Source organism: Eschscholzia californica, unplaced genomic scaffold (assembly GCF_041429995.1).
Source record: "Eschscholzia californica isolate CP2 unplaced genomic scaffold, dmEscCali1.0.p SCAF_4, whole genome shotgun sequence".
Classification (NCBI taxonomy): domain Eukaryota; kingdom Viridiplantae; phylum Streptophyta; class Magnoliopsida; order Ranunculales; family Papaveraceae; genus Eschscholzia; species Eschscholzia californica.
In genome coordinates, this window is record NW_028238461.1 from 46,194,083 (window position 1) to 46,336,884 (window position 142,802).

The following is a 142,802-nucleotide window of genomic DNA, read 5'->3' on the forward strand; positions in this document are numbered from 1 at the left end:
AACTAATGTACAAGCGAGTTAACCTACTTCCCCTGTTCCTTGGTTTTCAGGTATTCCTTCACGAAGGCATTTTGCGTAGCATTTCTCATGACTTTTTTCTCAGGGTTTGATGTACCTGTATTCTGGCCTGTACTTCTCTGCTATTGGATCGTCTTGTTTGTTCTCACGATGAAACGCCAGATCTTGCACATGATCAAATACAAATATATTCCATTTGACCTAGGAAAGCAGGTAAATTTACCCACTTTTAATTCCAGCTTCCCGGTCTTGTTTTTCTTTTTCTAATTCCGAGGTTCGGAATGTGTAAATGATGCTAACTTCCTTCTAATTTGTATAGAAATATTCGGGGAAGAAATCCAGTCGTTTACCAGCCGACTGAAAAATCAGTCGGATGAGTACTGAGAACCTGCTGGAAGGGAGAAAAAACAGGACTCAACAGGTATCCACTTTCTATTTTCTATGAAGAACACCACACTAAAATTTCGCTGGATTTGATTTGGTTTGTTCCATTTTCATGTAAATATATTATCAATACGAATTACTTTCACTGCAGAAAGATTTTTCATGTATTATAACTCTTATTTCTTAGGAAGAGTTGGAAAAGATTATGATGATGACTGTTTCAAGATTGTTTTGTACTATTTTAAAGTTGATTAGTTCACTGTTTTACTTACAAAATTGTTTGAGAACTACTAAATGATTCATGAAGGTCTGTTCATATTTCTTACGGATTGATCAAGTTAGGGTTTCAATTTGTGAATCGATTTCTGCAGTTCAGTTCTTATTTATATTTAGAATTCGATTTTACGGGTCTTGGGAGATCATCAGAGATAGTTGAATTTATATTTAGGAAATAAATTAGGGTTTCTAGCTATCAACACTCCATGAGCCTTTAGGGAGGACAATGACATCTTAAGGCATCATTTGTTTGGAAAATGTCTCGAGCACCCAAGAAGTTGGCGTGAATTTTAATTGGATGGTTGGATTCACGCCTCTTTATTTATGTTGATGAAACATGAAGAGTGTGAGTCGTTGGATCGTGATTCACACCAACTTTTTCAGGTGCTCAATGATCACTGTATTTGTTATTTGTTGTATTCTTTTTATTGTTAAGAATCTGAAGTGCAATTCGGTAAGATTCTAATTGACAACTCAACTATGAATGAATTAGTGTTTTTCGGGAACCATACAACTAATGCCACTGATAAGCCCAATCAGTTTGGATAGGAGACTTTTTCTTTTTCGTTGAAATGATTAGGACACAAGACTCATTCAGTTCCAACGAATACAGAAATATATTTAAAATCACAGGGGGTGATCATATAAAACTGCAATTTGCACAATAATGAAAAGAGTAGTTAGGTAGGTTAAAACGATCTTTCGACAGAAAAAGAAAGGTAGGTTAAATCGATCTCTCAACAAAAAAAAAAGGTTAAACTGAAAAAAACTATTTATGGTGCAGGTGTAAAGTGGGAATCTAAAAAAAAAGATTCTTGGGAAATAACCAAAAAAAAAAAGAACTTTTTATTTCAGTTTAGGTAGGAAATGAAATGACAAAAGAATGATTTAAAGGGCAAATTGTTTATTACTCTGTCATTTACAAGTATGAAAGCAAAGTTTTTGCCTCTTTTTTATTCTTGTAAAAAAAATTCTTTTTGAGAGAAAAAATGTAACAGTATATATTATTATAATGTTAGACTTTGCAGAACGATTCTAATGAGTATTTTGTAAATTTCATCAAATACAAAATTGTTAGAACTTATATGATCCAAAATCAGGCCCAAAACAATGACGATCAACATTAGACGTACTTGCTATTATCATTGTCGGCTTCAGAAAAACAAGAAAAAATGAAATCCGTCTACAGTTGGAGCTGAAATATCAGGTTTGAAATGGCTAAATTTGATTGGGATAGGACTTAGGAGACATCTCAAGGGATAAAAATGCAAGCTACATGTAGCCTGCATGCTTTTTTTGCCTATGGACTAAATCATTATATCCCAAATAACAGATGAACAAAATAAGATTGATAACCACCATCATTATTTGGGCTCTAAAGACCATATAAAAATTATTTAAAGATTCTTAAGGCTATACTAGAGATATGAAAGTTCATTCTGACTTTTACTTTATTTATACTTTCTACATGATGAATTTCACTTTCATTATAAATCAGATATGTGACTTCTGGATTTTCAGAGTTGATGCACAATCAACTGGTCAAACAATTGTTGGCATACAGTACATGTGCACGTGAGTTATGTCAAAACATGGATTACGTCCGATGCACATGGTGACATGGGTTATATCGGACGAAAAACATCAAATTATTTTCAGGATATTTCAAAATGTAATGTGCGTCGATTTATACATTGTGTGAAACATAAGACAAGGGGAAAGACATTTAGAAATGTACTCTGCACAAATTTATGCATTGTGTAAAATATCACATGAAAGATTCAAAAATATATTTTTGTTTTGAATATTGACTACAACGGTCATTACAAAAGCATTAAACACATCGATACGATGTGATAAACATGAAAGCTGCCGAGTTACTACTGGCCTAAAAGCCGACGAAATTAAATGACGTAAATCCACATAAACTACTTTATTTACACCAAATTCAATATTCATGGATTTGCACTTCCAACGATTTGCACTTCCATAGATCGAAAATTAGACCTCCCCATTACGAAGTAGATGCACTTACCAACTGCGCTACCAGTTGTTGGCGATTCAGTAATATACTAACATCGGAAAAATATGATAATTTGCCTGTGCATAATGTGATGTACAAGATAGTATGTTCCTGTACAATTTCCTTTTTCATATATAGAACAAACAATTTTTTCTTGTGCAAAAATTCGCTACATCACATTTTTTGGTCAGTTTAAACTTGACGTTTTGGACATGGTTGTGACACCCCAATCCTCAGCATAATTATAGAGATTGTCCCCGCTTTACACACCTCAGACCCAAGTCCACAAACAGGAGGTGTTGTTTTTGGCGAAGGCTTCAGAAGTCCACCCAAAAAACTTTGATATTTATTAAGTTTGATCACACATATAGGCTATAGTCTAGACTCCGGATACTGTCGCGTGCAATGTGAAACTATCACAATGCCACTTATTCTTTTCCCAACTCGAAGTTCCTTGACCGTATCTATTTTTTGATCTTTTGCCTAATCACCCATGAAAAAGTGTTTTTTTTTGGAAGACGACTGCGATCTACGTACGTCGTGATATTTGACATTTGATACATCATAGATGTGATAAGTTCGATAACCGCCCACTCAAACACTAACAAGATCGGGCTTATAGCCCAACAAGACAATGGCCTGAAGGCCAACAACATTATTTATACCCTCATAATCCCAATTCAATTAACCAAGGATTCCACCTTCTCTAGGATTCGAACCTGGGACCTCCTGTGCTTTCTGAAGTTTATGTCAACACCTTGAAACCACCTGGGCTACCAACTTTTGACCCCATGAAAAAGTGTTATAGCAAGCTTATTTACTTTTTTTTTTGAAAAAGAAGCAAGCTTATATACTTAAAACCGTGATGGAATGGCCAAATATCTAATAGTCTATGGAACTTTATTTTAAAGTAATGGCAACTATATTTCCAAACAAAAAAAATGGCAACAAATTTTGCATGATCACATAATATATTTCATATTCGTGCATATGATTTTTAGCCCCATAAAATTTTCTTGATATTTTAGATGAAAATCAGAACTACAGATTCCTGTTACAATAATTTGGAGAAAGGAAAAGTAACACAATATATTTTTAGAGATAAACCTTTTGTGGGAAATTTTTTAGAGATAAACCTTTTGTGGGAAGTTGGAATGGTTAATGGGAAGCATTTGTCGTTCTATTTTGATTTGGCCCATATATGAAAATTTCTCAATTTCATTGTCCAGTCAGTATGTATAAATATATTGTAACATAACCAAATTTCTCCCATTTTTAAGTTTACTAGGGTATACCCCGTGTCCTAGGGCACGGACACTTGTATCAATCAAATGTTACGAAATTTATTATTATATTTTTTTGGGAGAGAGATTTTTATTAGTTATTATTTTTCTGTTTCTTTTCTCTTAAATTAATTATTATTTTATTGAGAGAGAGAGATATTTTAATTTCTTTTTTTATTATTTTTATTTTTTATTAGTTATTATTTTTTATTAATTATTTTTTGTTTCTTTTCTCTTAAATTAGTTATTATTTTATTGAGAGAGAGGGAGAGATTTTAATTTCTTTTTTTAACTCTTGAAATTTATTTGTTTCTTTTTTTCTTAAATTAGTTATTTTATTTCTAAGAAGGAAAAAATTATTGTTTTTTAAATAGGTAACTTTGTTTCTACGAAGGACTATATTTTAAATTTTGAGAAGGGCTTCTAATACTTTATTAAAAAAGGATATTTGTCCCAGTTATCGTTTTTCCTTCTGTTTTATTATATAGATTCTTGAAATCCGTCTTATTTGTTGAGACTTGACTTTATATAAAATTAAATTCGTCGATAATATCACCCAATATTTTATACATGAATAAGAAAGAGAGAGAGGAGAACTATATTTTTGTCCTAGGAAAGGACGATACTACAACTTCATCTACCTTTCAGTAAATATGCAATGTTTGATAACTTTCATTTTTAAAAAGTATGGAATCAGAACCTAGCTCATTAGATTTGGCCTTAATTGCCAATTAAGGTCAAAACTGACAGCCTTAAAAGTCAAATTCAAGTAATGGGAGTAAGAACTTAGAAACTCAATTGGAATCAATTTTTAATTTCCACATGATTCTTGTACTTTTTGTTTTTATAATATATATACATAGTTTTTTACCATTCTTATAACGTTTGATATTTTAATAATAGTACTGTAATTGTTTTGGAACAATACTAATTAATGTTAAATAAGATCGTCATCATTGTAATTTCTTAATTGAGAAAAACTAATAAAGTGATAAAGTTTTATCAAGATCTAAACCTAATTTTTCACACTGTAACAGTTTTTTTTAACAAAGATCCACATCAACAAAAGTAATTGTGGTGATTGTTCCTTATACTTAGTTTACAGAATGAAATACTTTGTTTAACAACGAATCAAAATGTTATTAACACACAAGAAACATCACTAAACTCCAACAGAATTCTCAACCAATGTGAGTTTATTCTACAATACCACACTATCATGTGAGTTGACACCTAGATTTTTTAGAGTTGTATTGGAGAAAGGTTTCTTAACATGATATCTCTAAATAGACATTTAAAAAAGAGATTATTTAGAGATCCATTTTTCACACTTGACACTTAGATTTTTTTGAGTTTTCGTTGTTGTCTTGCAGTGGAGATGTTCAGTCAGGAAAAAGAGATCATTTTCCTTATAAACCGGTTAACACTCTGAGAGATTCAGTTATGGTTGTAGCCAACTTTCAAAACTGTAACAACCTTTCCAATTGGTTTTGTGTTTTTGATTTCACCTTGTAATTTCACACTGATTTCACCTTGTAATTTCACACTGATTTCACCTTGTAATTTCACACTCATAATTTCAAAATAAACTTCACTTTTTTCTAGGTATTGAAATGAGAGTCCTCCCCACGTTTTTTACAAAGTAAATAAACATTTTGAATTTTAATATCTCTTGAAATTTATCACAGTATCATTTTGGAAATTGGAAGGAGTGAAAAGTAAACGGAATCTGACAATTTCTACCCACACCGAAGTACATTTAATTTCTGTTTATATTATCTAAATGAAAAAATATTTCATAAATTTTTTTAAAAGTTGTTGGGATTATTAAAATAATACTAGTTCAATATACTAGTAGTTAGTAGACTTGAGAAGCCAATATATGGGAACTAGGACCTTCTCTTCTTCTCTAGTTTTATTATATGAAGGGCAAGCTGGCTGTGATGTTACCAAGTATATTTTCTCTCTCTCTAGATAGGCAACAATAATGCAGTCCTCCTCTGTTTCATTTTCTTGAGGGTATTGAACAGAGTATTTGTTAGAGAGGTGTGAATATTTGGGATCTTTAGAAGTCATGGAAGCAAAGAAATTTATATCTTTGCTTTTATTTGCTTTTGTCTTTGTTGGATTGTCAAACTTGTTTCTTGAAGAATCAAAACAAGTTCAGGGTGTTTCTTTTATGAGGTATGTATTTTGATTTTAATCTCATGACTCCATTATCATAGCTTCTTATTAGATGTGTTCTGGTTTTATCTTTTATCCATTGATTAACTTAACAATTTCATATTAATTTAAGAGAAAAAAAGAAAAGAAATATCCCACATTAATGTTTTATATGTAGCTTCTTATTAGTTGTGTTTTGGCATCCTCACATCGTACCGTTTCAAAACTTTTTTGATATTTTAGCTACGCTTTTCAACCCTTATTGTTTTTTAGTCGTGATAACATACACAAATGTGACCTTAGCTACATAGACAACATAAAGGCCAACTTTACCTAAAACTGCCGGACAAACTGTCACGGTCACCATCATACACGAAACTTAAAATACACAAACGATACATGATTAGGTGACTTTGGCTACGTAGACAAAGGTCAACTTCACCTAAAACTGTCAGACAAACTCCTTCAATCACCATCATACACAAAACTGTCAAATAATCTAATTTTTAAGGTTGCGGTTTTGGAGGATAAGAAAAATCTCAAGACGGATTTTTCTATGGAGAATATAAAAAGAAAAATTACAATTTACAAAATTAACTTTAACTAATTTTTTATTTTAATATTAAGGTCTTTCCTCTCTTTCTTATTTCTCTATTCTTTCTTCTTCTATGGGAAAAAACTCATCCGTGCCATCTTCTCCATAACTTCTAGACAAACATTTTGTTTTCCCTTCTCTTACTTATCTTTTTCAAATCTTTGACCCCTACTACCCTTGTTCTCTAAAATCTTTTAAACCCTAGAAATCATCAAACAAAATTTCTTGAAACTCTTAATACATCTTCCATGGGACGTCCAAAGCAAATTTTTGCATCCATTAATCCTCTTCAAGAGAGCTAAACAAATTCTAAACCCTAGAAATTAATTAATTTTAAGCCCTACAACATGTTTTGGGTCACTTCTATACATATTAGGTTTGTTCTCTATGTTTTTGGGTTTAGTAATTAGAAGAAACGAAACTTCTGAGAAGAAGATGAAGAAAAGAAGAAATACTTGGAAGGAGTTTATCGTTTAGATCCGTAGAATGATTTCGTTTAAGGTTATAAAAATTCTTTCTACATTCTTTATAGAAGTAACTTAAAATTTAATTTATTTAACTATCAAAATTGGAAGCCCTATAGCAATAAGCAGAAATAAAAAAGTTAATCGTATTTGACCAATTTAGTAAAAAAAAATTATTCTCCCGAGATTTTTCTTTATTCCCCAAAACCGCGGCCATTTTAAATTATGTTATTCTGACTTTGTCAAACTAGACTAGCCAACATGAGTGACCATGTTGATCTTTACTTTTATGAACCCTAAATTTATGGATATTTTGATTATCTTCCTTCTTAACATGTACTAATTAAATTTCTGAGTATTTATTTTGATGTATATTAAAAATAAGTTTCTTTCTCTAACTTCTCAGAGAGCTAAAGAGCATACTCCTAGGCATGGTTTATGGAGCTTCTTGGCCTTCAATGGAAAAACCCTCAACTACCCAAAATGAGCAGATCATTGCAGAAAATACACCTAAGTTTACAGTCCTAAGACCCAACCTTAGTTCTTGTCATAGTTCTCACACATATTGGGGTAAATCTGTCAATTGTTGCCCACCAAAAAAAGTATCTCAAGAACCCATTATTGATTTCCAATTCCCTAACCCTTCATCTCCATTAAAAATTCGACGAGCCGCTCACAACATCGACCCAGAATACATTAACAAATATAAAAAAGCCATAGCCATTATGAAATCCTTACCTTATGACGATCCTCGTAGTCTAATGCGTCTAGCCGATGTCCATTGTGTATATTGTACTGGTGCTTATAATCAAGAGAACTCTAATTTATCCTTACTAGTTCATGGATCTTGGTTGTTCTTCCCATGGCATAGAATGTTAACCTACTTCCATGAACGAATTCTCGGTGGTCTAATAGGCGATGAGAATTTCGCTTTGCCATTTTGGAATTGGGATAACCCCAAGGGTATGTTCATACATAATATGTTCATGAATGGAAGTCTTAACGATCCAAACCGAGAAAAGAATCATGTTCGTAAAGTTGCAGACATAAATTATGATTATAGTGAAAGTACATTAACTGATGAAGATCAAATGGATAAGAATCTTGCTTTCATGTATAACCAAATGATTTCTGGTGCAAAAACTTCTGAACTTTTCATGGGTTGTTCTTATAAATCTGGTGAAAACGGGTTCTGTGATGGGATGGGAACATTTGAAAATGCCCCACATAATACAATTCATATGTGGGTTGGTAGTAGTTTAAACCCTGAAGGAGAAGATATGGCTGCAAATTATGCATCTGCAAGAGATCCAATCTTTTTCCCACACCATGGAAACGTCGATCGTCTTTGGGAAGTATGGAAACAACTCCAAGGAAAGCTTGAGATAGAAGATCCCGAATATTTAGATACTACATTTTACTTCCACAATGAACACTCACAACTTGTTAGAATCAAAGTTAGAGATGTTCTCAATATTACCAAACTTGGCTATGCTTATGAAAAGGTCGATAACCTGTGGGTTAACGCAAGGCCTAAACCTTCGGTACCACCAAAGATCGCTCGTCATATATTGAAAATGAGAGAAAATAAAAGACATCAAACATCGAAGAATCAAAATGTAAGTTATTTGCCATATTTTGGTATAAATGGTAAGAAACTTGAAAGTACGATAAGAGTGAAGGTTCAAAGACCAAAGATAAATAGAAGTAAGAGGGAGAAGGAGGAAGAAGAGGAAGTTCTTGTTGTGTATGGTATTGAAATAAACAAGGATAAGTATGTTAAGTTTGATGTGTTTATCAATGCAGTTGATGTGAGTACAATTGGGCCTGAGTCAAGAGAATTTGCAGGTACATTTGTGAACTTGAAGAAAGGGTTGATAAAGAAGATGAGAGAAGAAGATGTCATTGTGAAGAGAAAGAAAGTTCTTAAGTTGGGTATCTCAGAGTTACTTGAAGATCTCGAGGCCGAAGACGAAAAGAATATATGGGTGACATTGTTGCCAAGAAGTGGGGGTGGAAACTGTACCACTATTGAAGGTGTTAGTATAGAGTACTTGCCAAGATGAAGATCAAGGAAAAATGATAATAGAAACAAACTCAAATAATCAGATTTTTTGTTGATTCCAAATCTTGTTTTTGTTTCTAATAATTTGTTCTTTAATATTTGGATTCTGATATTGTGCGGCAATAAATGTTTTCAGCTCTCTTTATGAATTTAACTATCCTTTCGCCTCTTTCTTGTTTTGTTATGCGCTATGAACTAAAGATTGAACACTATTATTTAAGATTGTGTCACGAAAAAAACAAAACTTGTGTTAGTTATGATTTCATTTGTTAGGAAAAATAACCTAATTAACTTGTTCAGGAATATGAAGATAAACGATGCGAAAGTAAAAGTAGAGACACCAAGATTATTTAACGTGGCAAAAAACCCCTCCAAACTAGAAGGTAAAAACCCACGGGACCTAGTCCAGAAATCTTCCACTATAATTAAATAATGGGTTACACAACTTTTCACCAAACCTATGGTGGATAAACTGAACAAAGAAACAAAGAAATAAAATCTCTTACTCCTTAAGATTTGAACAAATCCTAGATTACTAAAGGTTGAAGAAGATAACCACAAACTTAATTGCTTCACAAGATTAATAATCTTCTTTTCTTCAAACCAATATTCTGCTCTTTCAATCTCTCTTGAAAGAACCACTTCAGAAATCTCTCTTTCTCTGGCTTCTCTTTGTTCTGGAAGTTGTTTCATCTCTCTTATCTCTCTCTAACCTGAGAAGATATATCTGAGAGGATTCTCTTGTAACTCTCCCAACTTGGAGTATCCTCCCAACTGGGAGCTCCCAACTGGGAGGATACTCTCTAACCTGAAAGTATGAATAATTTCTTCCGTTTCAATCCCTATTTATAATGATAAATAAGGAGGTATTCTACTAGAAATAAGATTCCTTTTTAGGCTAGAAATAGAAACTTCTATTTCTAATAATTTGTTTTTTAATATTTGGATTCTGATATTGTGCGGCAATAAATGTTTTCAGCTCTCTTTATGAATTTAACTATCCTTTCGCCTCTTTCTTGTTTTGTTATGCGCTATGAACTAAAGATTGAACACTATTATTTAAGATTGTGTCACGAAAAAAACAAAACTTGTGTTAGTTATGATTTCATTTTCAAAGAAAAATTGATTTAGTACACCAAGTGGGATTTTTATTAAATTTATTAGTCGACATCCTTTACCAAGAACACATTTTTTTTTTATTTGGAAGGTATATACTGTATCTATTTGGAAAGAAAACCCAAACAGTTTGACTTCTTACCATTTAACTTGGGTGGTGTGTTTGTGTTGTTCTTATTATCTAGCTAGTCTAAGTCTGACTTATACTATAAGGTTATTCTATCAGATAATAAAAGTTAGCTTAAATTAATTTTAAAACTAGTACTTTTTTCGGACCTATTTTATTTAGGATTTAAACATAAACATAAATAAAAACATATCAAAATTTAGTCATTTAAACGACCAAAGTCCATCATTTAAAGTTTTAGATACCCATAAGTGAAGTTTTATATACTATAAAATATTAAGCTCCTAAATCAAACTAGTGAATAAGATAACGAGAATAACAATCCTCCTCTTCAAGAACTAAATCACTTTAGTGTTATTTTTCAAACGGCTCCCTAGTTTATGAATAACTTCTCGCGTAGCTCCCTACTTTATCGAAAATATTCAGACGACCTTCTTTCTGCGTTACCGTCACATGTTCGTTAAATTCTTTTTCCCTCTCCCACAACTACCCTTCCACGTTGTCAACCTCTCTTTCCTCCATCTCATCACCTCTCTCTGTCACGTCATCCCTCTCGCCACCTCAACGAACTTCAGATCTAGGATTTGGGTTTCCCCAACCTTAGTGGAGAGAGAGAGAAAAAGAAACACACATTTGTTTTAAGTGTGAAGGTCGCCGGAAAATTTTGGTCAGCCGACGACTTTATTGGAGAAAATGATAAGGTGGCGAGAGGGATGGCGTGGCAGAGAGCAGGGGCGAGCCCACATAGGGCCCGTGGGGGCGCAGGCCCCCACGACCCTAATGTGACTCACCTATGTTGTACTTCATGTGCTACTATATTATATATGTGTATTTCCGTTATGAAATATCATCCTTTCTTAGCTTAGGCGGTGAAACAGTGGAGTTACATCGCAAAGGTCAAGGGATCGAAAACCATGCAAGGCACATTTTTTTTCTATAATTTCTACCAACACATTTTTATCTAGAATGTCTACTACATAGATTAGTTGAAATTGTTCATTAAAAATATATTTTGGAGGGCATGTTCCGCTTAAAATTGGTTCTTATTAATTGAGATAACTCAATTTTGACCTACTCAAAGTCACCAACTAAATAAAATGGCATCCAAGAGATGATGAGTATTTTAAACAACCCCTTTAATATTGATTTTTTCGTGATTTGTATTTTGGACTTCAAAATTGTTTTTTTTACATTTTTTTGTCATAGTAAATATGTTAATAGAAAGAAAACTTTATCTTCATCTTTTCTTCCATTACGGTCACTTCCTCTTCATCATCTATCATCGTTTCTTCTTAATCTTCACCAATATCTTTTCATCCCCTCCTTTGTTTTTTATTTCAATATCTTTTGGGAATCCAGTTGGGGGAAGATCCTTGAACCATATTGATGAGAAATTTTGAGATTGCTTGTTATGCATCAAACATCAAAATTACTATAGAATATCTAAATTATAAATAAAATTTTGTTGAATTTACTTTCTGTTTCTAGCTTAATCGCGTACTATGAAACTCTTTCATTAGCTATAACAAAAAGGTGCCCCCACTCATAAAAATTTCTGGCTTCGCCACTGGCAGAGAGAGGTTGACAACGCGGAAGGTAGTTTTGAAAAGGGAAAATAATTTAATGGACATGTTACGGTAACGAAAAAGTGAACCATCTAAATATTTCGATAAAGTAATGAGCTATGTAGAAAGCTGATTATAAAATATGAGACTTTTTGAGAAATAACCCATCAGTTAATGTGAAAGTTTACACCGGCATTTACCATGAGACGGGCACTTCTTTGTCACGGCCCACGGTAATCTCGTGCGCTGTTTATTGGGACTTTGGTAACGAATTTGGCTCATCGAAATCAGGAGCTCAAAAGTCAAATATAGAAAAGTCAAACGCCGGGTGAACTTTTAGTGCCTCGAGATATGTGTTGTATTTCCACGTGACATAAACCAATGAAAGGGTGTTTCTATAGCCACCCCACTTTTTTGCTCGGTAGGTGCGCCAAGCCTCTTACTTCTATTTGTTATTTTTTTTTTTCATTTTGATTTTTCTTCTAATATTTTCATCAAAATCTTTGGTTTCGTGTTTGTTGGTGTGTTTGAAGATTATCACTTGTAGTTTGTTGAGTGAAGAAAGGGACTAAGAGCATCCCAAATGCAAAACACTAAAAAAATAAAAACAAATTGTCGTACGTGTCAAATCTCAATTGAGATTCTTTTTTTTTAGATAACGCTATTGCGATTCTCACTTCAAAGAATATGATAATATATCTCGAACGGAAAATCTAAAACTTTAAGAATTAGTTTATAGATGGGCAATTTATCTTTTAAATAATGAATGTTTCGGGGAAATAAAAATATTTTTCGGGAGAAGACAATTTTGGGTGGAAACAAATTTTTTTTGTTTCTTCCAAACATTACTCACTTCTTATGTTTTGATTTTCTTCTTCCACCATCTTCCTTCTCACCAACATCAACTCCGACGGCCATTATTTCCGGCGACAACATCAACTCCGCCGATCATCTATCTCCTTCCATCCCTCTCTTTCATCTTCTCTCTTTCCTTTTTTTTTTTTTTTTTGTTTTTTTTTAGTTCCGTTGAAGGGGAGTCCCCTTCGCCGGAACCCTCGTCTGATTCTACCAGACGAAGGAGTCCTTCCTTCGTCTGGTTTTCCAAACGAAGGGTTCCGGCGAAGGGACCATTCCCTTCGCCGGAGCTTAGTGACAAAGAGTGAGAAGAGAGAGAAACTGAGAAGAGAGAGAGAGAAAAGAGAGAGACTGAGAAGAGAGAGAGAGAGAGAAGAAAAGAGAGATAGCCGGCCGGCGGTCGCCGGAGAGAGAGGGTTGGCCGGAGAAGAGAGAGAAAAGATTTAAGGTGCGTTTGGTTTGAACTTTTTTTCCACCGTCTTCCCCGAAAATTTTTTTGCTTCTCCAAAACAGTGGCCTTTAAATATTGAGTACACCATATAAGTCCTCAATAAGAATCTTAAGTGAATCTCTTGAGACATCTTAGAACTAATTGATGCCACACCATCTTAAGACTAAAATTGAAATTTGCACTAGAGACAATTTTATTTATAAAAACTCTAAAATCATAGGTCGCACTTCGAGTTTTCAAATTGAGTCTTGCATTGAAGATGTTCTAAAGAAATGCTTCAAAATATTTCAAATTCTTAATGAAGATCATATGAACCTGCACTTTCTTTGATGATTTAATCTTTTTAATCTAGTGTTCAAGTTTTTTTGCGAAGTAATAAATCCTCGAAAAGTATTTATCATTTGTTTTGGGTTGATTTTGGCTGGTATTAGAGTACCGTAGTAATAGATTTATCATATCTGAAAAATTCTAAATGGTCTCAGGCTGTCCAGTTTGATAGCCTAAGTCAAGCCTCAGACTAAAACCAATCCGAATATATGCTTGCTCTCTTGAACTGGACAATTTGAGGGAATGGCACTTACACAGTTTTTCTGTCAAAATGAATAGACACAAGTAAATGACTCTAGTCGCCCCCTTCCAACAGAAAAAAAGTGGGGTGCCTCACCAACCAACTCCTCTTGCTTATGGGTATGGTTCTACAGTTCTAGCTAAATTAGTATCAATAGTCATAAGTTTTAGGGAGTGGTTTCAAACTTTGACCAAATCTAGACCGTTGAGAGATGAAAATCACAACCGCCACATCAGCTGGGAACTTTTTTTTGTCAAAATCTTTTGTGATTCTAGCATCTCTCTAAGTTTTAAACTTGTAGATTTTCGCTAACTATTGACTCATTTGAATGTCTAAAAGTATAACTAGTAAATAAATTTTAAAGGGAGTCCGGGTTAAGGAGACCTATCTTTAACTTAATATCAATCTGAGATATACATCGTTTGCTTGCTTAACCATTTCTGTTTCGAAAATAACTTTCTATAAACCTTCAGTTTTGAGGGAACAGAGGGATTTGTCGGGGTTTAGGACAACGCCAACAGATTCATATGCTATTCTACTTCAAGAAAAAGATGGTTCCTATGTTGTAGTATCAGAGGTCCATTGGTGGTACTCAATCCAGGGCAACAATTTGATTTATTAAGATATGATATCTGAACGTAACAAAAAATGTCAAAAATTGAAACAACCGACGTTAAATTTTAACATCATGTATTAACTTATTAAGTAGATGAACAAGGAGTTGAAAAGCGTTGTTACAACGAAATTAAATAAAGCAAAAAGTTATAAAAGCAAAAGCAAGCCCCCTTTAAGCAATGCTGAGATGCTGCTCCGGTTCTAACTGAACCTCTCCAATCAGCAAAGAAACATATTGTTATAACTAAACGTCGCGGAAGCTATCGAACCTACCCAGAAATTGATCCGATTATGAAGATTAATCGAAAAGCTAAGTCAAAATCAAATATGCGAACAAAATTTAACGAGGTTCGGCTTTAAAGCCTACGTCCTCGGGCGAAAAGAAATCTTTATTGAAGGATAGATGAAGACGACTAACACAACCTGCAAGTTCGTCCCAAGATGGTACCGTATAGAATTTTACCTTCTATACTAGATCTTCGACGACCGAGAAATTTAACACCGCTCAAAAAACTATGAAAAATTTCTCTCACTCTTGCTCTCTCTCTAGCTCTCTAAAGAAGAGTTGTTGTTGCTTGTGTTGGTGTGTAGATTACAAAGCACTCAACCCATATTTATATATATTATAAGCCAAAAAATTGGAAACTGCCTATTGAGCCAAAAAATTGGAAACCATCCCAATTTGGAAACTGCCTATTGCTGCCTCTTAAACCTCCTCTTCAATTTTTATAAACTGCCTCTTACAATTCTCCACCTCGTACACAATTTGATATACTTCAAATTTTGGACGAACACCAGGATACTCCTTGTAAGATATATCTTCTTTTTGTAACTTCATCCGACTGCACCATATGACCATGGTTGCCTACGTACCCTTTTACAGGATCAAGCCTACCGTAGTTCTACCAACCCTTCACATAAAGATTATCTTGTCGCCATTACGCCCTTTCGGGCAACTTAACACGAGCCGATTTGTAGCAATTCCAGACAATGCTGAAACTTGCTACATGTCACCACTTTAGTCAACATGTCCGCGGGATTCTCATCCGTGTGTACCTTCATGAGAGAAACATCACCTTCCTCTATGACATCTCGTACAAAGTGATACCTGACATCGATATGCTTAGTACGAGCATGATGAATCTGATTCTTCGCCAAGTGGATCGCACTTTGACTATCACACCATACATCCACGCACTCCTGCTTAATCCCTAGATCATCCAGAAGACCCCACAACCACAATGTTTCCTTCACACCCTCGGCCATAGCCATATACTCGGCCTCCGTAGTAGATAACGCAACTGTAGATTGTAACATCGATCGCCAACTAACTGGAGCACCATGTACCTTAAATACATAACCAGTAGTAGATCGTCTTCTATCTAGATCGCCAGCATAATCCGAGTCAACATAACCGCTTACCTGACATGTGTCTCCACCAAAGCACAAACCCGTATCAACAGTACCCTTCAAGTACCTCAAGACCCACTTCACAGCTTCCCAATGTGTCTTCCCCGGGTTTGCCATAAACCTACTAACCACACTGACCGCCTGTGAAATATCCGGACGAGTACACACCATAGCATACATCAAACTGCCAACTGCACTAGCATACGGTACACGATCCATATGATCCTTCTCCACCGTAGTAGTGGGAGATTGTTTTCCCGAGAGCCTGAAGTGTGGTGCCAAAGGTGTTGACACCGCCTTCGCATTCTGCATCCCGAATCGAGAAACTACTCGTTCGATGTAACCTTTCTGATTCAAGTACAGTTTCTTACTTGACCGCTCTCTCTTAATCTCCATTCCCAGTATTTTCTTTGCAGCGCCCATGTCTTTCATCTCAAACTCTTGACTGAGTTGAGATTTCAACTTATTTATCTCCACCATGCTTCGAGAAGCAATAAGCATGTCATCCACATACAAAAGGAGATAAATAAAGTCACCTTCGCGGAGCTTCTTAATGTATACACAACAATCATAGTCACTTCTGCGAAAACCATGCTTTAGCATGAAAAAATCAAATCGTTTGTACCATTGGCGAGGGGATTGTTTCAATCCGTAAAGAGACTTTCTCAAACGACATACTTGATTTTCTTTGCCCTCAACCTTGTATCCCTCAGGTTGAGCCATATAAATTTCTTCTTCCAAATCTCCGTGCAAGAAGGCGGTTTTAACATCGAGTTGTTCCAGCTCAAGATCACTATGAGCAACAATACTCAATAGCACCCGAATAGAAGTATGTTTCACGACCGGTGAGAAAATCTCATTGTAGTCGACCCCTTCTTTCTGTGCATAACCCTTGGCCACTAGTCTTGCCTTATACCTTGTACCCTTGATCTCGGAAGAATCCTCTTTCTTCTTATACACCCATTTACAACCAATAACAGACTTACCTTCGGGCAATGGGACAACCTCCCATGTCTTGTTCTTGTGAAGAGACTCCATCTCTTCTTGCATAGCAACCAACCAACTCTCTCTTTCCTCCGCGGTAATAGCTTGTTTGAAGGTGACCGGCTCGTCGTCTTCCACCGAGAGTGCATATTCAACAAGATTTGCCTGCCCGTAATGCCTAAGAGGTTTGTCTGACCCTAACCTCTGTACCGGCTTATATAACCGTTTCGGCCTAGTGTGTACCGAAACATCCTGCTGTTGTTGTTGTAAAACTTGTGTACCTTCCCCTTGAACCTCCTCATGATCGGGTTCATCAATTTCCTCATTCTGAGTATTATCCTGATGCTCCACCTGATCATGATTCCTAGAAATCCGTTAGTCTTCGGCTTCTACTTCCACTACTTGAGCTTTAGTAGACCCAACATCACCACAACTAGGCACCGTAGCTTTCGCCATAGCTACCATAGATGACTCATCAAACACCACATCTCTGCTGATTACAAACTTCTTGTCTTCCGTACACCATAGCCGATAACCCTTGACTCCTGTAGCATATCCTAAGAAAATTGCCTTCTTTGCTCTATTGTCAAGTTTGTTACCTTTAACACGGTAATAGGCCGTACAACCGAAAACCTTAAGTCTCCCGTAATCTGCATGTTCACCTGACCATACCTCGTAAGGTATGCCACCATCTAAAGAAGAATGTGGAGACCTGTTCACAATATAACAAGCTGTAGCAACAGATTCTGCCCACCATTCTACGCCTAATCCCGAATTGGAGCGCATACATCTAGCCTTCTCAAGTAGTGTACGGTTCAATCTCTCTGCGACTCCATTCTGCTGAGGTGTGTTTACTACTGTCCAGTGCCTCACAATGCCTTCCTGATTACAAAACTCCTTGAATGCCCCATCCGTGTACTCGGTCCCATTATCCGATCTTAACGTATTCAGCTTTCGACCAGTTTTGTTCTCAACCATTGCTTTCCACACCAGGAACGTGTTGAATACCTCATTCTTATGCTTCAGAAAATAAAGCCAGACAAATCTCGAATGATCATCAACGAATGTAACAAAATACCTGGAACCACCCTTGGAAGGTAACTTTGCCGGTCCCCAGACATCGGTATGTACGTAGTCTAATACCTCTTTGCTCCTGTGCTTGCTTGAAGAGAACGTCACCCTGTGTGCCTTCCCGAACACACAATGCTCACAAAACTCCTTGCAAGGCTTCTTCATGTCCTTCAACAAGCCTTTCCCGCACATCAGAGATAGACTCTTTTCTGACATATGCCCAAGGCGCATATGCCAAAGCCTCGTACTAGCCGTTGGATCCCTTCCACTGATTCCTACTGCTACATCTCCAGTAATTGTTGTCCCCAAAAGTTTGTACAAATTACCGTAACGAGTACCTCTCATTACCACCAAAGAACCCTTAACGACTTTTATGGAACCATTCTCTATAATTATCTTACAGCCGTTCCGCTCCAACACACCAAGGGAAATTAGATTTTTCCGCAAATCGGGTATGTGTCTTACGTCCGTCAATGTTCTCACCACTCCATCGTGCATCTTGATACGTATTGTTCCGAGTCCCACAGTTTTACATATACTATCATCACCCAGTATAACTGTACCACCATCTATACTCCTATAGGTGGTAAACAACTCCCTATTTGGACACATATGGTGTGACGCCCCTGAATCAAGCATCCACTTATCGAAGATTTTCTCAGACACCTCTGTCACCGAGAAACATTCATCTGCCTCTTCTGACACATATCCCGCCTCTTGCATCTCTTGTTTCTCCTTGTAGCCTTCGTTCTTTTGCTTCAACTTTCTCTTTGGACAAGCCGCTTTAAAGTGGCCAAGCTCACCACAACTAAAACACGTTTTCTTGAAAGAGCCTCTAGATTTGGATCTAGATTTCCCGCCCTTTCTCTTTCCCCTTTCATTACTCCTCTCCCTCGTTACAAACAACCCTTGTGCTTGTTCCTTGTCTACTCCACCCGACGCCATACTGCTAGTAGCAACCTTACGAAGGTCATCCGCTAATAGCGAATTTCTCGTCTCTTCCATGGTTAGACTATCACCAACAAGCATCAAAGTTTGAACAAGATTCTCATAGGATTTAGGTAATGAAAGTAACAATATGAGGGCTTGGTCCTCATCCTCAACCTTAACATCAATATCCTTCAAATCTGAGATAATCCTGTCAAACCTATTCACATATTCCTGAATAGAAGAACCCTCTTCCATTCTACATGTGAATAATTTGGATTTTAAGTAGACCCGATTCGTTAAAGTTTTCGTCATGAAACTGCTTTCTAGCTTTAACCACACACTCGCCGCCGTTGTTTCTCCGTCTACTAGGAACGCCACGTCCCTCTCAAGACACAACATAATGGCTGCCCGTGCTTCGAGATCTAACTCCTCCCAATCCTCATCTGACATATCTCCTGGTTTCTTTCCCGTCAACGTCTTATGTAATTTCTGCGAGATTAACAGATTCTTCATCTGCAACCGCCAATAAGAAAAATCGTTTTTCCCATTGAACTTCTCTATCTCATATTTCCCTGATTTGACCGTACCACTTCTCGATCCCATCTTCTCTTCGTTCAATCTCAACAAGGCTCTGATACCAATTGTTATAACTAAACGTCGCGGAAGCTATCGAACCTACCCAGAAATTGATCCGATTATGAAGATTAATCGAAAAGCTAAGTCAAAATCAAATATGCGAACAAAATTTAACGAGGTTCGGCTTTAAAGCCTACGTCCTCGGGCGAAAAGAAATCTTTATTGAAGGATAGATGAAGACGACTAACACAACCCGCAAGTTCGTCCCAAGATGGTACCGTATAGAATTTTACCTTCTATACTAGATCTTCGACGACCGAGAAATTTAACACCGCTCAAAAAACTATGAAAAATTTCTCTCACTCTTGCTCTCTCTAGCTCTCTAAAGAAGAGTTGTTGTTGCTTGTGTTGGTGTGTAGATTACAAAGCACTCAACCCCTATTTATATATATTATAAGCCAAAAAATTGGAAACTGCCTATTGAGCCAAAAAATTGGAAACCATCCCAATTTGGAAACTGCCTATTGCTGCCTTTTAAACCTCCTCTTCAATTTTTAGAAACTGCCTCTTACACATATTAACATCTTGGATTATTCAAATGAATTCAAGATTTCATTCGTATTAGTGTTTGAGTTTTCTGACGTATAATGACCAGAGCGGTATGCAAGTAAAGAAGTCGACATCGTTACCTTTGCATTCTCGACACAGACGAAATCTTTGTAGCAGGCCTCCATCTGCAAATGTGGGTTCCAGAGAACAGCATCCGTCCAACTACACAACCAAGAAGGAAAGTGGAGAGAGAGAATACACAATTGAGAAAACACTGAGATATGATCAATAAACAACAATATGACAATGTTGAAGGCATAGAATGAAGTATAGAGAGATATACTTTGAGTTCTTGATGGAGATCACATCACCCAACCCATTATCAAGCTGTAATTCATTGGGAGCATTCAAGTAAATGCAATCAACAAATCCAGGAAAAGTAACCGCCTCCCTGAATTTCAAACAGTTAAAAGTTAAATAATTTTCTTGCATAGATTTTTATCAAATATAATCATTCCCTCATGTTCAAGACAAACTCAAAGACGCGAGTTAAAGGCGGCATTAACCTGTCCTCCGTACCCTCCAATGGGTTGGTAGGGTCGGGATCTTTGTTCAGAGTCTTGCATCCTTTAGGACCTTTCACTGAGGCCCCGGTTACAGAAGAGCCTGAATAGAACAAACCGTCACAATCATTTATCGACTATCGAACACTAGATATAAGTATATAACCAAGAAATTGGGTCCCAATACCACAAAAGCTCAGAAGCTTACACGGAAGTATGTGTGCAAGGCAGTATTAAAAGTGAACGGCTTTTTGTCTGTGTTAGTCACTCTTCGAATTCAATATAACCTACAAACATTAAAGCCAACAATGTGTGTTCATTTGGGAAATATATCAATCAGCAAAGGAAGAAAATAACACGAAAGAAACGTCATAAAAGACTAACCTTGTATTGTTAGAAATGAAACCCTAACTTTTATTAATTTCACAAAAGTAAGTAAGATTACAACTAATGAGCTATTTATAGCTTTTAGAGACAGAGTTACATCATGATTACACCTCAACTTATATACTCTAATATCCCCCCTCAAGCTGAGGGATCGATAGAGAGAGAAGCTTGGACCTTAGCGCAGCAAATTGGGGAGAAGGCAGACCCTTAGTGAAGAGATCAGCTGGTTGATCCGAGGTTGGTATATAACGAATCACAAGCTCCCCAGCAGCTACTAAGTCACGAACAAAATGAAAATCCACCTCGATATGTTTAGTTCGAGCATGGCAAACAGGGTTAGATGTTATATTCTTGGCACCAACATTATCACAGTAGACAACAAAGGGATAAGCAGGAGAGACTTGTAGCTCAGTAAGTAAATAAGAAATCCAAAGTAAATCTATTGTGACAAAAGACAAGGCTTTGTACTCAGCTTCTGTTGAGGATCGAGCAACATTGGACTGTTTCTTTGAGCTCCATGAGACTAATGAGTTGCCTCGAAGAACACAATAACCATTGGTGCTTCTCTTTGTGTCTGGGCAACCAGCCCAATCAGAGTCACAATAAGCCACCAAATGAGAGATATCACCAGGAGTGATAGTTACACCACAATCAATTGTTCCCTTCAAATATCTAAGGATTCTTTTAAGTAATAGCAAGTGAGATTCAGTAGGTTCCTGCATAAATTGAGCCACATAATTCACAGCAAAGCATATATCTGGTATAGTCATAGTGAGGTACTGTAGGCCTCCCACAAGTGTTCTATAGAAAGAGGGATCAACAACAGGAGCACCATCAAGTTTAGACAACCTATTCCCAGCTGAAACAAGTGAGGTGTAGAACATGATTTGCAATCCAACATATCAGCCTTTTTGAGAAGTTCAAGGGTATATTTCTTTTGGGTAAGAAGAATAGACTTGGAGAGAGTATCAGCCAGTACTTCAATCCCAAGAAAGAAATGCAAGTCCACTAGATTCTTCATAGCAAATTCACTACTCAAAGTAGAAATTAAAGAACTTAATGTCTGAGGAGAACTTCCAGTGAGGATGATATCATCCACATATAGTAAGAGAACAATTGTGTTGGAAGCATCTACCAAAAAGAACATAGAGTGATCATGTGCACTCTTATGAAACCCAGGGTTAGAAGAAAAGAGCCAAATCTGTGAAACCAAGCTCCAGGAGCCTGTTTCAAACCATATAAGCTCTTATGTAATAAACAAACATGCTGAGGTTTTGACTCATCAATAAACCCTTGAGGTTGGACCATACACACTGTCTCTTTTAGGAGGCCATGCAAGAATGCATTTGACACATCAAGTTGCTGCATTTTCCAAGACTTAGACATAACAAGAGACAAAATAGTTCGAATAGTAGTAGCTTTCACAACAGGGTTAAATGTTTCAGTATAATCCAAGCCCTCATGTTGATGAAATCCCTTAGCTACCAGCCTTGCCTTGTACCTTTCTATTTGACCGTTAGATTTGTATTTAATCCTGAACACCCGCTTATTACCCAAAACATTCATGTGAGGTTCAAATGGAACAAGAGACCAAGTGCGGTTATGTTTCAAAGCTAGAAACTCCTCTTCCATGGCTTTAACCCATTTAGGATCAGAAGCAGCTTGTTTAAAAGAAGAAGGCTCACAAGATTCAAGCAAAGAAAGAAAGGTAGAGTGAATGGGATACCTGACATTAAAGTGGGCTACATTATCAGAAATATATTTGGGTTTGATGATTCCATTCCTGAGTCTAGTTTGCATACCATGAGAAGCAACAGGAATGCTTGAAGTATGAGTAGAGCTAGAAGATGGTTCAGAAGCAGCTGTAGTAGGTGCAGGTGATGTAGAAGAAGATGACATGGAAACTTGTAGTACATTAAGAGGAGACAGTAGAGAAGCCCCATTTGACTCAGAACTAGAAGAACACTCCTTGAATGGGAACTCATTTTCACAAAAGATGACATTTCTTGTCATATACCATCTCTCATTTGATATATTCAGACACTTGAACCCTTTATAAGACATATCATACCCCAAGAAGACACATTTCACAGACTTTGGACTTAATTTGTCCATTCTGGAATGAGAAACATGAGGATAGCAGGTGCACCCAAATATTCGAAATTGAGAATAGTCAGGATGTTTCTCAAATAACATCTCAAATGGTGATTTTCCTTCAAGGACCATAGTAGGCAACCTATTAATGATGAATGTAGCAGTAACATAAGCTTCAAACCAGAATCTCTTTGGTGCTTGAGAATGAAATAGAAGAGAGTTCCCAATTTCTGTTATATGTTTATTCTTCCTCCCAGCCCTGCCATTTTGCTGAGGAATGTATGGACATGAACACCTAAAGGAAATCCCACATTGATCTAAGAAGAATTTGAACTCCCCCTTAGATAACTCAAGAACACCATCACTCTGAAAATACTTGATAGTAGAGGAGATTAAGTTCTCACTAAGTTGCTTGAATTTCCTGAAGCAATGAACACTATCTGACCTGACCTTCAGAAGAAAAAGCCAAACATGTCTGCTATAATCATCTAAGAAAAGAATGTAGTACCTATATACTTCCTTTGAAGGAATAGGAGAGGGTCCCCATATGTCACAATGTATTAAATACAATGGAGAAGGTGAACGACTTTCTGAAGTTGAAAAGGGCAAGGACTTATTCTTAGTCAATCTATAAAACTGACATGGCCCTTCTGAATCCTTAAGAGCAATAGTGATAAGTTTGTTTCTTTGTAAGAGATGTATAATAGACTCAGAGGGATGACCTAACCTTTTGTGCCAGGTTGAAGAAGATGCAGCCAATATAGAAGAGTAAGCTTGTTGTGACAATGACTTATGAACTTGAAATGTAATAGGATAAAAGTTATTCACCATTTCTCCCTCATTTAGAACTTTGTCAGACCATAGGTCCTTCACTTTGTAACCCCAAGGAGAGAATTCAACCAGACATTGATTGTCTTTTGTAAACTTTGAGATAGAAAGTAAATTTCTCTGAATATGAGGAACTAAAAGGACATTCTTAAGCTGAAAATTATGAGAGGTGGTGATGAGTTTAGCATCACCAATGCTCTTGATAGGGATGCGCATCCCACTACCAACCATAACAGAGTCAGAGCCCTCATAATCTCTTGGGTTCTTCATGGTTAAAGTATCATGAGTCATATGACTCGTGGCTCCAGTATCAGCTAGCCACACTGTGGGCTTAGAGTCATTAATAGCAGATTCTAAAACATTTGGTACTAGAATAGTCATATTAGCTTCATGAGGTTCAAAATCTTCTGGTGAAGTACCAAAGAAAGACTCATATGCTTCATCATCATTAGAATTAAAAGAGGGAAAATCAGATTGTACCTGAGTAGAGCTATCTCCTTCCTCATAAAGATGAAGACCAGCAAAATTATGTCTTTGTTGACTCGAATGATTGTTGAATTTCTTGAAATTATCTCTATTGGAGTTGCTATAGATGTAATTGTTACTTTGTTGATTGCTTTGTTGATTGTTGTGTTGATTGCTTTGTGAATTGTTGTAGTTATAATTATTTGGACCTTGATTATAAGACTGTAGATTACTGTAATTAGAAGTAGAATTGTGGACTTTGAATTGTTCCTCAGAAGGTGTATAACGAAATCGACATCTAGAAGCTGGATGTCCCCATCACCTGCAGATTCCACAAGGAATTGCTGTGAAATCACAATCAATAGCTCGTTCACCTGCCTGATTTGATCGAAATGATTGATGTTGAATATAAGGTCGTGATTGTCTCATTTGTGAAGAATTCAAATTCTTCATACTAGAATCTGACTTGAACTGATTAGAAAGCTGTGCTTTCTTAGCAAAATAAACAACATTAGTTTCATCTGTGTCTTGTAAGCTCAACCATTGTTCATGATGGATTAATCAAGTTCGAAGTTCAGCAAATGATTGAGGAGAATCTCGATTATGCATAGTAATGATAAAATGATTATATTCCTTACCAAGACCTTGAAGAGTGATTCTACATAATTCTTTATCTGGAATCTTCTCATTAACAACAGTAAGAGCATCAACCAATTATTTGATTCGACGAAGATAATCAGTAATGGAAGAATCACCTTTTCTGATATGTTGAATCTGATATCGAAGTGTCGTGATCTTAGATTCATATTCCTTAACAAAACTTAGAGAAAGAAAATTCCAGATCTCATAAGCAGTTGATAATCCTAGCACATCAGAGGAAATTGATCGAGTGAAAGTCGATTTGAGACACGATTGGACATAGTTATCATTTTTTTCTCCAAGTTAAGAAATCTGGATTCATAACTTGTCTTCCTCCATCATTAATGGTTTGTGGTGGAGCAATGATCGAACCATCAACATAACCAAAAAGATCAGCTCCAATTAAAATAGTCTTAAATTGATTTTTCCAAATGAGGTAATTAGAATTATCAAGTTTCTCAGAAACATAATTCGATAGATGAGAAATTGAATTACCAGGCATAAGAAAAATCAAAGAAGAAGCAGATGAAGAAGAAATCACCATTGATAACGATATAAGGTTTCGTAGTAGTCACAGTAGAGAGAGAAAGTTGAGAAGAGAAGAAGAAGCTTCGAAAAAGATCAACTCCGGCTCTTATACCATGTTAGAAATGAAACCTTAACTTTTATTAATTTCACAAAAGTAAGTAAGATTACAACTAATGAGCTATTTATAGTTTTTAGAGACAAAGTAAAAAATCCCTAACAAACTTGTTAACTACCATTTAGCTCATAACTAACTTCTAAACAGAATCTGTTATTATGCTAAAGGCACCACTGTAGTTTAATCTTTGATTTAGTTACATCATGATTATACCTCAACTTATATACTCTAAGAGCATCTCCAATGCAACACTCAAACTCAAAATCTTAGAGTGCCACATATGATTTTTTTGAGTGTTTCTCTAAAACCCATCTCCAATGCAAAACTCAACATGAATCTCTAAAGTGATGTGTCAAGATTCATTTTAGAGATCCTTAAGAGGACACTCTAAGTTTAGAGTGTCCTCTTGAGTTTCTCTAAGTGCCACATAAGCAAATCAATTAGTTTTAAACTAAAATATAGGTTTTTAGAGTTTCTCTTGAGTGTTGCATTGGAGATGGTTTTGAAATAGAGTGTCTCTAAATGGCCAAATAGGAATTTTATCATTTTAGGTTGACCATGTCCATCTATGGTTTTCATTTACCGACTGATAAATTATCTTGCATTTTTGTTTATCTTTTTTTGTAAATTTTATTAAAAGAAAGATCCATATTCAAATTTCGCACAGGGCCCCCAAATTCTCAGCCACGAGACATGGAGATGCTGTATTAAGAAAAGAGATCATTTTCTAACACTTGAAAAATTCAGTTATGGTTGGAAATTGGAAGGAGTGCAAAGTAAACGGAATCTGACAATTGTACATTTAATTTCTGTTTATATTGTCATATGGTGGGGCCAAATAGTTGGATGTGACCTTAAAGTCAAGATTTGCAACTCACCGTCCATTGCTCCTGCCTTCCTTGTTTCATGGAAGAAAATGCAAAAATGCATTTAATGGAGATGGAGAAAAATGGCCAAGTATTTAATGCTCCCATTTCTTACGGGTGAATGAATGCCTATAAATTGGCTTCTTCATTCACCACTTCAGTATCCATTCTCAAGTCTCTGTAAACTAAAGTGAAAGAGTAAGAGAGAGTGTTGATCAAGAGAGTTGTACAAGTGTGTGAGGGTGAGAGTTGTAGTGAGATTTGTAACCGGGGAGTGCACTAGACTTTGTGTACGGTAACTCGGGTAAGTTGTAACTTCATATTCATAGTGGATTTACTTGGTGCCGCTAAAGAGGACGTAGGACTTGCTCCGAACCTCTATAAATCTTGTGTGTCATTATTCTTCATTTGCTTCGTGGTTATTTTCTATTTATTCACCATTTCATCCAAGATCCTGGTTTTCCGCATTAGAGAAAAACTCTAAGTAGACTGATCACCTATAAAGAGTGGTTATTTTTCTCAACAACTGGTATCAGAGCTTCCGGGTTAGGAATTGCTGAATTTTCTGTTATTGGTGGACGGAGTTACTATTCACGTGAATAGTGTTTTGACGTGAATAGTGTTTTCCGGCGTGAATAGTGTTTTCGCCGTGAATAGTGTTTATATCGGTGTTGGAGCTATGGATGATAAATCAGATAACGTTGCAAGGGTTCGGGTTTTCAATGGTAAAAATTTCTCATATTGGAAATCACAGATGGAGGATTATTTATATGAGAGAGATCTTCATGCTCCATTACATGGAGTGGATAAGAAGGGTAAACTCGATGATGAAGAATGGGCTATTCTTGACCGCAAGTGTGTTGGCGTGATCCGTAGGTGTCTTACGGAGGAAGTTTACAACAATGTCGAAGAAATATCTACAACAAAGGACTTAATGGACACTTTGGAGAGACTCTATCAGAAGTCGTCAGCCTCAGGTAAAATTATGTTGTGTGAACAATTATTTAATTTAAAAATGAATGAAGGCGAGACAGTATCTGCTCACCTTGGAAAGTTTAAATCAATTATCTCCCAACTTTCTAAGGTTGACATTACATTTTCGGATGAGGTTAAAGCATTAAGGTTGTTATCATCATTACCGTCGAGTTGGGATACGGCTGTGACGTCTATAAGCAACTCGGCGGGTAGTGAAAAACTAATGCTGGAAAATGTAACGGCTATGATACTTGGTGAAGAAAAGAGGAGACTAGAACGAGGCTACACCGCTTCTAGCTCTTCTTCAGGATCCGTCTTAAGCATGCAATATGAAAGAGGCAGGAATTTTAATAAAAATTCAGATAAATCTAAAGGTAAATTTAGAGGTAAATCTAGGGGGAGATCAAAATCTAGACCTAGAGGTGTGTGTTGGACATGTAATAAAGAAGGGCACATGAAGAAAGACTGTCCAGAAAGAAAGGGTGCTAACAATACGGGAAATAGGGGTGATCAAGAGGTCCATGTAGTTGCAGCTGCAGAGGACGATGCAGTCTTCATTGTTAATGACAACAATGTGATTACCGAGAGTTTCCTATTACTCTCCGAGGACGGTATGAACGAGTCATGGATAGTAGACTCAGGAGCTTCTTTCCATGCTACAGGAAATAAGGGGATCATAACCTCTTACAAGGAAGGGAACTTTGGCCAAGTCTTCCTTGGTGATGGTGAAGCATGTGATATCATCGGTGTAGGTGATGTGAACGTGAAAGTCAATGGTTCGACGTGGAAGCTGAAAGATGTGCGACATGTTCCAAATTTGACGAGGAACTTGGTTTCTGTGGGCCAAGTTTGTGACGACGACTGTGAGGTTCACTTTTCTAAGACAAATTGGAAAGTGACCAAAGGAGCTATGGTATTAGCTCGAGGACTTCGAAATGGTACTCTCTACCGAGCTTCAGAAAGACCTACTCTAGCAGTGGCTAGCAGTGTTGAAGATGTCAGACTATGGCACAAAAGGTTGGGACATATGAGTGAGAAGAACATGAAGATTCTGCATTCGGCGGGTCATTTGCCGGAGGTAAAATCTGTAGAAATGGGCTTTTGTGAAGAATGTGTTCTGGGAAAGCAAAAGCGGGTGAGTTTCAACAGAGGCGGCAGAAGCTTAAGAAAAGAAAAGTTGGACTTGGTTCATACAGATGTATGGGGACCAGCTGATGTCTCTTCTCATGGTGGTGCTCAATACTTTGTTACCTTCATCGATGACCACTCGAGAAAGGTATGGATTTATTTTCTGAAACATAAATCTGATGTGTTTGATGCATTTCAGAAATGGAAGGCATTGGTTGAAACAGAAACTGGTCTGAAGCTAAAATGTATAAGGTCAGACAATGGTGGTGAGTATGACAAGAAGGAATTCTTACAGCTCTGTGCTACTAATGGGATACGTATGGAGAGGACGCTCCCAGGTACACCACAGGAGAATGGAGTAGCTGAGCGTATGAATTGGACGCTAAATGCACGAGCAAGGTGCATGAGACTGCAATGCGGGTTGCCTGAAGCTTTTTGGGCACAAGCTTTAGAAACGGCTGCTTATTTAATCAATCGGACACCCAGCAGTCCATTAGATATGAGGATTCCAGAAGAGGTTTGGACCGGCAAGAAGGTAAACCTCTCTTATCTGAAAGTTTTCGGATGTGTTGCTTATGTTCATCTTAATCCTACAGAAAGGAAAAAGATAGGGCCACAGGCAAAGAAATGCATTTTCATTGGTTATGGAGGTGATGCATTTGGATATAAATTGTGGGACTATGAAAGTCACAAGGCAATCCGAAGCAGGGATGTAACCTTCAATGAAGATGTATTATACAAGGACAAGGATGCAACACAGGTCATAGGTGAAGGATCAATTACTCAAGTCGACAAAGAAAAATATGTTGACATGGGTAATACTACAGGGATGACAAGTAGAGTGGTGGAAGAAGCAGAGACTCCAGGTGAAGAGGAATCTCAGATGCAACAGGGAGACACTCCACAAGCAGTGGGAGTTTCTTCCCCAGCTCCACAGGACCAGTCAGGTGTTCAGACCGAGACATCTACGGTGTTCGTCCCAAGGAGATCATCACGTGTACCAAAGCCGAATCCAAAATATGCTAATGTGATGGATCATTTGTTACTGACAGATGATGGTGAGCCAGAACATTTTGATGAAGCACTACAGGATGACGACTCAAGCAAGTGGGAGTTTGCCATGAAAGACGAGATGGATTCACTTGTGCAGAACGACACATGGGTGTTGGCAAAATTACCTAGAGGTAAGAAGGCATTGGAGAACAAGTGGGTTTATCGGAGAAAGTCTGAAGCAAATGGTGACATTCGCTACAAAGCAAGATTAGTAGTGAAGGGGTTTCAGCAGAAACCAGGTATCGACTACAATGAAATATTCTCCCCAGTTGTGAAGATGACAACAATCAGAGTGGTACTCGGTCTAGTGGCTTCAGAAAATCTCTTCCTTGAACAGCTAGATGTAAAGACAGCATTTCTTCATGGAGACCTTGATGAAGAAATTTACATGAAGCAGCCAGCTGGATTCGTTATAGAAGGGAAGGAGGAGATGGTATGCAAGCTTCAAAAGAGCTTGTATGGTTTAAAACAGGCCCCGAGGCAATGGTACAAGAAGTTCGATAACTTCATGCTCAGGAACAACTACTCAAGATGTAACGCAGATCATTGTTGCTATGTTCGAAGGTTTGATTCTGGTTACATCATTTTGTTACTATATGTTGATGATATGTTAGTGGCTGGAACATCTCTACAGGAAATCAAGAACTTGAAGGGTCAGTTGGCAGGTGAATTTGCCATGAAAGATCTTGGTGAAGCTCGACAAATTCTTGGTATGAGAATCAGCAGGGACAAGTCTAAGGGTACACTTATGCTCAGTCAAGCTGAATATATTGAACGGGTTCTGAAAAGGTTCAATATGGAGGGTGCCAAACCAGTCGGTGTGCCACTTGGAAGTCATTTCAAGCTTTCCAAGTTGCAGAGTCCTGTGACAGATGTGGAAAAAGAATTTATGGCAGGTGTGCCATATGCATCAGCCATTGGGAGTCTTATGTACGCTATGGTGTGCACAAGACCAGATATTGCCCATGCAGTGGGAGTAGTGAGCAGGTATTCTAGCAATCCTGGTAAGCAGCACTGGGAAGCGGTGAAATGGATTCTCAGGTACTTGAGAGGATCCACGGATGTACCTTTATGTTATGGACGGGGAAATTTTGTTTTAAATGGATATGTAGATGCAGACTTCGCAGGTGACCTTGATAAAAGGCGAAGTACGACAGGGTATGTTTATACCTTGGGATCGACTGCAGTGAGTTGGAACTCACGGTTACAGAAGCTGGTAACATTGTCAACAACTGAAGCAGAGTATGTAGCAGTGACAGAAGCAAGCAAGGAGATGATATGGTTGAAAGGTTTATTAGCAGAGTTAGGGCATGAGAAGAAGAATAGTATTTTGTACAGTGATAGTCAGAGTGCTATTCATCTTGCCAAGAACTCAGCCTATCATGCAAGGACAAAGCATATAGATATTCGCTACCATTTCATTCGGTCGCTTCTGGAAAATGGTGAGCTACTACTGGAAAAGATTCTTGGTTCGAAGAATCCAGCAGACATGTTTACCAAGGGGGTCACAACTGAGAAGCTGAAGCTCTGCAAGGCTTCAGTAGGTCTCTCGGTCTGAGAGAGCCGGATAGCCGCATCAAGAAGGTTATGTTAGCACCAATCCAGGTTGAAAGATGAAGGTGAACATTCTACAACTCTAAGTCACAGGTTTATTTGACCCCAAGTGGGAGATTGTCATATGGTGGGGCCAAATAGTTGGATGTGACCTTAAAGTCAAGATTTGCAACTCACCGTCCATTGCTCCTGCCTTCCTTGTTTCATGGAAGAAAATGCAAAAATGCATTTAATGGAGATGGAGAAAAATGGCCAAGTATTTAATGCTCCCATTTCTTACGGGTGAATGAATGCCTATAAATTGGCTTCTTCATTCACCACTTCAGTATCCATTCTCAAGTCTCTGTAAACTAAAGTGAAAGAGTAAGAGAGAGTGTTGATCAAGAGAGTTGTACAAGTGTGTGAGGGTGAGAGTTGTAGTGAGATTTGTAACCGGGGAGTGCACTAGACTTTGTGTACGGTAACTCGGGTAAGTTGTAATTTCATATTCATAGTGGATTTACTTGGTGCCGCTAAAGAGGACGTAGGACTTGCTCCGAACCTCTATAAATCTTGTGTGTCATTATTCTTCATTTGCTTCGTGGTTATTTTCTATTTATTCACCATTTCATCCAAGATCCTGGTTTTCCGCATTAGAGAAAAACTCTAAGTAGACTGATCACCTATAAAGAGTGGTTATTTTTCTCAACATATATTACTATCAATTACTAAATGAAAAAATATTTCATAAGTTGTTGGGATTAAAAATAATAATTCAATATAGTTAGTAGATTTCAGAAGCCAATAAATGGGAACTAGGACCTTCTCTTCTTCTCTCTCTGGCATTTGGGATCTTAATCAGCCATGGAAGCAAAGAAATTTATATCTTTGCCTCTATTTGCTTTTGTCTTTGTTGGGTTTTCAAGCTTATTTCTTGAAGAGTCACAACAAGTTCATGGTGTTTCTTTTATGAGGTATGTAGTTTGATTACAATCTCATGATTAACTTAACAATGTCATATTAGTTTAAGAGAAAAAAAAAACAATGTTTAAAAGGGTAATGAATGACAAGACGGTATTTACTACATTGTATTACAAATACACAAATTATTAAACCCTAACTTTATGGATATTGTGATTATTTGTTTTGATGTATATTAAAAACTAAGTTTCTTTCTCTAACTTCTCAGAGAGCAAAAGACCATAACACCTGGCATGGTTTATGGAGCTTCTTCTTGGCCTTCAATGGAAAAACCCTCAACTACCCAAAATAGGCAGACCATTGCAGGAAATACACCTAAATTTACAGTTCTAAGACCCAACCTTAGTTCTTGCCATAGTTCCCTCACATATTGGGGTAAACCTATCAATTGTTGCCCACCAAAAAAAGTATCTCAAGAACCCATTATTGATTTCAAATTCCCTAACCCTTCATCTCCATTAAAAATTCGACGAGCCGCTCAGAACATCGATAAAGGATACATTAACAAATATAAAAAAGCCATATCCATCATGAAGTCCTTACCTTATGACGATCCTCGTAGTCTAATGCGTCAAGCCGATGTCCATTGTGTATACTGTACTGGTGCTTATAATCAAGAAAACTCTAATTTGCCCTTACAAGTTCATGGATCTTGGTTGTTCTTCCCATGGCATAGAATGTTATGTTGGAATTTTGGACAAGTTATTAATTAATATATTTTATAAAATCAGAAATTAATTTTTATAATATTTGAACTTGAAATTTATGTCTAATAGTTATATCTTTTGATAAATTATATGGAGAGATATCTCTTTTTGTGAAAAGATTTTCTACTTGAAAAATGTCTATTTGTTTTCTATAAATAAAGTTTTCTCTAAACAAACTAGATGGATGAAAAAACAATATGTAGAAACAATATCGAAAAACCTTTGCCATCCTCATTATGTTCTAATACTCCTTTAGTGAAATCTCCACAAGTTACTTGGTGTAGTTTCACAAAGGCTTGTCATATCTTGGGAAGCAATTTGCTTAATACCCTTCAAGTAATCTCGAGTGAGAGGGGGCAAATAATGCTTTAAGGAAAGTGTACTTAGTACACGTTTCAAGCCTCTAATCTCCATCCTCTTCTATCCCTCTTTTATTCATCTTATTTGTGTTTCCGGAGACAAATTGTCTAACAATCTTAAAGCATTATTTACGATGGAGATAGAGACTTCTATTCTTATTATGGTCTGAAGTTCAATTGAAGAGTATGAATTTCTAGTTTGACAAACACAGATGGAGGAGGACAGAGATGAATTGGAACTTTGCACAGTTGAAGTGTTTTCAAATTAAAATGATCAGGGTTTATGGACGAATTGGCACTTTGTACAGTCAGAGTCCTTTTCCTAAGTTTTCTGAAAATGGATTAATAAAAAGAAAATTTCTACAGATGGGTTTAATCATTTGAAAAACCAAGTTGGGATGCAAGTTTACATGTAGACGGATATCAACGAGACAATTGTAATGCCATCATGACAATGGAAGTAGACAGAGCAATGAGTGTGGCTAACCAGATAAGTTTATTCTTTCTAACATTATTCTAGTTTCTTATATAATCAAGCAAGATGCATCTAACTAACAGTTATTATTAGAAAGCATCACATAATTTTGATGATTTGAATGGTTTGTGTATGAGATGTTTGGAAGTTACATTTCATGTGGGGCTAAATCAACCTGATGAGAGGTTTGGTCGTGGATTTTTTGAAATTTTGTTTTACAAAGCACCTAGCAGAGAAAGACAAAGAATGGATAGATTAAAATGCCAAATCAGTCGATGGCCTTACGTTAAATTGAAAGGAACTGTTGGTCAATCGATTGTGTTGGAGTTTTATGCTTATCCATTCAAGTTTAGAGTGAATCAGCATTGTCACATGCTAATCATAACAGGGAGGGCTTAATAGATGTTAAGTGTGCATGTTCAATTGGGGCATGTGGTGAACTAGTAATAGATGCCTGTTCAACTTCGTTTGTTGATTCTTGCTGAATTTTAATTCAATTTGCCTGAGGGATCATGAAGGTACTGGACAAACGTTTTCATGGACTCGACAATAAAGGAACTCTCGAAGATCATTAGAAATGAATAACCAGGGTTCTAAAGTATTGTTTGGGCTGACTTATACAGTGAGAGATTTCACTTGAGATCTGATTGCAGTTGAATGAGATCTCTTGTTTTTGTTTACTTTTACTGTGCATATGAACAAGGGCATATTTCTTCTCCAATCCTACCAATTTGGTTGATTTTGTTCAACATGTTCTCACGAAAAGATCGAGTCACAAACATCAGCCAGATAAGTTATTTCCTTGTTTAATTTTTATATATTTTAATTATAGTTTCTAACTTTTATGGATTTTTTAGCGACCTCCATAATATATTTGCATTGATATAATCTCACTAGATCCTCCTCTTAAGCATCCTTGCTTGATACCACATTAGACTTTAATTCTTTGAAGTCTTTAAAATAGGATAAGAGACTTGACTTGTTTTTATAAAATGTGGGTTAATGCTAGGTTTAACTTTCTTCCGATAAATTAACCTCAGGAGATGAAGGGTTATATTGTGATTTTTCTTGTTTATTTTATGGGTTATTGAGACAGAAACTGAGTAAAGAATGAGTGAAAGGAATTGTTTTTGATACCGTAGAAACCAAACATGTTTTTGTTTGTAAATGCCTTAGCATGTGTTTTAGTTGGAATGAACGATAGTGTTATGAGACAATATATTGCATTTGTTGCCGATCAACTACTACATGCATTAGGGAATGGAAAGGTATATACTACTCAAAATCCATTTGAATGGATGGAATTGATTCTATTACAGGAGAAGGCTAATTTCGTTGAGAAAAGAGTTGGGAGTTTTTCTTTTTTTGGAAAAGTGCCAAATGAAAAATGGTGACTTTTGGATAGGTAACTAACTGTCAACATTTCAGTAAAATGTAGCCATTTAACTAATGACTAAAAACATCTCACTCATCTATTAATTCATCAAAGAGGGGTTGAGAAACTGAGTCAATCTCTCCCTCAATTTTTCATGTTACATTGATAGGATGAGTTGCCATTAATGACATAAAATCATGTTTAAGCAGTGGGGGTTAATATATTTGTAAATCGACGAGGATTACATACAATTATACTAACTTATAAATTCAAAATAGTGGGGGTAATTCATTCATGAGATGATATTTGAAAGTGATAAATAGACTTGATTATTCTTATGAAATTTAGAAAATCATTATTAACAAAATGGTAACAATCTTGACATTAGAGTGGCCAATCTAATATCAAGAGGATTGTTGTTACATGTTAATAGAAGATCTATATTTTATTTTATTTCGAGATTACAAATGAGATTTTGAAAAAAAAAAATTATATAGTGTCCAATAAAATTAGATTCTTTTATTTTAGAATCCAATATTAATTTGAAAATACGTGAAAACTTTTGAGAAAAGTTTATAATAGTGAACAGTCACTTGAATAATTGAATATGTACTTATGGTAAAGTACGTAACAAAAAAAAAATAGACGTCTATGTGAAATACATAATTCAAGATGGAATTAATATTGTTACATTTGCAAAATATAAACATCGTTTATCAAATCTCTGACGAGAGATATGCTTAAACTTTAACATCTAGAGAGATGGGGTTGAAACTCTTTACATAAAAGTCTCCATTGATGGCAACCCAACCTAACACTAGGAAATGACTAGTTTTAGGTTCAATGGGTAACAACAAGTTAATGATAAGTGACTTATTTCAACACTTAAAATATTATTATCTAACCCTCTCTAGGATGATAAGTGTTGGTTGCTACGGACTGAGGTTGAGTTTAAAACTCTTAACGAAGTTCAGTCAAAGACAAGTATCTCTAAAGTAGCAAAGATACTGGAAGAACTTCAACTATGTGAACTTAGAGGTGGTGCCGCCTCTCATTAGATTTAGAGTTTATCTAAGGAGAGTTCATGAAACCAAGAAGCACATGGCCATATAAGTGCTAAGCGAGAAAAGTGTGGAGCAAAAGAACAAATGTATTGTGTGTGTGGTGTTACCGGTTTTATCACAAGGAATAACTGGTTCAAAGCTACAAGCTACCTGAGATTTCGATAAAACTTTGTGCACTTACACTAAGGTATGGTTCAAATCGAAAGATACCATACTTTATGCATTAATACTAATATATTTAGTTTGGCAAAGGAATTTTATTAATAATTGTCCAAGTGGGGGATTGTTGGAATTTTGGACAAGTTATTAATTAATATATTTTATAAAATCAGAAATTAATTTTTATAATATTTGAACTTGAAATTTATGTCTAATAGTTATATCTTTTGATAAATTATATGGAGAGATATCTCTTTTTGTGAAAAGATTTTCTACTTGAAAAATGTCTATTTGTTTTCTATAAATAAAGTTTTCTCTAAACAAACTAGATGGATGAAAAAACAATATGTAGAAACAATATCGAAAAACCTTTGCCATCCTCATTATGTTCTAATACTCCTTTAGTGAAATCTCCACAAGTTACTTGGTGTAGTTTCACAAAGGCTTGTCATATCTTGGGAAGCAATTTGCTTAATACCCTTCAAGTAATCTCGAGTGAGAGGGGGCAAATAATGCTTTAAGGAAAGTGTACTTAGTACACGTTTCAAGCCTCTAATCTCCATCCTCTTCTATCCCTCTTTTATTCATCTTATTTGTGTTTCCGGAGACAAATTGTCTAACAATCTTAAAGCATTATTTACGATGGAGATAGAGACTTCTATTCTTATTATGGTCTGAAGTTCAATTGAAGAGTATGAATTTCTAGTTTGACAAACACAGATGGAGGAGGACAGAGATGAATTGGAACTTTGCACAGTTGAAGTGTTTTCAAATTAAAATGATCAGGGTTTATGGACGAATTGGCACTTTGTACAGTCAGAGTCCTTTTCCTAAGTTTTCTGAAAATGGATTAATAAAAAGAAAATTTCTACAGATGGGTTTAATCATTTGAAAAACCAAGTTGGGATGCAAGTTTACATGTAGACGGATATCAACGAGACAATTGTAATGCCATCATGACAATGGAAGTAGACAGAGCAATGAGTGTGGCTAACCAGATAAGTTTATCAATCTGAGATATACATCTTTTGCTTGCTTAACCATTTCCTTCTACAAATCTTCAGTTTTGAGGGAATTGTCGTGGTTTAGGACAACGCCTACAGATTCATATGCTATTCTACTTCAAGAAAAAGATGGTTCCTATGTTGTAATATCAGAGGTACATTTGTAGTCAATCCAGGGCAACAATTTGAGTTTTTAAGATATGATATCTGAATGTGAACAAAAACTGAAACATCCGACGATAAATTTAAACAGCATGTATTAACTTATTAAGTAGATGAACAAGGAGTTGAAAAGCGTTGTTACAACGAGACAAAATAAAAAGACAAGTTACAAAAGCAAGCCCCCCTTTATGCAATGCTGAGATGCTGCTCCGCTACCCATGATTGCTCCGGTTCTAACTGAACCTCTCCAATCTGCACAAGAAACATATTAACATCTTGGATGCTTCAAACGAATTCAAGATTTCCTTTGTATTAGTGTTTGAGTTTTCTGACGTATAATGACCAGAGCAGTATGCAAGTAAAGAAGTCGACGTCGTTACCTTTGCATTTTCGACACAGACGAAATCTTTGTAGCAGGCTTCCATCTGCAAATGTGGGTTCCAGAGAACAGCATCCGTCCAACTACACAATCAAGAAGGAAATCGGAGAGAGAGAATACACAATTAACAAAATACTGAGATATGATCAATAAACAACACTATGACAATGTTGAAGGCCTAGGATGAAGTATAGAGAGATGTACTTTGAGTTCTTGATGGAGATCACATCACCCAACCCATTATCAAGCTGTACTTCATTGGAAGCATTCAAGTAAATGCAATCGACAAATCCTGGAAAAGTAACCGCCTCCCTGAATTTCAAACAGTTACAAGTTAAATGATTTTCTTGCGTAGATTTTTATCAAATATAAATGTTCCCTCATGTTCAAGATAAACTCAAAGACGCGAGTTAAAGGCGGCATTAACCTGTCCTCTGTACCCTCCAATGGGTTGGTAGGGTCTGGATCTTTGTTCAGAGTCTTGCAACCTTTAAGACCTTTCACTGAGGCCCCGGTAACAGAAGCCTGCATCGAAGAAACCGTCACAATTATTTATCGACTATCGGACATTAGATAGAACCAAGAAATTGGGTCCCAAGACCACAAAAGCTCAGAAGCTTACACGGAAGTAAGTGTGCAAGGCAGTATTAAAAGTGAACGGCTTTTTGTCTGTGTTCGTCACTGTTAGCACAGTTGAAAGACTCTTCGAATTCAATATAACCTACAAACATAAAAGCCAACAATGTGTTCATTTGGGAAATATATCAATCAGCAAAGGAAGAAAATAACACGAAATAAACGTCATAAAAGACTAACCTTGTATAAAGCGTGGAAGCTAAAGTCCCACATCGAACGGCTATAAGGATCATCCTTCAGCTCCAGGTTTGCAACGGGATTTCCTTCGACATTGTCAGAATCAACAAGAGACCAATTCATGTTTCTCGCAAATCCATGCTGCAAGATAAAAATGCGCATACCCAAGAGGTCAAACTCCATAGGAAGTGGTCAGGTAACAACCGAGAAACCAAAACTTCTACATGAGGAAACAAAGAGATGATTTATAGCAGAGAAAAGACGAGATAGTAGGGGCATACCTGTTGTATTTTACCAGGTCCAAACTGTGGGAAACAATGTGGGATGCCTCCGCTAAATCATTAACATGTATAGTTAATATCACAGGTTACCCAAGAAATAAACAACGAGAAGATGAGGCAATAAAAGATTATATACAGGAAATGTGGTCTCTAGATAGTGAATAATTTTAGAAGTCGAACCGACAGTTAAACAAACTTAGTAGGGAATGTATACTTGAAGAAAGAGATTTAGACAGATTAATCATCTTATACGAATACTAATTTCACGATAAATAAACTAAAGAAGTTGTTGTCATGCTACTGGTAGATAAGATAAGCAACCTGATGGGCTTCTTCCCGTTAAACACTGCATCGGGTCTAACAAAAAGAAGATCCTTATCATTTGAAACTTTCCAAGATGTGAGACAACCTCCAAACAAATATATCTCTGCCTCACTGCAAAAACAAATAAAAACCAATTAACTCAAAAAAAAACAACAACTAGTTGGCTTGTCTAAGTATGTTCTTAAAAAGTCCATATCGGTGACTTCTTTTTTCTTGCCCATTCACTCGGGAGTTGCTGGAAATACTTCTTTTTCTTAGAACTTTTTGATCTTATTAAGAAGCTCATGTGGCATCACCCTAACCACATACTTCACCAACTAAAATCTTATTGATTTTGCTTTCTAAAGAAACATCTATTATGATCTAAAATCAAGAGAAGTACTCAGAACGAATTGCGTCATCATTGCTTTGGGTAAGACTCCGAGTAAAACTCTAAAGCCATGTTTCGCGTGAGGAAATGGAATGCGATTACCAAGAGTTGTATTTCAAATTACTGTTTGTGTTTGGTACACAGAATGAATCAGGAATCGCATTCCAACTCCTAAAAGAGTGAATCCCAAACATAAAGGTGTGTTTGGAATTGGTTCGGGACTCCCTTTCTCTTTCCCTTGGAATCATCAATCAAATAATCCATAGACAAAATCAATCTCTACTAAACCAAAGCATATAGTAAGGTAGTGCAGTTACTAGGAATCAAAATCACGCGATTTCTATTACTCGTAAACGCATTCCATCTCAGTGTGCCAAACGTGGTTTAAATGCATTTCCCTACACTATATATCAGAGACATATCGAAAAGTTTTGCAATATCGACGGAGAGGGGCGGATAAATGAAACAAGTTTTGCAATATGATTCACTACATATGTATATACTATCTAAATTTGCAGAATGAGAAGAGAAAGAGAGTTGGATAAAACAAAAAGCTTACCTACCATGAACAGAAGTTAGAACAACTTTAGGTAAATTTCCTACCCCTTCTGTAATTTTAACTCCTGGAGTAGTTGTTGTTGCTGGGGTTAAGCTTGCATATGCAACACCAGAAGATCTGTACATAAATAAAGTAAAAGATAGCTATCAAACTCAATCAAAGATGGAATTTTTAGCACCAATTAGTAATGGGTTCATCGTAATTTAGTGGAAAAGTTGCAGAATTAGAAATAGAATGTCCAATTAAACATGTAAAACTGAGTATTTATTGAGGAAATTAAGTTGAATAAACCTAAATTCTGCTAAAGAAAACTAAGGGGATAAAATTGTAGAGAGAGAGAGAGAAAGAGGATATTACCGGTTGGACCGACGAAGGTTTAGAGAAGATAGAGCAGTTGGGAGAGAAGAAGCCATTGAAACTGTTGCCATTTCAGTGGCTCTGCTTGAAACAATTGGGTGTTTGAAAAAGAAAACGGCCTTTCGGTAAACTAAGAAGATGGATGGATATCCACTTCGTTTTATGCTGATGCTCTCAACTTCGTCTGACGGACCTTCAAGTGCTTTTGCATTTGTTTTTAGGAAAATGAATTGGGGACTCCCTAAGGATACTCCCAAGTGTACTCCCCCTCACAATGACAAGGCCATTTTGGTCTTTTGGTTTTATCAGAGTGAAAAGACCAAAGTGGCCTTTATCTTGGGAGGCAGTGGCGAGGCCAGAAATTGTACACTATGGGGGCACATTTAAATGAAAAGAAATAGCGAATAAAATCATCTTTTTATTGTAGCAATATCAAATACTCATATCAGTAGTTGCCCAAAATGAATTTTCATCTACTGAAATCGTTGCATAATAATATCTTTATCAATTAAATCAAATATATCATTTTCAATATATGCTAGCAAATCATCATTCACCATTCTTATACAAGGTAAAAAAAAGTTAATAGCAAGTCCATAATGTCCTTGGATGCTTCAAGGTAAAATATCAAGTATGAATCACTTAAACTAGTCAATCTTGTTGAGAAAAAATAATGTATCACATACAAAAATATATTGTAGAATGTAGTCTATAGACATTAGTATACATTTTGCAAAAGATGAAGATAGGGATAAAAGAAATACCTTAAACTAGTGATTGTTTAAATTGTTTGAATTTCTTCTGTAATTCCATAGTTTTATCCAAATAAGAAACGGAAAAGTATGAATTGAAAAGGGAGTACAAAGTCGGCGAAGGACAACTGAACAACCAAAGAAATTAAGTCTTTTGATCTTTAGTATTGTCTAAAGTGATATGTTAAGAAATTATTGAAGGTTTGTAGAATTGGAGATGAGCTACTTCTAGGCCTGTCCATTCATATGCATGAGAGCTTTTTAGATTTATCAAATTTTCCACAGAACAACTTTAGTAATTAGACTTAAATGCAAATAACTATTATTTTTGGGTTCAAACCTAAAGATTTAATAAATAGGCACTAAAAAGATATATATATATATATATATATATATAAAATTATAAAAGAGAAATCATTTTTGGGGTGTGGGGGCATGTGACCCCACATGCCCCTTGCTAGCATCGCCCCTGTTGGGAGGGAGAGTACACTTGGGAGTATCCCTAGGGAGTCCCCCTATCAGCATTGTTGTTATTAACTTGTGCTTTTATTTTTCAAGGCCGTTCAATTTATGGACTTGGCTCTTGCGCTTTTCATGGGTTAAGAACAAATCCAATGGCAGCGCCCCGCGATCCATCCACAATCGCCCCTAATCCATCCACAAACGCCCCTAACATTAGGGACGACTGAAGGGTCCCAACATTATTTTTTGATGAGAGGGTCCCCAACATTATTAATAATATAAAATGAAAAACATTAATAACAAAAATACATTTAAACAAACCGATTTTGGCATTAATAATCCAATGATCAAAAGACTTTACTAATAATCCAATGAGAACGTTTTCGTGTAACGTTCTTTTCCATTTCTTCTAAGATCATCATCATCTGTTTGTCGAACCCATTCATTTTCTTCAAGCATCAAGTTTAATAAAGTAAAATCGGGATTCATGGTAGAGAAAGAAGAAGATGAAGTTTGTAGAGAAAGAAGAAGATGAAGTTTGATGAGTTTGTAGAGAAAGAGAGATGTATTTATAGAGAAATATGAGATATTTAATATGGTGGTTGGATGGTTAGAAAAGAGGGAAATTCAAATTTTCAGCCTCCGGAGAGGCTGAGGTTGGAGCTGAATTATTGAGGCTGAATTGAGGCTGAAAATTTTGAGTGAAAATATGTTTTTTTCGGCCTAATACAGGCTGAAACAGGATTTGCTCTAAGGGCTTAAGGCTTCATATACGATTTTTATTTTATTCCTCCAATCCACCCTATTTGCAGGGGCAACGGATTTTTTGATCCACATAATTGATTCGGCCCAAAAAAACTTCAAACATCTTTAATAGTAGTGGTAGTGGAAAACAATTTAATCTGGTTGTTCAAAAAGAAAAACAGGATTGTGATTTTAAAATTTCAAAGATTAGATTTCTTGATGTGTCTGATGAGGAGTTTAAAGAAAGAAAAGCTCAAAGATTATCCTAACTTCATATACGTCTTTCTTTCAACAAAAAAAAACTTCATATGCGTCAAAAATTTATTGCACAATGAATCAAACTTCAAATCTTTCAGTTTCAAGTCAAACATAAGAGAGCCCCACTAAAATTACCCTACTTGGTTTCATTATCGTCCCAATAGATAATTGGGGACTTTCAAAGTGACAGTTTTTATGACATTTTGAACCATCAAAGTCAATGTTACATACATAAGCTCATGGGTACAGCCTAACCGTTCTGCACCCTATAATATACAGAGGGTCATGGTTAAATATTTGGGGGTCGCGGTTCCAGATGACTTTTCTAGGTGATTATAGTCATGAATAAAGTAAGTTGTTTCAACGACTTTTCCATACGGTGAGTTTCTATAGCCTTTACTAAAGTTCATTTTCGTGATAGTTTTGTGTTTATGTCACCTTCTGAAGTTACCATGTAAATTTATGAAATATGACATAATGTTCCTTAAAGAATGTTAGAAATGAAAAAACAAGAGTTGCTAATACCTTCAAGCTTGGATTCGTTTTATTGAACAATTCAGTCTCAAATTAATGAATTGAAAACAATCTCAAACAAATTCCATAAATCTTGCAACTTTTGCAATGTATACATACATCAAACTGAAAACAACTTTTGCCATAAAAAGTGTAGTCAATTCTACACAAAAACACACAAATACCCATTTAGATTAGACCGCATTGAGTTTCACTAACAAGGAGGAAGATCTTTTGGAGGAGGCAAAACCGATTGATTTGGACCTTTTCCATCTTCGACAACAAACGCCATCTTCAATCCCCAACTTGTATGGAGTTCCAAGTGACAATGCATGAACCACACACCTAAACCGTAACAAAACAAAAACACTTTTAGCTACGCTTTCAACAAAAAAGTGTTGCCATTGACTTTATAAAAGCTGGAAAGATTTTTAGAGTTATACCTGGATTATCAGCTGTGAACCTTATTGCAGTCCAACCACCAGTAGGAACTCCAACTGTATTTCTCTCTGGAGGATCGACTAAATTATACTTAGCAGGGTCTTTTGCAGGATCGAAATTTCCAACTCCAGTTCCAACAACGAAAAAGTTATAACCGTGAAGATGGAACGGATGTGACTCAACACTTAGAAGATTAGTATCTTGGAGTACCAACTCAACCGTCGAATTGAAAGCAATCTTACTAAGTCTAGTCCCTAAAGAGGTTCCAAGGTTGCTTGTAAGTGGTGCACCAGTATAGTTGAAAGGGGTAGGAGGAAGGTCAGGGAAATCAGTCCTAAATACACCCTTGATATTAAAATAATGAGATTGAAGAAGTGCAATTTTTGGCATAACAAAAGTGATATTGTTCAAAGAAGCAGTAAGTCGTGTTCCATTTAGGCAAGTAGGGCAAGAATTTATCCCAAGACCAATGGTGTAAAAGAGGTGTCGATCGACTTTCAGGGGAACATTTGCCGGAAATTGAGGAGAATTTAGACTCTTGAGCCTAGCACTATAACTTAAGGCGAAATTCGAGTCATTAGATGCAGGTAAATTGGGTAGGGTTGGAAGTACAGTATTGGGTATCCCTTTGTATTGTAGTATGGCAGTGGCTGTTTTATTGTCAACAGGAAGGGGGGCATCCATAAAAGGTCTAGTAGCCATGAAGTATCGCCCCGGAGCTCGATCAGCTCGAACAAGAACGTTTGTAGTTTGTCCAGGTGCAATTAGTAAAGCTTGAGTAGTAAAGGGTTTGACATAGACTGCATCAATCTCTACTACTGTCATATTATGACCAGCAATGGCGAAGAAAAGTTCGTCATTGAGTGCAGCGTTGATGATTCTCAAGAGGTAAAGCTTTCCTTGTTCAACTTCCATTGCGTATGTATCTAAACGAGGAAAACAAAACAACAAAATGAGTTATTTCATATACTAACAAGGAAACCGTTTCTCTAAGAACGACACTTTTTTGTCTATTCTTCGAAATAATTACATCTTTTAGTGGATAATTTCTCTTACATTTCTCAGAACAAGGGAAGAGTGGTCCTGGTTTCCCATTGATAGTATGAGCATCAGACATATTTGGTGGCAATCCCAACTTGTTCCCTTGTTTAACAACTTCTTCGACATCATTGTTCCACCATTCTCCTGCACCATATGTAAAGAATAAATTATAATTTTTACACCAAGTGGAACTTGTTTTCTTTGTTCCCAAGTATTCTTACTTCAATTTACTTTTGAGGAAAAATATTAGTAATTAGTGTTTTGAATTCCTACCTAGGAGGAGATTGACTTCCTGGTTAGGTTGTGGAAATGGGAATGGAGTTCCTACTTTAGGTTGGATAACAATTGCACCATGAACAGTTACTCTTAGCCAAAAGATATGTGCATGCCACCACAATGTTCCTCTTTGACCTGTTATGTTAAAATCATATGTGTAGCTATTCCCCGTCTTTATCGGACACTGAGTTACGTATGCTGGTCCATCCGCCCAACCGTTGCGAAATTGCTTTAGTCCATGCCTACAAAACCATACACAAGTCATATATATATATGTAGCCTATACAGACACCCACGCGTATATATGTGGTCAGAAAGATACCACATAAACCATACTTACCAATGAATGGACATGTTATATTGCGCGTGATTGGTAACATTTATAAGAACTCGATCACCTTCTCTAGCATAAATTGTTGGTCCAGGAAACATCCCATTTACAGTTACAATGGGTTTGGCATGGCACAACCTACTCACATTCTTCACTTGAATCTGAAAATAAAATTGTACTACTATATTAAGATTTATATCACATTTAGTAGTGTAAATTAAAGTAAATCGGTGAATGATGAACGTAAAGATCGCTATTAAGTTTATGAAACTTACATCGAAATGATATCTCTTAATTGCTGCCTCGGCCGAAAAGGTGGAAATGAACATTATGAAGCCTAAGAAAAATAGAAAAAGAGAGCCCAAGTTATTTGCAGCCATTTTTCTTTAGGCCAATACACTTGAGCTATGAGAGTATTGGTTGTGTGGTTGATGTTGTGGGAATGTATGTGGTAATTATTTATATATATGTATAGAAAGAGAGTAGAAAAGTAGCTATTGTAGTTTGTTAAAGGAAAAGAAAGGTATAGGTTGTTAGGTAGGTAGAGAAAGAGAGATATAGAGAGAGAGGTGTGAAGGCAGGAGTTGCATTAACCCAATGCTTGTAAGCAAATACTGATGTAGACTTTTAAAGAGAAAGAAATAGAGTAGAGGCTGGGACACCTAAGTAGAGGACTAGCTATGTTGGAGTGAGAATTGGATCGGACGGGTTAGGCCGGTCGAGTATCTGTATGAGTTCTTCAAAAAGCACCCTTAGAGTTCTTGGATGGGTCGGAGCCTGGAGAGACAGGCTCATGCAAACTTCGACATTTTAGATTATGGGAAGTTCTAAAGACGCCCCTCAGTTTTGCTATAACTGCGTCTTTCGCTCACGCACCTCTATAAGATTTGAGTATACAAGGCTCATTTAACATTTTTAGGAGGCGCCTACAGAACTTCCCTCTACATAAAATATCGGGTTCACGGGCTTTCTTTCCACGGCTAAGGTTTTTAGCTACCAAATGAAAGGGTTTTGACAACTTTATGGTATAAAATATTAGGGTTTGGAAGAGGTTGAGAGGAATGTAAGGCCAACCAGATGAACAGGGCAGGAAGAAGTAATTTTTTATGGTCCTCAAATTTTTAATAGTATTTGTTATAGATGTGTAGTGAAAAGTAAGAATTTGGTATAAGATCAAACAAAACAGGAGTTACTTCAAAGGGTTCTTTGGCTTTAGTGTTGATTTCAAGCCTCATTTTGCTTCCTTTTTAATTTGATTCATATTGGCTAACTAGAACCATATACTTTTTTTTTTTTTTGTTGAAGATAGAACCATATACTTCTTTCCCCTTAATACCACTCATTATTATAAAGTCTTCCTTTGTTCAACAAAAAAAAAAAAGAGATCGAGTACCAAAAAAAGAGTGTTCGTTTTTCTATAGTTGTAATTGTTTGAGTAGATTATAAATCAAAGTCGAAGATGTAGATTGTACTGCATTAGTTTTTACTTCGGTTCTTATCATAAATTTTGAGAAAGTTTTTCATTCTACAAAAAACAATAACACGTGACCAATACCTCATTTAAACGTTGTTGTTCAAATCTTTACTAGAAACAATTTGCTAGAGTACGAATCCAAATAGTATACGCACCCAAACCTTTGAAAAAAATCATATTTAATGTAGACTAGTCTTCTTCCCTAAACTCAATTCTACTTATGATTTTCAGACACCCTTCTCTCTCCATAGTTAAATTGTTAAATTCACCCACCTTAGCACCTTGACTTCAATAACTAAACACCAATCACATGTGGTATCTTCTTTACCCACGTTTGATGTGGTTTACCAAACATAATGATCTAGAAAACCAATTACTATGAATCTAATCAAAAGAAATTTCTTAGTCGGCTCAAACAAGTTAGTAATTATTACAATTCCCATAAAGTAAACGAAAAGTAAAGCAAAATTTCAATTAATTCAATAAAGATCAGAACAGAGCAACAACAATTTCATCTTCTTTTCTCTCTCTAGATTCCTGTGAGTTTATTTTGTTGAAGGTTTTAGAGAGATGGAAACATTAATGGAGGATTATGAGTATAACTGGAAAGAGGTAGAATTACCCAAACAAGTAAAACCAGAGTTAGAGAGAGAAACAGGGGAAAGAAGGAGAGGAAGAGACATACTCATAGCCATAGATCATGGCCCTAATAGTAAGCATGCTTTTGATTGGACCCTTCTTCATTTTTGCAGACTAGCAGATACCATTCACCTGATCCATGCCGTTTCTAGTAAGATTATATGTTAATTAAACTTCAATTCTCATACCCATTTCTAAATATTAGATTTATTGATCAATCTCTGTTAATAATTGTTTATGATTTTAGGTTTGCAAAATAAGATTGTATATGATAAGAGCCAAGAACTCATGGAAAAGTTAGCTGTAGAAGCCATAGAGGTTGCCATGGTGGGTATTTCTTAGATTTGAATTTACTTGATCAGTGATCTTTTGAATGTTAAATTTTAATTAGGGTTGTGATTTTTTCTGGTTGAATGATAGGTGAAGACAGTTGGTCGTATAGTTGAAGGGGATGCTGGTAAAATTATTTGTAAGGAAGCTGAAAGAATTAAACCAGTTGCTGTTATCATGGGTACCAGAGGAAGAAGTTTAATTCAGAGGTCAGACTCTCTCTCTCTCTAAACCTCTCTCTCTCTAAAACTCTCTCTCTCTCTCTCTCTCTAAAACTCTGTCTTATGGGTTGGTTTGATTTCAGTGTGTTGCAGGGAAGTGTGAGTGAATACTGCTTTCATAACTGTAAATCAGCACCAGTCATAGTTGTTCCTGGTAAAGGTAAATACTAAAACAAAATTAAAGGACATGGATTAATTTTTATATGATTTGGGTTTTCTATGATAAAAACTTCAACCTTATTTTATGGTTTATTTCTGATTGCAGAAGCAGGGGAGGAGTCAGTGATTTAATGGAATTTTGGGTGAAGTTTGATGTTTAGATACCTCTCTGTGTTTGTTGGTTTAGTTTTATAGATTTGTTTTATTACTATGATTGTTTGGATATTAATAGAATTTGTGTAATAATATATGAATCATGAAGAGGAAACATCATAATTTGAAAGAAGATTAGGGGAGATTGACATGACTTTCTTTTCTTATTTGTTATATGGCCTTGTCCTTATGGGGCTATATGAGGTTTTTGCTCTAGATATCCTTCCAACATTATCATTCTTCCAACATTATCATTCTTCCCTTCTATCGAACCAAGTTCCATAACAATCGTTATTATCACTCAAAAAACTACCCAAGTTTTTTTTATCACTAAAAAAGGAAAAGCTTAGTTTCAAAAATTGTCAAAACTACTCATAGCTCGACTATACATGGAAGTTAACGGAGGTGAAAATTTATTAGATAGTTAGTTACAGGCACGCAAATCAGGTTTGAAGTGTTAACACTGTCAAATCAAACTGACGAACTCAAACAACCAAAATGATATATAAAGAGAGAGAGAGAGAGAGAGGCGTATATATAGTAGGAAAATGATATGGGCACGCATGAGTTTTACGCATGGATAATGTACCTCCGTTGCGGCTATTCCGTACTTCGTGGGATCAACAATTGGTTTGGTCTAAGTCAATAGTCAAGACAAGTATATGCTTGTGAGAGTAAAAAATCTTGTGCACATCTACATTATCTCTTCAATTTTTCTATTGGTGAGCTTTTCTTTTTGAGTTAATTCCTATATGGCCCCCTACTTTGTGACCAGCTTCCTTTATGGCCCCATTTTTTTCGTAAATTCAAATATGACCCCCTTTTTTGATGTAATTGTCCTAACTACCCTTCCTTTAAATCTTTTTTCAAAATTAAAAATAAAAATAAAATTATAATTCCACCTCATTTCCTCTCCACCACACATCTCTCTCCATGTCAACTCTCTATTTCCACATCACCTCTCTTTCCAACTCACCTCTCTCTCTCCAACTCACCCCTCTCTCTCTCCAACTCACCTTCATCTTCTCCGATTAAAGTCGACTTCCCGAAAAAAAAGAAAAAAAAAATTCTCTCATCTCTCTCTCTAAAAATCTTTGATCAACTTCATTTTCAAGATGAAGATAAAGATATGGAAGACTTTATTACACGTCTCAACAGTTTCACAAAGAAAAAAAGAAGAGAGAGAAAGTAGAGAGAGAAAGTGGGAAGAAAAAAATGGTGAGGGAAGAAGAGAAGTGCAGAAAAGGAGGAGGAGGATGGAGTATCTCAGCAAAAGCCTGTGATTCATGTAAATCGGCATCAGCTTTACTATTCTGCCGAGCTGACTCAGCTTTTCTGTGTATTTCTTGCGATTCAAATATTCATACAGCTAATAAATTAGCTTCTCGCCATGAACGAGTTTGGATGTGTGAAGTTTGTGAACAAGCACCAGCTTCATTTACTTGTAAAGCTGATGTTGCTTCACTTTGTGTTACTTGTGATTGTGATATTCATTCTGCTAATCCATTAGCTCGTCGTCATGAACGATTTCCTGTTGTTCCTTTTTATGAATCGGCCGTTTTAGCTTTCAAATCTGGTTCTAATAAATCTTCTGTTAATTTCTTAGTTCCTGATCATCATCATCATCTTCTTGTTAAAGATGATTTTAATGAAGATGAAGAAATTGAAGCTGCTTCTTGGTTACTTCAAAACCCTAATAATAATAAATTATTAATTGACTCATCAGAAACAGGAGGAATAATTGGTGGTGGTGGTGTTGGAGAAACTCCAGATCTGATGAAATCAACTGGTGATCATAATGATTTCTTTTCTGATATTGATCCTTATCTTGATCTTGATTTTGCTCCTCCTGTTCTTAATTCCAAATTTCAAAATTTCTATGTTTCATCAAATTTCTTCAGAGACTAATAATAATAAGAGTTAATTCCTATTTGGCCCCCTACTTTGTGACCAGCTTCCTTTATGGCCCCTTTTTTTTCGTAAATTCAAATATGACCCCCTTTTCTTAACACCGTCAGTCAACTTTTATGGTTAATCTTTTTGTTTCCATTATTACCCTTGTTTGTAAAAGAGATTTTGGAAATTCAAATTTGACCCCCTTAAAAAATGGGTTGATTCTCAAAAAATTTAAGTTGCTTAGAAAAAAATTAGGGGTCAAAACAGAATTTCTTGTAAAAATACCAAACACACTTCTCTCACCTCCATGTCATCACCAATCTGCCAACGTCATCACTCCCCTGCCACCTCATCATCTTCTCCGGCCATAGTCGCCGGACGGCGAAAATTCCGGCGACCATTTTTTTTTTGTTTTTTTTTCTTTTCTTCTTCTTCTTCTTCTTCTTTCTCTCTCTTCTTTCTCTTTCTTCTTTATTCTCCCTCTCTCTCCCTCCTTTCTACTCTCTTTTTTTTTTCTCTCTCTCTCTCTAATGCTCCGGCGAAGGGGAGGACCCCTTCGCCGGAGCACTGGTTTCCAGACGAAACCGGCCTGGTTTCGTCTGGAAACCAGGCCAGACCAGACGATCTCGTCTGGTCTGGAAACCAGACGAGATCGCGTCTGGTCTTGAAACCAGACGATATCTGGTCTCGTCTGGACCAGATCTCGTCTGGTTTCCAAACCAGACGACCTGGCCTGGTTTCCAGACGAAAACAGGCCGGTTTCTTCTGGAAACCAGTGCTCCGGCGAAGGGGAGGACCCCTTCGCCGGAGCATTAGAGAGAGAGAGAAAGAGAGTAGAAAGGAGGGAGAGAGAGAATAAAGAAGAAAGAGAAAGAAGAGAGAGAAAGAAGAAGAAGAAGAGAGATGAAGAAGAGAGAAGAAGAAGAAGAAGAAAAAAAAAATGGTCGCCGGAATTTTTGCCGACCGGCGACCATTGCCGGAGAAGATGGTGAGGTGGCAGGTGAGTGATGACGTGGGCAGATTGGTGATGACATGGAGGTGAGAGATGTGTGTTTGGTATTTTTAAAAGAAATTCTGTTTTGATCCCTAATTTTTTTCTAAACAACTTAAATTTTTTGAGAATTAACCCATTTTTTAAGGGGGTCAAATTTGAATTTCCAAAATCTCTTTTATAAACAAGGGTAATAATGGAAACAAAAAAACTAACCATAAAAGTTGACTGACGGTGTTAAGAAAAGGGGGCCATATTTGAATTTACGCAAAAAAGGGGGCCATAAAGGAAGCTGGTCACAAAGTAGGGGGCCAAATAGGAATTAACTCTAATAATAATAATAACTGTATCGAGTTTGATTTCTCCAGATCTAAACCTTCTTACAGTTATAACACTCAATCTCTTAGTCAAAGTGTAAGTAATTTCCAGATCGATCTCAAAATTTGTTAAATTTCGATTTTAAAAAGTTAGTAATACTAATTTTGGATTTTGATTTTGATTTTGAGTTTCAGGTTTCATCTTCTTCTTTAGATGTTGGAGTTGTACCAGATGGTGGAAACTGTAATTCAATGGCGGATATATCAAATCCATTTGTGACGAACTTTAATTCGGCGGTAGCGAATAATGGAAATCAGCAAGTAACACAATTGTCTAGTTTAGACAGAGAAGCTAGGGTTTTAAGATACAGAGAGAAAAGGAAGAACAAAAAATTTGAGAAAACAATTCGTTATGCATCAAGGAAAGCTTATGCTGAAACAAGACCAAGAATTAAAGGTAGATTTGCTAAACGAACTGAACTTGAAAATGAAGTTGATCAAAGATGAATGATATGAGGGGTGAGTTGTAGAGAGAGATGAGGTGGAGAGAGAGAGAGGGGTGAGCTGGAAATAAGTTTTTTTAAATGTTTTAAATTTAGAATTAAGAAGGGTAGTTAGGACAATTACATCAAAAAAGGGGGCCATATTTGAATTTACGAAAAAAAGGGGGCCATAAAGGAAGCTGGTCACAAAGTAGGGGGCCATATAGGAATTAACTCTTTCTTTTTTTCCTTTTTATTCAATGGTTTCCAGTCTATGAGCCCGTCTCTCAGTTTTTTTTTTTTTTTTTTTTTTTGGAAGTCGACTACGATCTACGTATGTCGTTACATTTGGCACTTGATACATCATAGATGTGATAAGCTCGATAACCGCCCACTCAAACACTAACAGAACCGGGCCTATAGCTCAACAAGACATGGCCTAAAGCCCAACAACATTATTTACACCCTAATAATCCCAATTCAAATAACCAAAGATTCCACCTTCTCTGGGATTCGAACCTGGGACCTCCAGGGATTTCTGGAGTTTATGTCAACACCTTGGAACCACTTGGGTTACCAACTGTTGACCCCGTCTCTCAGTTTTGTGTCACCCTTAAAGGCTTTTGGTATAGGGACCTTGCTTAGATGTATTGGGACATTAATTTTAAAGGGACATTGGCACTTTTAGTAAGTAGACATTAATTTATAAACAAGTCCATCAAAACATCTTTTATTTATTTACAAAGCCTTGTCAAATATTAACAATTCAGCAATAACTTAAAAACCTAAAATCATTTTGAAAAGAAAAAAAAGACCCTAGAAGAAAAAAATTGGTCATATCAGGTCTAAAAGGGAAGGGTGAACTTCTTCGAACCTTTCACCTTCGTCGCAGATAAAGGGTTACATAAAGTAAAATAAATGAATTAGTACAAACAACATTCGTAGAAGAAAAAAATTTGATCAATATAGCAGAATTTCGACCATTGTGGTCGAAATTTATAAACTATTTCGCCGCCGAAATTTTGAAATCTTTTTGCTAACAAATATAGTCAGTAATTTCGATCATTGTAGCCGAAAAAGGTCATCTTCACCAATTAAAAAAATGCTCGAAATTTGGCAACGAAGAGAAAACCTAAAATTCGATTTTCTTCAATTAAATGTCAAATAAGTATTCTTCTTACCTCTTGCAACAAGCCTTCACTACCATTATTACTACTTGATTGTGTTATTTTACTAGATTGAGAAAAACCATCTTGTATTAATGATACATCATCTTCTATTAATGAATCATCATCTTCCTTCCATGAAATATCATATTTTATTAATAAAACATCATCTATGTCTTGAGACATATTAAACACTTTAAATAAAGAATAAACAAGGCTATGGTGGTTATTAGTGTTGATTATTTGTTGTATAAAAGGTAAAAGTAGGGTTTTGTGGTGGAGTTTTTAGGGTTTAAATGATACCTAAAAGATGAACAAAGACACAAAACATTTTATTGTTATTTTTTTAATTAGCTTTGAATCCCTATAAATATTTATTTGTTTATTTTAATCCTTAAAATCAATGTCCTTCTACCAAATTAGAAAAGGGACATAAATCATAAAAAAGTTGCATTTGGAAAAAGTCCCAATACTATATAACCGTGTCCCTATACCAAAAGCCCCCTTAAAACATCTCCAATGTAAAACTCGAAACATAATCTATTGTTTTTATGTGTCTAAGATTTATGTTATTCTTCTATGTGGCAAATATATGTTCTCTAGTTACTATGGATCTTCAATCCACTTCTCCACAAGTATAAAATATTTTAGTTGTGTAAATGTCATCTTGAAGATCTCTGAAATAACTACTTATGTCATCATTGAGATACTCATTGTTCCTAAAGATCGAATCTTCTCTCACTAGAGATGCCCTGAGACTGTTGGAATCATAGGGTGTTGATCTTTTAGTGTGTGGCTAACCCAACCCATTAATTCTAGTGTGTGGCTCACCCAACCCATTTATAAGCCCAAATTAATAATTTCAATTCAGATCTATTTGGGCTTCCTAACATGCTTAGTGATTTTGATGGGTCTCAGAATCAAAATTCCAGTTTGTGAAACTCTATATGAGATATAGTTGCCAACTCGAAAACATATACCCACTTTCAAGTGGACCCAATTGAAGGTTGGATCTCTAAAAGATCCCCTAATTGTTCTCATACTCAAATATATCCTTTATCGAGATGTTAAGATTCAAATTCTAGTCTCTTCAGTAGGAGTGAATAAAGGCGTACAGGGATCGAGTCTTTTAACCATCACTAAAGCTTTTACACAAACAAACTATCCAATGGTAATGAATTACTAAGTAAGTGCAGTTGTGCACCGCTCCCATGTGTGCACAGAACTTTTGTGCATAGTGTCTTTTAAAATTAAATACTCGTCTACTTTTACTACGTCTTAAAACAACTAAAAGAATACAATTTCCTTACTCATATTAAACATGAGATACTCTGATACCTATCTTTGGAACATCTTAGAAATGATTTTTATATGTTAGAAAGGATTTGCACACTGGCATAAAACATACCCACACATATATTAGCTTCGAAATAAAGAGACCATCTTTCTATTTTACTAATTTGACAGGTGAACCGAAAAGTATCTCTCGAGAGTGGGACTATGAAATTTCAGTCCAAATATAATCAGTTCTTTTCAAATCATTTAGCTGTTGCTAAACTAGTATTATGGAGTAATATTTAGCTTTAGGCCTTTTTATTTTCACATTGATTTGGGAAGAGCTATCCAATTTTTGCAAGAAAAATAATAGTTCTTTTTTTTTCTTTTGATTTTGTTTCGGCTAGATTTTCGCAAAAACGACTCAATCTGCAGAAGAAAATAAAATGATTTCGATAAAAGGATAAAAAGGAAAATCATTATCCACATCAATTCCACAGCAGCAACAACTTTCTTTGATGATATTTTCCCACTCCAGGAAAGAAAAAGAAAGGAATCTTTAGAGATCTTGTCTTTCCAATTTGGATTTGATGGGTCCTAACATTTCTCCATCAAAAATAATAATATTATGAAATACAATTAAAAGAAGATGCCAATCAAAATCCAAGGTCCCTTTGAGGAGGAAGTTGCAGAGAAGGAACATTTTTTTTTTTTTTTTTTTCGAGCGGGTCCATCTCATTGAGTTACCCCCACAAAGGCGCACCCTGAGGAGTTGCTTTCTTCTTGCATTATGATTTTAGACATAGGAGATTTATTTTGAAAGCGAAATTAAAGACTTATCGTTTTAGTACTGCTTCAGAAAGAGAAAGTATAAGAACTCTATTACACTATAGTCTTGTCTAAATTATACTTTTTTTTAGAATCATATGATTCCAAGTGAATAATCACTATATACTATTATTTATTTATTTTTGTTGAAATAATTATTACTTATTACTAAGATATAGAAAGACAACTCTCAAGATTAATTACATTATTACACAGTAAGAAATTGATACATTATGAAGGCGAAATAAGATCATAGACCGTCTCAACAATGGTACTTTGGCCCTCTTAAAGGTCATAGAGAAAGGTGGAGAAAACCTTAAAGGCCATTCGTAAACACTTTTATTTTATGTACACCTATAAATCATATGACAGCAATTTTGAGGTAAATGATGCTCCCAAGTAACTCGAATGTATGACCTCCGGGTATTTTAGAGGGACACACAACCAACTAAACAGTTAGTTGTTTGCACCTTTAAGTCTTTTTGTATAAGAAAAGAAATTCTCATTGGACCAGAGAGAGTTAGGGTCAGCAAGAACTTCCTACTCTAAATGGAAAACATAAGTATTTGCAAGTTGTGTGGGGATAGATGGGGATGTGGAGAAAATAATATGGAGTGGAATGTCCTTCTCAAGGGTATTGTCCCAGTGGTTGGGGAAGTTGAGTGGTTCTCTTAGGGGTTGAATGACCCTTGACCTCATCCAACAGAGCCACTACTATATCTTTGTGACACTTAACCTAAATGGCCTGGGCCTTGTAAGTCCCTTTCTTATTCTTCTCTATCTCTCTTTCTCTCTAACTACATCCCCATCAGCCTTTTCTCCCTGTGGTCCTCTCTCTCATTCTGAAATTGTAGACTATTTGTTGGTCTTTTTATGGACTCTCACTATTCAAGCAAAAAATTCTACACTATAGACCATTAGATAGATTTTGTATGTGTTACAATTCAACTAATAGTCGTTTTATTATGGAGTTCTGAATAAATATGTTGAGATAGGCACTCAGTAGTTTCCACATTTACACTCATTTGAAATTGATAAGATGTCTTATATAGAACCATATGAAAAGTGATAATGGTTTACATATCCATGTACTGGTTGTTGTTTTGTTTGAAAGTTTGATTTTAAACCATTGTTGGTTAGGTTATTTCCCAAATAGCACCCAACTTTGTGACCAGCTTCCTGCTTAGCCCCTTTATCAAAAATACCCAGATGACTCCCTTTTTCAGTTACCGTTATAACTCCGTTAACTAGTCATCACCTCTCTCTGCCACCTCACCTTCTCGCCACCTCATGGTCTTCACCGGCGAAGGTCGTCGGCCAGCGACCTTCAAACAAACAAAAAAAAAAATTCCTCTCTCTTTCTCTAAAAAAAAAAAATTAACTCTCCTCTAGATCTGCGAACAGACCTTCTTCACTGGTCTTCAAGGTCTGTTCGCAGATCTAGATCTAGTTCACCAGATCTATAGAGAGAGGAGAGTTAAAAAAAAAATAGAGAGAGTGAGAGAGGGAGGAGAGAGGAAAAAAAATTGTTTGAAGGTCGTCGGTGAAGACGATGAGGTGGCAGTGAGAGATGATGAGATGGAGGAGAGAGAGGTGATGACTAGTTAATGGAGTTATAACGGTAACTGAAAAAAGAGATCATCTGGGTATTTTTTATAAAGTAGGGGGCTAGACAAGATGGTCTCAAAGTTGGGGGCTATTTGAGAAATAACCCTTTTTTGTTTAAACTTTATTTTGAACTTCATTTTTCTTCTATTAGCGCTGCTATTTGTCTTAAAATTGGACTAACCACAAGCGGAAGGCTAATGTCGCCAACTCCCATTGATCGGTCTTGTCGCCAACTCCCATTGATCGGTCTTTTCACGCTCCACATGGTCGGATCAATGAGAGCCGGCCACACTCCACCTTTGAGGTGACTTTGGGCATAGTATTCGTTTAGTCACACTCTTTATGGTAATCCTAAAACACCCTTTCCTTGAGGAAGAATATTCAAATTGGTCAGAATGAATTGATTAAGAAGTTGAAAGTTTTAAAAGTGAAAATAGACACCAATATGGATCAAATAATGAGAACACTATTATTTGCTTCCCTATCATTATTATCTTAATAAAACAAAAGCATAGGCTAGTTTAATGGTTAATTAGGGCAACATTATAATTACTATATTGGGACCATATACACAAACATATATACCAAATTGTACTTAAAAGAAAAAGAAGAAATAGAATACAACATTTGATCAGTAATTCAGTGTAATAACTCTACTAATAACTCCAAAGAGATCTCTGCTAAAAATATCCAACATTTACATCTCCATCTTTAAATTATTGATTACATCCAAGGATCCTGCAGCAAAAAAAAAAAAAACATAAACAATAAGTTATTTTAAAAACAATCTGATGTGGAAAGAAAATTAGGCGAAGGTGGAATTTGGATCCATCTCAAATAGATTTCAACAAACTCACAGGGGCATTTTAGAATTTATGTCAATACGATGGAAAATGCTAAACTTGCACACAAAGTCACCACGAAAGTGATGTGACATCATCTTAACGGCATACTCTTACTCACTATTTTTAAAAACAGTCGGGATAGTGGCTTGACAAACAATCAATTTTTTTAAATATTAAGCGATTTAGAATCAGTGCTATAGATTGTGTCAATTACGCTTTTAGCCAAATTTGGAGTAATTGTAGCACTAAGCTAAATATGAAACTATGCATTGTGATTAAAGAGATGTTTATAGGTCAAATTCACTTTTGGTGTGGTAGAACAATAATGAAGGTAGAAATATTAGAAGTTACTTTCTTGGTTTTCAAAAAAAAAAAAATTAAAAAAAATAACAATGGGCCCTATATAGGAAGTAATTAAGCTTAAAAATTAACTTTAATGTTACTTGGGGTTGTTAATCATGTTAATATATATGTGGGGTTCTCTAAGATCTCCATTTCTTAAATTTACAATAACTTTATTCCTAATCTTTTACCTGTAAATGATTGATGTGGGAATCCAGTTGGGGTTCTTCCTTGAAGATGAAAATCCTCCATACTGTAAAGGTTTTGAAGATCAGTCTCCCAAGGTAAAGAGGGTTGCTCCTGCTGTAATGTAATTGCGAACCCAAATTAAGAAAGACAATAACAAATTAACCTTGATCAACTAAGATTTTATTTTAATATATATTTGTCTAACTTCCTAATAGGCCGCAATTTCTTACTAGCTTTCTGATTTAACCCGAAATAGATTTTTTGGCCCCAAAACTAACAACTTTTTATGAGTAGACTGTTAAGTCTATTTTTCTCTTTGTTATTCGCCTTTTTGTCTTTTCTATTGCACCTCTCCTTTCTTTATCATTTTTCATGAAAATGGGAAGGAGAGTGAAAGATTAGAGAGACAAACGAGCAAGATTTGAAAGAGAAAAACAGACTTACCAGACCACTCACAAAATTGTTAGTTTTAGAAGCCAAAAGTTCTATCTACTGTGAAAAGTTGGAAGCTACAAGTTGGGAATTAGTCATATATATACATGTATTTGTATGTACGTATATGAATTAAGTTAAGAACAAATTACGGCGAAGCATGAAGTGTCTAGGATGGTAGCCGGTGGTGCAGTCACTGGTGCGCTTAAGGTTCTTCGGAGAGCTGCCATATCCAATCCACAAGATGATACCATTTCTTGAAGTGGGTTGAATGGAAGGTAGGCAGGGCAGTTAGCCATTTCTTGTGATATCCCAACAGGAGGAGAAATGCCATTGCAAGCCAAAAGCATCTATAATACCCAATTATGATTTGATCAAAAAAAGTTAATTATTACTTAATTCACCTAACAAATTATACTAACAAATATTCAAGTAAAATGTCTAGATGAAAACAATAACTTCTAATCATACTTACATCTTTGGTGAAGAAATTATCGATGTTGAAGTCAAGTCTCGGATTAACAGTAGCAAGTTTCATAGATAAAAACTGTAGTAGAACATATAAAAGGCGACACGATCAGAAAATTTATAAAGAGTAACAAGAGAATTATATGATTATATCTAACAACTAGGGATCAAAAAGAATTGTTTCGAAAAATTATAGCCCGTTTGTACATACAAACGTCTCACAATAAGTATAGGGCCGCTGGTTGGATTCGCCTGACCAGCTAGCCCTAGCTCTTTTATGAGATGACTATACACACTTGCAATCTAAACCCTGTGTTGGTTTAGAAATCTAATGTTAATAACCATTTAGTGACTTTGTGTTATATCATTCTTTACCTCAACTTGTTTTTGAAGAGATTGAACATAATTGATAATTTCATCAAGCATTCCAGCCTTGCCTGTGATCTTGTTACACCCAGGGACTAAATCTTGTAAATATTTCATTCTCTCACTAATCTTTTCCCTTCTTACCTACACAAACAAGTCCAAACACAAAATTGATCAAAATCTCAAACAAGAAATCAGATTATTTCAAAAAAATTCATCTTCATCATAAGTAACACAAAAAAAAGACTTACCCTTTCAGCTAAACTGTGGCTATCTGTAGCTTGGCCTCGACGAGCTCGAACATGGATATAATCCTGTTTCTGAACTTCAGATATCTTTGAATTCTCTTTAGATGATTCCCCAGATGTTTCTCTGATCTTGGTATTTTTCTGTTCATGGGTGATCTTTGATTCAACTTCCTCTGTATCCAATTTGATTTTCTTCTCTCTTATTTGATCTTCTGCTAAATCTACCTATATTTGATTTTGAAATTGGAAAAATCTTCTGAGTTAGAACCAATTAAGAACATAGTAAGATGATAAAGATTGATGATATAAACACAAAATTCAAGGAAACAAGTAGAAAATTACAAACAAGAAAAAAACAGAGAAACTTGTAAATTAACAGTTACAGACCTTTGGGTTTTGTTCTTTATCTGCCTTTCTCTTCTTCAATTTTTCTCTTCCCACCTTGGAAACCATTTTTTCCGATGAACCCATGTCTCTACTTATCTCTTCCGTCACCATCACTGCAACATTACCCACTTCTGGAATTACATTTCCCACCACCGGAGGACAACTGAAAGTCCTTGAAATTGAGGAATTTTCCATTTCCACTGAATTAATACCACATCCAGTACCTGTACTATTTTCCACACCGAAATCAATTCTGGGTACTTGATATTTCCCAAACTCTGGCCACCCATTACCGAAATTTGGATCAGTTTTGATTGTACAGTCAGTAGATTCTCTGATCATCATAGAATCGTCACAGTTGTTGTTGTTGTTGTTGGTGAGGAAACTGAAATTAAAATTAGAAGTAATTGAAGGTAATTGTAAGAAATTATTGAAATGGGTATCATTAAAATAGCTTTGTTGTTCAAGTTCTTGAGGAGATTGTTGGTTTTGATTTTGTTGCTGCCATTTTTGGCGAGCTTGTTGTCTTTCAAGAACAGTTATATCCGTACCATTTCCGGTGGAAGTCTGTAAACAGTGTAACATCTCCGGTAGAATTCTGTTCATCACAATAAAAGAAGGGTTGTTGCTACTTTACGCACTGAGTGTTAGTTATAAGAAAAAAAAAATCGGCACGTAAGCAAACTTTCATGCCAAACGCATCTCTCTCTCTAGAAGAAGAAGGTTGCTGCTATCTAAAATTGTGTAAGGTTGAAGAGTGTAAGATAATGACTTATATATAATATGAGGAGAAAATTAATTTCTCATTAGAAGTTAGAGAGAGAAAAACTTTTTCAGTGGTTTCTTTCACCGGATATGCCGGTTACTGATGCAAGTAGGGGCTGAATAAAAGAAAAAATTTATTCATCCCTCCATTTTGGTCCCTCCCCCAGCCCTCTGCCGATGTGGCAACATATTAATGGAGTATATTTTCTCACAATTCTCTCTCCAGTTGCTCCACACTCAAGTGATATGTTGCCACATCGGCGGAGTGCTGGTGGAGGGACCAAAATGGAGAGATGAGTAGAATTTATCTGAATAAAATAAGAGTAGAGAGTAAAAGTGAATTTTGGAGAAAAGTCCATCTAAATCTAAGCCGTGGGTTATGGGTCCTACGACGACATGAGGACACGTGGGCGTGTCTGGTAATAGATAATGATATGACTCTAGGCAACTGAGTTATTTTGGGTGTTAGATAATTTAGGTACCGTTTGCCTAAGATGGATACGGAATAATGGAAGAATATATATGCTTTTATTTGTATAGTGAGATCGTGCTTTTATTTGTATATTGATAAACAATATAAGAATCCATATAATCGTATTTCTAGGGGAAAATTATGAGTTCAAAACCTAAACAGAATTGTAACTTGTGATATCTATTTTATTAATTTGATAAGTAGATTTTAGAATTCCAAATATTTTATATCTTAAAACACGAGATATCAGAGTTGTTCATACGGTTCAAGGAATCACAAAGAGTGGTAAATCTTTTCAGAATATTACCAAACAATTAAATTATAATAGTATTGAATGGGAATACTATAACAACCTAAAATTTGATTTAGAATCTTAGTCATTGTATTTACGACCCAAATAGTAGTTCTGATATTTAAATTATTAATATTTTAAGAACTCGTCGATACCATCATTTTTAAGTCAAGTTGTGAATAAGACTCGAAAACAAATTTTTGCATATAGGAATGGATATCCTTTACCCCACATTCGCATTTTAAAAATATGTTTGAATCACATTTTAAGTAGAATAAGATTTACTTCATCAAAAAAAAAAAGTAGAATAAGATTCTTTTATGAAAGCGAAAATTACAACTCTAGAGGTTTGATTATGTTTTCTATTGACTCTCTTTGAATCATAAACTCAATGATTTACAAGTACAATTACGTCTGCCTCTCTTTATCCTCTCCGAACCAATTACTAGCATTCATCTTAGATCGAGAATGTTATTCGTGGTAATCATATTTTTTTCTGCCCATTTTGGAAGATATCAAATCCAACCAAAAATTATACAGCATAGCAAATTTCATCTACCAAACGAACCCTAACGTTTTTTGTGCATTGGTCCTTGAAGGATTACGGAAGAAAGTTGGCCCAGTTTACGTTAACCTCACGTGGTCACTTACACATGGCAGCCCTGCATGTCTAATTTGTAACATGTCAGATTGATGACGTGGTAAAACGGAAGGGAGTTTCAAATTTCTTGTGGCTCATTGGTCCTTCAACTCTTTCTGTTGGAAGTTTTACGACACTCTTAACTGTTTAGTTTTTAGTGAGAGAAAGTGCAAAGAACTTCCACTTAATTGCTTACATACTAAAACTCAAGATCTTCCCCTTAATAAAGTTTTATTCACCTCTTCTAAATTTAGACCAAGAAAGCTCTCATCTTCATATAATACTTTGTAACTTCGTTTCGGCGCATACTCTTCAAATCTTGACAGTGGAGAGATATACATGTTATCATCGGACCTCTTAATCTCATGTTAGGCATAAAACCTAATTTTCTAAAGTTATTGGCTAAGGAAATATGTCAATACAAACTACGTAGGAATTTGCATTTTAGCTCTTTGAACAATCCTTGAAACTGACAAAACCTATACAAGTCAGGGCAAACTATGTACCAACTTGTACAAGTTTTTTTTCTATACAGATCTATCATGTGCAAACTTCACACATACAACTAAAGTATAGAAAAATTGATTCAATATGTTCTCTTATAAAAATAATAATCTGGACTGACTTATAAGTATGGGAGCCCTAAAATTGAATGATTGGGAGAAAATCTCAGATATCATAAAAGAAATTGAGTAATAAATTGGATGATATTTCTAGGTGTATCTAGCAGAACCCAATGTGATATCTCTCAATTATTTCATATGTTTGTTCTCTTATCTATCTTCTTGGATAAGTTCTAAAATACTAGTATTATCTTTTCCAAAATAACAATAGATAAATAGAGAAGAGAAAGGGTCAGGAGATGGGGAGTAGGGAAGGATACACCAGATCCAAGGTAATATGAGTAATTCTCCTTCAATTCTAGGGTTTCCCTCTCCTTTTTCTTGGGGTTTCGAGATAGACCATATTATGACCCTCTTATTTTTATACATGATTATAGTATCACCGAAATCATGGCTTCCATGTTTTTCTTTTACTTGAAAATCACGAGATCACACTACAATACTACATGACTATATATTAAGATCTACACCAGACCGTAGTTTAGAATTTCATTCGATACGTGCAAACTGGTCATATTTCAGAATTCTATTAAATACAAACAAATTTAGCCTAGAATATCATCCTTTATGTCAAAAAATCAATATTTCTTCAAACAGTACAAAAGAATTTTGAATTTCTATAACTAGAATTGATACATGCTAACAACATATCTTCCTATGATGATATATATCCTTATTATTAAATGAGCTCTATTTCTCAAGCAACTCAACCGAGCTTCTACTTAATACTATCAGCGCTACCGCACTATCTATATGTGTCTACTTCAATTGGCTTATTTCTTTCTCTAAGATCTTATTTTCAACGAAGTCGTTAGGTCTGAGAAGAAAAAAAACTTCAAATCGTCTTAGTCTCTTAGAGTTTCCACAAAGATAAGGAAAACACAATCTATTGGTCTTATTCGGGGCGAAAATACACTATATGAATGGAGAGTTTCGATTCTGAAAATCATGAAAACCACTTGACGCCACATAATATAGGCATTAGTGTGTACATTTTTCGGCGGGTGGGAGAAAGAGACAGTAGCAAAGTTTGGGTCGGTAAGATCATGAAAAAAAACAATATACACAGAGAACAGGAAGCTGATTTAGACCATACAAGGGACTTGGATTAATGAGAATAGGGTTTTAACTTTGAAGGCAAAAACAGAAAGTAAATCAAATTACTTTATACAGATAAAAATGGACGACAGTTTCTTGTGATGAAGGACCTCAAAAGTAACTATCGACTTACTTTTAATGGCTAAGCAAAGATATGGGACCTACAAACAGAACAATTATAGTACTTGGGGGGTATGATTGAATAAAGTTGGGTGTAGTCAGAAAAAAAAACCCTAATTTCTGATGGAGGTTGAGTACTGAGTCATTGTCCTGTGTCATTTTCTACTGTTTAAAACTAGTTACATTTGTAAAAAGGAATCTTTTTATTTGCTTAAGATATGATTTAGAAAAGTATAGGCTCATACCTTTTTCCTGTCTAGAAGTGCATTCCTAACGGTAAGATCATAATATGCCCGTTCGAGTTGAATATATTTCTTTTTCGTTCGGCTTCAAATGATTCAAAGAAATTTTTCTTCGAAGTTCCAAGTATCCATCTTCTCTTTGTCATGTAATGTACCTGTATTTATAAGAGGTACAAAATCTGGAATCATTTTAGCATCTGTAAATTTAAGTATACTTCAAAGCTATTTTTATCCCCTTCCGAAAATCGGGTGATCCGATATATGTCCTATAAATAAGTATAGTGATGAGGTTGATTCTTACTAGCTAAGATTTCAGACACACACAAGATATATGTAATATGTATGAGTGTTTGCAAATGCGGAAAGTAATTGAAAATGGGAAGAGTAAAACCGTCCCTTTGGAAAAATGAAAAGGATGAAACATACGCTAGAGGAAGGGGTTGAACCTTCAACCTTGTGGTTAACAGCCACACGCTCTAACCAACTGAGCTACTCCAGCGTTGTTGTTAAACGAACTGCAAGAAAACATCCAGAGAAAGAAAAGGCTTATGAGCAACAAATAATGGTAAATGGGCTCTTTAACTCGTCTACCATTGCTAAAAGAAAGAATTTGGATCTGCCATCACTTTTAATACATCAGTATATCTCAATTATGAGAATCTTATCGGTTGTATATGGGACGTGATTGGTATATTTTCAAAGCACAATAATATATTTCATTGGACAAGACTCATTTTAAACTGAAAAAAGTATCTGGTCTTGTTGACATGTAATAGACCAATAGTGAACTACAATGACTAAGGGTATAGAATATTGAAAAATATTTCATATCTTACAACTTCTTTTATGAATAGTATATTGATATGTCTCATGAAATATTAATTAGTTATTAGAAAGAGATTGTGGTTGAACAAGATATCAATGAATAATGGTGAAGTTTCTATAGAGTAAAGAGGTTGACAATTAAATCAGAAATAGAGAAAAACAAGTCTATTTATCTAAGAAATGTCAATGAGAATAGAATATGTATTTTCTTAATATAAGTATTGTTATGAAGTAAACAAATATTTAATCAATGAAATTCACAGTGAAAACTATGTACTTTTTGCAAGATCAGAATCATAGCAAAAAACTATATGGTGTGTTTGGATGGCGGAATCATGAATCCGCGGATTCATGAGTCCTTGGGATTCATGATTCCACGGATTCATGAATCCTAGTAATATTATTTGGCTTGTTTGGCAACTAAGAATCCTATGATTTATTATTATTTGAGTATTTTTAAACGTCTTTAGAAAAAATATGATTTTTGAAAAAAATAATGATTTTGAAAAAAAATAATGATTTTGTAAAAGGAAATACTTTTTTGTTGATTTTAAGTTTGAATTTAGGTTCAGTAATCCAAAATCCTAGCAAATCCTAGGGGGGTAGGGTGAGATTTTGGTCCAATACAAATTTTGGAATTAGGAATCTTTAGGATTCAAGAGTCCTAGAATTCTTGGTAGCCAAACAGACCAGAGATTCATGATTCCTACCAAATTCTACTTTTGATAGGGATCCTACTTAGGAATCCTCCAACCAAACACACCAATAATGATATGATAATTTTCTTATTACATTTGAATCGTAGGCTAATTCTTCTATTCGTTCTCATATACCTATCACCAAATCGTTAAAAATAAGCAAATATGATTTTTTTTTTGCTATTAGATGAAAAATTAAAATTGGATTACACAAATAACTAGCCACACAAATGGGATGTACTTTCTCAAGATGCAAAAAACACATTATGAAGAGACATGAACTGCACAGAGAGCATGCATGAACTGACTTTCTTTCAAAAGGAAAGAGCTTGTATATGCAAGTAGAGGTCAGAAGTCTAGTCAAAGATTATTCATATATGCAAAATTAGAGTTACCCATATGAAGTCCAATAAAGAGATATAATTCCCCTTCTCATCAAACACTTTTATGAAGGTTTATAAAAAAAACACATTTATAAAGGGTTACCGCCGCTTAAAGTTTGATTCAGAGTCTTATTCAATGTATTTGACAACACAATTTGTACTTTTAAGTTTAAATTATTGAAATTTTCAAAAAAAAGAAGTGTTAGTGGTCAAGAAAATTCCGTATTAAACATTTTTCATCTATGTGATCCTAATATAAAATAAATTATATAAGAAAAAAGAAGATTGTGAGATTACCTTATCCAACAAAGTGGGTTATAAGGAAAAAAAAGATTGTGAGATTACCTTATCCAACAAAGTGGGTGCCATCAAAGTGGGTGCCATCAAAGTTTTGGTTTGCCAATGGTCAAATGGCTTTTGAACTTTCAAGATAGAGATTTTAACTGTCGAAATACCAAGAAGAGACAAGATCACATGAATGTTTAAGGGAATAAAGATTTTGTTTAGAATATGTGACATAACCCTAGTGATAGAATTAAATAAGTGATCAAGATTTGTAGTTGATAGTGCAAGGGTAGGCATACTTAGGAATAATAGAGTCAAGATAAGTGATGAGTGGGAGACCACTAGACCACAGGTTTGTGGTATTAAGAAGCATCTCCATCTCTCTGTTTGGGTCTTGTCTCCCTTGCTCTTTAAGGCCTAATTCGACCCATTTCTTTACCCACCCATTCTCACAAGCTTACTAACTTATAAGTCGCCAGCTAATCCGACTATGCCCTTAAAATATGAGTTTTCGGGTTTGGGTTATACTATGATTAAGGAAATCATGCCACCGAATAATATATAAGACCCTGGCCAATATGCTATTAGATCATCAAAATAAGCGAGTGTGCAAAAAGCTTTGCCGCTTCTAGTTTGTGAAAGGACTGATATGAACCGATCCATCAAAGTTTCTATCTTTTATTTATCGGTAACCTCCGTATACGTTTTCACATACACAGTCGAAAGAGAGAATTATCGACAAATATTTGTCTACAGTAAAGCACAAAACTAAACTTGGAACTCAAACAGTATTGACCCACTTAATGTTTAATAATATGGATTCTCCAATTATAGCTTTAGGAGAATCTGCACTTCTTTCTATCAACTTCTTATTTTTCTAAAGATGTTATGCTGGGGTCAGGACCTATGGGTTCTTTTAATAAAAGACCACTAGTACAGAGACCTTGGGCTTATTTCTTCAAATGTAGGGTTTCTCTCCCAACTGTAAAGATGATGGAGTGGAAAGAAGTCTTTTAGGTTTATGATTGTGTTTTTGGTTAGGTTTCAAGCACTTGTACAAAGTCAAGATGAGGATGAGAGAACCAGCTGAGCTGGGTACTACTATATCAACTCTTTCATGGAGAAGCATCCATCTGTTCTCCAAGTGTTAATATCACACTATCATTTATCCCCTTGGGCCATATGAAAATTCTACCATGTATATGTAAATATATATTGTATATCTCCTGAATAATATATGAAAATGGTATGGACGACTTAGACGAATCTCAAACCCACCTACCTACGCGTAGAAGCTCAAGGTCAATGTTACCTGGTATGCTGATCGCTCCTGTACGTGGTACACCGTACATGTAACAATATCCTCCTAAAGAAATACAAGAAATCAGGTACACGGTACACTATGGGAGATAGAGTATCCAGTAACTTTGCTCAAGAGCACATCCCTGATATTTGTCTTTGTGTAAATAGTTCGACAAATAAAAATTTCATGGCTATCTGAATAATATCTAACTTTTCTGTAATTGTCAATTGATTTTGAACGGGTTTCTGTGAACTTAATAATCTTTTAACAAATTTTAATAAAATTGAAGCTTTTCATGGAATTGATGATTGGACTCCAACCAGGCATGATTCAAATGCTCAAACCAAGGGCTAGAAATCACTTCTTTACTGGGGGAATTTTCATAAACCCTAGGGGTACATATATCTCATCATTGAGATCAATTCATGTACAGGGAAGTACAAAATAGAAATAAAATTCCATATACTAATCATATGATTAAAGAAAAACATAGAGGGTATCATTACATGGAGAGAAAATCTACCAAATTTCAAATCCAAAGAGGAATTTATATAAAAAATGATAGCATAAGAAATTTAAATTGTGAAATTATGTAGATAATATGGATGTCTTCTGATATAGGTTTAGTGGACCTAGCAACTAGGGACCAACATATTTATATGACAGAAGCAAGGACAAGATCTAACTGCAGAATATTGCTATTTATATATGTAGGACCCATATGGCACAATGAAATAAACTGGAACCAGGGTTTTGGTTCAAAGTTCAAATCAAGAATTCATAAATAATCGAAGGCATACCTTGTCTACACTCATGAGAACTGCTCAATAGTGATATCTGATTTCGAACCGACCCGTTGACACACTTCTATTCAATGTATTCATGGGAGCCATGATATCTGTTGGACCAAAGAAATGAAGAACTAATAATATTGATCAGATGATTATTTTCGAAGATAAAAGAGGAACGAACAATTGTATGTATTAACTAGCTGACGCCGTTTATCCAATGACTAGTCATGATCCATATAATGTGTCCGTTAACAATTAGATGAAATGTTGTCTTAGGTTTCATTTAGGGAACAGGTATTGAGATATAAATTCACACCTGAAACTTTGTTTCATTATAAAATGCTAATAATAAAAAGTGTATCATAATATGCTAATTTGAATATAATATAGTAGGTAAGAGAAAATTAGATATATTGCCGAGTAAAGAGTTGACCAAAATCGATCTTAATTATATCTGATTTGAGAGTTCAAATAAGTTCAGCCTTTCAGGTATAGTGATTTCCTAACTACAAAAAAGCATCAATATGGAAACCAACTTCCTTAACTCAATAATGAAATGTGCCTAAAGAGAGGTTGGAGGTGTGAATTTTTGTGGACCTAGACTGTTTAGTCCTGGCAAAAATGGATAGATATAATGGTAGATCTGCAAGAACAGTGTTCATGGGGTTATGGGTGACAGACAAAGTGACAAGAATATCTAAAATTGTTGGTGAGACAATCTTCACCAAGAAATTATCTGAAAGCTAAAATTACATAGCATGTCAAAACAGGTAAGGTAAGATTTCAAAGTTAAAATAATCTCTTGCTTGCATAGGCAAACTCTTAAAAGCAAAATGTAAACACGTCTATTTCCCTTCTAGTATATGGCTTATCAAATTTTAGTTAAAAACTTCACATCCAAAGCAATATCCAAAGCAATGTAAACACGTCTATTTCGCTTCTAGTATATGTCATGAAGATTGTTATGATGTAATAGTGGCAATTTCTGCTACAGCATATTAACATATATATACGGAAAAGGGGAGAAGGATTTTTACTATATAATATAACAGTATACCCTACAACAGCACGCAAGCCCATTCAAACGTAATTCTTTTTTTCTTTTTAAAGGTAGTGTGTAAGTGCATATTTCTGTTATATAAATGGAAATAGCAAAGGTCTACAAATGAGATACACCTATGGCTTTCGGTCTTAAAGTCTATGTCAGAAAGGATAAATATGAGTCATTATAAGCAAAGAGTACTAACAAGATAGCTAAGGCCAGATGATTCCAAACTATCAACTCTAGTCGAATATGGAACTACTTAATATAGTTGTGTATAGATCATTACAAAAACTAAACCAAAATGTCCACCATGGGGTTCGGAGAAAACGGCCAACTGTCAGACTCACTTCAAGAATCACAGGAACACAACTTCGCAAAAAAATCTATGCAGGAACCTTACAAGCATATTTCATGACAATCAAATATTCACACCCTAACTTAAAAGAGTCCAAAATATTTGCGTTTTGAGTTTTGACATGATTTTGATTGTACTCAGGGATGGTATGCGAACCTTAGCAGTGAGCCAGGTGCAAGTGAACTTTCTAAGAATTACGACTTGACTATGTGTCTAATATCTCTCATGAACAGTATCTCTTTTCCTGTTTAAACATTAAGTACTCCCATGGACTCCTTCGTTGATACCCTCTCTTAGGCAGAACTAACATAGATCAGTGTCCACAGAAAACTAACAATAGATTAACTTAGCGACTGCAATACTACCTCATTGCCTAGAAAGATCACAGGCATCTATCTTATTCATTGGTGCACAGATCTTTAAGAGCAATGAAACTTCAGCACTCAACTTTACTGGGTTTCAGTAAATTAAAGCCCATTTTCTCACAATGAAAAGAAGTTGGAGCCCATTGACCACAGCAAACCTAGGGCGGAAATGCGGAGTTTGGGCCAGTTGTTCCAACTGGATTTCCTTGCAAGTCTGAAAACCTCGCTTTGTGGGTTGGGCCCACGGTGAACCCATAAATCAACCTCAGACAAATTTTACAACTCTTCAACCTCACCTGAGACACTTGAATTAGGTTCAGCCGTTCAAGTAATACAACATAAAGCCCAAATTCAGAACCAATTTGGGCTTAGACATTTGGTAAATGGGTGCAGGTAATCTGCATTTTGCAGAATAATGTTGAATATACAACAACATATTGTAATTGCAGTGGTGACTCTATATGTAAAAAGCTAGTAGTACATATGTCAACTAAACTCCTTGGTAGTTACACAAGAAAGTTTAAGAGTTCGCGAGTTGAACTTCTGATCAGCAGAAGACTTTCACGTCGCAGTCAGTATTGAAGCCCAGTCTTGAAGGTTACAAAACTACCAATTCCTATAAACACTGGTATAATCAATCTACAGATGTTTTAATTATTTATTATCACAAATATCACATAAAAAAGATAGAATGAGATAGATCAGGTCAAAATACAAGATCAACGGCGTTCCCAATGCATACAGATCTACTAGAGGTTAACCATAGTAAAATCATATGTTGAGCCAGTAATATGTACTGTCATGAGTTCATAAGCCATAATATGTGCTAGATGGAACGAGTTATATGAAGTCATGAGGATAGCAAATTCTAGAAGATATGTTTAGGCCTTATGTGACAGTATCAGTTAGTATTTAACAATACAACAAAGTATGCGAAAAACCATCCACAAAGGAAAAAAAGGGACCCTGTATCCACTTGAATTTTGGAGAAAGAACGTGACAGATGAAACCAAATCGATAAATTAATCTCTCTATTTACATTCCAAAATTTCTAAATCCTCAGATTGACTGACAGTTCGTTCAGTCACCAAAATACCAATGGCACCCGTATTTTTCTTGAATGTAAACTTGTATCATACATCAATTTTCTCCTCTGAAAATATATGATCATGTGTCCGGGCTTTCCTCTTTGGCAGAAGCAAACTAAATACAAAACCAATTTATTAGCTTAAACTTGGTAATTTTGAGCATAACTTGGAGTGATTTCTGCATTAGCAATTTAATGCGAATATAAAATTGTGTTTTGTTTGAACACTAAAAGTATTATAGGAACAGCAAGAGGACAAGAGAACTCAAATCTTACTCTATCAGGGAAGGACCCACTACCAAGTCTTCTCAAATTGCATCATACGAGCATCCGTAGTTCAACACAGCCTGGACGAGGAAGATGCTTAATCTTATCTCGTTGCCGATCCAACAACGAATTGGCCCACAAAATTTTTTCCAATGACCTCTGAAAGTAATTTTCAGTCATTTAAACCAACTGGGATATATTGAATCATTTTATTTTCGGAACTGTTTAGTTCATTGCTCCTCCATGAGAATCCTTATCATGGTCCCTTCTTCCTCAACCAATTATTCCATCATATCTTATCCGAACGATTCAAGCCATAGATCTATTATCAACTTAACAACATCTTTTAACATTACCACCCTCTTCCCATCAATATATCGAATAATATCGAACCGAATAATGTTGAAATTCATTTCCAATTATAACACAAAAAGAAATATATCTATCACCACTTTTAGATAAAGATTATGATTCCAATCAACCTCAAAGCAAAATCTCTTATCCTCGGGATGTCTCATTCCCACTCCCTACAAATAAATCCAACGATTAGAAATTTTATTTTATTTGCTCCCTAGTGCAAGGATTCCCACTACAAAGGTGATTCTAAAGCTATTGCTAGTGTAGTCAAGTATGGGTAAGTGGACATGTTGGCTCCTGAAAAGGCATTGATTTTTCTGACCTATGAACTGAGTCTAAATTCATCTGAAGTATCGAAGTATCTATACCATGACTGTTAATGAAAGTCTGTGCAGATATCAACCCTGCAAATCAGTGCATGGAAGATTTCAAGCTTGTGAGCGTCCAACTGAGAAATCTTAAATATTATATTCTTAGTCACAAAACTTTGTCAATATGGGACTATTCTCACAGAAAGCCACGTAAAACAGAATTTCACATTGTGGGGAATCCATATTAGTTTTACTTTCAAGTGGTGAAGATGAAATGGTAAGCATTCCAAAATATCGGCAGGATGATGTATCTTACTTATCATTAACTACTTATCGCTAGAGATTCTTAACAATGTTGCAGGAATCCAAATCAAGAAATCAACATCAGACTCAGACGGACCCCTCCCACATTTGATAGTAACAGAAAATGATCTATGCAACTCGTTCAAAGAGGAATACCAGCATCATCATGTAACAATCAAACAAAAAATATAGATATCTAAAGAAGCTATCAATTTTTTAATCTAAACTTTGTTTTAGAATGGACATCTAGGATTAGCAAAAGACTAGATGAAATTAGGTCCAAACTCTTCGAGCTAACTAATTTTAATCATAATTTATAGTTATCCAAGTAGTTGACTGAAAGAACATCTAAAAGAGGGAATGCAAGAAATGTTTAATTAGTGTCCTTTTCGGGCTTTTTAACACGATTCGGACACAATGAAACTGTTGCCAGAAAAATAGATCATTACCATTACGCAGTAGTTTATTCAAAACAAACAATCCAAAAGTAGTTCAGAAAACAGTATTCTATAAAGCGCAATGCTAGAAGAGGCTACAAGTTATAGCCTACTCCAGACCTACAAGAAATCAACAGTCCTCATTTTCGAGTCAACTCTCTTTCTCTCGTGATGAATTCTTTGACTCCTTGATGGAGTGGATTCTTATTTAGGTTTGGGGTATGTCTACTTTTTGGCCTCTTCAATCATTTTTCTTCTATAAAACATATCAAAACCTATTATGTAACCTGACACCATTGCACTGATCGTCCTCAAATACTTGGAAATTTCAACAGTATAAGTGTCACATCAAAAGCTAAAATATCATCCTCTATATTAATTTTCATATCACTCTGAAGGCTTACTAAAGTGTGGAATAGACATTTCTTAAGTCTACTTGCAAAAGTGTGGGAGCCACTGTAGACCCCGTGGCATCTTGTTTTAGCCAACTTGCTGAAGAGGGTACAAGATGACAACATTAGTTGTCCAAGCTATTAAGATCAACTGGTTATATGCTAAATTCCTTTCAAAATTCGGAATCAGAAACCAAGAAGATATTAGTTTGCTTCAGAACCACAATTATTGGTTTCACTTGGAGGGATTGTGAACTGGTTCAACTCAGTTCAATGTGTCTGATCTAAGAGATCTTATGATCATGTGATCATAAACAGTAGTATTATTTTGGATCCTTTATGAAAATCTACATCCACATAAAAGCATGTATCAACATATCTAGATACACTGAGAAGCATTAAAGCCACATAAAGTTCTGAGTTTCTGAGAAGTGAGATAAAAGCCAAAAGACAAAAGTCACAGCTAAAAAGATAAAATGGCTGTATTCATAGGCATTTCTAAAGTCCAACAGTTCAAGTTTTCCAACTGTTACTGTTATGACATCACCCAGATAACTTAGAAACTCTAGAAAGTTAGATAGATAAGAGAGATGAAGAGAGGGTATTTGAGAGAAAATTTGTCTTCAGTAAAGATGGCAAGGAATCAATTAAGGCAGTGCTCAGTGATGAAACTAACAAGTTGGTCCTTTTATTTACGTGTTGACTGAAGAGGTTAATCTGCATGTATTTTTTATGAAAAAAAAGATAAATGCGGCGCACCCAAGACTGACACAGTCTAAACAAAATAGCAACACCTGTTGACTACTCTGATATCCAGATGAAACTAGCAGGTATCCTCATGGTAAAGAATCAACTTGCCAAATAGCTTTAAACCCATTTTGGACCTTGTTGATCAATTTAGACAAATAACACCATTAATGAACAACAGGACCTGTTAATCCCACTGTCTTCTCTTCAGGCAACAGCTTGGAGGTTACCCTAAAATGAAGGATAACCTCAAAAAAAAATACCCAACTTGGGTATTAAGTATTAAATGATTAATCATGATTCTTGAGTTTTCATTAAAACTAAGGATAAGTCGGTTTGTACTTAAAGACAGAAACAACTAGGTCATTAAAAATTGTGGGCTGTTAATATTCTTGTAACTAGCCAACAGGAAGGAAGGGAATCATTTCATACACCTTTGTTATCCAATCATAATGTCATATTAGCAATCTAGCAAGGGGAATATTAAGCTCATGCTGATAATTAAGAGAAAATTAAAGAACTTAACTAAGAAACGACAACTAAAATGGTAAAATAATCAAAAATAGATACTAAATTTGTTGCTGTACATTAGTCTTTGTTGCATCTAGTGGTTCCAAAGAAAACGGGTCACACGTTCTTCTACCCTCTTGTAAAAATATATTCCCTCAACTTGGTGGATCATCCACCTCTTCTCCTGTATATAAGGAACATGCACAATGATCTCTTCTCCACATCCCTTGACTAGTTAAGTCTCCTCTTCTTTGACTAAAAATAGCTTATTTCTTCCCTTCATTCCCCTTCGGTCTAATACTTGTATTCACAGCCTTCAATCCGTTTACTAATATACTTCACCTCTCTCTATCTCTTTTTAGTCTCTCTACTAGTCATCGGAGTTCAAACTACATTTGCTCTTCATATCCACCTAAACTACTAAGCCTGTTCATAGACGTTTTCAACACTAATCTTAATTCTCACCCTTTTTAGTTTTCAACATTCTAATCTCCAAAACCAACACAATGACATCTAGTTCTATGCGTGGGTCAAGTTCATCATGGACAACCAAGCAAAACAAATCATTTGAAAAAGCCCTGGCTTTGTATGACAAAGACACTCCTGACCGTTGGCAAAATGTAGCCAGGGCAGTGGGAGGAAAATCTGCTGAAGAAGTGAAGAGGCATTACGAAGTTCTAATAGAAGACCTTAAGCATATCGAGTCTGGTCAGGTTCCCTTCCCTAACTACAGACTTACTGGTGGAAGCAGCTGCCTGAGCAACGAAGAACAGAGGTAATAACCACTTAATAGTAAATACTAGTATTCATTTACATAAACAAAGAGATTCCTTCGTGAACTTTTTTAATCTTTACCCTGTTTTCCCTTTGATCATATATCAGAGTTTTCTAACAAATCCACCTATATTCTTTGGTAGTCTATATACTTAGGGTCCCATTGAGTTTAAGCTTTCAATTTTAGTAATGGTTGTCCATAAAAGCCAAAATCCCTTCCTTCACAAATTTTTTATTCACCAAAGGGAACACCCACACTCCATCCACACTCTTATCTTGTTCCTAATCATAAAGAAAGACCACATGAAATCTAATCCTACACACACTAGCTTCACATGTAATAGGTCTTCGATTTCGAGCTCAACACCGATATATAAATTAATATTGTAATACCCACAACTATTTATACGCCCTTCCTACTAAGATCATCCTCCCACTATACCTAGTCAACTATTATTTCTAATCATCACAGTCCTAATTTTTTATTTGTTTTATCGAAAGACTATTTAAATATTAAATTAAAACGTGTTATTTAATCTCGATGCGGCTTGAAATTAGTTCAGTCGTTGTTAACTATCTTACATTGTTCAAGTTGGTTTGATTTGTTGGCTAAGTTTTGTTTGTTCTATTTTTTTCCTTCATAGGCTTTTAAAGTATCTAAAGCTCCGTTGAAGTTGAAGCAGATCTAATGGAAAATCCAAGAAGACATAAAAATAAGAAAAAAAAAAAAAAAAAAGAGTGAATAAATCAGATGTAATCTGGTCTTTTTTATGTTTAGGGTTTTTTTCTCTTATCTCACTCTTTTTATTGTCTTTGAAATTTCCTTCATCTTCCGTTTAAAGCTTTAGGGAAGAACAATGTGATATTTGTTTCTTTTTCACTTCTCTGTTCTATTGTAATGGATCTGTAAAATCAAACACGAATTCTACTTGTTTACTAGATACATCACTATTACTCTTCATCTAATTGAATCGAATGAATAAACAACAAATTCATCATGCTTATTAATATCTTAGGTCGTGGATTGTACTAAACTAGATCTAGATGGATGTACTCGGTTAGCATTTATCTGACACTAAAGTATCAAATCAAAATCGAAACCTAGAATCGCAGATAATAAAATTATCTAAAGACATTGATCAATGAATATATTAGATATGACAGAATATCGAAATTCTGATTAGGGTTTCAGTATCGCTAACCTGTTAAAGACGGTTCCTCTGCGCGAAAGATCAGATTTGAAGGTCCCATTCTCTACGACTTTGAAGGTGGAATTGACGAAGATTAAAGAATCTCAAACGAAAATTCAAAGAGAGAAACTGAAGTTCTATGAAGAGTTCGCGGAAGATGGAAATGGGGGAACACTAGTGAAACTAAAACGGCGGGAAAACTTCCTTGCTTTGAAAATAAATGGACGGTCATATATCTTCTGTTATCGCCACCACAAGTCAAGGAAATTACGCTTTTACATCTACATGGCTCGGATAACAAGCCCATTACTGCCAAGCCACCTTGTGACCTTGGTTCTTAACCCTTGGCCAGCTTAGGCATTAGGGGCATAAGATGGTGTAATTTTCTAGAAAGAAAATGTTATTTATTCAATCAGTTCCTTATGGATAAATTTTGTTGCACAATGTGGGCTAAGCTTTTGGCCCAATTCATCTATGTTATGTTAAAAAGGGTGTCGTCGACATTTTACGCTTTAATAGAGATAGTGGAGGTGTAGAGTACCAAAGTTTGTGGGTTATTTTCAGATAGAGGTAATAACTATTTAGGTCAAAAAAATATGCAAAATAGTTGGAAAGACACATAACATTTGGAAATTATCAAAGAGGTCAAAAAAATCCCGAAAGTGTCCCGAAAACGTGAACAGTCGTAATTGCCCTCAACAAATTTCGAAATGACGCGCCTGTCCAACATATATAAAGTGATTTTCAGAAATAAAAAAATCAAATCTCTCTTCTTTCCCTCGCGATTCAGCGACTTTTCAGTTTCCCGTTCGAAAGTCTTCGTTCTTCTTCATCTTCTTCCTCGAATTTAGGGTTTCTAAAGGTTATAATCTCTCTACAATCGACTAAATCAACACTAAAGTAAGTATATCTTCACTTAATGTTTCGATTTCTTTTGGTTCTATCAAACTTTCTGTTCCGATTTCTTTAGATTTGTAAACCCTATTTGTTTGATTTTGTGTTTATGAATTTTGGTTACAAACAACTTTTAAAGTAGCAGATTTACCTAATGTCTTTGAAACCTAATATATCTTTGACTAGCAAACCCTATTTGCAGTTGTAGATCTGCAAATATGGTTTGTAAAACCGAAAATATTTGATCGTGGTTTTTGAATGATTTTTGAAATCATGATTTGCAAAAATAGATCTGCAACTAGAGTTTACAAAACCTTTGCTAACACTATTTGCATTAATGATTAATGAAGTGTCTGAACATTGTTGCTTAGAACAGTGTTAAAGGATTTATACAAACATTATATGCATTAATGAATAATGAAGTGTCTGAACTTTGTTGATTAGAACTGTGTTAAAGGAGTTATACAAACATTATTTGCATTATTGAATAATGAAGTGTCTGAACTTTGTTGATTAGAACTGTGTTAAAGGAGTTATACAAACATTATTTGCATTATTGAATAATGAAGTGTCTGAACTTTGTTGGTTAGAACTGTGTTAAAGGAGTTATGCAAACATTATTTGCATTAATGAATAATGAAGTGTCTGAACTTTGTTGGTTAGAACTGTGTTAAAAGAGTTATGCAAACATTATTTGCATTATTGAATAATGAAGTGTCTGAACTTTGTTGCTTGAACTGTGTTAAAAGAGTTATGCAAACATTATTTTCATTATTGAATAATGAAGTGTCTGAACTTTGTTGATTAGAACTGTGTTAAAAGAGTTATGCAAACATTATTTGCATTAGTAAAAACTGAAGTATTTGAACATTGTTGCTTAGAACTGTGTTAAAGGAGTTATGCAAACACTATTTGCATTAGTAAAAACTGCAAAAATGGTTCTGAAAACAGTTTTGTTTACTGCTGAAAATTGGTTCTCTTGATTGATTATGCAGAAAATGGTGAAAGCTAAAATAGCAGGAAATCAGATGGTTTTATCAGATAGTACCGAGCCTATGCAATCTGATAGTACAGATATTGTGGTATCAGATACTTCAAAAGTGATGAAAACAGTTAGTAAAAAGGTTGTGAAAAAAGAATATCACACTTACAACTACAGGAGCACAATGAAGAAAACAGCAATGTTCATGAAAAAGATAGGTCGTAAAATGAATTTTGAACACTGTAATTCACTTTCGGAAACTCCCTTTGGTTCACTTTTTCAAGCTTTCTATGATGAAGAAATAGAAGCAGCCAACTTAGAGCGACCAATATCAGTTATCTATGAGTTGGTCAAAAGATACAACGTAGAAAAAGGAAAATTTGAATTTGGTGAGTTAGATATAGAGTTCAAGGTAGAAGATGTGGCTATTCTGCTAGGAATGCCAAAAGAAGGTGTACTTGTTTCACCATTTGAAGGGAAAAAGGATGAAGAATTTGTTAGTAGATATTTCGGGAAGGCGTATAAAGTTTCTACAACAACCTTAGAATCAGCAATTGAAAGTTTCTTTGTAGAAGAAAACGAGAACACAGAAGATTTTGTGAAGTTGATGATCATGCATATCTCTTCCTCTTTCCTGTTTGCAACACAAGCTGGAACGACTATACAAACATCATTCACAAACTTGTTGAGGTCAATGGAAGGTATAAACTCAATTTCATGGCCTACTGTAATACATAATTACATGATGAAGTCAATTGAAGAGAATGTCAACAGACCAGCAAAAGCTTCAGGATGTCTTCTTCTTTTACCGGTAAATTAATTTTTGTTCATCTTCATTCACATTATGCAAAATTACATAGTTTTCTCGTCCTAATATGTTTGTGTTCAAATTATGCAGTTCTGGTTCTGCGAACATTCTAATCTTTATAGAAGAGTACATCAAAAGAAGGACAGATGTCCTCGCATTATTAGATGGAGTCTTGACCACATGAAGTTAGATTTTCTTGATGCTCTGGAAGATCTGACAGCTAACCAGGTATATTATGTTTACTTTTGCAAATCATTAAGTAGTATACTAGGGTTACATACTGTATTTTTCATAGATTGTTTGCGATGTTGAATGCATTTTGTAATTTGCAAAATACATTGTTTGAATTTCAGCTCTCCGAAGATTTTTTTGTGCCACTTTCAGAAAGTGAAGAACTTCTAATTTCTGGTGGGATATAGACTATGCCTGATGAAATTGATGTTTCTAATTTGAAACATCTTGAAGATAAAGTTCAAAAATTAGAAGTTCAGTGTGAAGATCAAGAGAAAGAGTTGAAGATAAAAAATGAAGAAATTGAGAAGTTGAAGGAAGATTTGAAGATAAAAAATGAAGAAATCGAGAAGTTGGAGGAGGAAATATGTTGTGTAAGAGAATCAAACATGATTCTAAATAAAGATATTGAAGAACTAAAAACTGCAATAGAAGCTATAAGTGCAATGAGGAGGTTGAGGAGAACACATCAAAAATGAAGAGCCCTGAAAAAAAAGTGGCTTCAAAGTCAAATACAATGAGTATGGAGAAGAATGTTACTGTTAGTCATGAAATGACTAAGTTGAACAAAGAAGTTGATACGTCTAAGTATCAAAAAAGAAAGTTCAATGAAACTTCAGACTTCGTGACACCAACCAATCAAGTCAAGATGAAGAAGTTAAAAGTTAAAAACAAATCAAGAGGTTCATCAATTGAGAAAGTTAGTGTTCAAACTAATGAAAGTGCAGAAAAGAAAGCAGCTTCATCAATTGAGAAAATTAGTGCTCAATCAAAGGGAAGTGCAGAAAAGAAAGCAATTGAAGATGGTAAAAAGGGAAGTGAAACTAGTAACAAAGAAATTGAAGCTAGTAAGAAAGGAAGTGGAGATTTTGAAAAATGGGAAAGTTCTGAAATATGGAATTTGTTCACTAGAGAGGAACTCAAAACAATTAAAGGATTCTATGCATTGGCAGACAAGAAGTAAGTACATTTCTTCAAGTGTTTTCCTCATTGTATGCATTTGCAGTTTCAACCATATATCTGCAAACAATTAGTTGCAAACTCTGTATGTGCAAACAGTTGGTTGCATCTTTTTTCCTGCAAACAGTTGTTTGCAACTCATTGGATGCAAAAATATATGGTTGCAGAATAGTGTTGCAAGTGGTTGCAAAATAAGTGATTTTGTTTGAATATTTTTTTTGTAGTTCAATTGCTTGGGATAAAAACCAACAGTTGTTGATTTGTGGAGAACAAATCGAGAGTTTGATTATGAACGAATTTGTTGATAGTCAAATTATTGATTGGTATCTAGAATACAGAGTGGGAATAGTCAAGGATATGGCAGTTTTCAGCTCAACAATATGGGTAAGATATTTCAGACTACTATATTTTGTATTTAGTTTTGGATTATTTATCTAATTAGATTAACGTTAATTTACATGCAGACTTTAATGCAATTTGAAGCTTCGCAACGGAACATGTCACAACTACTTGCTAAGAAACTCAAAGAAGCTTTTAAGAAGAGACGTGACTGGTTCCTGTTCCCATTAAACACAACTATTGATGACAAGAGTAAGGTAGGTTGCCATTGGCATCTTGTTGTTTTTGATAGAGTTGATGCAGTATGGTATCATTATGATTCTTTGAAGAAAACTCCAAAGTTAAGTATGAGAAGTGCGAAGGATGCAAAGAAGTTCGCAGTCATGTTGGTTGACATGATCAATGAAGCTGGACTAACTAAAGAACCACTGAAATCAAGTCCAAAGATAACCAAAGTTAACTGCCCAAAACAGAACAACTCGTGAGTATAAAAAATCATTTTGATTTCATTGTTTTAGCATATAAATGATGAGTACTAATTAGTGAATAATATAATGTAGGATTGATTGTGCAATGTATGTGCTTCTGTATGCTGATGTTATAAAAAATGGAGACAGTCCTTTGATTAAGCCAAACTGGCCGGAAGAAATGCCAGAGAAGGCTTCAAGGAAGAGAGCTGAAATTGCAGCTGCAATCTTGAATGATTCAACAAACAAACCCTGGGTTGAAGGATCAGTTAGTGATGAAAATGCTGATTGATGTATGTGAACAGAACAAGTATACAGAAGTATGCAACCAATTGTTTGCATATTTGATAATTTTCTAACTATAGATGTTTGCAGTATTGATTGAATATTTGATAATTTCCAAACTATATTGATGTTTGCATATTGTATGCATATTTGACAATTGAAAACTAGTATTTTACTAAATGTTGGTAGTTTTAAGATCAAAACAATATAGTTATTAACTCTTATAATTCTAAAACAAATCGGGGGCTACGCCCCTGAACCCCCGTCAAAGATATTTTTACTAAATGTTGGCCAAAATAATATAAAATTTGTTAAGACCAAAAGAAATTCTAAAAAAATCGGGGGCTACGCCCCCGAACCCCCGTCAAAAATATTGAACTTATTTTAAAAATAGAAGGCAACAATCACCCATCAAAATTTATGAAAAAAAAACAAAATGATTATGCGAACACCTCAAAAGTAAACGAATCGTTTATATGCTTACAATAGTTGGAACTCTTTTGCTTAGATGGAATGTGCAAACACGTTTGCATAGGTAGAATGTTTGCATATGCTGAACGTGCAAACACATTTGCATAGATGGACGTGCAAACACATTTGCATAGATGGACGTGCAAACACATTTGCATAGGTGGAATCTACAAGTTTGAATGTTGAATGTGCAAACACGTTTGCATAGGTAGAATGTTTGCATATGCTGAACGTGCAAACACATTTGCATAGATGGACGTGCAAACACATTTGCATAGGTGGAATCTACAAGTTTGAATGTTGAATGTGCAAACACGTTTGCATAGGTAGAATGTTTGCATATGCTGAACGTGCAAACACATTTGCATAGATGGAACGTGCAAACACATTTGCATAGGTGGAATCTACACGTTTGAATGTTTGAATGTGCAAACACGTTTGCATAGGTAGAATGTTTTCATAGGTGGAATGTGCAAACATGTTTGCATAGGTAGAATGTGCAAATAATGGAATGTGCAAACACATTTGCATAGCTACACTTCTAATCAGGTGCCTACATACAAACCTAAAAAAGTGTACCTGCAACAGTTTCAAGCAAATTATCTTCGCATTACATTTAACCAGAAAAAAGTTCATATTCAAATGTCAATAATCCTTTACATTAACAATAAAGAAAAACAATAAAGAAATGAATGTCAAAATTAATCTTAATTCAATATTGCTGCACACGTTCTTTTGTTGTGATACGATAACTTGCCACAACGTCCACATTTTCTCTTCTTCTTAAACTTGGCTGCTCCAGCACTCTCAATTCTCACACTCCTTGGTCTACCAGGTTGTCTCTTATTTGATGGTGGATGGATTATCATCTCATTTGCTGAAAACTCCTTGGGTTCATCACTGTTTGGAATGGGGTTAATGGCGTGTTCATAAGTTTTCTTGAAGCTTTCGGTGGTAAAATATTCTTCAACAAATAAATCCATAGGTCGTCCATCATACTTGATAGCTGTTATAGCATGCTCACATGGTATGCATTCAACTTGCCATTTCAAACACGAACAATAGAACGAACTCAAATCAACTAACTGACTTGGTGTTGAAAAGATCTCATATACAAATTTCGATGATTTTACAACCTTCCATGTAGAACCAAACTTTCGCCTTTGTCTTATGATTTTATCTATCTCTGGACACAGCAAACTAGTCCATTTTTCAGCTAGTTCAAGTCTCGTTTGCATCATTTCCATCATTCGTACACGAATGGTTTCTAACATTAGAACAATAGACATGCCCCTTTCCTCCCTAATCCATGAATTATAACTCTCACACAAGGATGAACAAACCTCGCCATACCTTTTACCGACAAAATAAGAGTTTGCCCACTTTTCAAATGGGCAATTCTTAAAGAAATCCGTCAAACGTCTACCACCTACTAACTCCATCTCTTTAAAATGAATGTTAAATTCATCCTTAGTCAACGCACGAGCAGCCCGATACAACAAAGACTCAATGTAATCTGCTCTTTGAGAACCATAACCAATTGCATTAACTAAGTTGTTCCTAATATGCCACACACAATAACTATGGTGTGCATTTGGAAAAAGATCACCAACTCCCTTGATAATACTCGGGTGACGGTCAGACAAGAAAGTATATGTACGACTCCTATCAACAACACGAGCCAAATTCTCCAAAAACCAATTCCAATTTGAATTATTTTCAACACTAACAACAGCTAAAGCAATAGTAAAAAATCCTGAAAAGAAAACGTAGTTAAATAAATAAATTGCAACTAGTTAAACAAAACTATATAAGTTCAACAACTTAAAAAACCATACCAAACATGTTTTCATGACATATATATGCAGATGTTAAATATGCAAACAGGTGTTTGCATACCACACATTGTTCCCAATCAGGTGTGCATACAGAAACCTTGAACTTAGAAATCATACAAACTTAGAAATCATACCTTCATTACCATTCTTCGCAGAAGCAATTAGCAAAGTCCCCTTATATTTGGATTTAAGATGCGTCCCATCAATCCAAATAACAGGCCTGCAGTACTTAAAACCATGAATACAAGCCTCGTATGCTATAAAAACCCTCTCAAACTGATAAGTGTCCATATCAAGTTGTAGCTGCACATAACTACCAGGATTCCACTTCATAATGGACTTCGTATACCAATCAAGTTTAGCATATCCAGATTCCTCATCACCAAATGCAGAATGAAGTGCTTTTTTCTTTGCATTGTAAGCAATATGGTATGGGATTTTAATACCATAATCTGATTGAAAAGTAGTAATAATAGCTTTGTTTTTCTTCTTTGGATCAACCTTTACTTCACTTTCTATCAAATTAGACACAACAGTAGAATGAACTGCTGGCTTGTTTATATCAGTAAAACCTCCACCACAAGTGTGCTCAGGAACATATTTTTTCAAATAAAATAACGATGATATACCAAACCTTGAACAACCATGAACCTTCCACCCACAACCCTGAACCGGACATACTGCTACTACCCGATGAGCATGGTTCCTCTTCATTCTATACCCAAAACCAAATTTGATGGAATACCTATTCAATGCAAACCTAAATTGATCAGCACCTCCTTCAAACTTTTGACCAACTTCCGTAAACACAGATCCCAAGATTCAGACCGGAGAGGATGTTGGAACAACTTCGATGAAGAACTAGCTTGAGTAAAACAAGATGACACACAAGATGACTCAATTAAATCCATCACCTGACCATGAAAACAAAAAATTTAACAATGATGCAAATTGTGCAAACACCATTTGCAGAACAAAAATCAGATTTAGGTTTGAAGATTCATCAAAAATCTGTTAAGAATGTTGCAAATACAAAAGTAATGTTCTAATACAAATCAAAAAGTATAATCAAAAGCAATTCATATATAGGGCTGAAGATTCAACAAGTAGATAGAGGAAAATAAACAACAAACAAATCAAAAAATAATCTATAATCTATTATATAAATAAAACAAACTTACAGTAAAGAAGATGAAGAAGATGAACTTACAGTAAAGAAGATGAAGATGATGAACTTACGAAACGAGTGTGAAGATGAAGATGAAGTAAGATAACTTCGGCAAACCCTAATTATTTGTATAAAAAGAAAACTAAAGAGAAGACGAAGACCTAAATAGTTATGAATCAATGAAGGAAGAAATTATATCTTCAAATCATCGTCTTCTCTTCGTCTTCTCGTTCGAAAATTTATGCCCTAGGTTTTCCCCATCGAGTTGCAGCCGTAAGGAGAGAGAGAGCAAATTTCGAAAAGGGTAATACGGGAATAAAGAAAATTCTGTTTTAAAATTTCGACCTTAATAATAATTAATGAAATTATTTTAAACCTAACCTCTGATTAGTCTTAATATTATGATAGAAAATAGTTAATATTGAAAGATTAGGGTTTTTTAGCTAAATTGAAACTATTTACTACCTAAAAAGTCATTTCCTATTCCAGATATTCTTGAGAAATCTTTGTAATATTGTTGTTTATACTTTTTTTTTTGTTGCAATGTTCTTCATACTTAATTATACCATTGTGTCATTATTCATCGTGCAATAAGTTTTACGACTGAACTACATTATCTTTCTTCTCAACAAAAAAAAAAACTACATTATCTTTTTGTGTTCTTGTTTGTGGTTGTTCCTATCATTGCTTATTTGATTTTCTCGTTCTTCGTCATAAGAATTCTTCTTTTTGATGTATTTAAGAATATCAAATTCCATCTGTAGGAGACACAACGGAAATGGCAGAAGAACAAAAGAATATGCTAAACCAACAAGCACAAGCAAAAGACTAATCTCATAACGAAGTGTCTCTAGGTGTTTGACAAGAAAAAACATGAAGGGAGTGGAGTACACGTTGAAATATAGAGGTTTAACTTCCAAGAAAGATTATGAACCTTGCGTTAAACTTTACTTAAATCCAATTAGCATCAAGTAACTGCTTATTCAGTACAATTGTAGGAGGGTTTAGGGAATTACTCACTAACCAAAGTAAATAATTTGTATGGCTCTTGGAGGAGCTACGACACTTGCAGCTTGAGCGTGCGCACACACACACACACACGATATTTATGGTGCCAATGTGTGATACAATTGCTTTTTATAGAGTTTAAATTTTCGGAACTGATACCAATGGCTGACTTTTCTGTGAAGCGAGGAGGATATCTCTATATAGAAAACTAACCCTTCCTAAAAGTTAGAATTATCATAATTTCCGCCACATTAAGGTATTCTTGTCTTGAGATATTCTGCATATTATACTTCCACGATTTCAAGTTCCCCAGTAGAAAAATCTTTTTTAACACTTGTTTCTTATATTACTGACAGGCCATATGAGTGAAGCTCAATAGAGTGCACTAAATGTGTTGCTCTCTCAAATTGGAAATTAGTTAGGAGATATAGTTCTTATACTTGCAACCAACAAGACAAGGTGCTATTGAGACTGCAATCATGGACCGAATTTATGAGGTAATCGAATTACCACACCCAAGGGCGAAAGAGTGTTTCAAGTTGCTGAATCTCTACTTGAGAAAATACCTCATCTACGAGGACAAGATGGAGTCTCCCTTTGGCTTCATGTTTAAGGGAAACTGAGAGAACATGTCATTAAAGGATTTGTCGTAGGATGCAACCAGGGAGGTTGCATGTAGCGCGAAAGGTTACTTTTGTTTGAGAAATAACATAGCTCATGGCACTCAAGCAGCAGTTCATGGACGCCCTGACTGCGCATTGGATTCGAACCTGTTTCATGGAGATTAAGTACCATGACATTAGCTCATGGCACTCAAGCAGCAGTCCATGGACGCCCTGACTGCGCATTGGATTCGAACCTGTTTCATGGAGATTAAGTACCATGACATCGTCAACCGAATAAACTAACAGTTTTGAAGGTAGATGATATGTCTAAAAACTATGTGGCTAAACTCCTTCAAGTTTTCTCGATCTATATGACATTTAGCCAAAGATATTGCAGCAAAGAATACAGGTAGTAGAACCCCGGAGAGTCGCCTGACCGAGTCGCACAATACTGGTTGTTTTTATTAAAGACTAGTGTGTCAGTTTAGGCGGAAAATTTGCCCACTGAAGTAAAGAAGTGATCAAAGATTCCGATATAAATGAAGAACAATTACATGTTAAATAACAACAATTTTTGCACGTGTGATACATGTTCCTTCTATTTCTCCAACCAAAGCCCTTCGCATCGCGATACCTATTGTATGGGGTTGACCTCTCATGAGGAGAGGCGGAATAAAAAAAACCATAATAAACGTGATTATGGTCTGCTCTTGATTCAACACACTTCCGGTGTGGTGTCCGAACAGATACGGCTACTTCCTCTCTAATCTCATCTCTCATATCTCTCTCTAAATGGGAAAATGAATTCTTTCTCTCACAATTCTTTCTTCTTCAAAATGTGCTTATTATTATGCATCCAAACCTTAAGAACCTGTCTCTTAACACCTACTTCTACACAAAACTGCTGTAATTCCGCCTCATCTTGTCTTTGTATCCTCCACCCTATCTTATCCGCAAATTCCAACATCTTTTCTTTCTGTTCTTGACTGAATTTAGTCCTAAACCGCTTCTTTGATCCACCAAACGATGTAGACGGTGGTTGTTGCCCTGAACCAGGGACTCCACTTGAATGATACACATTGAGTTCCTCACTGGACGACTCGGTGGCACCACCACCACCACCACCACCACCACCAAAGGACATCATCATTGGTTGAATTGGCCTTGATGGTGGCACCCCAAATTGAAACTTCTGGTTCTGTTGAATTGGTGCTTGAAGTAATGGTGGTGGTGGAACCCTACTTTCTCTCTCCACATTGTTTCGATTATAGTGGTAATAACTATTATGACCAGATTGAGGTTCCCCATCAACCTCTTTCCTGTGGAAATTCCGGTGACATTCACAAGCTGCACATTTTAGAGCTTCTAGGCTTCCATCTTCACCACTAGGCATGAATTCCCCACACCCATCAACGACATGTCCGCCGATGCTAGCTGCGTGATTTTTCAGGCATTCTATATATCGAACAGTAGATGCAGTTGGTGTTGTAGTAATGGTGGTTCTTAGGGTTTTTGATTCACCTGCAATTGGGGAAGATGATTCACCAACAACTGCAATTGAGACAGGAACTGGATCCGGCTGGTTGTTGAACACTGGTTCTCTGACTGATTGTTGCCGGTGGTGGTGGTGGTGGTTATGGTGGTGGTTGTGGTGGTGATCTAGGGTTTGAGGTGGTTTTAAAGTTGCAGCTCCATTATTACCTGTACCATCTGATCTTTTTTCTTCTCCATTATTTCCTGCTGGTGAAATCACTGAAGTAGTAGTAGTACTAAATGATGATTCTCTTATTGAAATTGAAGGATTATTATAAACTGAAGATGATGAAATTGGAATTATCCCACTTCCTATTCTTTTGTCTTGTCCTCCTCTAAACTCCATTACCCAAACTCTCTTTCTCTCTCTATTTACTCTTTCTCTCTCTTCTTCTTGAAGATGAAGATAACATCAAAAAGCTTCACTCTTCCATACCCATATCTTCAAATGATCAAATAGAAGGAAAAAAAAAACAAATTAACTAACTAAACTAACTTTCTTTTTAATTTGGTATAGTGAATGTTAATTCTACCAACCAATATTGTAAAAAAGATTCAACCTTTATCCTAATTCCACCCATAACTAATAAGCAAGTAATTGAGAAGACACTAAAAACACTCAAAAGAGTGAGATTTGAAGAAAATTCAAGCAAGCAAAGAAGAAGATATAGAGAGAGAGAGAAAATTGAAGGAGGGTTTAATTGTTTCCTACCAGCTAGCAAATGAAAAGGGGTAATTATGGGAAGAGAGAAGCTGTTTGAGTTTGGTTGAATTGGAAAAGAAGGTAAATCTGAAGAGATTAATGGGAGGTCAACAGCAAAACCACCGACAAGGTCATGTTCTTCACCACTCCTACAACCTGCAAACTGGTCCCCCAAAATTCTCCATAATTATTTTGTTATCTTTGAGTGTTCATTAAAATTTCACATGAAAAAGAAAAACCCAAATTAAACCTCTTCCTTAAAGAACAAAAAAACCCATCCCAAGTTAGATCCAAATTTCCAATTTAGAGAGGGGGAGAGATGAAAATCTAAAATAATCAAATAGGTATGAAATGGTTGATGAGTGATGAGGTTTATTAGGGTTAAGCTTTAGCTCAAGAGATGTACTGAAATTTGGTGGGGTTGTGAAGTGGTTGGGTGGTCCACAACACAACATTTGTCTTTGTTTGGTGTATGTCAGTCTCTCTTTTTTTCTCTCTCTCTCTATAATATACATCTACTTTCTCTCTCTACTCAAGCAAGCTTCTTATGCGCCTGCTCTCACCTCCCTGCAACTCCACTCTTCTTTCACTAAGAAAATGGCTTTTTATTGTTCTTTCTTCCTTCTTTTTCTCTCTATTGCAATTGATTCTCTCTTTCAAATTCCAATATATGCTGATTTCTCTGTTCTAACTATTGTAGTTGTTGCTTGCTAGCTTGGCAATTGGCATACTCCTCTCTCTCTCTAACTCCCTCTCTCTCTCTCTCTAACTCCCTCTCTCTAAAACTCTCTCTCTCTCTTTATGTCATTGTCTGGCATCACAGCTTTGGTACTTGGTAATGAAGTGGTGCAATGTTGTATTATCACCCAATAGAAAAGTTAGAGAGAGAAGGTTGCAGATGAGGGTGCAGATGAATAGCTTTATTTGTATGTGGAAAGTAATTATTGGCCCTCTTATTTATCTTTACACATATTTACTACAGTTTTTCTAAAACTCACCACAAAACAATATGAAAAATAAGCAATTATCTTTGATTCACATTAATTTAAAAATACTAATCTTTGATTCACATTAATCTCTTTCTTGACAACACCATTCCTCTATGTTCATCGAGCAACTATCTTCCTAGACAACATAAACCAAAAAGAGTTTAAATTAAATTTTGTAAATATTTTTATAATTTATAATGATTCTAATAAAATACTAATATTTAGAGTAGTAAATAAAAATACTAATATTTTAATATTTTATTGTTATTAGTAAATAAAATGTTTTTAGATTAGTTTACAATTAGAATACTAATATTCCCACTTATGAACCTAAGATTCTAACACAAGTGTTTGTTTTATTGTCAAAAGAGGAAACAGAACAATAAAAAACAGTTAGGTTTGATTCAATGCATTTAAAAGTTTAATTAGAATATGATAGCTCCCTTGTGGGGTACAATTTCCAAGCAATCAGATTAATTTAAAAGATTAGTGGGGTTGATTAGAAGTAATTAATTAAGAATGGAAAAGGAGATGTTGGAGTGAAGTAGAGGTCAGGGTTATTTACAGCACGTGGTGATATTGGAACCACTTATTTGGGTTTTTTTTTTCTTTTTATTGCTTGAATTTTGTGCCACATTATTGGTGGAAAGGCTTATCTATTTTGCTAAATAACCTAATCAAAGCATATGGGTCAAATTAAATTGACCCCTGGCTTAAACAGCTAGACCAAAGATTATTCGAAAGGAATCAAACCTTACGGAAGAAGTTAGAAGGGACACCCCTCCCAACATGGACTCCACCATCTAGTGAAATTTTGAGAATTAAGTTTGATGCGGAATATAAAGATGAGAAGGCGGCTCTTGCAATTTAATGTAGGAATGCAGTGAGAGAGTTTGTAATGACGCTAAGAAATCAGACAATATTTTTTTTTTTTTTTTTTGTTAAGAGATACAACTATATTAAGCTAATAAAGTGTCATTACAATACAAGGAAAACATAAAGTAAGGAATTCTGCTCCAAGTCTTCGATTTTTTCTTCTTTCTGGCCCATTTAGCAAGTTTATCCCTCGGGGTGTTGAATCTACGGCAAGTGTAACTGAATTTCACCTTATGGATATGACGTTTAATCTCTTTAATTTTCCGCAAATGAATTCTGGACTGCCATTGAACTTCATGCTTCGGGTTCTGAATATTCTGAATGATATTGATATTATCACTTTCAATAATAATGTAATTATAATCATGTTCTACCGCCCATTCCAGGCCGGCTAGGATAGCCAAAGCCTCTCCTTCTTCACTATTTCTACTTCTCGTAACGTTCGTATGAGCTTCTAAAAATTTAGAATCAGAGTCATGGATAATAAGACTAATACCTGTAATTTCATTCACATTGGTAAATGAAGCATCAACATTAATTTTCAGCCAATGTGGTTCAGGCGGATTCCATGTTCCTTGCAATTGGTTTTTGATGCTAGGAGTGGTATAAGTATTTTTTGGAAAAGCTAAAATCATATTGATAATAATAGGAAGAGAATTAATTTCATATTGAAAACAGTGATCACATCTAATTTTCCAGATTATCCATAGAATAGTGGCAAGCAGATTTTAATACGACGGTTCTTTGAAAGAGGGGGTGTTCTCCCATGAGAAAATCCATTCTGCAACATTCATAATATTCTCAGATATAATATTGAAGTAGAACCAGATATTCCTAGCAAGAGTACAGTGGAGAAGGGCATGCTCGATAGTTTCAATTTCACTGCAGTTTGGACAGATCAAAATATTATTAATATATTTACCGATTCTATCCCTCACTGGAAGAGATTTCGTACAGATTTTCCAAATGAAGTTTTTGATTATGGGAATAGTTGGGAGAGACCAGATAAATTTCCAATTAGGGTTTAGTGGATGGGGGGAATTCATACTAGTGCAAAGGTATTTATACATGGATTTAACTGTAAATTTTCCTGATTTGTAAGCGTCCAAATTCTTTGGTCCATCCCCGACACATCAATGGGGATGGATTTAATAAGGTTTTTAGTGTTAGTATCAAAGTAGTTGTTTAGAGCTTCTTCATTCCACTCATTATTACTAATCAATTGGGCGACCTTAGACACCGAAGGGTCAAAACTCTGAGTAGGAGGAGTATGGATGTCTGGAATCCATCTATCAGTCCAAATATTGATTTTCTCTCCATTGTGAACCTCCCAAGCAATATAATCTTCAATCTGAAGTAATTGCTTCCTGATATTCTTCCACATCCAAGAGTGATGTGGCTTAACTGGACCTGGGTACTCATTATTAGGGAAATATTTGGCTTTAAGGAATCTTACCCAAAAAGCATCGGGCTCCGCTTTCATCCTCCAAGCGAGCTTACTAAGCATAGCTTTATTGTCGAGTTCCGGAATATGTATACCCAAACCTCCCAGATCTTTTGGCTTACAAATGGAGGACCATGATTTCGTACAAATTCCTTTGGACTTACCCCACCAGAACGACTTCTGCAAAGTCGAAATGCTTTTGCATATACCTTTAGGAATGGCAAAGCATTGCATTTGGTATCGGGGTACGGCCGCCACGATTGTTGAGATAACAATCGTGCGTCCAGCTTGAGAAAGGAATGAGTGATTCCACTTCTCTAATTTGGTTTTGATCTGAATAAGAATGTCATTGAACGCTCTAGTCTTATTTGCGCCAATGAACAGCTGCGCCCCTAAGTATTTATCCGACGCAGAAGCATTTTTAACTTTCAGCGAGCGCATGATAAGACGCTTAAATTTCGGATGAGAATTTTTTGAGTAGAAAATATTAGATTTCTTATAATTGATCATTTGGCCAGAAGACTCGCTAAAAGTTTTAAGAATTTGTTTGAGGATATGAATATTATCTATAGAGTTACGACCGAAAATAATACAGTCATCCGCAAAGAGGAGATGCGAAATCATAAAGCTAGAATTGTTAGCCGGAAAACCCATAAAGGTATCTGCTCCGACGTCTGCTATGAGCAGTGTACTAAGACCCTCCATGGCGAGAGTGAAGAGGAAAGGGGAGAGGAGATCACCCTGCCTGATGCCTCTGGAAGGGTAGAAAATAGGTCCAGGGCGACCGTTAATGAGCACTGACATGGAAGCAGTAGAGATGCAACTATGAATCATATTTATCCAATGCTCGGCATAACCTAGCTTTCTCATGATGTCTATAAGGAAATTTCATTATATCCTATCAAAGGCTTTGGACATATCAAGCTTTAAACCAAAGTAACCTGTCGCTCCCTTCATTTTCTTCATGGAGTGAATTATCTCCTGACCTATGACTATGTTGTCTGAAATCTGCCTACCCGGGACATAAGCTGCTTGGAGGGGATTAATGATATCATTAAGGGTGACTTTAAATCTATCCGCTAAGATCTTCGTAATAATTTTATAGGTAGTATTAAGGAGGCTAATAGGTCTATAATCCGCTGGAGTCTGGGGGGTCAAAGTTTTCGGGATAAGACAAATGTGAGTATGATTCGATTCGGGGGGTAAAGTGGATGAGAGGAAAAAATTATGAACCAGCTGATTAATATCTGACCTAACAGTGTCCCAGTTAGTCTGGAAGAAAAAAGGGGGGTAGCCATCTGGACCTGGGGCCGCCTCTTTCTTCAGATTCTTGATGGCATTATTTATTTCCTCCTCATCAGGAAAAGCTATTAAAAGCTCATTCTGTTGGGGTGTAATGGATTGGTTAAAAAGATTAAGGATGTTGGGTGACGTAATAGTATTTTCGGAGGTGTTAATACTAAGGAGGTGATCAGTGAAGACCGACTGAATGCTAATAGGATCTTCGTGCCAATCACCATTATTATCCTTAATAGCCCTGATCTTGTTGTTCCGGTTCCGTTGAATAGCTTGCGAGTGAAAGTATTTAGTGTTCTTGTCTCCTACTGAAAGAAAGTCATTTCTAGATTTCTCTTTCCACAGACTCTCTTGATAAAGATACAAATTATTAAGTTGATCATTTAGCCTAGCTATCTCCGCTTTATTGCTACTAACCTGTAGCCTATTAGTAATATCGTTAATATTTCTCTCTATGTTCCCAAAAACATTTTTATTCCATTTAGTGAGATGCTTACTTAAGTTTTTAAGTTCATGTTGAATATTGTTATTGGTGTTCCATTTACCGGCAATGAAATCATGACATTCCGGATGGGACATCCAAGTTCGAAGGAATTTGAACGGTTTAGGCTTCTGAATCATTTCATTGTTATCCTCAAGAAGGATAGGGAGATGATCAGACCCGACCATTTCAAGGTGAGATAAGCTAGAGTTCTTAAATTTTGTCAACCAATGAATGTTGACTAGCGCTCTGTCTAATCTCTCTTGAATAAGATGATCCCCATATTGTTTATTACTCCACGTATAGGGACAACCTTTAAAACCCATGTCCATGAGCTCAAGGTTATTGATGATAGAGAGAAGACTGGACATGTGGGAAGTGGATACATAGGATCCCCCAACCTTGTCGTTCATGTCTAGAATAGAATTAAGATCTCCGATGACAGACCAGGGGATGTCATTATCTATATTCAAGTTTTTCAACGTTTTCCAAGGTTTCAGTTTATTTTTACTATAGGGGCAGCCATAAAAGCCCGTAATTAAAGTGTGTCCGTTATTATGATGATCTAAGATTTTAGCGTGTATAATATTATTATCCGAGTAAAGAATATTAGTGTTTAAGTGGTGCTTCCAATACATTACTAGCCCTCCCGATTTACCCTGAGGGTCGACAAAATGACTATTATAATGCTTATGAATTTTAATGTTCTTGTTAATGATGTGAGCTTTATTTTTAGTTTCTGCTAGAAAGATAATATCAGGATTGTGCTTATTAATAAGTCTAAAGAGATGCTTCTTAGTAATGAAATTACCTATGCCCCTTACGTTCCAACTCAGGATCGAAGGGCAAGTGTTAGGGGTGTCCATAGCCAGAAGGAAGTTGGGCAGCCTATTACTGAGGGATAAAAAGGAGATCGGCCGAGTGTCTAACCCTCTCCTGAAGGAGACAAACCCCAAATTGACCCTAACAGCACCCTCCCCACGCTAACGAGAGAGAATCTAAATGGCCTATGGGCCGAATCTTGTTCACTCTCAAGCAATCGAAAGGAGGGCACTAACTCACAAAATTAACCTAAGATCTCACTCTTAATAAGTAAAAAACCACTAATATATAAAATATGTTCTATTGAGCAGGAAGAACAACAAAATATAACGATGTAATTAAGAAGTAATTAACAGTCTTAAAGACTACCTGATAGCAGCCTACTAATCAACAAAAGATAATTATCTTAACAAAACATCACCAACAGGAAAACAACAAACTAAGGTATCATAGAATATGCTTCATCTATCTTATCATAGATGAAGAAGGCATCACATGAACTCAAGATACCTAATCCAACACCCACTCAACAAAACCTACAAACTAGGACAAACTGAACTAAGAGACTGACTCTAAACAGAGCTAAAAATAAAACTACTTATAAACTAAAGCTTCTCCTAATCAACCTAAGAAAGAAATCTAGACCTATTAATACAGCATCAGGTTAAACATGAGCTAATAGGTTAGATACGCCAGAACAATCACGATAAAACTAGTATAAATAAATCACCTCATGCAAAACCCTAATGGACAAACAATAATCTAGTATTAGATAGAGGAAATACACGGAATTTAATGGCTAAAGAGAGTTGAGTGATGTTTTACTTCCCTGGCTTAGCTGATAATCAGTTGGTATTAGGGTTTTCTTTATTGCTCCTGTTCCGTCCTCGATCAATTGTGGATTGTGCCGTCTAGCTAGAGGTAGAATTCGATTGTTGTGTTAAGCGATCTTCTCTGGTACTATGTGTCGTTCTTTCTCAGGTAGTCCAACGAGAGAAGATTGAGACGATTTCTTAAGAAGTGCTTGCTGTAAACTCTGAATTGGGTAAATCTAGTAGATTGGAGTTGGATTGTTGCCAGATTGCTGAGGTAGGTTAAGAAAATCTAGTAATTTTGGAGTTTGATGTACTTGATTTAGTTTATGGATGTGGATTTGGTTAAGTTGTTGGCCGAATTAGGGCTGGTGGTAGTATTTTCCTCAGAAAAACCGTGGTTGATTGGGAGCTATTTGTTGTTCTAGGAAGTAAGAAATTGTTACTGTGATGTGTAATTGGTTGTATAAGGTTTAGGAGGATGTTTGCATGTGTGATTAAGAGGGTTGGGATGGTGGATTTGATGGTGTTTTCTAGGGTTTGTAGTTGTTTTGGGGAAAAAGGAGAGTGGGAAGACTATCGCCTGATGACGTCACTCAACTCCTTCTCTCTCCTCAAAAACCCCCGGATCTAAAATTCATCTCCCTTGACTTTGTGTAACGAAATATAAGAAATCAGACAATAACCTCATCGACTATGGAAGCGGAAGCAAAAACAACAAGACTAGCTATAAGAATAGCATCAGGTTTACACCAGTACTAGTGTTTAGTGGAGGGAAATGCTTTATACGTTATTGAAGCTTGCGAAACAATGAAAGACAATACCATGAAAGATTCGAGCTATTCTAATGGAGATCAAGAATGACGTCTCAAAACTTCGTAATTGTACCTTCTTATATTGTGTTAGATAAGCGAATCAAGTAGCGCATCTGTTAGCGTAGTCACTCTTTAATTTGAATTCAGCAACCAACGATGAACTGATCGAAAATCCTATATGTAATATGGGTCAAGTGGCTATTGACAAAGCTCGCTTGAACCTAAAGATTCAAAGTGAATAGAGATAGGCAAGTGCCTAGTTTCATTAAAAAAAATCAATTGTGTGAGAACAATTTTACACATAAAAATGAATACTCTACTACCAGCAGTTTAATATCCTGCTTTGCCGTTCGTGGCTACAAACTTAACAGTTAATAAATCATAGCAAATAATGAATAAATCATTTGAACTCGTTCTAAGTGTCTATGTGGCTAACCTGGTGTCAAATGGGTTGACCTATGTCGGCATGCCTCGTGCAAGTAGGCCCACGAACCAAGAAACCCATCTATAGGTGCATCTTAGGTCGACATGCCTACACACGTGTGTCGAGCCCTGGCTCGTCTACAGACACAGGTTGCCCAATTAGACTACACATGTGGGGGAGGGGTGGGGGCGACTTACCTGTACTATACATATCTTGGTCTAACCCAGGGTTGACCCTAAATTATTTGTTCAGAGTTGGGGTCAGTCGTGGGTGACCCACGTCCACACACTAGTTGATGCCCCTGACACTGCAAACAGAAAAGTGGGTCTAGCTCATGCCCAAACAGACCCGCAACCCAAACATAGGTCCGCCTCGGACCACCCGACCCGTTTGACTCCACCAGACTAGCCTTTGAAAGAAAATGAACACTTAACCCAACATCTTGTAAAATGATCACGGAGTTCACTTGACTTACATAGTAACATATGTTTCTTAACTACAATAGGATATTAATTAAGAAGAAATATTGTTGTTATGGGGAAACGTTTTTCATTTTTCAACGTACAAACTTTTGGGTGGAAGCAAAAAGATCGTAATATTTTGTTTCCACCAGACACCCAACCACCCCTTATATTTTTCGATTTTTTCCCTCATGTTCTCCTCCCACCACCAATATATACTCCACCATCTACTCTAGTGGATCTGTCAATTTCAATGTTACCATCAACTTCGGCGCTATCGTAACCTTCGAAACCATCATCACTCTATGGCACACCACCACTTTCATTTTCTTCTCTTTCTCTCTCCTTCGCTCGCTTTCTCTAAGTTTTGTCGAAAGAGAGGGCATCAGAATCCTCGTCTTAATTTGGGTTACCAGATCCAAGCGAAGCAACCTTCTCTTGATTTCTCGACGAATGAACCCTTCCTTCGTCAGAAAATTAGCGAATGATTCTGGTGAATGACCCTCTTCTTCGTCGAAACATAGAGAGAATGGGAAGGAAAATTGATGGAGAGAAAGAGAGATGAGAGAGAGAGGGAAAAGAGACAGAGCGAGAGAGAGAGAGACACAAAGATGAATACGAGAAGTGTTAGAGGAGAAATAAATTCATGTAAAGGTCGACCGCAGAGAACCCACCGACTAATCTCTACCCACAACATGAAAGAAAAATATGTTTCAAGGAAAAGTGGCTTTTCTACTTTACGAAATTTTATACGCCTAAAATATTTCTTATTTTTCAGTCACATTGACCAACCCTATTTCCATGTGTCCAATTATAATCTCTATTGATTGTGATGGGACATGATCTCTCTATCGAGAGAATACTGGGGGTAACCTTGGAATCTTCGATTTCCACTTTAAAGAATTCTCAAGACTTTGTTAAAGTTTTGATTTTCTGTTTCCATCTTGTTCAACTGGTATTGTTTGATTTTTTTTTTTTAAGTGGTGGTCTTTGTTGGATCGAATAGTAGACAACTGCTCTGACATAGTAAAGTCATGTTCTTTGAAGTATCTCTTTTTTCCTCGTACCACGGAGAAGGATGTCCACTGTCGAAGACACAAAATGAGAAAAACTGATTTAAATTTGATTGTTATTTTCGTTTTTCATGTCTGTATTATCACTTTCAAGTGTTGTAATCGTACTTGTTTCATTAATAATACTACAATTAGGGGGGGGGTAGTGGAGCAAGACTTTCGCGGACTGTTGAGAGTCCGCGAAAGTCTGAGGCATTCAAATCCAGACAATTGAGAGTCCACGAAAGTCTGAGGGATTCAAATCCAGACATTTGAGAGTCCACGAAAGTCTGAGGCATTCAAATCCAGACATTTGAGAGTCTATGAAAGTCCGAGGCATTCGATTGTAGACAAAATATGTCCCAGACTTTGGTGGACTTCATAGTTTGATGAATTTGTGAAGGATTTGGGACAAATTTGGAAGCCAAAATGTCTTTCAAAAAACAAGAGACATTTGAAGTCCATCATGTGATCAAACAACAATAATAATATTAAAATAATAAATGTCTACCAAATGTCCATCAATGTCCACAAATATTCACAGATGTTTACGAAAGTCGAAAAATATATTTTTGAAATGTTAGTATAAATATATTATTTCATGTGATTAAACAATAATAATAATAATATTAAAATAATAAATGTCTACCAAATGTCCATCAATGTCCACAAATATTCACAGATGTCTACGAAAGTCGAAAAATATATTTTTGAAATGTTAGTATAAACATATTATTTCATGTGATTAAACAATAATAATAATATTAAAATAGTAAATGTCTACCAAATGTCCATCAATGTCCACAATATTTACAGATGTCTACGAAAGTCGAAAAATATATTTTTGAAATGTTAGTATAAATATATTATTTCATGTAATTAAAAAATAATAATAATATTAAAATAATAAATATCTACCAAATGTCCATCAATGTCCACAAATATTCACAGATGTTTACGAAACTCGAAAAATATATTTTTGAAATGTTAGTATAAATATATTATTTCATGTGATTAAATAATAATAATAATATTAAAATAATAAATGTCTACCAAATGTCCATCAATGTCCACAAATATTCACAGATGTCTACAAAAGTCGAAAAATATATTTTTGATTAGCACAAATATAATATGCATTACACATTTTGTCAATGGACTCAAGATCTTAAAATGTCCCCAGGACATTTTGTCTATAGATCAAATGTCTTGAAATGTCTATAAAGACATTTTGTCTACAAACTCTCAATGTCTTGAAAATGTCTATGAACACATGTTGTCTATAATAACTCATCCGAAATGTCTTGAAATGTCTACGGGACATTTTGTCTATGAAAGTCTGTGAAAGTCTCGCTCCACTACCCCTTACTCTAAAGAAAAAAACATTGACCAAAAGTTATCAACTTATTTTGTTATTGATAATTTTGAATGTCTCTCCAAAATAAATTTGAATTTCTCTTTTATCTGAGTTGTCAAGCATCATCATCTGTTGAAAGACCGGTTCTGTAATTAATCTGTTTGGAGGAATGAAAGCGTGCCATGTTTGTGACTCTTATCCTGTCAAACCTACGCTCGAACTCGACACGTGTGAGTAGTGTACTCATAATTCATCCTCAACTACCACGGATTTTTCGGGATTTAGAAGATGATGACTGACTAATTTTTCAACCGTACAATTGGAGTAGCTGCTAAATTGGCTACTCTAGGGCTATAGTAGTTGCACCTTATCACTTGGCAGAGGTAGTCTATTCTGTTGTGTAATCCCATTAAATGTACCTTGAAAAACTGTCCCCTACTCTTTTTGGAACTGTGCTGTTTGTTTTTTTATTGGTGTCTGAATCTGAATTTGCTGAATTGAATTGGCTGAGTCTGAATTTACTTAATGGATTTATAAGTTAGCATGTTTGTTTTTCAATCTGAATTATTAAGTCTGAAATTAATCTTTTACATATATACCCTTGTTTGGCACTTTAAACAAACAAAGCCTAACCTCTAATTCCTAACTCCTTTGGTTGCAATAAAAAGAAAAAAAAACAAAACCTAACCTAAACCCTAATTTCTCTCTACCGTCCCTATCTCTCTCAGCCTCCCTCTTGTTGCATTAAAATGGAAACCAAAACCTAAACTAAAGTAAACCCTAATCTCTCTACCGTCTCTCTCAGCCTCCCTCTTTCAGCCTCCCTCTCTCTAACAAATGGAACTCGGACATGGAGATCCAACAATGGAAGTCCCTCTCTCTCTAACCGATCTTTAGTCTCTCTCTCTCTCTTTCCAGATGGGTGAGTCAAACCTTCTCTATCTCTCCCTCACCGATCTGTAGTGTCTGTTAGGTTTTTGGTTGTGGTGACTATCGGATTCTGTTAGTGGTGGTGGTTTCTTCATGTGGTGTTGGTGTTTGCTCCTTTGGTAGTGGTGGTGGTTTATTCTGGTGGTTGTATGAGCGGTGGCTTGTTCCTGTGGTGGTCGTGGTTTTTTCTGGTGGTCGTTTGGGTGGTGGTGGTGGTGGTGTTGGTGGTCCCGGTGTCGATTTGTTAATGTTTCGGTGGTGGTGGTGGTGGTGGTGGTGGTGGTGGTGGTGGTATGTTCTGGTGGTGGTGGTGGTATGTCTCGGTGGTGGTGGTGGTGGTGGTATGTTCCGGTGGTGGTGGTGGTTTTTCCGGTGGTGGTGGTAAAATGTTTGACCATATGAGAATATTTGTAATTTGTAGGGCTATTAGTGTCATTTGACTCATTTCAGATTTGGGCTTTTGTATTCAGACTTATTTTGAAGTCTGAAAAAAGTGGCCTACTTTCCAGCCTATTCAGATGTGGACTCCATTCAGCCAACATTTCAGATTTTCTTAAATAACAAAAACGAACATCTAAAATCTGAATTGGGGTCAATTCAGATTTCAGATCTGAAATATTTTAAAAAACAAACAGCACCTTAATTTTACTTCTCTGAGATTTTTTTGGCGCCTAGAATAATTGATGAGGCGCCCATTTGTGTTAAGTGGCTATGCACCTTTCCGAAGTTCTTTTTTTTGAAAAATCAACTACAGTCTAACTTTAATAACCATGAATTCTACCTCTTTTGGGAGTCGAACCACACCCGTACAATTTAACACTATCAACCACTCTGATAACTATGTGTGGACACCTCCCAAAAAATGTAGTATCAATTTTAGTGTATTCTGTATATTCGTCAAAAGAAAAACTTCTCTTCTGATTGTGCCACAACCTACTTGGAGAGAGTCACCAAGTAGAAACTGATGGATAAGGAGAGGTGGAGTTTCAAGATGGAGATCTGTATACTCAAGTTCACCCTTTAGAATGATGCAGAAGGGGCATGCAGGAGACTACGAGGGACCAAGTGAAGTCATCATCCTATTAGAGAAGATTACTGATGATGCACAAAATGTCTAGACGTTGATTAACGTCTGAAGAGTCAAGATCAGACCTGTAGTATACTGGATCAACCCGGCTTAAGGTAGCAGGACAGCTGAGCCCGTGATGGTCCACGGAATATTCCCCTAACTGGGAGGTCGACCAGAAGAAACCAGCCCTGCAAAACGCCCTTGGACTGGGCAGATCAGCCCTGGGGTCTTCAAAGGAGTAAGGGGAGTCCGCACAGGTTCGACCAGTGTCTTACGCTCAAAATTAGGGAGGCAGCAACGCCAAGCGACCTACCGACTTAATCCCGGAACTTCCAGAAAGATCTCAGTCGGCTACACATCTCGAAGTGTTTAAGCTAGTTTGGACTCCACGTATCTAAAGGAGGAAACTTCTCCTTTAGAGTCTATCACATCGGCAAGATGTCTACGGAGAATCCTTGAACTTAGGAACTTCCACTTATCAAAGATCCGGGATAGACTCTAAGAGAAACCCTAGATATTCAAGAGAGGAAATTTCTCCTTCGGTTTGACGATAACCGCCTCACCACCGTCACTAATCACAGTCTGCCTAACATCGCCTATAAAAGACCCCCCACATCGTCCTTCACAAAACACGATCTCTTTACCCCAAAAAGATCACAAGAAACTCAGAGTTCTCACAACTCGCCCCTAAAAGGATCAATCAATATTCATTCTTTTACTGCAAACAGCACCCTGACTGGCTTGAGCGTCAGAGTGGCTTTCGAACCCTTTGCAGGTTTCCCCCCTCGGGAACAGACGAACAGGAGCAAGAACAAGGAGTTGAAGTAAGGAGCAAGAGTAAGGAGCAGGAGCTGGAATAAAATTGAGATCTAAGTGGAACCATTTTTAGGTGGAGTGAGTGCAAAGGGGCCTTGCAATTGAGCTTTAGCAATAACATTCCTCAGTTCCATCATAATGCTAGAGTGGGGAGACTCCTCCAATTTTCTTAAGTACTTGAAGAGATAGTCTCTTGTGTAATTCCATCAGACGAAATGAAGTTTTCCTTAGTCAGATAACACTTGACAAACTTGTCTTGTGTTAGATTTGGCCCATCTTAGCATAAGTGGCAGTGTGGCACACTTTATAATAGTATCAGCCATCATAATATGTTGTGACATGTCTTAAAATCCGAATTATATTAATAAAGTGAGGTGGCTCTTTATGCATTGATCAAAAGATAGAGATAATTTTCAAATTCGACCCATAAAGATTTTTTTTTTTTTTTGGTGAGATGACCCGTAAAGATCTTGAAAGTCAGAATAGTTATTGTCTTTCCACATAATCTTATACTCCTCACCACAACACAACATTAAAGATAAGTTCATCAACAGATGTTATACTACTTCAAATAAAAAGACATAAATTTAGTTTAGAGAGATTAAGGCTACATGTAGGAATAGTCCCTCGAGAACAGTATAAAATTCCAACAAGTTCTCAACTCATTAGTCAATTGGAAGCTAAGTTGGATGACAACCAACTTAAATGTTACTAAAACTAGTCTGACAAGGGATAGGACCAATATAACCCACATTCTATGTTGCTAAGAAAGTGACACATAACATTACATGTGAAAAAGAAGTACAAGGACATCAACTAAAAACAATAGAAGTAATAATTTAGTAGTTAGCTATGAAAAAATGGGATATGGGGAAAAGATAGGATTTTTTTGCCACTTTTTCGTGTTAGGAGCATTAACTAACAAGTAACAATGAGACACTTAGTCGAACCACTAACATATAGCCAAATGCCGTTAACACTAACGAAAATAGCCAAATTCCTTTAAAACTATCTGAATATTTTGGAGAACGAGAACAAAGAGAAGATTTGTCTGACAATCTTCATGATCCTCTGTTTAAATCTTCAAGTTCCATGTTTTCTCAATTTCACCTGAAATGAGGGAGAATGAGAGGGGAACTCCTTGCTCTCTCATGCACCGATCGGATCTGCAACCATTATCTATTTTCTTCCCTACAAAAGTTTTAGTTTTAACGGATTTTGGTTGATCCGTTAAGGCTCTTTAGTGCTTAACAATCAACACTAGTCAATGACCTTAAGAACTTCAAACATGATACTATGCCTGACCACTCTCCTGACTGAATCCTGGGTGGGTGACGAGGTCGGACGAGATTTAGAGAGAAAGTGATCATAGGGAACCTTTCTCTTTCTCCTCCACAAAATATCTTAAAAAGGTGTGTTAAATCCCAAATAATAGAAGGGGTTACCCTCTGGTGGAAAATAGGCAAGACACTATACAATGGAAAGTGATATAAGAGCCAGATATTGCTTGGAGGGTGGGGCACTTCTTTTTTGAGAGGGACAACTAACAATCAAAATAGAATTCAAAAACAAGATATGCCATTGGAATTCTAGTTTTTAATGCCATTTTAATTAGTGATTCTCAAATTTGTATAAAATTTGTTCCTTCAACTTGCTCTTCCCTTCCAGGCATAAACACGACTGTTCGGTTTAGGTCCTGGGAACAATGGAGACCCCTATTGGCCCAATAGTACCTTCACATTTCTATCTACGGCTATACCAAAGGGCCCACTACTTGTATATTTAACGTAAAAATATATTTAAAACATCTATATTTTATAAAAAGAAATAAGATACTACAAGAAATAAAAAAACAAGAAAAGAATGGTGGAGGACATAACAATTTTTTTTTTTAAAGAAACACACATTTCCGTTACTAAACTAAACTATGAAAGGTTCAATTTGGTTAAAAGAAATCCATTAATCAAACACTACAAATTGGTTATTAACCCCCTAACATGCTGGAATCGAACCATTGCAGTTCACGTGAACATAGCGACTGTACAAAAGACCCAAACGAGACACGAATAACAATCTTGTATGTGATTCCTAGTAACCGCAATCTTGTATTTGGTTTGGTCAAGAATATGATTGACTGATTTTATAACTAGATTATTTGATTGACAATTCAAGAGAAATGAAATTGCAAACCCGCCCCTTCTCTGTTTCTAGAATGCAATTCCAAGTGCATTCCCATTCCCCAAACATCAGTGTATCATGACCTAAAGGTTTGTCATCATGGGTTTTAGGTTAGTTGGGTATATTTCATAGTAGTTCATGTACTTATACTACATGATTAAAGGCATGCATGCTACATATATGAAGGGCAAATCTCCTGCAATCTGCTGTATAGTGAATGGTGGGACCAATCTAAGAATTGCAGAAAACATATCTATGACCAAGATGACCAATCTATAAAAAAAAACAGAGATATTTGATCTTCCAACTAATTGTCTCTCTTCAACAAACAAAAAAAAAACCTAATTGTCTCCACTAAAACTGACCAAGGGAAAAACACGTTTTTTTTTCTTTTTATCATCAATTACATTTAGCTAAATATTTCATCCAATTTAAATAAAATATAGACAAAGTCATCAATCTTCCCTGATAAAAAAACAAGAACAAAAAGCAATCACTAACCTCTGAGTAAATTCAACTTATAGAGTTTTCCAAGTGAAGAGGTAAATGTTTTCAATTTCAGATGCTAAATTTTGACACTCTTAGACAAGTAATGACTGAATTGAGTAGATTTGATCTTTATTAAAACTGGATACTATACTACAAAGAGAACATACCAGAATAAAAAGCCTTTTATCTCTCGATTATCCGAATTTTCTGTGCCGGATCCTTGCACAGTTTAGTTCCTTTCTAAAATTACATAGCCATCCAACTCTTCGGAGGTGATTGAGGGATAAGGCACAGCGAAAGTAATTGGAAGGTTCATCGACCATCTTCATATGGGTTGTTTGATTACGGACCCCATGAGCAACTATAACAGAGAAAATAGAGAAACAGAAAGCAGATGAGTAGCTGGAACATTCAGTAATATATAAAACCTCAATTCAGATAAGAAAAAAAAACACTATTTTCGTGACTGACTAGATTGAAACAAATTTCTTCCTATTCAAACCAATGAAACCAGACACTTAATACCTAGAATGCAAGTTAAAACAGGCAAAACAAATGAACCGAATTAATCTGTAAACCAAGCAAGCGAACAAGAGATATATTAACATGAAAGCAGATAAAGTAGACGAAAGGGGTAAAGTTCTTAGTGTAGTGAAGAAAAATATCTAACACTCAAGAGTAACTAAAAAAAAGGGATTGTTTCCTACTTCTACCAAGGGAAGGAGACATATATTCATATCAAACTCTTTTTTTTTTGATGAAAGATATTCATATCAAACTTGAAAGCAGAACAAATTATTTCCTACTTAAAAGATGGAAACTAGGCAGGTAAAAATGAAAGCAGATCAGACTCAGTTACGATATCTTCTTTCATTTTAAGCTTAAGGGGGCAATCGGTAGACTGGAAAATAGAAGTTTCAAAATGCTGATGCAGCATCGCATTGTTAGGTCTAAGGTCCTTGCTCATCTGGAAACAAGGAATCAGATCAAATCCTTTGAAGATTATCTTTTTCGATAGAGCTCGTAGAAACTCCGGAGTTGAATTCCAATGCTCGGAAGCTTTCGTTTGAAGAAAAAACGAGAACATTAGCAGCGAGCAAGGAATGAAATTTCCAGAAATATTTCCTAAATTTAGATAAGGTGAACGAAATCACACTTACAACTACTTCCTGCATAGTTTCCACTGAAATGAGGGAAATTTCGACCGAAATCGATTGAAACTTCAAAATTTCCACCGACAAAATTGAAATCAAGCAAAACACCGAGAGAAACTAAAACTAAAAACATATCATTTCCTTCATCTTCATTTTCTTCTTCATTCTTAGATATCTCTTGATTTTCATGTTATGTTTTTAATGCTTTTTAAATCTATTTGGATTATTTACCCACTACTTTAACTGCCTAAATTGATTTTATCTTAGTAACACCCCTGATATAACTGTGTAATTGACGATACCTTCTCAAACTAACAAAATCTATTAACTAATAACTATTATTAGTAAGAATGTTATCTTTTGGGTGTGTGTTATTGTCAAGACTCAAGAAGTTATTCAATTTACCCGCGGGCGTAACTGTGTAAGTGTTAATACCCCCCTAAAACTAATAGATTATGTTAATCAATTATATACATCATTTTTATGCTTCATTGTAGTTTAATAATCTTGTTCTATACAATTGCATCGTATTTCTATCACTTCCATGGATTTCTAAAATTTCCACCTATGTTGTCAAAGGCGCGCTTAAGCGACCAAGGCGCCAGGTTAGCAAGGAGGTCGCCTCTTATATGGGCGATTTCCCCTGGTTTTCCCGGATGGCGACTCAAGACGCTCAGGCGAGCGCCTTTAGTCGCCTCGAGGAAGCGAGCTCAGGTTCTAGTCGAGCTGGTTGGTGCCATCAAAAAATTTTAAAAATTTTCAATCAAGCCCAACAGCATATCAGAATAGTTTTCTAACTTCAATTCAAAACGACTGGTTCGTTTTGTGCCCTAGCTCTAAGTGTTCTTCCCTTTTCTCTCCAACAACTCTCCTTTTCTTCTCCAAAGGTAATTTTTTCAACTTTTATTTTCTTCTTCACTTTCTCTCTCTAGCACGGCTTCACTCTATCTCTCTAACACAATCTATTTTAGTGTTTTGTTCTTCTTTTACTTTCTTCTTCTTCTTTAAATCTTCATTATTACTTAAACTATTAATGAAACATAGCTTAATACGTGTTTTTGTTGGTTAATTGCTTGTTTAAATGCTTTTGAATACTTTTGAATGCTTTGATGTTAGAATTATAATCTTTAATGTTTGACATTTGAGGTGTTTATTTAGTTATTCTTGTGTTATGTATGTATGTGTTACTGTTATTCTGTTAATTCATATATGTTTGAAGTCTGCTGCCTTTGTTTGAGGCGGTCGACTAAGCGCGCCTAGGCGAGGCGATGGGTTTGTCGCCTCGTGTCGCCTCACGCTAAACAACATAAATCTCCACACTAACCGGAATATTTCCATTTCGGGACTGACCGAAGTTTCCACCAAAACCAAAATTTTATTCCTTGGCAGTGAGTTCCTTAGAAGGTTAATTCCCCGTATTCATTAAAATGTAGAAATAAGCTCTTTTGCATATAAAGAAAGAAAGATTTGTTTTAACTCTTTCACTCTCACATGAAAAGCTACCCCTAGTTAAGTGAAGCTGTTATTCACAACGCAACCGCCAATCGATAGCTTACCGATGACCGGTCCATATATACCCATTAGACACTGAGCTGATTTTAGCTAGAAAAACAATACAAGTATGCCTACTTATCTAGAAGAAACACAAGGGCACAAGATGCTTAATCCAACATTTACACGAGTAAGACATAAGTCAAACATGAAAATAAGGAGGAAACACAGGACATGGGAACGATGAGCACAATTTAGTTTAAGAAACAAAAGAAAAGAAAAAAGAAAAAAGAAAAACATATCCACTACTAAATTCTAGAGCTAATTAAAGGTTCTTTCATTTCATTTTTCAAGTTCTCGAAGGTGCGCAGAAAATGTTTAGAGCTCATAAGCATCAAGGCGAAGTTTGTCGGGTAGCAATACTCGTAAGTTTCGATCGTAAGCCCCAATCTGACTTTAAGTCGCAAAAGACGATTTCCCTTAATAGATTCAAGCCCAAAGCTCAATATTCATTACAAAGACAAGGAAACAAGTTACAACCTGTTCAACATTTAGCTCAAAGGCACAATCCTGATTTCACAATGATCACATTTCACAATTAAGTTCTAGTAACATGCAATTTCAACAATCAAAGTTTCAAACGACACATACATGCACCTAAGAATCAAACAATAACAGGAGAACAAATATCAAATATAGAAAACCGTAATAAGAAGATAACTTCACCCGAGATTCGCAATTCCACCCATAGGATCAATAAGCTGTAATGGTTGTTGTTGTTGTTGTTGGAGCTGGTGTTGATGTGGGTACGGTTGTTGTTGAAGCTGAAGCTGCTGTTGTTGTTGTTGCTGCGAAGACGAACCAGTTACGACTGAGATTGTCGTCGAAGGAGGTCCCTTAACTTCAGCATGACGCCACATATACCAAGAAGCAACAGATCTATAAGGTCTCCATTTTTCACAAAGTTGATCCATTTGAGAAGGACGAGGCAATTGTTCAAGTCCGTAAAGTAATTGAACCCCTTTACGAATACCCAAATCCCCAATTGGAAGAACATCAGGTCTATGAAGAGAGAAAATCATAAACATATGAACAGACCAAGAACCAATTCCTTTCACCATTGTTAACATTGTGAACAAAGATTTATCATCCATATCAATAATTGATGAATCAGACAAAATCCCATTTTTATATTTATTAGCTAGGTCATGAAGGTAACTAGCTTTACGAGCAGAAACCCCAATTTGACGAAGTTGATTAGGGTTTAGGGCAAGAACAGATTCAGGAACAACACCAGATTCACCACCACAAAGAGAAACAAATCGAGTGTAAATTGAAGTACCAGCTTTGAAAGCGAGTTGCTGATAAAGGATACTTTTAGTTAGGGCAAGAAATGGAGGATGAAAAGAATCAAAAGTTGGAGGTTGATGAACATCAATTACTCGAGCTAGAACTGGATCGGATGATCTAAGATGACGAATAGCTGCTGAGAGTTCACCTTCACAAGATAAAGTCCTGGCGACGATCCGAGGAAGCGTTCTCCTCACTTGATGCACAATAATCTTGGTGTTCTTGGTTTTGTTGTTGTTGTTGATTTCTTGTTGGGAATTAGAATCGGAGTTGTTATCTGAAGTACTTGAATCAGAAGAAAGCTTTCTAATTTTTCTAGGTCGAAGTGGAATCTTCGGCAGAGCTGTGGCTTCGGTTTTTGGTGGTGGGGCTGGTGGTGGTGGAAAGTGGGTGGGAGTAATGATGGCAGCGACCGTGAAAGGAGCAGTGGTGGTGGTAGCGGAAGGGGAAGGAGCAGTGGTGGTGGTGGTAGAAGGGGAAGTGGTGGTGGTGGTAGTGGCGGCGGTGGTGGAAGGGGAAGTGGTGGTGGCGGAGGAGTCAAGGCGAGAGTGGTGGTGAAAGGAGGGGGATTGGGTTTGGGATTGAGGTTGTTCCCCCATGTGTGAGGATGATGAGAAGGATGGTTTACCGGGAAGTTGTTGGTGGTGGTTCATAAATCATAACGACGAACGATGACGATGAGAACGATGACCAAGCCTCTAGTTTCTCTCTCTCTTTCTCTCTCTAGAGATGAGACATGAGAGGAGTGTTTGAGAGAGAAGACAGACAATGCGAATGACTAACCAAGATCGCAAAGAATAGACCGAGATGGGATTGATTGGATTTCACAAAATCACTGCCGTACAATTAGTTTACTTTTAAAATTACGTTTTTTTTTCAGTCTAAGATCATACTTTGTTGAGTTAATTACAATTTGACCCTCAGTCTGTGACCAATACACAAATTTAACCCTCAATTTATCTCCAAGATAACTTTTCCGTCAGTTCTTTTGTGAAAACATAATATTATTACTCTTTAATTTTCACTTTCAATCTTGTTAGCTTGTCTTTCAGTTTTAAGCAAATACGTAATCGTTAGTTTTCGAAAGTTTAGCATACTAAAATATCAAAATATTAAGAATATAAAATTGTCTAAGTACTAATTTTAGTCAAGAAACTAACATATGTGCTAGTTATACTAAAATGAGGTAAATATAATTGTTTCGCGATGAATGTTAGAATTTGTTAGTTTGAAATGCTGTCACTTGGTAACTTATACTCTGATATTGCACCCCCCCACCCCCCCCGAAAAGGATGCGTTGATATGTTACCACTCGATCTTTATGAGGCTCACAACTTCAACAAATTTCTTAAATCAATATTTATTAGTGTTTTGAAACTTCGCTTACTTAGACATTAAAATTTGATGTATTTCAGTTACGTGATTACAACAAATATCATTCTTGTCGTACTTAATTTGGTGATGTAGATTGTTGCGGAAACGTAAAAGTAATGGAATCCACCATTGTTAATAAACTAAACTAACGAAATAAAACTGATAAAATAACGATAAACAATAAACTTGATTAATAACTTGAATAATAATAAACTTGGTTGATAATATTCTCTGATCTGGTTAACAAAGACAGACTAGACTTCTCTTATATAGAGATTGTACTTTCCTAGATAGACTCAAATAAGGAAATAAGATAACTACTAATAATACTTTCCTTGACTGCTAAGACTCATAATTATGGAAACCCTAAATACTTAATTATAGAAACTACGCTAATGTAGCTTCTTGACCGTGAGGCCCACTATCACCATGGCCGTGAGGCCCAATAGGAAGATGGTCTCCATCATACTCCCCCGCTGCGGAACAACTTGCCCCCAAGTTGGTGTTGTCAGAAAGCGGACCGTCCAAGTAATGAGGATATATATCAGCGATGTTGAAGGTAACTTCGGCGACGAGTTTGATGGCAATCCTTAGTTCCCACTTTTCACGAAAATTGACGAAAATCCAAAGAAGAAAAATATTGACAATATCACCAATTATAATGTGAAACATATATTGCCAAGATACTCGCAAAAGCAATACCGACGTATAAACGTCCAATAAGTTGCGACATCGTCCATCGTCTTTTAATTTGACGAAAGAAACCACATATACTACCTTCTTTGTTCTTGGAAAAACGATGAATGTCGTCCTCCCATCCAAAACGTATAAGGCGGAGTTAATCAGAACTTGAAAATACCATATCCCATCATCTTTGAACAAAAGCGGTGAAAATACCACCTCCTTCTTGATGGAAAAATCAACTTTCAAATCCTTCGCTTGAACAATCATCCCACGTTCGTCTTCGTGATGCTTATAAACCAAAACTCGATCATAATATGTTAAGTTAGGAATTACATGAGAAAAGTCACCACATGTTCTTCCGGCTGACTTATATCTTTGAGGAGGCCCCATTGTCTTCACTTGAAATAATCGAGTAGGTGAAGAACCTCGAAGAAACATTATATCGAGCAGGTGATGGGCATTAACTTTGACAATTGTTTGAAACCGCTTCTCCGAAGAAAGAAGAGTTTCTCTTACGCTGATAAGACTACTAACATAAGATTTCAATGACTCAAAATTCTGCTTTACACGACAAAGATCTTGCTCATTTTTTGAAGCTCGTTCCCTTTGTTTAGATGTTTCATGTACCATATCTTCTACCTTCTGACGCATTTCATTCAGAATACAATTTGTATTTGGCGCGAACTTATCCATTTTCTCTACTTTCGCATACATGTTTTCTATTTGGCAAGCCTTCTTTTTAATTTCTTCTGGACGCAATTTAACCTTTTCCTTCTCAATATATATTTCTGTTTCTGCCATAATAATCCTCTTAACAAGAACCTCCATCACATATATGACCATTCGTACAGACTTCAGTATTTCAGCAATATAAGCTTCATCGTGTTCATTGACAGAAACATATCTATTATCAGTTTGAATCCATGTCTGCTCGTCTAGATTGTGAGACGAAGAAATATTTGCATCCTTCAACCAATCAGATAATGGTATACCATTCTTGTCAACTAGTCTAACACCTTCATGTCTGGTCCCACAAGAAGCATTGATTAAATGTGGAACAACCAAGTTTCTTGCCCTAGATTTCATGTAAGATAGCACAGATGCAGTAGCTTTGACCCTTCGCCAATCTACTTCTACTTCATTCTTTGGATCTGTTTCGGATCCTTGGATAGAAGCATCTGCTTCCCTAACCTTTTCTTGCAGCTTATCTACTCCGGACTTATCATGTTCAGTTTTATCATATTCAGTTTTCTTGCAAGAACTACCTGTATCAGTCAGCTGAGAGGTAATAGTTGAGTTGTCAACGATCTCCTCCACTTCCATCGCCATTACTTCCCCTAAGCGAAGAACTTTGAAAGGGGTTTTAAACCCAATACCAAATTGAAGATTATGATGATTCTGATGGTTGTATCTTCTCTTTTGAATACCAGAACAGGAGGGAGGAAGAAGAGACTTCTTTTGGTTTTTTGTAGCCTCTTGGATTTTGTTTTCCTGGTCAAGTGTCATGGTTTTATCGACTAGGGTTTTTGCCGGAATTTCTGATCGAGGTTTTACATAAGATAAGAATTCATCTAAAGGGCTAAAAGCATATCGAAAAATACTTTTAATTTGATTCCAATTATCTATGAACGATTTTCCTTGATCAAGAGGCGAAGTGGAGAATAGTTGCGGCAGAAGTATTTTATGATTGCAGACGAGGATGTCTACTCCCAGAATTGTATATGAATCAAATAATTGGTCCGGACATGGTTTCTTCGTATCACAAATAGAGTTTAGGTTCGTTGAAGGAAAATTACTTCCTTCCTGTTCCTCGGCCATTGAGAGAAATTTGTACCTTTTGTCAAGAACTTCTTCTTCTTCCATATCATCGATCACGGTGACCGAAGAAGTATCATTGGAAAACTGTCTACTTGATTCAATCTTTGTTTTCACATATGAAAAATATTCATCTAAAGGAAGAAAAACATACCTGAAGATGCTTTTTAATGTAGTCCAATCGTCGACGAATTTTTTTCCTTGATCAATGAGTCTCCATTGCATCTTGTTGAATTTTTCATAGACTCTTTTAGACAAGTGTTGTTCGATGACAAAAACCTTATCTTCGTCATGGACTTCTTGGTTTATAAACCAATCTTCCATCTGTTGAATCCAAAAATCTATATGATATTGATAATCAAACATAGGAATTTTGGAATCGACATTAATTTTGTTTTGATCTTTTCGATCAACATAGAGTTGTTGTGCATCTCTTAAAGGATCCCAACCTAAACGCGGAAGATTATTCCAACATTCAAGATGAGAAGTATTTAAAAAAAAATTATCTGTTCCCAGATTCTTAAAGCTCTGAATACCAGCTGATGTAGATTGTTGCGGAAGCGTAAAAGTAATGGAATCCACCATTGTTAATAAACTAAACTAACGAAATAAAACTGATAAAATAACGATAAACAATAAACTTGATTAATAACTTGAATAATAATAAACTTGGTTGATAATATTCTCTGATCTGGTTAACAAAGACAGACTAGACTTCTCTTATATAGAGATTGTACTTTCCTAGATAGACTCAAATAAGGAAATAAGATAACTACTAATAATACTTTCCTTGACTGCTAAGACTCATAATTATGGAAACCCTAAATACTTAATTATAGAAACTACGCTAATGTAGCTTCTTGACCGTGAGGCCCACTATCACCATGGTCGTGAGGCCCAATAGGAAGATGGTCTCCATCATTTGGTCAATTTGAAAGTATTTGAAGGCATTGTCTAAAAATGATCCTTTAATTTCATAGTTTGAATCGTGTTGATTCTGTCAGTTAATCAATACATAATCTTACATCTCGAATTTGAAGATGCATATTTCTTATATCTTCTTGAGAAACAAGTGGAATTTTTTTTTGTAAAACTACTTCCTATTTAAATATGATAATCCATCTTCATAAATTCTATAAATATGCATCCAACAATGTGTTCATTGCATAGCATTTTAGTACAGCAAAGAAATATTATTCATTTTCATTAGCAAAACATAGTCTCAATAATGTGGCTTAAAAACAAAAAAAAAAGAATTGAGAGAGATGTGAAATGATGATCAATATAGTCATTTTTGCTTTCCATCTCCATATTGAGAAGCCAGGAATTCTTTGAGGCACCTATTGTAGACACAGGGTCGTTCAAGGTGAACAAGGTGACCTGCCTTCTCTATTGTTCTTAATGTTGCATTCTCTCCAAGTTGGCTGCATATTTATATATGATCACATTGAACTTAAAAACCATATTGGGACATTTAAGAAAACAAAATCAAAGTTTAGGTTTTAGATGACAAACCATTTCATATTCTGAGCAAGATCCAGGTTGAAAAGCTGATCATTCTCTCCCCACAACAGGTGTATTCTCTGAATAAAATCAATTTCAATAACTTAGAGCACAATTTGATTGTTCAGTTTGTGGGCATTCAACTCAGTATAAATCGGTAACGAGCGGAGACATCCTAGATGGATGCATTCTTGGTCATTCTTTTTAGTCTATCGAATTAAGCAGTGACTCGGAACATCTGCAATAATTGAGTCCATCACGTTGGGCTTAACTCTGAAACCATGGGGCTATTTTGACGCGCCTCCACACATCCTTTCACTTTTTGCAAGGTGGAGTGGAGCATGTGGTATCCGCAGACCCAACTCAATTACCATTTTGGGCTATCCTACCGTCTTAATGATGAGATTTTTTTTTTTAACCATGCGAAGCTATTCTCCCACAAATAAATTTCTTCTCCAACTCAAAATGAATAAAGACAAGAACAAGAGTAATAGATTTGAAGTACCTGAGTAAATTTGGGAATGATAGCATCTTTGTTGTTGATGACTAAAGCTTCAAGGAGTTCAGCTCTCTCCTCTCTGTTAGTGAACATTACCTGTCAAAACCAAACTTAGGGTTAGCAGTCTTTATACGATTAATTTAGTGGGGAGGGACCATGAAGAAAATTTGTCACCAATGGAGGATGATTAGGAAATTTCTGAGCATTAGGAAATTCCAAAGAACCAGCTTCTGCAACATAATTGAGACTGTGGGTTTGATCTTCTTATTGGGTTTTTTATTTTTCTCCTTTTTGTCTTGTGTAATAATGGTTTCAGATGGAACCCAGAAATTCATTTTTGTTCCTGGTTCAATATCAATTGTATGAGGTACTATTCCTGCTAGCTTCATTAGCCAGTGCATCAATGGCTTTTGTGCTGCCACAAAGTTCACCATTTTTCTCTCTTTAGGTTTATGTGTTAACTATAACTATGATTCCTTTTCTTTAATTACATGAGAAGAAATTGACATTTGGGTCATGGAGTAATTGTTTATGATAATGAGAAAATTTGGGTGATCTACTGATTAAGACATTCTAACACTTTTTTTTTTCTAATACTAATAAGAAAAATAAGACATTCATCTCCTATATTTTGATACTCATTTGGGCATTTGGACATTTGGCATGCCATCTAATCTTGGAATTCATTAGACAACCTAACTTATTTATATTCTAGTTAAGCAGAGTATGGTTGCTCTTCATGAAACTCCTAGAGAATGTGCATGGTTAATGTCCATTATCAGCCATATTAGAATTTCATGTGATATTCCTGGAATTACAAAGTCACCTACCATTATTTATGAAGACAATGCCGCTTGCATTGCTCAAATCAAGGAAGGATATATTAAAGGTGACATAACGAAACACATTTCGCCGAAATATTGTGAAATTGATATCTAGAAGATACAATCATGCGAAAATTATGCCGACCTATTCACAAAGTCACTACCCACCACAATTTTCAGAAAATTGGTTCATGGGATCGGAATGCGACGTATGAATAATCAGAAGATCTAGAAAAGATATTTATCAGGGAGAAAATGTCATTTAGTGAGGTTTAGTACGTCTATGATACTTTGTATTCTTTTTTCATTCGTCCAGTTTTTCCCCATTGGATTTTAATGACAAGGTTTTGATGAGGAAACATATGCGTATACTTCGGAGCAGATTCTCTTAGAATAAGACTTTTGTATAAATGAGTTTTACTGACAATATTTTAATGTGATTGCCATTTCAGAATAGTGGTCATTTAAGGGGGAGTATCATGAACATGGTGGCTGGCCACTATTGATTATTGACTATAGGATGAGGTGTCAACCAAATGGGTTGATAAGCCTTATTGTTGATAACCATTATTTGCTTCATGCTTACACAAGTAGGAGGTGACAACAAAGGAGTTGAAGTTAATAGCCTTACACCTCTTCCTATACGTCTTGGCAATTTGGGTTGGTAGAGTTTACTATAAACACCCCACAGATGTAGCTCTCAATGTAGATGTCTAATGAAGTTGGCAAGAATGAAATAGAGTTAATCCAACATCTCTCTCTCTCTTTATTTTGATTAAAGATACCTTAATTAGTGTGATATTACGAAAGAGTAAAACCAGATAATATTATTACGTACCAGCACGATAGTCTCTAGTTATAGAGGAGGTCACATTCAACTCAACGGACTATCAAGATTTTACAGGTAACTCGTAAATTTTCTAGTTTAATGGAGTATGTCGAATCTAACAAGTGTTATTTTACAGCCTTTGACTTGTCGGGGGAAAATTATAGCACATGGAAGCTTGAAAGCGAAGCCCATCTAAAAGGCAAACAACTTGAGAAAATAATTTGCGAGGGAAATAATGAATGAACCTCTTTACAAACGACCAACGGCTTTGATTGTGATCTGACATCACTTATGTGAAGAACTTAAATCGGAATGCTTAAGTAAAAAAGACCCACTTGTATTATGGAAATGTTTAGAGAACCGATACGATCATTTAAAAAAAATGTTATTTTACTGAAGGCCCAGAATGACTGTATAAACCTGCAGTTGCAGGATTTCAAAACAATTTCTGAATATAATTCTGTCTTGTTGAGATATCTTTCCATATTTTGAGATATCCCATATAGTATCCTTCCTACATTGAGATATCAGGAAGTAGCAAATATTAGAAACTAGTAAATATATTAGTATATTAGTGTAGAAATAGAAGCTAGTAGTATTCCAAATCTATAAATAGAATCTTGTATTTCTGTTGTAAATCACAAGAAATAAAACGATTTTATTTAGATATTTAATAAGTCTGGTAGCTCAAGAAGAACTTCATATGCATCTACTAGATGTTATTACTGCGTATCTATATGACAATCTAGATACTGATATTTATATAAAAGTCCCTGAAGGATTCAAATTACCTGAGGGAAAACCATGTGTCATGTATTCACTTAAACTTAATAGAGCTTTATATGGTTTAAAGCAATCAGGGCGAATGTGGTACAATCGCCTCAGTGAATACTTGACTAAGGAATGATATGTAAATGATCCTATAAGTCCACATGTTTTCATTAAGAAATCATACTCTGAATTCACTATCACTGCAATATATGTTGATGATATTAATCTAATTGGGGCAGTTGAAGATGTCTCAAAAGCTGCTGAATATTTGAAGAAAGAATTTGAGATGAAAGATCTTCGAAAATCAAAATTCTGCATTGACTTATAAAATACGAGAAGTACAAATGAAATTCTTGTCCATCAAAATTGATATACTGAAAAAGTTTTGAAAATATTTTCGATAAGAATCTTAAAGTCCTTCTCTAGTTCAGCCAAAGATAAACGTAATGCTAATAGAAAACTTTATTAATAACTTCAAGATTCGTATCCCTAACTACTATGAACTCAATCATATATATAGGCTGCAACCAGACAATTTAGACTCCAACAATGACTCATAATTAGACTTCAACTAGGACTCAATATTTAGAAATATAGAAATATAGAAACTCCTAAAATACTTAGAAACTCTAAAATATTGAAAATCTTAATATTAAATAACTATAAAGTATCTTCCATAATATAGAAACTCACAGTTTTAAATGTAGAGAATATCTTTCTCTATCTTTCCCCCTTCCTTGACAACATACTTGCCCTCAAGGATGTTCATGATCATAGTTAACACCAGGTCTCCCTCATCTTCGACAATTGGTATTTCATCATCAATCGCAATATTGAAGATAAATGTCTTCTTCAAGACAGAAACATGAAAAACAGGACGAATTTTAGTTCCTTCTGGCAATTCCAAACGATATGCTACTAGACCGATTCTTTTCAGTATTTTATATGGACCATAGTACCTTGGAGATAATTTCAGAGACACCCTTCTTATTGTAGAACTTCCCTTCTCAGACCAGCTACTCTTGTTAGATGCTACTTGTTTAGAGTATCCTCCATATATGATCAGTTTTGTCTCCTTGAGTGGATTGATGTTCATTGAACAGTTTGATCATAGAATAGGTTTAGGAACATTTTCTTCAATGTGAATTTCCTTTTTTTTTTATTATTCTTTTGTATATTCATCAGGATGGCATCGATGTCGTCTTCTTCTGAGATTTTTTTTGTTCTACCTGCGAGCTTTCTTTACCTCTGTTGTGGTTGTTTTTTTCTCTGTCTTCTCCTCACCTTTCTCGGACTCCTTAACCATGTTTGAAGGAGGCTCAAACTCTTCTTGATATTCATAGTAGGACCATGTTTGTCGTAATTTTGCTAGTGCATCCCCTACATCTTCATACGTCGTTCTCCCGAAGCGACCTACAACTGCTTCGACAAGCTCTTCCCATGAAAGAAAATAGTTACCTCTTTTAGCCCAACGACACCATGCAATGCTTTTCCGTCCAAGTAACTGATTGCAAACTGAATCTTTTGGTCTTGTGCAGTGTTATAGAACTCAAAATATTGTTAAGCTTGGAAAATCCATCCTTCCACATCTGATCGGTTAAACCATGTAAAATATAACCTTTTACCTTTAAAACCATCACCTCTTTGAGACACAATCTCTCTATTGTCGACCAATCTTATCAATCAATAATGATTGATTTACCGTCATCTTAGTCATCTTCTCTGCCAATTCACCTAAATGTTCCTCCATTTTTTTTCGAGTTTGTACCGCAAACAAGGTTATCTAACGAAGACAAAAGTAATGCGAAAGCGAATGATATAAGCGTCTGCTCTGGTTACCAATTGATAAGAACCTTAAAGTCTTTCTCCAGGCCAACCAAAGATAAACGTAATACTAATAGAAAACTTTATTAATAACTTCAAGATTCATATCCCTAACTACTATAAACTCAACCATATATATAGGCTACAATAAAACAATTTAGACTCCAACTAGAACTTCTAATTAGACTTCAACTAGGACTCAATATTTAGAAATATAGAAATATAAAAACTCCTAAATTACTTAGAAACTCTAAAATATAGAAACTCCTAATATTAAATAACTATAGAATATCTTTCAAAATATAGAAACTCTTAATTTTAAATATAGAGAATATCTTTCTCTATCAATTTCGCATGGACAATGCATACCCTCTTAGTACTCCAGTGGTTGTCAGATCTTTAGATATTGTAAAAGATCCTTATCGTCCTAAAGAAGATAATGAAACACTACTTGGCCCTGAAGTAAGGTGCTTTATTATATTTGGCTCAATGTACTATACCTAACGCTTCTTTTGCAGTTAATTTATTAGCTAGATTCAGTTCAACACCAACAAAATGACATTGACTGGACTAAAACATATTCTTCGATATCTACGAGGAAGTACTGGCATAGGGTTACTTTATTCAAGAATTCATCAGAGGATTCACAAGTAATAGGATACACTGACACAGAATATCTCTCTGATCCACATAAAGGAGTTTCACAAACATGTTATGCTTTTACTAGTGGCGGTACAACTTTCTTTTGACGATTAAGTAAGCAAAGTATGCTCGTTGTATCTTCCAAACACTCAAAGATTATTGCTCTTCATGAGACTACCAGAGAATGTGTATGGTTAAGGTCCATTATCAGCCATATTAGAATTTCATGTGATATTCCTGGAATTATAAAGTCACCTACCATTATTTATGAAGACAATGTCTCTACCCCCAAGTATACAGGGTAGAATCCACGATAAGTCGAACTCGAAGCTTTCTCTCTCTGAATCTTTCTCTTTGTCGAAGCTTTCTCTTTGTCGAAGCCCTAATTGACTTTCTCGAAGCTTTCTCTTTGTCGAAGCTTTCTCTCTCTGAATCTTTAATATTAAGTATGTTAACCCTAACTAACTTTCTCTATATCACTCTCTGAATCGAGAGTTTTTTAGTTTCAAATTCGATTTATCTTACTTTTCTCTCTCTAAATCTACTTTCTGTTATCCATGTGATGAGATGAGACCATGACCACTCGAGATACTCGAATAACCCCAATACCACATTAAGTTCTTACAAATCTTTGATTTGTTTTTTCTGATTTCTCTTGTGTTAGGTTTTCTGTTAGGTTTTCTAACTATTTTCATATTTTACAGGTGGAGTGGTGAACCCAAATGATTTTAAATCTAATAATCGATAATGTGTCTTTGTCGTCATCGAAGTATCTACCAAATGATGATCTTTTAATTTTGTATTCATTTACATCTTGTAATTGTAAAGTGAGTTTTAGAACGTTGTATTTTAGGTACTAAATAGATTTAGTTTCGAATAAAAATTTGATTCATTTGTTCATTAGTGACCGGAGCCCGATCGAGCGCTACACGGATTGCCCGACTATGAAAACGATCATGGACGACCATTGTTGAGAAAAATCTGAAATGCCCATCCGTTTTGGTCCGGATGTCCGAGTGGACACTTAGGACTTGTGCCCGTTCCGCCCGGACCGGATGAGTTAGTGTCCGTTTCCCGCCCGTCCGGACCGATTCCCACCCCTACTATTGTATATCAGTTGGTATTGATGTTGAACATCCTATAGCTTATTCATACACAGAATGGTCTAGCAGAATCATGCATAAAACATATACAATTGATTGCACGCCCAATGTTGATGAAAACCAAGTTGTCTGTTTCTGCATGAGGATCTGCAGTATTACATGCTACTGCTTTAATCCGCGTACGACCTACAGTGAATGGTCAACATTCTCCTTTGCAACTTGTTTTGGGTCATCAACCAATCATAGTGCATTTGCGTATTTTTGGATGTGAGGTGCACGTGCCGATTACACCTCCTAAACGGACAAAAGTCGGACATCAGCGGCGTCTGAGAATATATGTTGGGTTTGATTTACCATCTATTATCAGGTTCTAGAACCTACAACAGGTGGTACTTTTACCGCAAGATTTGCAGATTGTCATTTTGGTGAGACAATTTTATCGCCATTAGGGGAGAAAATTCGTTTACAATGAATAACAAACAAATTTAATTGTGTTGGAGTACACAAAGTTTATCTCATCTCGATCTTTATACAAATCCATCTGAGCTAGAAGTAGAAAGAATACATTTACAAGGAATTGCAAATAAATTACCAGATGCATTTAATGATGGCAAGAGTAACTGACTCATATATACCTGCTACAAATGCTCGTGCACGAATTGATATTCATAAAGGAACAAGTGAAAATGTTATAGCAAATGAATCTTCTAAAACACGCCTGAAGCGTGGACGACCTATTGGCTCCAAAGATATTGGTCCTAGGAAAAGGAAGAATAAATTACAGAGTAATAATACTCTAGAAGAGAGTATTAATGAAAAATCTATCCCCACTGAACCAATACCCACTAAATATGATGAAACCCTTGACGAGGGTGAAGCCCCTGAAGAAGCTACACAACAAAGCAATGAGGAAATCTTTATAAATTATGAATGTGCGAAGGAAGTGTGAGACTGAAATGAAACAATTATTTATGAGGATGCATTTTATGTTACCACTCAGATCTTTTTGAGGTTCACATCTTCAACAAATTTCTTAAACAATATTTATTAGTATTTTGAAACTTCACTTACTTAGACATTAAAATTTGATGTGTTTCAGTTATGTGATTACAACAAATATCATTCTTGTCGTACTTAATTTGGTCAATTTGAAAGTATTTGAAGACATTGTCTAAATATTTCTTATATCTTCTTGAGAAACAAGTGGAATTTTTTTTGTAAAACTACTTCCTATTTAGAAATGATAATCCATCTTCATATATTCTAAAAATATGCATCCAACAATGTGTTTATTGCATAGCATTTTAGTACTGCAAAGAAAGATTATTCATTTTCATTAATTAGCAAAACATAGTCTCAATAATGTGGCTTAGAAACAAAAAAAAAGAGAGTTGAGAGAGATGTGAAATGATGATCAATGTAGTCATTTTTGCTTTCCATCTCCATATTGAGAAGCCAGGAATTCTTTGAGGCACCTATTGTAGACACAGGGTCGTTCAAGGTGAACAAGGTGACCTGCCTTCTCTATTGTTCTCAATGTTGCATTCTCTCCAAGTTGGCTGCATATTTATACATGATCACATTGAACTTAAAAACCATATTGGGACATTTAAGAAAACAAAATCAAAGTTTAGGTTTTAGATGACAAACCATTTCATATTTTGAGCAAGATCCAGGTTGAAAATCTGATCATTCTCTCCCCACAACAGGTGTATTCTCTGGATAAAATCAATTTCAATAACTTAGAACACAATTTGATTGTTTAGTTTGTGGACATTCAACTCAAAATAAATCGGTAATGAGCGGAGACATCCTAAATGGATACATTCTTGGTCATCAAACTTCTTTTGTCTACGAGGGACTATTCTCACACACTTACCATTCTTTTTAGTCTATCTAACTGAGCGGTACTCTCATCAAAAAAAAAAAAAAACTGAGCGGTGACTCGGAGCATCTACAATAATTGAGTCTATCACGTTGGGCTTAACTCTGAAACCATGGGGCTATTGTGACGCACCTCCCGGTTCATGGTTTTAAGGCATATCATTTCACTTTTCGCAAGGTGGAGTGGAGCATGTGGTATCCCCAGACCCAACTCAAGTACCATTTTGGGCTATCCTACAGTCTTAATGGTGAGATTTTTTTTTTTGACCATGTGAAGCTATTCTCCCACAAATAAATTTCTTCTCCAACTCAAAATGAATAAAGACAAGAACAAGAGAAATAGATTTGAAGTACCTGAGTAAAATTGGGAATGATAGCATCTTTGTTATTGATGACTAAAGCTTCAAGGAGTTCAGCTCTCTCCTCTCTGTTAGTGAACATTACCTGTCAAAACCAAACTTAGGGTTGAGCAGTTTTTATATGATTAATTTAGTGGGGAGGGACCATGAAGAAAATTTGTCACCAATGATTAGGAAATTTCTAAGCATTAGGAAATTCCAAAGAGCCAGCTTCTGCAACATAATTGAGACTGGAACATTGGGTTTTCGTGAAAGCTTTATGTGTGTTTACGCGAAGGTTCCATAAGGTAATTTTGCGATGGTTTCATTTTGGCGACAGCCATTTTTGCGACGGTTTTGAGTGTGTTCTTACAAACTGTTAGGTAAAGTACAACCATTTAAAAAAACTCCTATATAGTAGGTAGGACGGTTGTTCAACAACCAATCCATTCATATACAATAATAAATGGTTACTGGTGTTTAGTGGTAATCAAAAGTGTTATATGTTCTATTAATAGGGCCACCGGTAAGCGGAAGATTATAATTGACTAACTATTTTCAAAAAAGAAAATCCAACTTCTGATATCATGAAAAAAAAGAGAATTGTATTGAATGACTAACAATTATATAAAATCTTTATAAAGAGTTTTACAAGAGAGAAGTTTTAACAATTCTACTATGTGAGACTATATAACTATTCTAATAGTTTCATTTGTTTGATTCCTATTCTGATTCACTGACTGTTTTATTTCATGTTTGTAGTTACGGTCCAAGCAGGTTTCTGCGACAGTATTGACTTATAGTCGAGACTCTAGAGTGAAATGATTTAGATAAATGATTGCGAGACCGAAAACGTTAGCAGGCACCTGACATGAATCTGTCTTCGATGACCAAGAAATTCGACAATCGGAGAACCTGATGCAGAACATTCGCCAGCTAGGAGATGAATTAGTTGAAGTAGTTTTCTCTTTTATCCCGAGGGAGAGTAATATGAGGGCTGATCAATTAGCAAAATGGGGTCGTATGCATGAAGGCAACTGGATGTGGCTTTCGGAACAGGCATATCGGGAGGCTTTTCTTTCTATTTAGGTTTTTATTTTCTGTTTTCTCAACAAAAAAAAAAGATATTCGACCATCTTAAAGTGAGATGTTAACCCGAAGATTTTAGTTGTGATTCCAATTCCCATAGTTTTTGGACAGTGTACCACTCTTGTTAGTTTTAGGTCACATAGAAAAAGTCAACTATCACCTAGGCTCATGATTCATGCATGAGAGGGAAATTCCCTCATGAGTTGTAAGGTTCTTGATCTTCTCTACAAAAACAAAAAGAAGAAAAATTACCTCAAGATAGTCACGATGAAGACAATCAGGAAACCAAAGCTTCTTATAAACAGCAACAGATAGAAGAGCTTTAAGTCCTTTAACAGAATTAGGTAAAAGCAATTCTGATGAAGAAGAATACCCAATTCTCTCAAGTGTTTCTCCACTTATTGAATCAGTCATAGCCAATATTGAACCAGAAACAACCATGGCTTCTACCATCTCTGGGTATTTTTCAGCTATCTTAAAAGCAACCATTCCTCCATAACTAAACCCCACAACTGTAAACCTCTCAATACCCAGTTTTTTAAGACCTTTAACTAAACATTCAGCCTGAAACAATGGCGATCGATCGGAACTATCAGTCGTTGATTCCCCGAAGAAGAGAAGATCAGGTATGTATACTCTGTAGTTTTTAGTTAAAGCTCCAACTTGAAATTGCCATGTTACTATACCTTCTGCTGCAAAACCATGGATTAAAACAACAACTGGTTTGATCTTCTTATTGGGTTTTTTATTTTTCTCCTTTTTGTCTCGTGTAATAATGGTTTCAGATGGAACCCAGAAATTCATTTTTGTTCCTGGTTCAATATCAATTGTATGAGGTACTATTCCTGCTAACTTCATTAACCAGTGCATCAATGGCTTCTGTGCTGCCACAAAGTTCACCATTTCTCTTTCTCTAGGTTATTTGTTATCTACAAATAAGACTGGTATGATTCATTTTTTATAATACAACATAGATTGATATTGAGGTGGGATTTAGTCTTTTAATTATGTGGGAAGAAATTGACATTTGGGTCATGGAGTAAATTGGTTATGATAATGAGAAAATTTGGGTGACCTACTGATTAAGACATTCATCTGCTACGTACTGGTTTTCTCTTATACTAATAAGAAAAATGCATCTCATCAAAAAAATAAGAAAAATGTGCCATTCGGCCCCAATATGTGTCGGCAAAGATCGTTGGTGACAAAATTCAATAAGTACATATATAGATGCCTGAGTGCCTACGTAAAGAAACTCATTTGGTTGGCCATCTACTAAAAGGTTTTTTTAATCTGGAGATGGTAAAATTACTTAGAGGATGACATAGTGACGTGAACTTCACTAAAAGACAAAGCTTTTTCAAAGTTTGACTACAATGGAGACCGTTTTTGTTTCTAAATGATCACCCTCAAAAACACTATCATTTCCCTTTATTATCATGGGATTCATCACCCAATATAACTTATTCAAATTTTAGTTAAGCACAGTAGGGTTGTAAAACGACCTACAATCTTGAACATATGTTATCCAATTAGGCTTAGCTTCAATTATATCCAAAAGGTTTTGATGTTTTAATTGTCTTTTGGCATGTTGTTCATTTGGTTGTGAGACGGTCAGTGTGACAAAAAAAAAATGTTCGATTATTTACTCCAAAATCTTGGACCTGGAGGTCCGGTCTCAAGTTCGATCCCTAGAAGAGGTGGAATCTATGACTATTGAATTTTGATTTTAAAAGTATAAATAATAAGTTTGTTGGGACTTAGCCTCTTTAGTATGTTGTTGGACTTTAGGCCTCTTCCATTCTTAATTTAACTTAAACGGCTATCGTGTTTATTACACTTTGATGATGTATCAATGTCTTGTAATGAATAACGTTGATCGTAATCCATATTCGAAAAAAGCATACGATATATCCTTTAAGTATAAAACAATAACAGATATAAACTAATATATAGGACATGAATTTTGTACGAGACAATTATACTTCTCACAAAAAAATTATTTTCAATTCATATTATACGTTTGGTAATATTGTAATGTAATGCAAAATAATGAATCGATTTGATTAGATGTAAAGAAGACATCTGCTTCATATCAAAAGAATAAGCGATGATAGCATAAAACTTCGTGAGTAAATTTGGGTCACCTAGAGATCGAGACATAAGATATCCTACCGTTTCTTCTAATCTTATTAATATAAACTTTACTTTAAAGGACTTGTAGTGTTTGTTTTTATCTTATGTTTCCATTAAATCAAATTAAAGTGGGTCAATTTTCTTTGGCCAAATGGTTGAGTAGGTACCTTGGGAGTCAGAATTGTATAATTCACCGTATCTTTGATTTTTATAAATCAAAATATTAGAATAGAAAATGATCACTTCAATGAAAAAATACCTTGGAAAAGGATGCACTATCTTGAAGACCAAGTATTTTCATCAAATAGATTTTTAAATTTCAATGATATGTTAAATTCACGATTATATTATGATCGGGGATAAACATTAAAAGTAAAGACACGATAATTTAACGTAGTTCGGTCGAATACTCAAGACTTACATCCACGGAAAAATAACTTTTTATTAATAATCACCACATACAATTATATGTGGGGTTGATCGGTTACATTGGCCAGACATAACTCGATAATTAAACTCTAAGACCCTACTCTTATTTATAGAGAAGTTAAGGTTTAGGGTTTCCTAGTTTCTCCTAACTAAACTAGGAAACAATATAAAATCTATCTAATAATAATATTAGATATATTACAAGAAATATTCTGAATATATTAAAGTAAATATTCTGAATCTTCAATATATCTTGGAATAGTCTTGATCGTCGGATCTCTTCGTCTTGATCCGTCTCTTATATCACGTGTTTACACACGTATCTCAATACCCTCCCGCAAGTCGGAACACGGAACTTTTGAAGTGTCTGACTTTGGAGAAAAGAGTGAAATAATCACATCTAAAAACAATTGCTCTTACTTGAATCGGCTATGTTGGACGGAATAACTGCGACTTCGATTGGCAAAAAAAAAGTATTTCTCATCTTCATGAATAGAAATAGCTTGGACTGGAATGCCTGGTTTACGGGAAATAAAGGAGCAAAGTGTCACCGGTAAGATCTCATGTTGAATTGATGAAGTTTTGGTTGGTTTTCATTATATCTTGACCAATAAATAGATTGCTGCACAGTGCCACCATTAAATAAGAATACCACCACCATTAAATAAGAATAACACCAACATTAATGCACCCGTTTGAAATCCAACAGCACCCTTCTTTTTTTTTTAATTTCATTTCAATAACCTTTTATCATAATTTCAAGAAAGTTATGAAACAATAGATAATCACAACCAATTAAAATGATGTTGGAATTTGATAGTCGCAAAAATAACTGAGAATTGGAAAAAAAATTGTCAAAGTAATTGAACGGTTATTACATCTCAAAGAACAATAAAGATGTCGAAAATTTTTGCGGAAGCTTGAATCAAGGTTGATGAACCTAGAAAAAAATTCGATGAAACATGATTGATAACCCGCTCATGATACCATATTAAATTCACGATTATATTATAATCGGAGATAAACATTGAAAGTAAAGACACGATAATTTAATGTGGTTCGGTCGAATACTCAAGACCTACATCCACAGAGAAATAACTCTTTATTAATAATCACCACATACAATTGTATGTGGGGTTGATCGGTTACATTGGTCGGACATAACTCGATAACTCGATAATTAAACTCTAAGACCATACTCTTATTTATAGAGAAGTTAAGGTTTAGGGTTTCTTAGTTTATCCTAACTAAACTAGGAAACTATATAAAATCTATCTAATAATAATATTAGATATATTACAAGAAATATTCTCAATATATTAAAGTAAATATTCTGAATCTTCAATATATCTTGGAATAGTCTTGATCGTCGGATCTCTTCATCTTGATTCGTCTCTTATATCACGTGTTTACACACGTATCTCAATACTAAACAAATTTACATGTGCAAGTTTTTTTTTGTTGAAAATTTACATGTGCAAGTTGGCCTTTGAACATTGTTCGAGTAGCTTGCATTTTCCCCTCCTATGTCCTAAAAGTTGTGGGGTTTGTCTTTGGAAAAAGTAACTTGAGATTTAACCCATGTCATTTACAGCCAGTAAATATCATAAGGATTTAATCCATGGCGGTTACAAGTATTTCATTCTTAGGATGAATATAAATCGATTAATGAACATTCAAGATTATTATTATTATTATTATAAAATACACAACACACTATTCTCCACCAAAACCTTGTCGTTTACTTCTCGTTACTACGAAAAATCTAATTTCTATATGCAACAAAAAATTCACATTTTTGGTGTTTGGATATTAAAACTTGTTTGGTGAACCAAATTGCCCAATTGTAGGATTGTTTGTTGCCCTCCGTTTATGAACCGGAGGATGAGTTTTAAGTCCAAAATCACAAGATTAATGGATTGATAGTCCAAAGATAATCTTAAATAGAAAATAAATCCACTAAGAGTAAAGTGAAAAAACACTAAGAGGAAGAGAGAAACATGAAACGAGCAAAGTGGAAGAAGAGGAAGATGAAGTATATGATGGAGAGAAAAAAATGTAAGAATAACAAAACAATTAAAATACAACCAAAATGGGAGAAAGAAATTAATGGGGGTCAAAAAAGAAGTTTGGACGAAATTGAGTACCAAAACGGTAGTTGGTTACCAATTAGGACTAAAATCCTGACCTCCTTATAAGTTGGGGACCAAATAGCAATTATCGTTTCAAAAGCCAGTTCATAAAAAGAGGATATCAATCTTTTTCTTAAAATTAAGATATCAATCTTTTTCTTGAAAAAAAATCTTTCAGATCTTGTCCCACTGTTTCTATCTCTACAATCTTGTTTTCTTCAAAAATTTACATGAAAAGTGATTAGATATTTTGTGCAATATTTTATATATGTTCGTAGAATTTTCTTGATTCCAACAACATATTTACGTTTTATAATTTTCTGACCTGCCCAGAAATTTAATTACGTTTTGTAATTTTGAATGAGCGAGTTTGTTCATGCAGTTGGCAACGCCCTCAAATTGTCTTTGATTTTGCATAAACTGTGTAAAATTTTAAAAATATTTTCTAAACTCTGACAAAACATATCATATTTACAAACATAACAATGTTACTCTCAAAATGACTTTATTGGTAGTAGCACTATACAAATTTTTTGTAAAATTTTACATTTCGGTTCTTTTACCTTTTTTATTTTATTATTCCATGAATTACAAATACTTGTTTGAACACTAATATATTTTACAAATTTATTGGCGAGATTGTAAAGATTGTAATTGTACGTGATTGCACGCATAATTTGTGTTTAAATCTAACTATAAGCATTTTTCACACGAAATGTTAACCAAAAATTCAACAATACAAAGAAATGATGGATTGTGATTGTATGTTACAATAACAACGCCTATTATGTTGTTAAGATCAATGAAATGCTACAAGAATATTGAAAATGTTAGCAAAATTATATCAGTTTACATGCATATTTTAAATGAAAACAAGATTAAATTTTAATTCTAAGATATAATTGTGTTGTTAGAATCCGTATGCCTGAAAACAAGATTGAATTTTATAAATTTGTAGTTTTTTTTTCGTACTGATAGAGTAATGACCGAGAGCATATCGGAAGACAACCCCACCCTCAAACTCTTGACCAACGTGGGTGAAAATCGGACCCCATACATTTGCCTTAGTTATTTTCAGGTTGAGATAACAACTATAGAAATTTACATCACTGAAGTCCATTCAATGATTGAATAACTGTCCATAATAATGTAAAAGCATTACATGTAATAAAATAAAAAATTTCTAGAAAAATATTTCAAATGTTGTTTTCTAAATTTATGTAATACATGAGATTCAAGGAAATACTAGAGAAACGTTAAAATTTTGATTAACATAATGTAAGTATGTCAGAGAATATATGATACATTATTATGAAGTTGTAAAGACGTTCTCTAAAAGTGTTAAAGCTTCCAAATACTTTAGAGTAACATTAACAAAATGGGTTATTTAGACATTGACCCTCAGTTCGATATTAGGATTACATCCCAAAAATGAAAATATGTATGACGTTGATCTCCATTTTTAATTTTTTCAATATCGGGTAAGTAGTTTGCATGCCAGCCACACGTGGGACTTATGCCAAAATACACTTCATAAAGTATTTAGCTTATTTAGACATCGGCCCCTAACTATTTACTAACATTAGGACCACACCTCCAAAACAAAAATGTTCAACGTTAACTCTCATTCTCAATCTTTTCGTCAAATACAAATTAAGTAGTTCGCATGCAGTTTCGTATTCCTCTCGATGATGGAAAATTCATCATAATCTGACATTATAAGAATCTAAGATCTCAAATTGCACAATCTGCAAAAAGTGATTGACCCATGAACTCAAAGCTAGTTCGAGAACTCGATCTAAATAAGCTGAAAATAGTAACGGAAATAGGTTACCCGAAGTCTACGATGGGTTCGACCCATCTGACTAGATATATTGCGTTGGTTGCCGATGGAAATCGTATAAAAAGGCTTAGGCCAGTATCTGACTTTCCTCGTACTAAGTCTGGTTGATTAGAGAGATTTGAAAAGTCTCAAATATATAATTGTTTGATACAAAGTCTAGTCCTTAATTAGTTTAGACTTGTTATTTATAATATAAAAAGAACTTACGCATGTGGTAAGCAGACGACTCACTTTACTGATTTTTAACGAAAAAATCGAGAATGGGAGTCAATCATAGAAATATGCCTGTAAATGATAGCTTATCGGGTCGGATATAAGCGAATCTGATAACCGATACACATCTGATAGTTATCTGAATCTGAATCCGATAATATTAAGGGATATTGGATAATATCTGATTTCCGAACAAAAACAAAATTTTTTATTTTTAATTTTTATTTTTAACCACTAGATCTAAATAATATATCTCAACCATACATTTTATATATTATTATTAATAAATTTTTATTTTAATTATTTTTTATATTACTTACCGGATACAGATATTTATCGGATCAGATATTGGTGTATCCGTATCCGATAAGCAGATATGTGATAAGGAATATCCGAATTCGTATCGAATATTCGAAATTTCAGATATTCTTTTAAATTTTGAATACGGATACAGATCGAATGTCGAGTATTCGGGAGGAATTTGGCCAAAACTCCCTAAGAAATTATGACTTTGGTTAAAAAAGATTCATCAAAGTTTTTTACGCTTCACCTCCCTGGTGGCAATTATGTAATTTTCTATTTCAGTGAAAAGACCAACCTAACCCTAGTCTAAGAAAATACCTTGCACTGCCTTGCAAACGCCTTGCACAGCCTTGCAAACACCTTGGATAACCTTGCAAACACCTTGCACTGCATTGCAGAGCCTTGCAAACACTTTGCAGAGCCTTGCGAACACCTAGCATGGCTTTTGCAAACACCTTGCATAATCTTGCAGAGCCTTGCAAAGCTTGCAAACACCTTGCAAACCTTGCATGGTTTTTATAAACACCTTGCATGGTTTTTACAAACACCTTGGATAGCCTTTCAAACACCTTGCATTGCCTTGCAAACACCTTGCAGACCCTTGCAAACACTTTGCAGAGCCTTGCGAACACCTTGCATGAGTTTTGCAAACACCTTGTATAACCTTGCAAACACCTTGCAGAGCCTTGCAATGCGCTTGCAGTGCCTTGCAAGTAACTTGTTGAACCTTGCAAATGGTTTGCAAATTAGTTTTTGAATTGATTTAACATGAAATTTGTTACAAATTATTATAGGGTTAATTCCGTTTTGGCCCCCGATTTGTGACCAACTGGCCATTTTAACCCCCATAAGTGTCCGGCAGTTCGTTTTGGCCCCAATTTCCTGTTTGGCCCCCACATTGTTTTATAAGCTTCCCCATTCTACCCTTATGGCAATTCCGTAATTTAATTCATTTGTTTTTTCTATTTGTCCACCTCACATCAAATTTCCACATCACCATGTTCCACATAAGAGTTCGCCGGCCGGTAACTTTTTCCGGCGACCTTCATTTTTTTATTTTTTATCTTCTTTTTCTTTCCTGATCTTTTCTCTCTCTCTATCTTCACTTTTTCTCTCTCTTCCATGTTTCTCTCTCTCTCTTCTCTGTAAAAATGAAAGATGATAAACCCAGATCTGGATTTGTCTGGAAAAAGTGAATTTAATTGAAGACCTAGAGGTCGGCCCAGGAAGGTAGATTCTTGTAATGCGATACTTCTTCTTCCAGGAGTGGTGGTTTTGGAAGACCAGAATACGGCGGTGGGATCTATTTCAACCGGGAGACCGGTTGGGCGACCAAAGAAGACAACCCTGAATTATCTTTCTTTGATGGTGGAGTTTTGAAGTCGAATCCTGTAACTAGAGCAGGAAGATCAATTGGTCGGCCAAGGAAGGATGGTAGTCGGAGTAGTAGTCGACTAGGGAAACAACCAATTAAGGTTTCAACTGGAAAAGGAACACCACCCATTTCATGGTAGATTACTTGATTGAATCACTTGGGTTATCTACTGATGAAGCAACCACTGATTTAAAAAAGCTAACTCATTTAAAATCCACAAAAAACCTAAAACCCTAAAACCCAAAGATGTTGAAAAAACCCTAAAACCCAAAGTTAGGGTTTTTGAAGAACTTGGTCTATCTGGGTCTAATGGTGGATGAACTCCTGAGCTTTCAATTTTATTAGTTTGGGTTGTTGGTTTTATTGTTTGATTTTCAATGGTGGATGAACTCCTGAGGGTGTGTGTTTTTTTTCTTGTTCTTTCTTAGCAGCTTCGGATTTTGCAGCTTCATCAACATCTATACCCTATTTAAAATCAATCCAAAGAAAGTTTATTCAGAATAAATAGCCAACAAATTGAGGAGGAAGAAGGATATTGAAGAGAGAAAACCTATAGGTGATTGCATTTTATCAACATTTATACCCTATGGGTGATTGCATTTTATCTCACTGGATTTCTTTCTGTCTCTAAATGAATGGATATGGTATTAAGGAAAGAGAGAGGGTTACTTATAGTGGTGGTGGTATAGCCGTATAGGTGGCATTGGAGGGTGCTTCTGATGACTACTAGATTCATTTGGACGGCTTTGTTGCCGGAAGATAAAAAAATAAAAAATGGAGAGAAAAAGTGAAGATAGAGAGAGAAAAGTTTGGGGAAGAAAAAGAAGATAAAAAAATAAAAAATGAAGGTCGCCGGAAAAAGTTGCCGGCCGGCGACCTTCTCCAGCGAACTCTTATGTGGAGCATGGTGATGTGGAAATTTGATGTGAGGTGGACAAATAGAAAAACAAATGAATTAAATTACGGAATTGCCATAAGGGTAGAATGGGGAAGCTTATAAAACAATGTGGGGGCCAAATAGGAAATTGGGGCCAAAACGAACTGCCGGACACTTATGGGGGCTAAAACGGCCAGTTGGTCACAAATCGGGGGCCAAAACGGAATTAACCCATTATTATATTAATAGAATGTTTTACCAAAAAACTAGCTAAATATCCTAAAAATTCATAGTTGTCATTTTAGCAACTACAGCACCATCCTTTTACATTTCTTTGAAAAACTTCCATGAAATTCTTAATTTGAACATAAGTACCTATCAAGATTGTTCAAGAGGAAGCATTTCTCAAAGGAATTTCATCAAACAACTTTAGAGTTATTTCAACCAACCCAAATTTTGTATAACCAACTAATATTGCATTCTAAACAATAACATTTTTTTCAAGCATTTTATCAAACACATTCCTTGCATCAACTATACTTCCATAACTTTCATATAAACTCAACAAATAAGTTTGAACATAAACATCAAAAATAACAAAACATCAAAACTAACATAGCAAGAAATTTACTTCAACCCTAAAGATTCGAAATTTGGAAATTGTAACTTTCTCTCTCTAGAATTTTTCACCAAAACTAACTCAAACCTTACAAATCATCTTCTAACAACAAATAAAAGATTCAATCACAAAAACCTAAAATAGATTGATGATCAAAACATAAGGAGATCGACCCTATAAAATCAGCTCGGAGAAATCCACCAATTTCCCACGTTCGTTTTTTTCATGAGTAGAAAAAAAAACTTCATAATTTATGAAAAAATTTATTTTTTTTGCTATTTTTCATTACACGAAGGGTATTTTTGACCCTCAAAATGGGAGTGCCTACAAAATTGTCCTTCAAGAACATTTTGAAAAGTTATATGGGCCCTAGCTCTTAAAAAAGATAAGATGTCTTTTAAAAAAAAAAAAAAAAAAACAAAAAATTGGGCCGGAGGCCCAATTTCTTGAATATTCGGATATCTACTGACAGACTTTTACCTAGATATATTTTCAATTTGGGAGTGCAGTCCTAAAATTACTAAATAACTGGGGGTCAGTGTCTAAATAAACCTAAATATTTCGTTAAAGGTATTTTTGTCATAACGCATGTGGTTGGCACGTGAAGAATATATTTAACCGGGAGATGCTAGAGTGACAAAGAGGATGACTTAGAGGGTGACATAATGACGTGGAATTCACTAAAACACAAGGTTTTTTTCAAAGTTTGACCACAGTGGGGACCGCTTTTATTTCAAAATGAAAAAACATGTCATCATCTAAGTACCAAGTTCTAAGTCACTCTATCATTTCCCTAACCGAAAAATCGAAAATATGGATCGATGCCATACACATTTTAGTTTCGGAGTTGTAATCCTAATATTGCTAAATAACTAAGAGTGAATCTCTAAATAAACCTTATCAATTAATAGGAAATCTAAAATTCTAGTAACTGTTCCAAACTTGAAAATCAGGTGTAAGAGTTAAATTGTTTTGGTAGTCTCTTAAGGTAGCTATCGTTATCCATTGTGCTGGCCGTTATAACGTGGGAATATCTGGGCACATTCTAAATACACCACAACAATACACCACAACAATATCCTAAAAAAAATTCTTATAGTTTGGAAGTTGTCTTCGTTAATTAAGGATCAAGAAACAAGAGTCTGACCGTTGGGGAGAGTTTCTGGAGTTTCTAAAATAGTAGTTTCTAAATTTAATTTAGAAAGTTTCTTAATTTCCACTTTCTCTCTCACTAGCTACTGTTTATATATATAGTACATCTACTTGGTTTGTCAAAGGGAATTCACTCACTCTGATATCATCTCTGTGGTATACTCGTAATTAACCCGCCCCCGTCGATCCATTGTTCTCTGCTTTCTGTTTAATCTTCAACTTATTAATTGTTTCTTAACCATTTCCACCATCATGATATTCCATCTTTCTCCAACCCATTCCACACAAGCTTCCAACTTTCATGCTGCTTATTCAAATTCTGCTATAATGGTGTATCATTCTCATGATTCATCATCATCATCATCCCCATCATATCATCCTTCGTCGCCTGTATCATCATCTTCTTCTAACCATCCGTCTCAGTCGCCTCCATCATCACCATCTTACAGTCCTCTGACGCCGCCATCATCGCCATCCTATAGTTCTCTGACCCCTCCAGCATCGACATCGTATCTGACGCCCCCATCATCGATATCTTATAGTCCTATGTTGCAGCCGGTATCATCATCATCATCATGTAGCCCTATGACGTCGCTGCCGACATCACCATCATCATCATCATCATGTGCATCAGTTAGCGGTCCTTCATCAATGTCCAAAAGAAGAATGTCGATGAGTAATACAAGATCATGCCTTAAGTGCCAGAAGATTTGTCGAATCATACTAATGAGAAGAAGTGACAAGTATTACTTTGCTATCTCATGCGGAAATTGCAAAAGAAGATCCATTTTCGCCCGCCGTTCAACCAATTGATTATCATCTTCTTGTCAATAGATTTAGTCCTACTGGCAAAAGTGTTTTTAATGTTAATTTGATACTATTCAATTCAGTACAGATCATTGTGATTAATACTAGTTTACTATGGATTTTGGTGTTTTATTTATATCTGATTAGTTAATGAATGAATTTTCTATTATAAGTCTATTTCAACTTTTTAATTTAGTTAATTTAGTTTAGTGATGCTAGAATTATTGATTGATGTTTTAACTTTTAATTTGGAAGTCACGACTGGTTGGGGGAAAGGTTCACGTCGTTAAATGTAACGAGGTAAAAACTAATGCATTCAGGCTCCATTTTTACATGATTCTAATCCTGACCAAGTAGCAAGGTTGCTGAAATGCCTGGCAGCCATGCCCTTTTCAATGGCAATAACTCTGCTTATTAGCCATATCAGTAAAAATAAATCAAAATATTAGAATAAAAAAACACTCCACCAAAAGCACTAGGCCACTGCCTACCTTCCAAAGTCAAACCGTGTCTTTTCATCAAATATTTTTTTTGAAATTCTCAACGATTTAAACAAATTAACATATGCAAATTTTAATTTTGATGTTTGGCCCAGTAGTTTGCATCTTCCTCTCAGGTCTTAGAGGTTGTGGGGTGTATCTAATCTCAAAGATGTAGTTTATTTTTTGGAATTATATACTATAGTAATATATTTTATATGATATAATATATAATAATATCACACTAGTTATTAATTTACAGGAAATTGGGTCGGAGGCCCAATTTCTTGTATTTTTTTGTTAAAAAGACAACCCATCTTTTTAACTAGCTAGGCCCCAAGTAAATCATAAAAATAGGCTTGAAGGACATTTTTAAAGGCACCAACTTTTTAAGAGTCAAAAATACCCTTCATTCAATTAGAAATACCTAGTAATAATCTGACTAATAAATCAGGAATTTGAGTTTTTCTTATGAACGAACCGAGTTGGATTGTCGACGCCGATTACAATTTTTGGGTTTGAATTAATTTTGGCTATAAGATAGGTTGATGTTTTTAGGTTATGGTGATTTAATCTATTTGCTTGTTGTTTGAAGAGGCTTTTAAGGGGTTTGATTTAGTTTTTGGTTCTAAATTCTAGAGAGAGAAAGTTTTATATACTTTCAATGGAAGGAGAATTTGATAGTGTTTCAAGGTATAATCCAACTTCTTCATTGCTTTATTTTCAGTGAGTTATGAATGATGGATGACAATTTGTTAGTTTTGATGTTTATGTTCAAACTTATTTGTTGGATTTATATGGAAGTTGTGAAAGTATAGTTGATGCAAGCAATGTGTTTGATAAAATGCTTGAAAGAGATGTTGTTGCTTGGAATGCAACGTTAGTTGGTTATACAAGACTTAGGTTGGTTGAAATAGCTATAAAGTTGTTAGATGAAATGCCTATGATAAATATTTTTTCTTGGACAATCATGATTGATATTTATGTTCAAATTGAGAATTTCATGAAAGCTTTGGATGTTTTTCGAAAAATGTAAAATGATGGTGGTAGAGCTTATAAAATGACTATTATGAATTTGTAAGGGTTTTAGCTAGTTTTTCGATACAACATTCTATTAGACAAAATATAATAATTTGTAACAAATTTCATGTTAAATCAATTCAAAAACTAATTTGCAAACCATTTGCATGGCATTGCAAGGTGTTTGCAAGGCTCTGCAAGGTGTTTGCAAGGCTCTGCAAGGTATTTGCAAAGCTTTGCAAGGCTCTGCAAGGTGTTCGCAAGGTTGTGCAAGGTATTTGCAAAAGTCATGCAAGGTGTTCGCAAGGCTCTGCAAAATTTTTGCAAGGCTCTGCAAGGTGTTCGCAAGGCTCTGCAATTTGTTTGCAAGGCTATCCAAGGTGTTTGCAAGGCTCTGCAAGGTGTTTGCAATGCTCTGCAAGGTGTTTGCAAGGCTTTGCAAGGCAGTGCAAGGTGTTTGCAAGGCAGTGCAAGGTGTTCGCAAGGTATTTTCTTAGACTAGGGTTAGGTTGGTCTTTTTACTGAAATTGAAAATTACATAATTGCCATTAGGGAGGTGAAGCCTAAAAAACTTTGATGAATCCTTTTTAACCAAAGTCATAATTTCTTAGGGAGTTTTGGCCAAATTTCCGATTAATTTATTTATCACAATATATTACATTAACATGAAAACCATGAAAGGCCATACTAATAATATCACACAAGTTATTAATTTATTTATCACAATATATTACATTAACATGAAAACCATGAAAGGCCATACTATATCAATAAAAATTGTTAATCAGAATCCATAAAGGATTATACAATGTCAATAGAGATGTCATTGAAATGATGATGAGAGTCCATGAAAGTACCCGTTGACTCACCATTGACAATGAAAATGTACGTAGACATGAAGTCTAGACATGTCAGCCAAAGTCTTGATTAACTACGCTCCCCCTAAGAAACTTAATCCCTAGGTTACATGATTCTAATCCAATCCAAGTAGCAAGGTTATTTGAATTGTCGGGCAAGCAGCCATGCCCTTTTCAATGACAATAACACTGCCTCTTAGCCATATCAATAAAATAAATCCAAATATTAGAATAGAAAAACACTCCACCAAAAGTGCATCTTGGAAGAGGAAGCACTAGGGCACTAGCTACCTTCCAAAGTGCATCTTGGAAGAGGAAGCACTAGGGCCCCTATTCCCAACTTAGCTTTGGGCCCCAAAATTGTTTGGGCCGGTCCTAAGAATTATATATTAAAGTAATATATTATATGATATAATATATAATAATATCATATTAGTTATTAATTTATTTATCACAATATATTACACTTTCATAGACATAAAATTTATGAAAGTCCATACTACGTCAATAAAAATTGTTAATCAGAATCCATGAAGGATTATACAATTTCAATAGAGATGTCATTGAAATGATGATGAGAATCCACGAAAGTACTCGTGGACTCTCCACTGACAATGAAAATTTACATGGAAAAAGTCTAGGATGTCAGCCAAAGTCTTGATTGACTATACTCCTCCAAAGAAACTTAATTCCTAGGTTATATGTCAGTAGCCAGATTTCTTTTTATTTGATTCCTTTAAACAAACATTGTTTTGGGGCCCTTCTCCATATCGGGCCCAAAGCAGCTACTTCGGGCATGGGCCACCCCAGTTTTTTGCAATTTTTTAATTGAATTAGATTAAGAAACATTTGGAATCGAACCAAAATTTGTTTCCACACTTGTAGTTATCTAAACTAACAGATACTGGAACATTTCAATTGTGGTTACCCCTACACTAGTTTTCTCTCTCTAGCGTATGATCTGTTGGAGATTTTCAAATTGTAATTGAAATGTGAATGGGTATAACCCCTCACCACCAGTAGCCATGCACTTATTTTAATGGGCACATCCCATGGTATGGATGAACCGATCCATATAGCACCTATTGGTTGGTTATAAATAAGCAACACCCTCTCCACTTGATACACACAGAACATCCAAAAATTCTCTCTCTGTCTTGCTCACGTCTTTTACTTTGTATCAAATGTGAAGTTTTATTTTGGGTTTATCTATAAAGTCATTTGGCAATCTTCGGAGTCGATTTTTGGCATTATCAGTTTATTAATACAGAGTGTTCTTGGTCTTGGTCAAAGCGTACATACTTTGAACCAAGCAGTTGTTGAAGGGCTTCATCGTATCCTGAAGGCATAATTCCTGACCCGTTGTGTACTCGTGGTTTCATACCAGAAGGGGGCGAATTACTGTCTAAAAGAATCGATTTATCGAGCTTTGAAGTCTAGTGATCAACGTGATTTTATTCATCGATTAGTTTTCTCCACCATCCATTTCAACTTAACTGCCAATTTTTCCAACATGATCTCCCATTTGGCTCTTTCACTGCAACTAGCTATAGGGTCATTGAATCACTCTTCATTTTCTGTTCTCCTAGATATGCACAAAGAAGAAGACAAAGAAGAAGAACCCTAATTCACGATGGTGTTATGAATCATTCCACCAAACTCAAATTCAACAACAAACTCAAATTCGACATCTATATCTCAACGAAGCAGCAAGGTTTTCCTTTAGAATCTCCTAATGCACAATTATCAAACAAGTTTGATCAGCAAAGCTACAGAGGATTTGGATCGGAGAAGAAGAATGATCGGTGAAGAATAAGAAAATGAAAACCCTATAAATTTCTTGATTCTTAAAGAGAGAAATAAGTTTTAAAGGACAAGGGTAATTATTTTAACGAAAAGATAAAAAATAACCTGATTGGTAATTACCAATATTATTTTAAACTTTAAATATCATTACTCATAGTGTTTTAGCAACTTTTATTGTTTTTTTTTGGAAGTTGACCACGATGTACGATAGTCAGTTACAACGACGTTGATACATCAAAGACGTGATAAGCACAATAACTGCCAAATTTAACAAGAACATACCTAAAGCTCAACTAAACTATAGCCTAAAGCCCAACTACGTTGTTTATACCCTAATAACCTCAAATTCAATAACTAAGGGTTCCACTTCCTCTGGAGATTGTAGTGGCCAAAAATCGTACTAGGCCCAACCCACTTCGAATAAATATCACTTGGGTCCAACCCACTCACCTACTAGTTGGACACTCTCCAATGGAATTCGACTCGTTAGAAGTCCAAACGGCTCTAAGCCCTTGTAAACGTCCATCTAGACGAACAATAACCCATCAAAAGTAATAATACTCCAAGCACTCCTTGGTCGCCCTCAACCGAGCCTGCAGTTGTCGATTCAACCTCAACTCTGAAGATTTCTCCACGTGCCACTTGACTAGGCCAGTCAAAGACCCCACATCACCTCAAATATCTCGAAGCCACCTTTGACTACGAAGAGTCTATAGTTAAGGTGGAGCAATCGCGCGGTCAAGTTACTCTAGGCGACAGATCGACGGCTAGAACGAGTCTCCCCTTAAGGTTCGGAGTCACCTTTGACCCCAATTATTTCGGATCTAATAGACTCCACGAGCCCATCAGTCGCCTATAAATAGAAGGAGACTCAGACTCCAAAAGGCATCGCATGTCGACTAGAACCCTACTGAGCAATGATAGGCCTAATAATAGGTCTATTCCCGCAAGTATACGGGGTCAAGTTATAGTATTTATAATAAAATCGAGTATCGTCCCAAGGGATAAGTAGGCAATTTCGGATATTGACGGTAAGTTTAGCCCAATAATCGAAATGTCAATATCTAACTTAGACTAAAACACTCACACACCCCACTCATAAATTTGATGATTGATTTGGAAAAACTAAGAAAATAAATAAAACTAACTAAACTATCTATAAGAAAGAAGTGAGAAGATATCTAAGATTATGAAATCCACCGCACAATTTCACTTTATAAAACAAACACTTAATTACTTAAATCTCTTTTGTATTTACTCGGGATCCAATATAATGAACTATTTGGATTCCGGATGATGTTCTAGTTAAAACAATTTTATAATTACTAATTCTAATTGTCTACCTTATAGAGATTCGGATAGCTAAACTATTATTCATCATCTAAAAAGCATACTCCATCTAACAACTTAACGAAAGTATGAAATATCTAATTATGAGGCATGAGTAATGGAAAGAAAATCCAATCCATATAGATAAACAATCAATAGACATTAAAGCACATCAAAGGATTTAATTAATCAAGAACAAGTATTATAAAGATCCAAAATGGGTTTCATTCACAACCTTAGATTGCTAAGTTAACTATACATGGAATTTAGAGTAACATTCATTGACATTGTAAAATAAATGAAAATACTAAGAAATTAATGGAAAGAGATCACCAAGAATGTTCAAAATCCATATTCCCATGTATCTTCATTTTATCCAAGATTTGCTTCATTTGTGTTCAAGAATTGTACTCCAAGAAATCCAAGTAATAGCTATTTTATTGCAACCCAAATAAGAAAAAGAAAGAGAAGGAAGAAATTAGATGTAGAAAGAAGTTAGAAAGAATAGATGAAAGGGGATAAAGATGATAGAAGAATATGGAAGAAAGAAGGAGATGACTATTAATGGAAGAATAATAGTGGTAGAGAAGAGGTAGTAGTGGTAGTAGAGAAAGATAGAAAAAGAATGGAAAAGATGGATTAGGTTGGAGAAAGAAATAGGTAATAGAGAAGAGAGATTAGGTAAGAAGAGGTGGTTTGGGAATAG

General features: G+C 35.5%; 14 protein-coding genes, 1 long non-coding RNA gene and 2 pseudogenes across 22 annotated transcripts in view; 7 read left to right on the plus strand and 10 right to left on the minus strand.

Moving 5' to 3' along the window:
- LOC147545224 (protein RER1B-like) overlaps window positions 1-626 on the plus strand; it is a 3,454-nt gene extending 2,828 nt beyond the window's left edge. For both annotated transcript variants that reach the window (XM_086636570.1, XM_086636571.1), the window contains 2 exons: window positions 51-231; window positions 338-626. In XM_086636570.1, coding sequence (XP_086492696.1) covers window positions 51-231; window positions 338-379 — 223 coding nt within the window. In that variant the 3' untranslated portion in view covers window positions 380-626. The remainder of the gene's footprint in view (window positions 1-50; window positions 232-337) is intronic.
- A 5,242-nt stretch (window positions 627-5,868) lies between these two features.
- LOC147545225 (aureusidin synthase-like) lies at window positions 5,869-9,440 on the plus strand. Of its 2 annotated transcripts, XM_086635940.1 has the most exons (3): window positions 5,869-5,896; window positions 6,031-6,168; window positions 7,613-9,440. In XM_086635940.1, exons 2-3 carry the CDS (start codon window positions 6,059-6,061, stop codon window positions 9,270-9,272), a joined length of 1,770 nt encoding a protein of 589 aa, XP_086492066.1. In that variant the 5' UTR covers window positions 5,869-5,896; window positions 6,031-6,058; the 3' UTR covers window positions 9,273-9,440. The 2 variants fall into 2 exon arrangements, with proteins under 2 accessions (XP_086492066.1, XP_086492065.1); XM_086635939.1 differs by having other exon boundaries at window positions 5,869-6,168.
- Window positions 9,441-32,126: 22,686 nt separating this feature from the next.
- Window positions 32,127-32,956, plus strand: LOC147545226 (aureusidin synthase-like). The gene is made up of 2 exons (XM_086635811.1): window positions 32,127-32,236; window positions 32,452-32,956. Exons 1-2 carry the CDS (start codon window positions 32,127-32,129, stop codon window positions 32,954-32,956), a joined length of 615 nt encoding a protein of 204 aa, XP_086491937.1.
- Window positions 32,957-37,626: 4,670 nt separating this feature from the next.
- LOC147545227 (Galactose mutarotase-like superfamily protein) lies at window positions 37,627-40,844 on the minus strand. The gene is made up of 10 exons (XM_086674130.1): window positions 40,632-40,844; window positions 40,275-40,391; window positions 39,343-39,456; window positions 39,022-39,073; window positions 38,744-38,881; window positions 38,550-38,648; window positions 38,355-38,452; window positions 38,132-38,239; window positions 37,929-38,010; window positions 37,627-37,800 (listed from the first exon to the last, which is right to left on the minus strand). Exons 1-10 carry the CDS (start codon window positions 40,700-40,702, stop codon window positions 37,735-37,737), a joined length of 945 nt encoding a protein of 314 aa, XP_086530256.1. The 5' UTR covers window positions 40,703-40,844; the 3' UTR covers window positions 37,627-37,734.
- A 2,528-nt stretch (window positions 40,845-43,372) lies between these two features.
- Window positions 43,373-45,943, minus strand: LOC147545228 (laccase-11-like). The gene is made up of 6 exons (XM_086674131.1): window positions 45,725-45,943; window positions 45,459-45,610; window positions 45,116-45,360; window positions 44,858-44,986; window positions 43,804-44,727; window positions 43,373-43,705 (listed from the first exon to the last, which is right to left on the minus strand). The coding sequence occupies exons 1-6, from the start codon at window positions 45,827-45,829 to the stop codon at window positions 43,575-43,577; spliced, it is 1,686 nt and encodes a 561-aa protein (XP_086530257.1). The 5' UTR covers window positions 45,830-45,943; the 3' UTR covers window positions 43,373-43,574.
- Window positions 45,944-46,752: 809 nt separating this feature from the next.
- RD2 (Adenine nucleotide alpha hydrolases-like superfamily protein) lies at window positions 46,753-48,579 on the plus strand. Its single transcript, XM_086638375.1, has 5 exons — window positions 46,753-47,713; window positions 47,810-47,889; window positions 47,983-48,101; window positions 48,197-48,273; window positions 48,379-48,579. Exons 1-5 carry the CDS (start codon window positions 47,494-47,496, stop codon window positions 48,402-48,404), a joined length of 522 nt encoding a protein of 173 aa, XP_086494501.1. The 5' UTR covers window positions 46,753-47,493; the 3' UTR covers window positions 48,405-48,579.
- A 998-nt stretch (window positions 48,580-49,577) lies between these two features.
- Window positions 49,578-52,136, plus strand: LOC147545230 (zinc finger protein CONSTANS-LIKE 4 pseudogene; annotated as a pseudogene). Its single transcript, XR_015223561.1, has 3 exons — window positions 49,578-50,329; window positions 51,641-51,726; window positions 51,825-52,136. The product of XR_015223561.1 is annotated as a zinc finger protein CONSTANS-LIKE 4 pseudogene (transcript).
- A 5,372-nt stretch (window positions 52,137-57,508) lies between these two features.
- On the minus strand, window positions 57,509-61,125 carry LOC147545231 (transcription factor bHLH63-like). Of its 2 annotated transcripts, none has more exons than XM_086634134.1 (7): window positions 60,266-61,125; window positions 59,882-60,103; window positions 59,640-59,774; window positions 59,272-59,343; window positions 58,949-59,146; window positions 58,367-58,478; window positions 57,509-57,726 (listed from the first exon to the last, which is right to left on the minus strand). In XM_086634134.1, the coding sequence occupies exons 1-7, from the start codon at window positions 60,869-60,871 to the stop codon at window positions 57,686-57,688; spliced, it is 1,386 nt and encodes a 461-aa protein (XP_086490260.1). In that variant the 5' UTR covers window positions 60,872-61,125; the 3' UTR covers window positions 57,509-57,685. The 2 variants fall into 2 exon arrangements, with proteins under 2 accessions (XP_086490260.1, XP_086490259.1); XM_086634133.1 differs by having other exon boundaries at window positions 58,367-58,475; window positions 60,266-61,122.
- A 3,013-nt stretch (window positions 61,126-64,138) lies between these two features.
- On the minus strand, window positions 64,139-77,135 carry LOC147545232 (uncharacterized). 2 transcript variants are annotated; one of them, XR_015223331.1, is made up of 6 exons: window positions 76,955-77,135; window positions 68,812-68,909; window positions 68,021-68,074; window positions 66,769-66,866; window positions 64,944-65,032; window positions 64,139-64,672 (listed from the first exon to the last, which is right to left on the minus strand). It is a non-coding gene; the product is annotated as an uncharacterized LOC147545232 (long non-coding RNA). The 2 variants fall into 2 exon arrangements; XR_015223332.1 differs by having other exon boundaries at window positions 67,987-68,074.
- Window positions 75,352-76,615, plus strand: LOC147545233 (protein RADIALIS-like 3). The gene is made up of 2 exons (XM_086634135.1): window positions 75,352-75,753; window positions 76,397-76,615. The coding sequence occupies exons 1-2, from the start codon at window positions 75,485-75,487 to the stop codon at window positions 76,422-76,424; spliced, it is 297 nt and encodes a 98-aa protein (XP_086490261.1). The 5' UTR covers window positions 75,352-75,484; the 3' UTR covers window positions 76,425-76,615.
- A 3,239-nt stretch (window positions 77,136-80,374) lies between the features above and the next one.
- LOC147545234 (uncharacterized) lies at window positions 80,375-81,915 on the plus strand. Its single transcript, XM_086635812.1, has 4 exons — window positions 80,375-80,817; window positions 81,042-81,201; window positions 81,282-81,637; window positions 81,717-81,915. The coding sequence occupies exons 1-4, from the start codon at window positions 80,375-80,377 to the stop codon at window positions 81,913-81,915; spliced, it is 1,158 nt and encodes a 385-aa protein (XP_086491938.1).
- A 1,052-nt stretch (window positions 81,916-82,967) lies between these two features.
- LOC147545235 (uncharacterized) lies at window positions 82,968-85,121 on the minus strand. The gene is made up of 2 exons (XM_086636397.1): window positions 84,352-85,121; window positions 82,968-84,135 (listed from the first exon to the last, which is right to left on the minus strand). Exons 1-2 carry the CDS (start codon window positions 84,929-84,931, stop codon window positions 83,087-83,089), a joined length of 1,629 nt encoding a protein of 542 aa, XP_086492523.1. The 5' UTR covers window positions 84,932-85,121; the 3' UTR covers window positions 82,968-83,086.
- Window positions 85,122-87,508: 2,387 nt separating this feature from the next.
- Window positions 87,509-90,166, minus strand: LOC147545236 (zinc-finger homeodomain protein 6 pseudogene; annotated as a pseudogene). 2 transcript variants are annotated; one of them, XR_015223695.1, is made up of 2 exons: window positions 90,021-90,166; window positions 87,509-89,973 (listed from the first exon to the last, which is right to left on the minus strand). The product of XR_015223695.1 is annotated as a zinc-finger homeodomain protein 6 pseudogene, transcript variant X2 (transcript). The 2 variants fall into 2 exon arrangements; XR_015223694.1 differs by having other exon boundaries at window positions 87,509-89,977; window positions 90,021-90,128.
- Window positions 90,167-105,464: 15,298 nt separating this feature from the next.
- Window positions 105,465-110,310, minus strand: LOC147545237 (uncharacterized). Its single transcript, XM_086633960.1, has 2 exons — window positions 108,917-110,310; window positions 105,465-105,906 (listed from the first exon to the last, which is right to left on the minus strand). The coding sequence occupies exons 1-2, from the start codon at window positions 110,191-110,193 to the stop codon at window positions 105,888-105,890; spliced, it is 1,296 nt and encodes a 431-aa protein (XP_086490086.1). The 5' UTR covers window positions 110,194-110,310; the 3' UTR covers window positions 105,465-105,887.
- A 284-nt stretch (window positions 110,311-110,594) lies between these two features.
- LOC147545238 (uncharacterized) lies at window positions 110,595-112,927 on the minus strand. The gene is made up of 2 exons (XM_086635813.1): window positions 111,692-112,927; window positions 110,595-110,636 (listed from the first exon to the last, which is right to left on the minus strand). Exons 1-2 carry the CDS (start codon window positions 112,925-112,927, stop codon window positions 110,595-110,597), a joined length of 1,278 nt encoding a protein of 425 aa, XP_086491939.1.
- A 1,668-nt stretch (window positions 112,928-114,595) lies between these two features.
- Window positions 114,596-115,923, minus strand: LOC147545239 (uncharacterized). Its single transcript, XM_086635814.1, has 4 exons — window positions 115,640-115,923; window positions 115,422-115,511; window positions 114,929-114,996; window positions 114,596-114,837 (listed from the first exon to the last, which is right to left on the minus strand). Exons 1-4 carry the CDS (start codon window positions 115,847-115,849, stop codon window positions 114,702-114,704), a joined length of 504 nt encoding a protein of 167 aa, XP_086491940.1. The 5' UTR covers window positions 115,850-115,923; the 3' UTR covers window positions 114,596-114,701.
- A 6,718-nt stretch (window positions 115,924-122,641) lies between these two features.
- LOC147545240 (uncharacterized) lies at window positions 122,642-125,812 on the minus strand. The gene is made up of 4 exons (XM_086637319.1): window positions 124,972-125,812; window positions 123,647-123,736; window positions 123,059-123,126; window positions 122,642-122,967 (listed from the first exon to the last, which is right to left on the minus strand). Exons 1-4 carry the CDS (start codon window positions 125,620-125,622, stop codon window positions 122,832-122,834), a joined length of 945 nt encoding a protein of 314 aa, XP_086493445.1. The 5' UTR covers window positions 125,623-125,812; the 3' UTR covers window positions 122,642-122,831.
- Between the last annotated feature and the right edge of the window lie 16,990 nt (window positions 125,813-142,802).

Coding starts and splice junctions, on each gene's coding strand:
- LOC147545225 (XM_086635939.1), top strand. CDS start 6,059: ATGGAAGCAAAGAAATTTATATCTTTGCTTTTATTTGCTTTTGTCTTT. Junction 6,169..7,612: donor CAGGGTGTTTCTTTTATGAG/GTATGTATTTTG, acceptor CTAACTTCTCAG/AGAGCTAAAGAGCATACTCC.
- LOC147545226 (XM_086635811.1), top strand. CDS start 32,127: ATGGAAGCAAAGAAATTTATATCTTTGCCTCTATTTGCTTTTGTCTTT. Junction 32,237..32,451: donor CATGGTGTTTCTTTTATGAG/GTATGTAGTTTG, acceptor CTAACTTCTCAG/AGAGCAAAAGACCATAACAC.
- LOC147545227 (XM_086674130.1), bottom strand. CDS start 40,702: ATGGCAACAGTTTCAATGGCTTCTTCTCTCCCAACTGCTCTATCTTCT. Junction 39,457..40,274: donor CTAACTTCTGTTCATGGTAG/GTAAGCTTTTTG, acceptor TTGTTTTTGCAG/TGAGGCAGAGATATATTTGT. Junction 38,453..38,549: donor CCTTGCACACTTACTTCCGT/GTAAGCTTCTGA, acceptor TCTTCGATGCAG/GCTTCTGTTACCGGGGCCTC.
- LOC147545228 (XM_086674131.1), bottom strand. CDS start 45,829: ATGGCTGCAAATAACTTGGGCTCTCTTTTTCTATTTTTCTTAGGCTTC. Junction 45,611..45,724: donor TTAAGAGATATCATTTCGAT/GTAAGTTTCATA, acceptor TTTTATTTTCAG/ATTCAAGTGAAGAATGTGAG. Junction 45,361..45,458: donor TATAACATGTCCATTCATTG/GTAAGTATGGTT, acceptor ATGGTTTTGTAG/GCATGGACTAAAGCAATTTC.
- RD2 (XM_086638375.1), top strand. CDS start 47,494: ATGGAAACATTAATGGAGGATTATGAGTATAACTGGAAAGAGGTAGAA. Junction 47,714..47,809: donor CCTGATCCATGCCGTTTCTA/GTAAGATTATAT, acceptor TTATGATTTTAG/GTTTGCAAAATAAGATTGTA. Junction 48,102..48,196: donor GGAAGAAGTTTAATTCAGAG/GTCAGACTCTCT, acceptor GTTTGATTTCAG/TGTGTTGCAGGGAAGTGTGA.
- LOC147545231 (XM_086634134.1), bottom strand. CDS start 60,871: ATGAACAGAATTCTACCGGAGATGTTACACTGTTTACAGACTTCCACC. Junction 60,104..60,265: donor ATAAAGAACAAAACCCAAAG/GTCTGTAACTGT, acceptor AATCAAATATAG/GTAGATTTAGCAGAAGATCA. Junction 59,775..59,881: donor GCCACAGTTTAGCTGAAAGG/GTAAGTCTTTTT, acceptor TTGTTTGTGTAG/GTAAGAAGGGAAAAGATTAG.
- LOC147545233 (XM_086634135.1), top strand. CDS start 75,485: ATGACATCTAGTTCTATGCGTGGGTCAAGTTCATCATGGACAACCAAG. Junction 75,754..76,396: donor CTGAGCAACGAAGAACAGAG/GTAATAACCACT, acceptor TTTCCTTCATAG/GCTTTTAAAGTATCTAAAGC.
- LOC147545234 (XM_086635812.1), top strand. CDS start 80,375: ATGAGTATGGAGAAGAATGTTACTGTTAGTCATGAAATGACTAAGTTG. Junction 80,818..81,041: donor TATGCATTGGCAGACAAGAA/GTAAGTACATTT, acceptor TTTTTTTTGTAG/TTCAATTGCTTGGGATAAAA. Junction 81,638..81,716: donor TGCCCAAAACAGAACAACTC/GTGAGTATAAAA, acceptor AATATAATGTAG/GATTGATTGTGCAATGTATG.
- LOC147545235 (XM_086636397.1), bottom strand. CDS start 84,931: ATGAAGAGGAACCATGCTCATCGGGTAGTAGCAGTATGTCCGGTTCAG. Junction 84,136..84,351: donor TGCGAAGAATGGTAATGAAG/GTATGATTTCTA, acceptor TTTTCTTTTCAG/GATTTTTTACTATTGCTTTA.
- LOC147545237 (XM_086633960.1), bottom strand. CDS start 110,193: ATGAACCACCACCAACAACTTCCCGGTAAACCATCCTTCTCATCATCC.
- LOC147545238 (XM_086635813.1), bottom strand. CDS start 112,927: ATGGCGATGGAAGTGGAGGAGATCGTTGACAACTCAACTATTACCTCT. Junction 110,637..111,691: donor TTTTTCCAAGAACAAAGAAG/GTAGTATATGTG, acceptor TTGATATTTTAG/TATGCTAAACTTTCGAAAAC.
- LOC147545239 (XM_086635814.1), bottom strand. CDS start 115,849: ATGGTGAACTTTGTGGCAGCACAAAAGCCATTGATGCACTGGCTAATG. Junction 115,512..115,639: donor CAATTATGTTGCAGAAGCTG/GTTCTTTGGAAT, acceptor TGGTTTTGACAG/GTAATGTTCACTAACAGAGA. Junction 114,838..114,928: donor CTTGCTCAGAATATGAAATG/GTTTGTCATCTA, acceptor ATAAATATGCAG/CCAACTTGGAGAGAATGCAA.
- LOC147545240 (XM_086637319.1), bottom strand. CDS start 125,622: ATGGTGAACTTTGTGGCAGCACAGAAGCCATTGATGCACTGGTTAATG. Junction 123,737..124,971: donor TTCATCGTGACTATCTTGAG/GTAATTTTTCTT, acceptor TGGTTTTGACAG/GTAATGTTCACTAACAGAGA. Junction 122,968..123,058: donor CTTGCTCAAAATATGAAATG/GTTTGTCATCTA, acceptor ATAAATATGCAG/CCAACTTGGAGAGAATGCAA.